Raw genomic sequence first — 144179 nt, forward strand, 5'->3', positions numbered from 1 at the left:
TGGTAAAAAAATATTCCACTATATGATCCACTGTCATATTTCTAAGCTCAAAAATTTAAATTTCCTTTGGTTTGTCTTTTTCTTAAAATGTCTCTCATTGTGCTAAAATTATACCTCCAGGCTTGTAAACAGAGGGAAGAAGCCCCTCTTTCATGATGCGCACTGATGCTAAAATGAGCTTTTCCCTTCCTTTATCTCTACAGGAAATTTCTGTCCTCCCCATGTTACTGTTCCACAGATGTTGTAAAAGATCCAGAAGGCTTCTGCCTTTCCTAAGATCACCTCAAAGAATACTCACACTTTCAACACAAAGTTTTTCCCTCAAGCCTCTGCTATGTTCTCTCTCTCTCTCTCTCTCTCTCTCTCTCTCTCTCTATATATATATATATATATATATATATATATATATATATATATATATACACACATATACATATATACTGCCTTTTCCTACAATGTGTACATGTCTAACAATGTCTGTATTTCACTGCAGACTTCAAACAATGATGGTGTTAACGTGTCTAAAATTTATCTCCCTTTATGAACTTAAAAAGGATTCTTGTAAGCTACAGAAATCCACCTCTCAGGTCAAATGGAATCCAATAAGTATTTCAGTCACCAGCCTAAGTTTCTCACTTATCGCCTATCTCTGAGGGTGGGATTCCTCCTCCTTTCCCTGGTTTTAGGACTCCCCTAACTACCTGATTGCCACCTTTATGCACCCAACACCAGCTGAATCTCCCTTGCTACTTGGCATAAATGCTTCTCTTTGTCTGAGAAACTGTCAGCACCTCTCTGCTTCACTGGGACTGGAGGTACCCAGTCCGGATCTGCACGACTATGGCCGTTCCTTCTCACTGACCCACAACTAGGGCTTTTCTCACTGGGTAAGACTGCCTTTTCCACTGCCACCACAAAGTCCTAGTACTGGGTGTCCCTGAGCCAGCTCATTTGCTAAGCTGTGCTCTTTCAGTCACTGACCAGCTCTGACAAATATCTGGGACAATCTGTACCTGTCTTTTGAGTCACAGTCTGTTTCTGGGGATGCCCTAATGGATTACTGACTTTACCTCTTCATGAGATATAGTCCATTTGCCACCTCTCCAGGCTCCTCGGAGATGCCTTCTAGAGAATTTCAAATCCCTATGCCTGCATTAAGCGCTGGCTGCTAAGCTTACACCCCTCTGCAACCAAACTTGGACAGATCCAAAACTAAACCTTTCTAACTGTTGCCAAGAATCTGGTAAAATGGAGGAAAACTCCCTATATCCAAACCTTTTCTTTGCTCTCACATTTTGCTTTTTCTAAGGTAAAATGGAAGGAGGCTCCTTATTTTCGAGCCTTGTCTCTTCTTTGCTCTTCCAAGAGTTTCAAATGTACACCTAAAGGGAATGTTCTCTCTAACCTACTGACTTTGTCCACTACCCACATATATGTCCCAGGATCCTGCCTGACTTCCTACACCCAGGACAGTGCCAGAGCAGCTACCCACAAAGTGCTCCAGTTCAGCCTCACAGATCATGTCAGCTGGGCCCGCATTGCCCCTCCTAGCCACAGATGTTCTCAGACCCTGGACAGCAAATAAAACAGCCTACCCTTTCGGGACCTGGCCGCCATTTCAGCCTTTTAACCCTCTGTTGCCACCCTGCTGTCAGCAGGAAGCAGTCAAAGATGATTGATTTCTTCAGCCCTTATCCATTTGCAAAAGGCTGAAATGGTGTGCTCCAAGACCCAGGACAAACAGCTCCAGGTTCCCCCAGCACTCCTCGGTACCTGTCTGCTGCAGGACATGGCTGACATCCCCGGCCTCTACTCTGAACTTCCAGGGCAGAGCTTTTCCTTCCCCTTCACTATATAATCCGGACATCTTGTTGCTCTTGCTTTTTTCTCACTCTTTTCCCCCTTACCTACATTTATGCACTTTAACTTACCTTATATGAAAAACAATGCAACATTCTCATTTTTTAATTATAGGACAAGGGAGGAATGTTAGGATTCTGCCCCAGTCTGCCTGTGATGTCACTGCCTACCTGTCACTGGGCGTGGCCCTACCCAGGGCTATATAAAAGGACAAGCCTACTCTTCTCTCTTACTTCTCTCTTTCCTGTTTCTCTTTCTCTGTTTCTGTCTCTTTATCTCTTTCTGGGGTGCCCCCTCTTTCTTCTCTCTCCACGCTCACATAAAAAACTCCAAATAATATCTCTTGCCTCCTGGCACCTTATTTATTAACCATTAAAAGAAGGGTTGCTGTGAATTCTAGGCCATAAAAGTGAGTAACAAGCTCACGTCAGGACCTATGTGCTCTGTCAGACTTGGCAGTCAGAGCACAAGCAGAGAAGTGGACTCCAGAAGAGGGCGTGGGAGGGTATGTAGATGCCTCTCTGTCCCAGCAAAGGAGGAGGCAGAGTGTGAGCTTCAGGGGCAGGAAGGGAAAGTGAGGTAATTCTCATCTGATTGCTTCTGTGCTCTCAATAAAGTATGAAAGAAGTAAGCAAACTGATGGGCTGGGGCAGTGAGCACCGCTTTGACTATTTACCTTATCAGATAGCTGTGGCCAGTAAAGGGCTAGCGGGGAGATTTACTCAAGACTGACAGACTTCAGAGTGGACCCTAGGGTCTTCTGTTCCTGAGTTTGGAGTCCTTACTAACTCTGTCTATTAATAAAACAGGAGTCTATGTGGCCTCCCACTGCTATTGGGTTCAAGCAGGCTAGCAGGGAGAGTGTGTTCCCAAAGATTAGATTTCCAGTACAAATAAAGTAAGGCTGGATAGTGTGATAGAGCTTGGTCAAAGGTGAAACTTGGACTCCAGTCTTCTGCTAAGTGGCCATCCAGCTATTTGGTTTTAATCCTGTGCAATGCCTGGGCTTCCTCTCTATCTCTCAGACAGCATGCCATACGGCGTGGTATCCCTAATGGCAAGGCAACATCAGGCTAAGGTTGTATTGTAATCTTCTTCCCTGTAATTTCTACCCACGGAGCCTAATTCTGCCTCTGATGATATACAGTGAGACCCATTCTTCTCCTTTCTGACAGCCATTTGTGACGTGGAGCTGCCTTGCCTCTCAAGTCACCCTGCTGAGAAGTGAGCTGCTTTTGAATTGGAGGAATATGGGGAAAGAAAGAGGGGAGGGTATAGAGAGACAGAGAGTCACACACACACACACACACACACACACAGAGAGAGAGAGAGAGAGAGAGAGAGAGAGAGAGAGAGAGAGAGAGAGAGAAAGAGAGAGAGAGAGAGGTGGGGAGGGAGGGAGGGAGAAAAAGAGAAAGAGACAGAGAACACAGACTTCCCAAAGGACATAGCCCCTTAGTTTTTGCTGCTTGCTCTGTGGGTTCTGGCAAGCACACTCTGTTGTCCTATGTCTGTTCTGTGTGTCAAAGAGCTTTCTCGTTTCACTTCAGAGCTTGCGTTTGAGACCTCCATTAGGCACCTTACATTTCCTTTCTCTTCCAAGAGTCTCTTCTGGGTCTTTTCAGGTGCTCCGGGCACAATGCAAGTCTGCTTGGATGAAACATGATTCTCTGTGTGGGAGCCCCACAGGAAGCTAGAGCATCCATCAAGGCCTCCTCCTAATCCCACTTATTTTGGGGAAGCCAATAAAGACTCTTTGCCTCGGAGAATACAGAGTGCTATCTTGGCTGGAGTCTATAGGGTCCCTCGATTTTAAAATCCTCTTCACAGCTCAAGACTTAACCTTGGATTCCCCTTATCCAGACAGACAGTCTTCTTCAACAACTAAAAGCAAGTCTACATTAACTCCTCCACCTATTTTTTGTTTCTAATTAATTAACAGCAGTGGCATATGGGGGGTGGGGAGGGTGTGGCAAGGCCATCTGTTGCTGTGTAGAATAATTTATCATGGGTGCTCTTTAGAGTTGTGACAATGGTGACAAGAAAGAGTAGACATACCTCTAGTCAGCTTATGGTTCTTACATCTCCCAGGCATAGACCGACCCCCAGTACTCATGCTGGGCTCGGTGCGCACTCTTCCGCTGCACTCTCCTGGCCTGCCATGTGCATGAGCAACTCTTTCATATACCTTAGTTGTTTCCTTCAAACTTGAAAGCCCAACCATCAATGGCTGCGGGGAGACTTACCGTTTTTACCTACTGCTTTTGAGCCTGGCACAAATCTGGGCACACAGCTGCTACTGAATGCAGAATCATCTGCCAGATCTCCCGACTTGGTAAAGGAGCAGTCTCTCAGAAATTCCACAGCTGCACACTGTGACGTTCATGTTGTATTTTGAAATCCTCCTTCCTAAGTAGCTTCAATGAGGAGAGAGATGTGTGTGTGTGTGTGTGTGTGTGTGTGTGTGTGTGTGTGTGTGTGTGTAGAAAATCAGCCGGGCAAGTATGGAAAATGAACTCTTGACCTCTCCATGTGAGAAGATGGAGATAGGATGTTATTGGCGAGCTAGGCCTACATCTTCCCAGGATCCCCTCAGTTTAATTAGACAGTGTATTATTACTTTTCTAAAACATGCTAAAACACCATACAGAAGCAACTCTGGGAAGGAAGGGTTTCTTTTGGCTCACAGTTCAAAAGGCACAGTCCCTCATGGTGGGGAAAGCATGGTGGCCGGAGGTAGCTGGTCACACGCAGTCTCAGCCAGGGAGCAATGAGTGCTGATGGTCAGCTCACTTCCTCCTTCTTGCCTGATCTAGAAACTTTCTTAGAGCCTTGCCCAGAGGCTTGTCTACTAGGCGATTGTAGAGCTTGTCAAGTTCGTAGTATTTACCATCTAGGGCAGGAATCTAGCCGTTCCTCTTCCTTTCTCATTCTTCGCCTTTCTCACCCTCCACTGTCTTTCTCTAATTACTTTGATAGGATTTCAGAGGCCTGTGCAGCTCTTTTCTGACCTCAGCAGTCAGTATGATTTCATTTGAGTTTTGCCTGGGCTGAGCTCTTGACCCATTATAATTATTTTCCCAAAGTGTCTGTGGTCCCTAGTGCGTACAAGCTCATTATTTGCTGAGCACACACAGAGTGATCTGTCAGCTCCTGATGGGATCTGGGACTCTGATGGCCCTGTCAGTTGGTCGGGTCCCAGGGGCTCTGGCCAGGTAGCTTTGACTTTCTCATCAGGGTTTGTGTGTGTGTGTGAGAGGTCTAGTAACTAAGACTGAATGTCCACTAGCGACATCTAGTAATCAAGAGTGATCTTTTTGTGGGTCAGTAGAGATGGCTATCTGGATAAAACACCTGCCGTGCAAGTGTGAGGGCGAGAGTTGAGATTGCCGGCATCCATGTAAAAAGTGGGGGAGGAGCCAGGTGTGGTGGCATATGCCAGTCTGGTTTACATAGTGAATTCTAGGCCAGCTAGGGCTACATAGGGAGACCCTGCTTTAAAAACAAACAAACAAACAAATAAACAACCACAACCAACTAAACAACAACTCTCATAAAAATGCTAGGTAGGGGCTGAGGAGTTGGCTTAGTGGATAAAAGTGTTTGCTGAACAAACACAAGGAAATGAGTGTGAAGGCTCAGAGCCACTGTAAAGCTGAGCATGATAAATCACTCCTGTAGTACCAGTGCCCCTAAACTATGATGGGAAACAGAGACAGGAGAAATCCCAGAAGCTCGTGGAACAGCTAAGCTGGCAAATGCAGTGGGAAACAATAGAGACCATATCTTCAACAAAATAGACCGTGAGAACCAAGACTGAGATTGTCTTCTGACCTCCACATGTGCACTGTGGCATGCACACATACGCATACACATGTACGTGCACATGCATTAAAATACACCAACCCTACATACATACACATGCACAAGTACTCTCAACATGCATAACCCCCTATACACACATGCACATCATACATATGCACATAAAAAAAGAAGTTCCTTGGATGATTCATTGTAAGCACATGGTGGCAAGTCTGTCTTCTGGGACATGATGGGAAATAACTTCATTCATCTTATTCCCTCCTCTCTATTCAATATCTTTAAGCTCATATTATGTACTAGATACTATGCTGGATGCCTTGTGCCTAGGTCAGCATGAGGTACACCTTCGGCCCTTAGGATCTTTGGAATAACAGAGAGAGGTGTGCGATACTAGGGAATCATGGTGCAAATGTTGTGGGGGGGCTAAAAAACAGGGGGTGGGGGAGGCCTACTTTGAAGTGAAGGCATAGGGAAATCCTGAGGAAGGAATGTTTAAGGATACATTTCTCTTGAGGAATGGATTTGATTGTGCAAGGGGAGATGGGGAAAGCCACAGCTAGATACCTGTGCAGAGCTCACTTGAGGCCAGTGGACCCGACTTTCCCAAGGCAAGCTTCAGGGCCTCTCCAGGGAACCTCACCAACTTTCCTCCTCAGTTCTCTTCCCCCTCAGGGCTGGAGTACTGCTTCTCAGAAGAGGGTACTCAAGGGCAGATTCAGGGTCATAGGCTCACAGCTCTCTCTTTCTGTGCCCCCCACCACCACCACCACTGTGCTTTCTGGCCAAGCTCACAAAGACTGAGAAAGTGCCCTACCTCCCATCCCATAGTTCTCTCTGGACAAGCTTGGGTGGGGGCATGGGAAAACATCAGTGATGCTTCTACCACAGACCAAGGACCCACAGAAACTGCTGGGTCTGCCATTCATCTATTCAACATCATTGTTCTAGAAGTCGGTCTCCTTTCCCTCACACTCTTGTCCACCTTCAGCTTTGGTGTTAACTCTCCTCAGACTCCTACCGCTTGTCCAAGAGTTCCCTAATATATCAGTGCCTGGAACCCGAATGTGTTATCATTACCTGCTTGTGTTTGCCCATCTGAGGTGTCAATTCCTCAAGGGCAGAGACTCTGCCCGTTTACATGTTTGGTGACATAGTGAGGACTTAGCTGGTGTCTGTTGGATGAAGAGATGCAGCAAGGGCATCCTGAAAAGGCTTTGCAGGAGGATGTGCGGGAAATTATGGGGTGAGGGGTTTAAGAGAAGTACTTTGTAAACTGTTTTCAAGCTGTTGTGCTATTTGAATGATGTCATTACCTTGGCCACATTCTGGCAGGCCGGAAGGCCCTGGAAAGGAACAGGGTCAAAGTGGAAGAGGCTTCCGGGATGTGATAGAGATGCTGGTCAACTGAGGCCCACTAGATCTGTGAGCTCTGAGCTTACAGGACCACTAATTTCCTCAGATATGTCAACTTCATCAAAGGTAGGCCTCAGCAGTCCTCAGATAAGTGGTGGCCTTAGATTAGCAGATCACAAAGTTTAGTCCTCAGATCAGAGACACTCACACCACCTGAAAAGTTGATAGAAATACAGATTCTCTGGTTCCACCTCAAACCTACAGAATCAGAATCCCTAGTGATAGGCCCAGTGATCTGCTTCTTACAGGTTGTCTAGGTAAAATATCACTGGGCTACCTCAGAGCACCCCATGCAAGAATTTATGGGGATATTTATTTATTTTTATTTTTATTTATTTGTTTAGTTTTTTTTTTATTTTCAAGACAAGGTTTCTCTGTGTAGCCTTAGCTGTCCTGGACTCCCTTTGTAGACCAGGCTGGCCTCGAAATCACAGAGATCCACCTGCTTCTGCTTTCCAGAGTACTGGGATTACAGGCCACCATGCCTGGCAAGGGGTATTTATATACTATGGAAATATCTGGACCTAACCCCAGAAGCTTTGGTTCAGACTGCCAGAGAGGGGCTCAGGGATCTGTGCCTTGAACTGTGTGTGTGTGAAGGGGGGGGGCGGGGGGCGGGCAAAGAAACAGGGCCACAAGTGGTCACTTCCTCAGCCCAGCATGCTGCTGGAGCTGATGTCCCTGTGGCAAGGGACAGTGTTTGGTTCTGTGTGGCCAGGAGTTCTTGTCACAGTGAGTAGCAGGAACAACAGACTGTACTGTGGGACAGGACTTCACCTGAGAGGGGACAGTCTTCTCTCAAAATAGCAGAGTAGTACCAGTGGGTGGGTGTTGGACTTCCACCCCTTTAAACACCCTTGTAATTTACATTTAAAAATAGAAAGCTCATGAATAATTTGTGAGTCATGAGCAAGCCCCTTCAAAATACAGTCATGAATAAAATATCCCGCTTTGCCTCCTCTAATGGTGCCGGTCTTTGATGTTTTATTGATGGGTTGCCGGCCCTGAGTGCTGGCGGCTCCTAGATTAATTCATGCGCTCAGCCCTCGACCCCTCCGGGTCAGTGGGCCTGCCCTTACTAACACATAAACACAGCAAACCCTGTTTTAGACAGTTCAAGAGGCGGGCTCCAGTTCCCCTCGGAACAGAAGTATAATTACATCATGTGGGAAACCCTGCCTGGACCCATGGTGAGGGTGGGACCTAAGTCACCAGGAGCCTTTGTCTGCAGCCAGGTGAGCTTTTAGAGCAGTTGGAATGTGCCTCCTATTTTATTGCTTCCTAAAAAGCCAGGGGTGGAAAGCAGACATTAAGGAGGTGTAAATAATAATCTCTCAGAGCCTGGGGAAGAGCAGTGCTCTGGGGCCTGTGCCTTACCTGGCGGAGCTCTGCCTGCCCTAAGGGGCTCTGTGTGTGCTCCAAAGGCGGAGACCCCAGGAAGGCAATTACAGAGAGCCCTGAAAGCAGAAGCCCTCTGTATTTGACTAGGGAGTGTGTAGGCTCAGATGGTTACTGCAGACTTTATTTACAGGCAGAGCCCAGAAGGGTATCTGTACAGATACATGAAAGTGTATGTGTGTGTGTGTGTGTGTGTGTGTGTGTGTGTGTGAGACTGAATGCATGCTTTGCTTCATTGAAAAATATATGTAACTTTTGTTCATGCACTTGGGAGGTAGAAGAGGATGAACATCTGAGAGCTTGAGTCCAGCCTGATCTACATAGTAAGACCATTCCTTTCTCTCTGTTTTTTTTAAAAAAATGCATCTTGTCCTCTTTTTTTTTTTTTTAAATTTCGCTATTTATTTATTTATTATGTATACAGTATTCTGCCTGCATGTACACCTGCAGGCCAGAAGAAGGCATCAGATCTCATTACAGATGGTTGTGAGCCACCATGTGGTTGCTGGGAATTAAACTCAGGACCTCTAGAAGGACAATCAGTGCTCTTAACATCTGAGCCATCTCTCCAGCCCCTCTCTCTGTTTCATATCTACACTGGTTAAGGGCACTTGCTGTTCTTGCAAAGGACCTGCTGGATTTGGTTTCTAGTACCAACATGATGGCCTTCGAATGCCTGTAATTCCAGTTCCAGGGGATCTGATGCCCATTTCTGGCCTCCATGGGCATCAGTCAGTCACATACATGTATGTGGAGACTCATACATACACATAAAATAAAAAATAAGTGTATCTTTAAAATTAAGCCTATATGAAGAAAAGTCCCCATGGATTGAAGGAGACACTGTGAGCCAGACTCCATTGTGCTGGGTGGAGATATCTCGACTGTGACAAGCCTCTGCTTCCCCAAGTAAGCCTTGGTGGCATGGTTGAAACAGCAGGAAGTTGAAGGCTTTCAGACTGTCTTGGCATTCCTAGTCATTCAGATCTTAGGTCATGTCTCATTATTGGTGGGGTTGGGGGAGAGGGAGAGAGAGAATATTCAGGAAGGCAGGATTTTTCTATAGCAGCCCTCCAGAACCTCAGTGCCATCTGTGCTTGTAACTCTAGCTTTCACTATAGTTTGGAAGACTATATCATGCCTGGTATGAGTGAAAAAAGCCCAGAACTATCCCATCCAGCCTGCGACAGGGGCAGCTAATGCCACTGAGATTGAGGATTTTCTCCCTAATTTGAAGAATATGGCCATCTAAAAACCCACCAAGAAAGCTTCCTTGGGCCTGCTGGCATGGGAGAAGGATGCGTTCAGATCTCAGTCACAGAAGGACTCAGAAGCCAGTGTTTTTCTGCTCTCATATGTGTGACAGGGCAGGGGGGCCACAGCCCCTCACTGTTTGGGAAGGTCTGTCTAGCCTGAACTGAGGGCCAGGAAGCATGTACAGCCTTTGCTGTCCCTGGACACACACAAGTATCACCAGCCCATCATGGGAAAGCCAGTTTTCTCAGGTCCTGCAGGAATAAAGGGGCATTGTTTGTCACCACTGCCCTGGGACTACCATCAAGTCTACCACTCCTTTACCTGCAGTTTTGTTGGCACCGTCCCTCGGGCAGGCTTCACTGAAGGGCTGGAGTTTGAGGTAAGAGAAGTAGTTTTAAAAGCAAAAGAAGACTGACTATTAGAGTTCTACCAGAGGTTCACCTAGGCCAGGCCTTTCCGAGGCTCTGAAGGAGAAGGGGGCAGTGGGCCTGAGAGACAGACTGCACTGCACATTTCCCCTCTTAGCATCTGAATTCTATCAACCCACCTGGAGTTTCTTTCCTGAGTTTCTTTAGAATTTACTGCAACCGAAGAGGCTGAAGAAAGGCCAAAGGTAAGTGCTAGGACAAACCCAACTCAAGGCAAGACTGTAAAGGAGCTGAAGGTTTCTCACTCCTTTCCTCTGTGGAAACTACGTTGACAGTTTCCTATCCTTGCCACGGAGTTTCTGGGTGCCCAGTGTCTCTAGACTGCCCTCAGTTCCACCAAGCTCTTGCGTGGTACCCAGGCCTCACAACAACCCCCTTTCGGTCCCTTGACTTCCTGGTCTTCATCTCTACCAGGCATGGTCTGGAAGACAGTTCTGTAAAAGCAGCTGGAGACTGAGTCATCCCTTCAGCCACTGCTGCTTACTGTCAGGACCCCCAGGTCCCTGAGTCTCCTGGAGGAAATACCACTGACTCAAGGAGAGCCACTGTCAGCTGACTCACCCTGACAAACAGCAGCCAAGAAAGCTTCTTCCAGAAAACCCGAGCAAAGTGGGAGCAGATATAGAAAGGTCACAAGCAGACCAAGTGGGAGGAGCTAGATGGGACATGTGGCCCACGGATGGAGTGAATCTATGAACCCTTGAAGGGAAGAGTAGAAATGATGGATGAGATGACAAAGTGGCTTATTATGAGGTGATGTAAGCAGTTATCACTTGGTCCCTTTGAAGTTGTAGCTTGAAACTTGACTTCCATTGATAAATACTTCTTATTTGAATTACTCCTTATTTGAGCAAATCTCTGTCATAACTGGGGGAGGAAGGCTATCTTGACAGAATAATAATATGACTTTTTTGCCGCATCTGTTGTTACCCTGTGTCGCCATCACCATTCTCACAGAATGAAGAAGACTGTGTCACTAAGTGAGCATCACAGGGCTAGGAGAGCGACTGTGAGAAGTCTCCTGTGAGCAGTGCTTTGCGATTTGAAGGAAAGTTAAGTGCGTTGGAGGAAAGCTAAGCAAGGCATTAGGGGCGAGAGTAGAGTAGAGAGAGTTATAGTGCAAGTGATCAGGATGGGTCTCACTGAGAAGGTAGCATTAACCAAAGGCTCAGAGATGGGGATGTGATCCATGCTGAGGTTTGTCTATGAAACCAGGGCAATATGGAAAATGCCTGCATTGTCACCATCACGTTACCCTCAGGGAGTACATTGTTAGACCTGTAAAAGATGCCCTGAGCTTTGGTTTGTACTTAAACCTATACACCATCTCCATTTTCCATGCATGTATGCATGCGCGCGCGCGCACACACACACACACACACACACACACACACACACACACACACACACGGATGAAGTCTAATTTATAAATTGGACAACAACTATAAATAAACCACAACTAGTAATAAAGTAGAACAATTAAAACAGCAAATGATAATGCAGGCTTAAATATAAGCCTTATTAATTATTTCTGGAATTTTTTACTTGACATTAAAAATATCTTACTGCCAGTGATAAGAACCTTAGAGAGCAACACAGCGGATAAGCGGGACCACTGTATGTCTTCACTTCTGTAAGACAGCCACAAGGAAAGCAAGTGCTGTGAGGATGGAACAAGATGACTTGTCTGTATTCCGATAAACAAACAAACAAACAAACAAACAAATGCTGTATAGTAGCGGTCTCTGCTTCCTGACTTTGCGCTTGATGCTCTGACCCACAGGTGTGGGCAGTGTGAGAGTTCTTGGCCCATGGGAAGGTACAGATGTCATCATGCTTTCTTCTGCTTGGGGAGATGTTCCTTAACATTGCTAGGGTGGTGAGCCAGGGGAGCTCTGCAAAGTTCACAAGCTTGCTTGCTCTCTTCTTGAGGGTGAAGACTAGCAGGACGTTCAGATGCAGGGTTTTAGCTGTATTTTGAAATGCTTCCCTCACCGCCATGATGCTGGTCCACTCCAGCCCTCTCTCAAGTCCTCTCCCCTCTTGATCAGGAAGACCTGGTTAGAGTCCCTGCACGTGATCTTGTGGAGAGCATTCCATAACTGGTTCCAGTCAGGATGCAAAAGGAAGTTGTGGGGAGGAAGCAAAGTGAAGTCACCAGGAAGAGAAACTTGGAAGGAAAAGGGCAGGTGAGGCTTCCGATGCCCACGGCCCTTCAATTCAGCATGGCAGCCAGGCGAAGTGAGCCATTGGAGTAGAAAATGGATTTTAGGGGAGTGCATGTGAGATATAGTCAAGGTGCTTTCTGAGCCCCTGAGAAGACACACCTAGGTCTGTGCACGCAAGTATACAGTCTTGCTATGGTGCTCTGTGGAACAACTGTGTATTGTTGATCCAATGCATTCATTCTGCTTCTTCCACCTGATTCCAGGGCTAATTCCAGCCTGTAGGTCTTAGTGTAGAGCCATATTCTCTGGGTTAGAAGCATTGGTTTGGCAGATTCGAAATATCGGCTATAGGCTTGAGTTCTGACACACCTGCACACGAAGTGCTCACAGGAGGTAAAAAGGCTCACTGTGGGCTTGTCCACACCACTTTGAGAAGACAAAGAATTAGAAATCCCTGTTCCTCCAAAGAGAGCAAACACCCGAAAAGGAATCTGGGAGTTATCAACATGAACATTTCTGGGCCAGCGGGAGGGAAGAGATGGCTTGCTTTATGCTGAATCTTTTTTCCTCCTCTGGGAACTTATTTCTAATCTCACTTAGATGGTTTTTGTTCAAGATTTATTCCAGAGTCAAGAGTGTGTCCTGAAAAAAAAAAAAAAAGAGTGTGCCCTGATATGGTATTGTCACCAGATGGCCTAGATTTTAAGTATGATACTGCTACTTACAGACTGTGTGCTTGGGAGACAGTCAGTGCTGGAGAGCCTTGGCTTCCTACCCAGGAAAGCTGATTGGTTTCTCTGTTGTCATCCTGGGGACTGGAGTTGGAACTTAGTAAGTCCTATGAATAGTCCCCTGCTTGTTGAAGAGAAACCACACAGGAATGATATGGCTATTGGCTTAGATCTGGTCTCTCAAAGGCCAATTAGCTTAGGCCATGGACTGAGGTGCTATTGAGAGGTGATGGGCCTTTTATAGGTGGGGCCCAGTGTGAGAATGTTATACCATTGAGGGATATGTTATTGAAGGGATTGGAACCAAGACCCTTCCTCCCTTTCTAGGCACCATGAAGTGAACAGCCCACTGTGCCACACAGCACAACAAATGACTCATCCCACCACAGGCCCAAAGCAACCGGTCCCGATGGTGACGGACTAAAACCTTTGAAATCAGAGACCAAGAAACAAATCTTTCCTCCATGTACAATGATTGTCTCGGGTATTTTATCATAGCAATGGAAAGCTGATGAAATATAAAGCTGTGACTGAGCAGTGGGTCCTTGCTGTGACGGTACCTGGGATGGCTTTGTGGGAGGGATTTACGAAGGCGTGGAGAAGCAAGCTGGAGAAACTCTAGAATGCTGCAAGTATAGAAGTATAGTTCTAGCAAGGAATCAGAGGACCCTGAGAGAAATTTAGACTGTAAAGGCTGTGCTGTGAGGTTTCCAATACAAATAAGGAGACTAAATACTGGAGCCTAAGGCCACCCACTGTCTTCAAAGTCCATGCTGCAACGCAGAGACTCTGAGCTTTACTGTGGTGCTTCAGTCATTTCAACTTACAAGGCTTTTTACTCAATTCCTCTCACCCGAGAGCCAGAGCCGTAGGAAACACGGTTTGATATGTGCAGCAGAGTAAAAGTGTGCTCCATATTTATCCTGCAAAGCGTTTGCCTCCCCACACTCCGATGCCCTAGAAATCTCTCTGCCTCCCTGGCACCTGGAGTAGCTGCTGGTGTGCGTCTGTGTGATGGCTGTAAGCCAGAAGCTTCTCTGTGAGTTTGGGAGGTCTGAGAGATGGATGCCATGGCAGAGCTGGCCTCCCTGGGCATGTGTTGGGAGGCTGTGGATACCGTTGCCCTACTGCTTCTTCCCAGCAAAGTGTGACTCTCTCTTTCTGTTGCCAAACAGCTTTTGGTGCTCAAGATCAAGGCCTTAGTGTCTTGTAGCAGCACATGTCGTGTTGTAGTTGGGTCCTCACTTTGGCAAAATACAAGCAAGGCTGAGAACTGTTTGCCTAGAGTGTGTTTGGCACCAGCACCTCAATGGGGGCGTGCGGGGTGGGGGTGGGGGGAAGAATAGCAAAGCCTCATAACAATGCCGTTGGCTAGATCTTTACTTATCTTTTTCTTTATGGCCACTGAATACCTCTTTTTTTTCCAAAGAGGCTAGTGGCTCCTATTGTGTCCTCATGAAGATGAAGAGCTGTGCTGGGTCCAGTTGGCCATGGTTCTGGGGAAGTCCTGCCCCATTGCAACCATCTCATGTTCCAGGCTTGTGAGAACAACCCCAGGATCCTTGCATAACTCACTTTCTCTCTTCCTAGTAAATGCTTTCTTCAGCTATCTACACATCTCATTCCCTTCTTTTTATTTTATTTTATTAATTTATTCACATTACATCTCAATGGTTATCCCATCCCTTGTATCTTCCCATTCCTCCCTCCCTCCCATTTCCCCCTTATTCCCCTCCCCTTCTTTTAAGCTCCCCGCACCACATTGTTTCAAGCCCTTATCAATATATGCTCTCTTCTCTGGCTCCACTTTCCTTTCCTTTCAAGCCCTCATCACCAGCATAGCATATGTTGTTCCAATTTTCTTTTAACACTTCACCTTTAAGAATCCCATCTAGAGTGCAAGTTTGCATTCTTCATCCTGTGCCCTGGTACCCTGAACACTTTCTGTTGCACAGTAGATGTGTCCCACATATTTGTCCAGTAGTTTGGGCAAGGGATCCTTTGTCTGATTCTGTATGTCTGCGACAAATGATGGGTAGTGTTCATACCTTAAGGTAGGCTAACTGGGAAATCCCCTGCCTGGCTTCCAGGCAGCATCCTCTGGACTCTAAGGCCCAAGGGATCACATTCTTCTACCAGACGCCAGCCACAGGCTTGCTTTGGTGCTGTTGGACCAAGTGGGGTACCCTTCTTTCAATCTCTTGCATGATGGGTACTTGGAGATGTTTTTGAATTGATCATCCCCTTCCGTGCTGTTCTCTGAGAGCCGTCTTAATATATGTGGCAGTGTTTTCCTAGTGTGGTGGAGCAACAAGGTGCTACTCAGAGGCCCAAGATTTCCTGGTTCCCAGCTTCTGGTTCCCACTTGCCTGAACTCAGCAGCAAGTAGGCACTTTGTTGGCAGGATGGCAAGAGGCAGTATCAGCCTGTGCACCCCGTGAGCATTGGTTTTTTCCCTTTCCCCTCCACCCTGTGAATTCAGACGAGTTACTGAATGATTCTATCAGACTTCCAGCAGTCTCTCCTGTCTTTTAGGGTAATGCAGATTGTGTTACAGGAGCATTTCCAGGTACAAAGCATGAAGGGTGGATTGAGCAGGAAAAATACCATTCAGACCAGGGGGGATTAGGACTAGGCATTTTCCTCAAGATGCACTTCTTTGTAGATGGCACAAGCGAGCCTGGGGTTTCCTTGAAATCAGTCATTCCTATAACCGACTCAAGTGAGTGAGGGGATTTTTCTTAGGGATGGGCGTCTGGTGGTATCTCAGCCTCTGCAGGGCCTAGCAGGACACCCAGATACCTTGGGGGGCCCTGATCCTGTTTCAGGATATTTGATCCCATTGTCAACCCTGAGATTGTGAACTGTAAAAGCCTCTTTGTCATGGTTAAGCCCTAACACACACCTTTAATCAAAGAACTTTCTGGACACAGGATTTAATAAAGTTAGCCCTAGGTCAGGAGGCAGAGCAAGAAAGCAGCTGACAGAGATTAAAGAGTAGGAGGGACTTTGAGTTGAGGGGTATTTAAGACAGCGAGTAGGAGAAGCTCTGTAGCTTTTAGCTCTTTAGTTACGTGGCCTTTGGCTTTTTGGGCTTTTTGAGCTTTGAGCTAACAGACCTTTGGCCTTGGGTTTCTTTTTTTTATTATTATTTATTATTTATTATTTTTTATTTTATGTCTTTTCCTCCTGGGCTGTCAGCTGAGCTACTGAGCCTTTTGAGCCTTTTCCATTGGGACATGAGCTGAGCAGAATGGTTAGCTGGGTGCTTTCTCTGCCTCTCCTAGCTAGCAGGTTTTCGTCCCAGCATCTGGCTCCTGAGTCTATAGGTAAAATAGGATGTTTGGGATTTTTCTTTTAAAACAACACGATCCAGCTTCAGCACCCACTGTCCATGCCAGAAAGAGCCTTAATTTTCTGAGTTTGAAAAATAGAAAGGCACTTAGGTGGGGCTGGGGCCCACCAGCCTTTGACCAAGCAGGCAAGTGAACGGATGGATGAGTTCGGGAATCTATTGATTCTGACTTGGTTTATTACTCAGTCTCTCTTCGGTGGTGTTTACAGGAGCGGGGAGGGCAAAGACCTTGAGAATTTCACATCTGAAACGAGGCACCTTGAAGTACCAGTTTGACGCCTTGGAATTTATAAGAAAGAGCCAGGGTTAACCGAGGGAGTCGCTGATGTGTTTGTCTGTGTCTTACGGGCTTTCCGTTCTGGGTGGGAGGAAGATGCTAGGAAGGAGAGAACTCGGATTCTCCACCAGGAACCATTTTCTTTCTCCTCTCAAAACGTGAACAAAAGCCACTAACAGTTTCACTCGGAGCCCACTTCTCGGCGTCTTTCCGTAGTAATAGAAAACAGCATACACAGTCTCCCCAGAGAGAGTAATTCCTACAGCACAGACTTGTTGGGCAGAGATAAAGACACAGTTCAGAACTGGGAGGAAAGAGTAAGTTTAAACTACAGTTTCTCTTAGCTTGGGACAAGAATTTCTGACATGAAGACTATGGTCACCATGACTTTTAGCGCCCGCCCCTCTCTCTGTCTGCTTGTTCCTGTTCTGGGAGTCTCTCCATCTTTTCCCTCTACTCTTTCTGTCCTAGAGACCTTCTCTCACTGCAAAGGAAACTCCTCCGCTGTGTTTATTCTCACCATTGTCTTCTGTGTGCTTGCTTTCTCATCTCTCTTGGAATCCTGATCAGAAGGAACCCACGAGGGACAGCAAAGACACTTTCATACATCCCCAAGCTGGCAGGATGAGGATGAGGATGAGGATGAGGATGAGGATGAGGATGAGGTTGACTTTCCCTGTTGTAGAGTCCCATGCCTGACTTGGTGGAGAAAAGAGCAGGCAGCATTTGACAGCATCTTCATGTGAAGACGAGTTTTACTTTCTTTGTGGTTTTTCCCTCCCTCTTTTTATTTTTGAGGTTATAATATATATATATTTTGAAGGCTACGATATCTCATTCGGAGAAGCTAGCTCAAATTTCAGGACCCTGTCAGGAAGTGGAATTGGTTTTTCTTCTTAGAATTTGTTTCTTCTAAGCCTGCCCAGATGCAGGGTTGTCTTAGTTAGCAGCTTAGACGGATGGACTTGGTACCAACTTCCTTTCAGCATAGTATGACTCTGCTGACTGGAGTAGCAAAAAAGAAGCAGGCTTCTGCAAAAATTCACTGCATTCAATTGAATGCTCTCAGCTATACTTACTTTTCAGGGAACTGCCACATATAAAATGTTCTTTTCTTCACTCTTGGGTGCTGTGGGAAGAGCTCAGAGACTCATAACAAGGGCCATGTGCTGGTGCTTTCTCAATATATTTAGGGCAATTATGTACACACTTTTTAGAAGACACCTTGGGAGTGGAGCTTGCTTTGAATCCATGTGAATCAGATAATTAGTTTATAGACAGAAAATATATACTGTTTTAATTTTTCCAGCTTGACTAAGGATTACTTTGGGAATTGTGTATAGCATGTTATAAAAACAGCTTCTCTTTAATTATATTTATTTGCTTAATGAATCACATAGACCGTAGGTTAAGTGGCATTTTGAGACATCCTGCAGAGCTGTCCCCAAAGCCTCTGTGTCTTCTCATTTATATTGGAATTTCATATCTTGTCTTATGTTTGTAGGGAGCCCATCAATGTTTTATACACCTAGTTAGAAGCCATCTGGGGCGGGGGTCTCAATTTTAGAACGCTAGGCTAACAGTCCACCTGCAGAGTTATGATCCTAGCCTGGGTCTCAATTCTAGATCTTTTGCAATTGTGTCTTGGACTTCTATATTGTACTGAGAAAAATCACACAGTCCAGTCACAGCAGCCATATGGGGATCCTCGCTCACACTCAGTGGATGGATCTCTCTCTCTCTCTCTCTCTCTCTCTCTCTCTCTCTCTCTCTCTCTCTCTCTCTCTCTCCTGAGCTGCAGCAAACAGAGTCTTCATGGGCTGCTGCAACAGTGAGTGGCAATAAACTCAGCTCTGCTTTGGCACCTGTACTGTGTAGAGCTGAGGTTTCTGTGGACTAGGAAGCCTGCACCTGCAGAGATTACAATGGGGGGGGGGGGCTGAGGAGGCTAGAGTCATTCTTGTAGTAAGTTCTTTTTTTTCACAGCTACTTTTATATAGAAACTCTCCTCCCCCATCCATTCCCTTTCCCTTATCTGCCCTTTCTTTCCCTCCCATACTTTCTAGTATGTAATTTTCTTATTGCATTGGTTTTTTTTTCTTCCCATCACAGCATAGGTTCTCAGAGGGATAGATTCTGTTTAGATGGCAGTCATATAGAAAAGAGGTCCTTTCCCTAGATCACAACAGGAGTCTTTAATTATGCAAATGTAGCATCCCTGGGAGAAGGACAGGCCATCAGATGTGGGAGAAAGGGATTAACTTGTCAAGGGAACCTGGGAGGTTCTGAAAGGTGAGAGATGCCAGCTCAATCTGTAGGCTCAATTTACTTAACAAATATATTTTATTATGAACTTATTGACTGAGCCTACGTCCCTTATAACCTGACTAACCGAAACAATAGGAAAAGAGGATTAAAGAATAACAAAACTGTAAGGATATCAGTCCAGAGGAACAATTCTCCTGGCGTAATCAGCAGGATTTCTTCTGCTGGAACCTGGAGTGACCAGAACCCAGAACCTCAGCAGGAGCCTGGAGCCCCGAAGCCTTCCCTCGAGCGGTTCTCTCTAGGAGCATCTTGAAGTGGAGGGATGAACAGCCAAGACTATCCCAAGTTTCCAAACGCCCCACCTCCAGTTTTGGGTTCATTTATATATCTCCTCCCAGAGTCTGTTCATGGGATCTTTTCAGCTGGCAACAATCAAGGTGGTTTGTCTTCTAGTGGATTAACCTCACCTGCTCTCACAAGACTTCTGATCCCACACTTGGGGTCATAATAAAACCAGGTTTATCTCTCCTTCATCAATCCATTATCCCAAAGTTTCATTTGGGTATTGGACACTAGGGTCTTTCAGGGGGCCTGGGCCTAGGCCTGGGCACAGAGCCTAGAAAATATGGTGAGGTCATTGTGTTGGGGGAGGTGATCGGGGAGGGGAAGGGCTCAAGCTTTTTGACTTGAAGAAATTCAAGTCCTGGCCCTCTTGACATCCTTGTGCTTTGAGAACAGTGACTGGCCTAGTGGCATCCTCAACTAGTGTCCTGGGCCATGCTGTCCTAACTGTCCTGCTTCAGGCAGTGTGTGGGGGAGGTCAGGTCTTATGCTTTCTGATTGTGGCTTTTCTTTCTCTGTATAGGATGAAGGACACGGGGCTTTGAGGAAAATGGTGGTGAGTGAATAGAGTAGTACCAGAAAGGGATTCATTACCGTGTTTTCTGCTACGAGAAAATGAAAAGGTTTCAGTAATTGATATGTAACATACTTTATGTGACAATATTTGTAGCTCAAGATATTTAGGCATGCTATGCCACTTCCTCATGTTGAATATTCTGTCTTTGAGTGCCCGAGTGTCTCTTTCAGTATATGGCTGTTTAGTTTCTTGAAAATCAGGAATATACTTGTTCCTTCTCACAAGTCATCACAGAACCCAACGCAAGACTTTCCAGCTCTTTTAAAATGGGAAACAAATACCACTTATATTTCCAGTTTGCCTCAACTCTTGCTACATTTCTCGAACCCTCCTTCTTACAGTAGAGCTTTGTCTACAAACATATGCATGCTGCAATGGACTTGGTAATGGCTGGATCACTAGTGATTGCTAAAATGAATGAACTAGTAAAAGCAACGAATGTTTTTTAAAATTGTGTGTGTGTGTGTGTGTGTGTGTGTGTGTGTGTGTGTGTGTGTGTATGTCTGTGTATGTATGCATTGCTAAAAATTGAACCTATGGTCTTATGCATGCCCAGCAAGTGTCCTTTCCTGGATGGCATACATCATATCCCGCTTTCTGGCAGGGATGATGCAGGACTCCTTTTCTAAATTGTTTGTGGAACTGCTTTCTACATAGCTGAGCATGTGTTGCTCTGCTGACTTGGGAGGGTATCTTAGCATAAGAATACAAACTCTTAAAAATGACCCCTTTATCCATGTGAGTTCATGATTTGTGTCTGACAGAGGTGTGATAGACGTTAGTGGAAACTATTTTCTTTTTCTCTGTATCTGTGTCTTGGTATTTTGATGCATGGGGGGTGGGGGTGGGGGAGGGAGGGAGAGAATGACTGACTGAATAAATGAATACGAATTAATGAATCTCAGTCTTCTTAAAACTGTGGGCTCCAGATAAGGGTCATGCCTCTTGTAGAAAATAACCATAATAGATTTGACTAAAAGAGAGAGCAGCTATTAGCGGAATGATAGCAGCCACTTACCAGCCAGCAATGCAAGACCAAGGGGCAGGTGGTGGGGAGAGGTAGGCGCACAGCCTGGGAGAGCCAGGGGCTTTAGTTTCTTCCCAACGACACTGACTTCTCTGAATCCAAGCACACAATCAGGCCTCACTTCATACTCTGCCCTTCCCACTCTCGTTTAGTGCATATCTGACCTTTTAAAAAGTCGATTCTCTCAGAGGGAAGGCAACGGTGCAGAAACTTAACTGTCTTCAAGAACTCAATTGCTCAAAAATAACTGGTTTTTGGGTGACAAATGTTCAGCTGAACAACGTGTGTGTGTGTGTGTGTGTGTGTGTGTGTGTGTGTGTGTCAGAGAGGGGGAGAGGAATGGAGGGAAGGAGGGGGAGGGAGAGGGGCTAAGTGTTCTCTAAGAAGGAGTAGTATTTCTCTTCATTTCTGGAACATTCTTCCAAGTTCTCACTTAAGCAGATACTAGGTGTGGGGCTGGTTGTGTGTTCTCTTTGCCCAATTCATATGCTTGAATCCTAACAGCTAATGTGATGATGTCAGAGGTGGGGCTCTGAGAATTGACTAGGTCATGAGAATGGATTGCTTGTGATCTAGATGAATGTCCTTATGAAGAGGCCTGAAGAAGCCTGTTTCCTCTTCTAGTATACGTGAATACAGGAGGAGGCTGTCCATGGACCAGCAAGTGGGTCCTTAGCAGAACCTAAGTGTGCAGGGAACTTGGACTTCTTAACCTCTAGGACTATGAGAGATACATTTTGGGTATAAGCCAACTAGTTAGGGGTATTTTGTTATGTCAGCATCAGCACATGAAGACCAATAGTGTACCATGAGGGAGAAGGGGGGGGGGAATCTCTTTCTTTTCCTTCCTCACAATGGTCAGTTTACTTCTCTCTGAAAATTGCCCACTGAATGGAATCTGGCTGCAGCATGTGTCCTGCATTGGTAGAGCTTTCTTAAATATGCAGGGCCTGACTCTTGTGCCTGTCCTCTGTACATCTTAGCGCTCCTATGTGCCTAGAGCTTTCCCTTGGTTTTGTGAATAATAATAATAATAATAATAATAATAATAATAATAATAATAATAATAATAATAATAGACTTATTTTATTTATGGGTATGTGTATCTCTATCCCTTTCCTCTTCCGCTCTCTTCCCTTCCTCCCTCTCTGTGCATGTGTATGCAAGCATGTGTGTTTTGGGACTTGTAGGAGTCTGAAAAGGGTGTCAGATCCTCTAAAGCTAGAGTAACAGGTAGCTAGGGAACATCTGACATGGGTGCTGGGAACTGAACTCTGGCCACATTGAAGAGTAGTTAGTGCTCTTAGCCCCTGGGCCATCTCTTCAGTGCCAAATACCCCACCTCCTTGGTACTAAGTCTTAAAAGATCAAATTAAAGAGAAAATATGCTTAGTTGTCATTGCTGAATACATACTGTATTTAACTTTTTTTTTTTTAATCCCAGAGAAGTGAAATGCAACATCCATTTGAGTTTATGTAACATCCAAAGACTGACAACTCAGAATTTCCTAATTAAAGTCATTTTTTAAGGCACTCTGCAGAGCCAGCGTTCATCTCTTCCGTTGTGGAGTTATTCTTCAAACTATAGCAGAATACCCAGCTTCTCTGTCTTCAGTGACACACATACATGCTCATGCTCTTAGCCTCCACTTCTGTCCTTGACAACAGCGAAAACAACACCATTTCAAGGGAGGAAAATACATTTAGGGGGAATCAGGGAGAGAGCAGAGAGGACATATACACATAAGTTAACTAATGGGCCAGTAGCTGAAAAGAGAGGGGACAGGAAGGAAATGGAGCAGGGTGGGGTAGACCAGATGGTTGGTGGACGGTGACAAAATAGGCTGCATTTCCCAATGAGGTTTAAATTAAATTAGCTGGTTCATTTTTAAAACTTTTTTTTTTTATTTTATTTTTAAAGACAGGGCCAATGCAAGGGCGGTATTCCAAAATTATGGGATGTGGATGTAGGTAAGTGTGCTTGCTTGTGCTCATGTACTTATGAGCTGACTTTAAAAGTGAGTATGGGGGAGGAGAGGCTCTAAAAATGCCCTCCTGAGGGGAAAAACGTAATCTCTCTTACTGGCCCACTTCTGCACATGAAATTCCCAGCATTCAAACGATTCCTTCAGATTAAGGCATTGTCTATAGCCCCAGTGAAAAGGTAAATGTCACTTACGAAGTGTAACACTCAACTCTAGCACCTGCTGCCTGAACTGTTGCCTATCAGAGAGATGGGACTTGGTGCAGGATAATAGTCTGACCAACGGGGCGAGAAGGCATGGTCCTATGAACGCAGGGGAAATCGACTAGCTCTGGGAACCTGCTTAGACGCTGGAGATTGGATAGGAAAATGAACTCTTTGTAACGCTGGCGCACTCTCTTAACCAAACCAACATATACACTCTCTAACACGTCCAACAGTTCTTAGACATTACACCATTCTGTATGAGGCGCTACTACGGACTTCACTTGGGCCTTTGAGGAAAGGAGCACAGTGAGTCTACTGGGTGAAAGACGACACAAGTTCTTGATTGTTTTTGGGTAAAGGGCAATACTGTAAAGTTGAAGTCCAGCATCTCCGCAGATTCATCTAGTCCATATGAAGACATTACACACACCCACATCCACTCCATCGTTTGTGAACTTGTCAACATGAGGGGTGAGAAGCTTCTTCTCAGTCTTCTACAATCTGGATGCCAGGCTGTTGGGTGAGGGACTGTTTGGTGGTGGTGGTGGGGGGAGACAAGATGACCCTTTCCTGTCACCAATGGGCCCTCAGGTAATTCATGTTGCTCTGTAGAATCATCCAACCCTTGAGTTATAAAGACTGGATTAAGCTTTGTCTTAAGACTGGGAGGCAGAGATGGGAATGGCCATGTAACCTTTAAATTCCTGGAGGGAGGCATGTGTGATAGAGGAAGTGCAGATACAAGGGGAGCTTGGGCAGGGGGCAAACTTTTGCTTCTAGAGAGGCATGTACGAGCATCCGCATCCGCTTTCAGGTGTGACCTTCAGGGCCAGGCAACCTCTTTGGGGTCTGCTCATGTTGATGGTGTCAGTGGGGGAAGGGTTAATGAGGAAAAGGGCCTGGAGGGGACGGGGGAATTCCAGAGGAAGCTTGGGATCTGAAGCAGGAAGAGGATCTTGGCAACGGGCAGGGATGAAGAAGATAGGAGAAGGTTTTTTGTATTTTTTTTTTTTTTAACCAACTGCATTTACAAGTTAGAATGACCTGGGCAACTAAAGAGACATTAGCTGCTCAGCCCCTCAGAGACTTTGCTATGGATACACTGAGGTGGAAAGCAGGCAGGTGGCCTTAAGTGGCCAACGGAGATGCTAATGTGCATCTGGGATGGAGAATTCTGCACCAGAGCCTAATGAGAAGCCCTGGCTTGACAGCCAGGCTGGAGTCAGCTGGTCAGTCTGGCAGGAGTTTGTGAGGGAGCGGAAGGGGAAAGAGTGTGAAAGCAGGGCTTCTTGCAAGACTCTAAGCTGTCTGGACAGTGGAACCCCGGGCTGGTTTGTGTGACTGCACAGCTTACTACTAGCTGGTAGATTCTGACCCCACTTCTGGTTGAAAATCTGGCTAGGGTAGAAGTATTTGGGACTAGGGAGAAGAATCTTCCTCTTTTTTCTTTTTCTTTGTTTTTTTTTTTTTTTTTTTTGTGGCTTCAAAGAGGAATAATTTACTGTGCTCTGTGGGGGCCAACAAGACAGATTTGGGGCTGATATCTGAAAGATGGAAGTAGATTATCTGATATATAATAAATACAGATTCCATAATAAATAAATAAATAAACAAACAAACAAAAGAAATTGGTGAATATACCAATAAATAAAACAACCAATAAATAAAACAACATACACCACTTTTGCCCTGTTGGAGAAGTTATGCTCTCACTCCACTGATCCTGGAGATATAAATGCTGCTGTTGGTCATCTTGAAGGCACCGAGCCTGTCCATGGTAGGGCAAACAGTTGCCTTCCAAAGACCTTAGAGAAAGCGCAGAGGATGATTGACATGGGCTATCCACATAGAGAAGAGAGAGGAGAAGGAGAGATACACATTCTCTCTGTTCCCGCCAGAAAGTGTGGGTGGGGGAGGCAAGCTTGGGAGCCAGGGCTGGCCCCTGTGGGGGTCTCTTCAGTCCAGGATGACCAGCCTTGTCCTTGGGAGGTTTCTTATGGAGGGAGAGGATGATCAGGAGGTCTGGGTGAACTCAATCTTTCCACACACACGAGGTGCAGCAGGCACAACTTCTACTTCCCCAGAGCTCCCCCATGAGCCAACCAGCTGGCCTGGCTGGACACACGTGGTGGGGATAGGAGGTCACAGGATGGGAGGGTGGTGAGGAGACAGGCAAGATGGCACTCTTTTCAAACAGGAAATCAGCTGTCCAGGGCGTCAGCTTCTGGAGCCGCCAGCCATTGCTCATATCCTCCTCCTCAGTGTCTTGCCATGTGGTTCTGCTTGCTGGGCTTGCCTTGTCCTATGAGGAGACCTGCATGTGGGCATGGAAACATGCAAACAGTGTGCGTTAACACAGTGGCCAAGGAAACACCATTCCTTAAGAGCAGATGCCCATAATTCAAGGTCCGTAAGTCGATTTTCAAAGGGATAATAGCTTAGATTTTATGCAGAGTTTTGAGCATCTTCATGTACATTTTTTTTTCATAAAGGAGGCCTGTAACTTTCATATATTCTTAGAGGATTAAAAACTAAAACAGTATAAAGGGATTCCAAGTCATTTGTGTGTTTAGTCCATTAGGAAAGCACAAAAAGGCCTACAGAAATGGCTGAATGTCATACACTGCTCCTTAGTGTCCCAGGCACAGAGGTTTGTAGGAACTAAACTGACTGGAGCCCTTGGGTGTATCCAGGACTTCTGTCACTGGCTCATGCCAGCACTGCCAATGCCTTCTCTTGACTGTGTGTCTGTATTGCTCAAGTTGAAGTTGTCAATCAAGTTTTATTTAGGAAGAAAATATATAGCAGCAGGTGGTGTGTGTGTGTGTGTGTGTGTGTGTGTGTGTGTGTGTGTGTGTGTGTGTGCACTTGAATATACTGCTTTATGTAACAGCTGAAGTCCTAAAGAAGTGGGTGAACCCAATTTTAAAAATAAAACAAAAAGCATTTTTGAATGCATGAAGTAAGTTGTTCTGAGGTAAAGCCACACATTGGGATTAATTTTTCTTTCCTGAATGTTTTGTTTGGTGTGTGTGTGTGTGTGTGTGTGTGTGTACATGTTGACATATGTATGAGAGTGCATGTGTGTATACATGCATGGATGTGTATATAGATGTGTACCTGTGTGTGAGTGCATAAGTGTGCATATGCATGTATACATGCATGTATATATGTGTGGGGGCTGGAGGTCTATATTGGGTTTCTTTCTCAGTAGTTCTACACCGTAGTTTCTGAGACCAGATGCCTCTCTGAGTCTGGAGCTCACAGATCTACCTGAGCTGGCTAACCAGCAAGCTATCCAGTGATCCTTTTCTCTGCCAGTATCCTCCATCATTATAGATGCATGCTGTCACACCTGGTTTTTAGGTGGGTGTTTGAGATCTGATCTCAAGTCCTCATGCGTGCACAGCAAGCACTTTACCCAGTGAGGCCTTTGTCTAGATTTTGTGTATGCTGGACTTGCTCACAGTATTGCTATGGCACAAATGTTTTTGCAATTCCACATTAAGTAACATCATGGCCCTTTACGATTTTATATATATGGTCCATATATATATATATATATATATATATATGGACCATGATGTTACTTTATCTATCTATCTATCTATCTATCTATCTATCTATCTATCTATCTATCAGTTTTAGGAAGAAAAATCCAAAACATTTATGTACTTGGTTAAACAAATCTGTCTTGGTGCTCTGAAATTAGAAAATAAACCCATTTCATACACAAACAAGGACTTGGTCTAAAATATGTTTTAGAAAACAGTCCTCTGTGCACCAGAATAGCAGCTATGCCTTTTGGCACCTGTAGATGCCAGTTCCCATTTCGGCAGCAATGTGATTGGTCAGAAATACTGATTGTGCCGGACGCTGCCAGCCCTTGATACCTGGCATGGCACAGAAGGACAAACATGGTGAGGTAAGGGAAGAGGATGGGTACAAGGTCAGCACGTGTGAAGAGAGGCCTGAGCCAAACTCAAAGTCTACTTGATGCTCACAGAGCACACCACACAGATGCTCATGTCCAAAAGTCATGTTACCGAGAAGACTGCCTTACCAACCATGTCCTTTATTATCATTGATATTAATCCTAATACCATTAGTATATCAATTCTATTATGTGTATAATGCTTTTGGCATATAATTTTTATATAGAAAATATTTTAACTTGCCAGTTTTCCCAAGGCAAGGCACAAGCAGCCCAGAGCTCTCTGATAAGTGGCCTCAGGAGCTCAAGTCTCCTGGTCCCCAGGTTAGCCTGTACCAGTGAACACTGTTTGCTATATAGAGCTGTGTGGAAATATCTACTTTACTAAAGGCAAAAAATACAAGACCATTTTTTTTTCTGTAGAAAGTTTATAATTAAACTGACTCTAAATCTGTTTGGTTTTGTTTGTTTGTTTGTTTGTTTGTTTTTTATACAAAGTATCCTGTTTCCCTTCTCATGAATGTGCTCACAGAAGAAATTCTTTGATTTTGTTAGTGGCTCTTGGGACTAGGAATTTTTTTTTAGCTGTTTAAGAAGACTCATGGAATTCCTTAGGAGAAAAAGCCCTTAGTTTTCTGGTATGTATGCACCTGTGTGCATGTACATGTGTGCGTGCAAGCATAAAGAGATAGGTGGGGAAGTGTGTCTGTCTCTGTTCATCTGATATGCATACACACAGTCTTTTTTTTATATCTAATTAATTAGAAGTAATAGCTTCCCGTAGCTTCTGGTACATGAGGGAGTGAAGTGAGAAATACTTTAATTGGCTGTCTTGCTTTCAAAGCTCAGTTTAATGAAATCGTTCTCAGCCTGAAGTGTATGTATTATCTTTCCTGTTATTTTAACAATGAACATGTCTTTGGACCATATCTGTGTGGAATATTCTAATTGGTTTCTAGGGTAGGGGCAAAGGGGGCAAAGCAGATGGAGTGATAACTAGTTGTCTCTTCCACCTAAGTGCTGTGGTATGTACTGATGGGGCCCACTTTTCTTTAAAAGGAGGTGCTTGAGAAGTTTTGCCCTGTCACTTAACTTCCCTTAGGAACTGGAGAGGAGCCATATAGTCCCCTTTAAAAGGCAGAGCGGTTGATACATTGGATAGAGAGATGACTCTGAGACATATTTACAAGGACTTGGGCTTCCTCACATTGGTAATGAGTGCCTCTTACAGCTTCCTGTGAGCACTGTCCCTGCCCCACGCCCACCCCCACCCACCATGGCAAGGATTCTGTGTTACCATGTATGTAGGAGACATGCCATAGAAAGACTTGTTGGAAGTAGAAGCATTTGGACATATCCCATGATACCTTCCCTGCTTTGCTCTTCTTGTGTGGAAAGCAGAGATGTAGAGGTAGACGTGAGTGGAGCGGAGAGAAGGGAACGAGCCAGGCACTGAGGCAAACACCGAGAAGGCGTGCTCTTAACAGGAACGAGCAAGTGTGCAGACCCAAGAGTGAGCACCTTCTTCAAACCTAGAAGTTCTAGTGCCTTGCTTAGCTCACCTTTGCCCCTAGGCCTGGCCTGGCAAGTAGCAAAGCATCCTGTCCTTTTAACTTTGTCCTTGCTCCAGTGACGCTGGCCCTCATCCTGCCCCAGATTCACCAATGCTATCATTTAAATATGTCACAGCCCTGTCCACGTCTCACAGTCCTGTGTGGCACTGGGCCCTGCTCTGAGTCTTGGCTCTTTCTTCCTCATTGCACAGTTCTGACATGTATTCTGCCTTTCTCTTATTATCTCTAAGCCAACGCTAGCTGTTCTAAGGACCAATCCACATTTTCGCAGTAAGCTGAAGACAAATGTGGGCCTAGAGGCAAAAGAGGATCTGTGCTTGGCCATGTGGCCCACTGCCTAGAGGCCTGGCTCCATATGTCTTGGAAAGAAGAGCTGGGTAGGTTCTCTCAGGGAGTACCCTTTGGCTCGGGCTGGAGAAAGGAACAATTTGAAGCACAGGAAAGGGACTGGGGCAGGCTCCAAGAAAACTATGTGGCTGGTCCAAGACATAGGGAATGGAGTCACGATGGGCAAATGCAGACAGGCCACAACCAGTCATCACTGTGAAATAGCCTGTGTGTGTGTGTGTGTGTGTGTGTGTGTGTGTGTGTGTGTGTGTGTGTGTGTGTGTGTGTGTGTACTGTGAGGAGTACTTCCTCATTTTATCTGCTTCAAGATGACAGATCTATAAAGCCACTTGCAAATTGTAAGGTCCTAGCCACAACTATAGGGACAGACAGGCCAGTAGAGACTGATGCAGATTTGAATATAATATTTTCTCCTCTGTGTTTGCTATGTGAGCACAAAGTGAGGAAAACGCAGCTGTTACGGGATGGCTTATGTGGCCATTTCAACTTAGCAAGTTATGCTGGGATTTTCCATCTGGCCCTGTCATGACACTCGGCCGCCTGTCCCCTCCTAGAGGCCTCTTGGAATTTTAGTTGCCTACAGGATGATGTGGTGTTCTCCTTTCTTCTTTCACTGACCCTGCCCGGGTATAGGCCTCTCTCAGCCAGCTGGCTGGTGCTGGTGAGCGCTGAGGGATCTCCAACCTTCCCAGATACCAGACCTCACTTCAGAGAGACTGAATCAGGCTTTGGGTTTCCAGGTTGATAGAGCCTGAGGGTCTACTAACCAGCTTGATCCCAGAGTGTCTACTGACCCAATAATGTCTTATATCAGGGGATGCTTAGTTGAGACACTCTGGAGTGCTTCAGAGATTAACCCAATGTCTATTGAGACCATCATGAGATTGTATGGCTGACCTGGGGATCAGTGATAACACATCTTCCCACAGGAGTTCCTATAAAAGTACTTGGGAATGGTCATGTAACCTTGGCTGTCACTGAACTGGCAACACTCTAGGAAGCCTTCTATAGTCAGATGTCCTACCAGGGGAACGAGGACCAGATGTACTCAAGATCTCAAAAGAAATTAATGGCAGTAAGACTCTGGGGTAAAAATATCTGTGTGCTTGCTCACTGAGCTTGTTCACTCAGCTCCTGCTCTATCTAAGGATCATTTAGGCTTAATTATAGAGTTCAGGCATTCATTGGGTTTTTGATTAATTTTCTTTTCAGCCTGGAAAGTGTGTGTGGTAGGTCTTTGTCCATGCATACGTGAGTGTGTGTGTGTGTGTGTGTGTGTGTGTGTGTGTGTGTGTGTGTGTGTATGCGTGCGTGCGTGCATTTATCTCTTTCTTTGCAACTCAGTTGGGAGCTAACTCTAGCGATGTTTAATTGTGCCCTCTGCTCTTAACAAGAACGTTCAATGTGCCAAGAAGGCCTTGGAAAGCCATTGTTTCCACTGCCTTCACCCCATGGGCTGCTCCTGAGTGTGCATTGAGGGACTGCGGGTGGCAGGGCAGTGCTCAGCTGGGACCTCAGCTGTACGATGCATGCTTCCTGCCTGTCTTTGTACTTGTGGTGTTTAAGGGATTCAGAGACCAGGGAAACAGCTTTCCTACTCCATTAATTACAAGTGACAGCCACCTCCCCCACACCACAGTCCCTGACAGGCATTTTTCTGGGCCAACCTCCCTGGGGATTACAAGGTTCTTTGAGGAGGAAAACAGCTTTCATTCTCTCATTTTTAATGACTCCACTTGGTAGGAAGGGGAGGACTACGTGACTGTGCAGGTGACACTGACTTGCTTTCCTCCATTTCTTTCTTCTTCTTTGTGCTGAGGGGTAAACTAAGGGATGACATGATATAGAAAAAGGACATGAGGTTTTGAACCAAAAGGCCCAGTTTGAATCCTGGCTCTTGGCATTCTTCTGTTTGTGTGCCTGTAGATAATGCCATTTAACCTCTTTGGTCTCAATCCGCTATTTGTAAAATGGGGACAGTAACACCACAACCACCATCGTATGAACTGTGGACGAGAAAATGCATGTGGAAGCCTTTGGTAAAATCTTTTATAAATCATTGCTGTTTTATTTTACTATGCAGAATTGTTTCTTAGATAGACCATGACTTTGGCCTTTGAGGTATTTGTTGCTGGGGGTGGGGGTGGGGAGGAGGGGTTGGGAGGAGGTGGTTGGGGGGAGGGGTGGCGATCCAAAATGATTCATTGAATGGGAAGCAGAAATGGTACTAGCCTCCAGCCTCCCACGTGCTGTGGGCCATAGCAATGACCCGAGGATGTGGTATGCATGCAGCAGAGAACAGAGATAAAGGGCTCAATATCAAAATAGCAGTCACAAATAGAAAGCAATCTGGAATATTCGGTTTTTTTCTTTTCTTTTCTTTTTTTTCTTTTTCTTTTTTACATTACCATGAAAGGGGTTCTGGACCCAACTGTTTTTAATTTCTAGGCTAACTGATTTGTGGGTGAATGATTCTGGAACTATGACAATGTTTCTGGATGGAGAGAAGGGAAGACCCCCAGGTCCCAGCTAATGTGCCTGTATTGTAAGCTGAGATCTGGGAAACTCAGGCCTTTTCTTGGCCTGTGGTGATTACGTATGTGATCCTGAATAGATGACCTAATTTAAATGGGCTTCAATTTCCTTGGAGATCATAGACTTGGAAGATCTCAAAGGTGACCCCATTTTAAGGAGTTAAGATCTGATGAAATGCTCTTTCAGATACAGGAATTTAAAACTCCTATGCCAATAAGAAACCATGTACATATATGGAATACAAATATTCCATATATTTGGGTGGTTTGGAGACCACCCAGCCAATGCCAAACACTCAGAATGAGCCCCTTTTAAACTGATGTGATCTAGTGTCAGACCATGTTTTCTCTAGGGAATTCAGGCTGGTGGGAAGATGCAGGGGACCCCAGGAGAGATCTCAAGGTTAGTTCTCTCCCATAAGAAAGTCTTTTGCTTGGCAATATCCTGACTAAGCTAAAAGGCAATGATCCACAGATAGCAAGAAAGGGGACCATCTCCTTGTAAAATGATGATAACTTTAACTTAATTGGCTATTGGGCAATTGAGTGTTCTGCCAGATTGATTTCAGAATTAAAAGACCCAACTGTAGATTTTACAGAAGTAACACATGACAATGCCAGTGCATATTTGCATAGTGCTTTTAACTTTTATAAGCCCTTCCTCATATATTTTTTCCTCAATTTTTATTATATCATTCCTCAGGAAACTAACTTTGAGTAATTTATATTTTAAAAAATTTGAAGTGATTCTCTTTACGATGAATAAGCCTAGGTAACATGCTGCACCTTGCTTTATCAGTATAGACAGGCCTTTGAAAAAGCTATATTTTATGTAAATATAATTGTGTGAGTCATATCTTAATGTGCTAGGGAAATTTAAAGGCTGAAACCTTCCATAGGATTTTAAAAATAGAAACTCTTTCTTATTCATCTGTTGTTACAATTTTAGATGTTAAAAAAAAAGTTTTCTTAAAGTGGGACTACATAGCTTGGATTCCAAGATCAGGAATCCATTGTCCCAAGTCTCATAAAAGTGCCATCTAATTCTGTATGAGGGAGAGATTGTTGCTTCTGATGCCATCTTGGAAAATAAGCAGCTTTACTCTTCAGCCTGAGGCTCTCAGCTATGCCATAAAAAAGTAGGGAAGCACAGGAAAGGGACTGAGAAATCCAAAAGCAACAGGTGAATTATTTCTAAATAGAATTAGTTCTAAATAAGAGTCTTTGCAACTCATCGATGTGCCATTAACGTGTGGCTATAAATAACTTGCCATCAATAACTAATTTATGAGAGAGAAGCTGATGGTCGGGGCATGAAGTTAACCCTATATAATTTTGAGTTGCATCCTCTGGGACCACAGCATGAAGAAGATAGACTGTAGTGCATGTTAAACAGAAGTAACAAATAAACCCTCTTGAATTGCATCCCCTGTACCCAAACTCTGGCAGATTTGGAGTCAATGATAGGGTTTGTATAATGGCTCTCACCTCTGAACTTAGGCTTGAAGAATTACTTCTATGATATACAATATGGTGAGGGTTCTGTAGTTAGTTCAGAGTTTCTGAACACGGAGGGGTGCACCACACAACCTGCACTATAGAGACTAATAGGGGAAGATTTTTTGGGGGGTGGGGTGGCAGTGGTGGTGGTTACTTAGGCTGAAAATATTACCATTGTAAATACTGGAAACTCTAAAAAGTTTTACACTGTCAGACTAAAAGGATTTTGCTTCCCACTTTTATTAGTTGGATCTCAGCAACATAAGCTCAGACTTTCACTAAAAGAAGTTTGAAACAGTCCCTTCCTACAGCTGGACAAGCAGTTAAAGGTGAATTTTTTGTAAGTGTAGCTGAAGTTAACCTACATAGACGTACAGTGCATGTACTTACTATTTGTGTTTAAAGGCCATAGATGATTATTCAGGCACTACTGGCGAGACTAGTTGTTATTCTCTCTGAATACTGGTGTGTGAGCACACATGTGCATGCACATATGTGTGCCTTTCCTGCACCCAAACAACGCAGAGACTAAAAACTGAAAGTAATATTTTCATTTGTTGAGATGTCCCCGAAACCCTACATGAACACGAGGCTTATCCATCTTTGTAAAGTGAGTGCTGGTGATAAGAATCAGTAGCTGTAAACAAAGTCACAGACTGAGTGACTAAAACTCAGGAGGGACTCAAAACCATAGCTACTACAGGAAACAGGAACTACATATCCGACACTGTGACTAGCAGCACTTAGAATGAACAATCAATCTCTTTGGAAAGAGATGAGTGGATGGAAGCAGCCAGTCTCCACTGGGGCTGCCAACATCAGCACCTTGGACAGTTCCCAGAAGTGCGCGTGCGCGCCCGCTCTCTCAACCGGTGCCAAGGGCACGCGCACAACGATTCCAGTTTCCTAAGTGTTTCTTTCATTCCAGTGTGTTGACAATCTGACCACCGACTACTATTTGATGTTAATCTGTGGTAACACCTTCTTCTCCTCTCTCCCATCACCCAGTATCTTTCACCCAACTCCCCAGCACCCTCCAGTCACACAAGGAGACTGTCTTACGAACACCTGGTGTGGATGCTTTCACTCTCGCTTCTAATTGGCTGGGAAGCAGCAGCATCTGCCACAGGCACTATTTAGTCTCATTTCCATCCCCTGTATCTCACAGGAAAGAAATGGCCAATAGTTCAAATGAAAAGAATCGTCCTGGTCAGCTCCAATATATGGCTACTTGCATGGTAATCACAGCGAGTCTGTCAGATCAGTGATTTCTTTATTCCTAAGAGGAAGGGGCTTTTCCTAAGGGCTATGGTTCTACCACCCAAGGAGCAGCTGCGCTCTTCACAAGTCGCTGCAAAGGCTGGCAAACCCAAGAGGTCTACTTTGGCTCAGAAACTCAGTTTGGCTCCTGCCACCCCTGGCAATCCCACTGCACGTCTCAGTGGCATGTATTCCCACACACACAGTTGGGGCAGTCTACTTTTACTTAGGAGGTATCACAACCAGAGGTGGCCCCCGCTTGGGCCTCCACATGAGGACCTGGGCATCGTTGGCATTAGGCTTTACTAGTGCGTTAGGGGGGATGGGTTCCATCCGGCTCAGGATCCGGGGCTGCTCCTGCTGAGTCCTGCCCACTAGCCGGGCCCGCTGCCCCAACAGCTGAAGAGGGTCCACTTCAATGTCCACTCTCATCCTCCACTTGATAGTTTGCAGAATGATTTTCTCCTTGGTGGTGGTATTCATGGCCACCAGCCACGTGGTAAAACTTTGGTCCCTCTTGATTCTCGTGAGCAGCGGCACGTTGCTGTCGCTCACTGGCACTGCCCACGTCACGCTGGGGTAGAAATTGTCGTTCATGCTGACGGAGAACCTGGAGATCTTGTTGGTGGGGCCCACCAGGGTCACAGTTTCTGTGGTGTTGCCGTACCATGGGTAGCTTACCCCATCTGAGTCACTGATGGCTTTTACTCTCCCTTCCCTCAAGTCAGGCAGTTCCCAGCTTGACCTGGAAAAACAGAGGGGTACACAAGAGAAGAGGAAGTTGAATTACATGCCCACCGTTTGCTAACACAGTCAAATTGGGCAGAATGGGAAGTTTGGAGGGGGAATTTAGGTCAAAAAGTTCTATGCTGGGCGGTATCAGTATCAGGATTAAATGAGAAAAAAAACCCAATCAAACGAAATTAAAAAAAAAAAAAAAAAGGAATGCGAAACAAGTTAAATAAAATCCTAGCTGACCCAACAGAAAACAAGCGCAAAGAAATAGTGGTGAGGCTGGAAATAGCTGTTAGCTCATTGGGATGATGGCAACGACAGGATGTCATTCATGGGGCAGAACATGTGTGTATAGGGTTTGATCTTGGGAAGAGGAGATCTGGAATTCAATGTACTTGAAAGGAAGTGACAGGAGGAAAGGAGAGGGAAGGAGAGATGAAGCTCAACATTATATTAATTTCCTACAAAGGCCACAGCAGTAGAATTTCTCTTCAACACGGGATCTTTAAACTCTACCACTAAACCAGCCCCAGCACTCAGAAAACACGGACAAAGAAAGGCTGAGATGAAGCACCCGTCACGTATGAAAGCTAAAACGCTTTGTGGCCAATTGTAGGCTAGCATCCATGCTCCCTCACATGCTGCTCTTTGCTTGTCTTGGTGTCCAGACTGGAAGCTTCACCGCCTTGCCTGTGAGCTTGCCAGCCTGAGCACCTGTCTACCCTTCCTGTCCATCTCTCATCCTTGCAAAGAATGACACAGGAGAACATTCCATGGATCTCCCCCCTCCCCCAGGGGATGCTGCATGTAATGATGACAATCATATGGCCACGCCTGCTAGTTATGGGACACTTACCCCACCCCGACCACTGTGTTAAGGACCCTGTTATCACTGTTTATGGTCAAAAGATACCATGCTACAACTGGATTTTATCTCTCTTTTTTTTCCACATGAGGAGACACAAGGTTTAAAAATGTTGAGATATATATATATATATATATATATATATATATATATATATATATATATATATATAATAAAAGTTTCCTACAGATTCTAAGAGGTTGGACTGCTTTACTCTAAAGTCTGCGACTTTGATCACTGTATTGTACTGCTTCCAAGTACCCTTACATGGTAATGGAAGAAGTCAGAGGAAAGGGAACCCATGCTGTCCAGTGATCTAACTAACAGGATCCATGGGGATATCCATGGGGAATCTGACTGGGCCCTAATAGGGGCATTCTACATATTCCCATCCCTGGATCGAAGACCGATAACAATGCTTGGTAATAAAATGTTTAACGATTAAATAATTAAAAAATGGTTAACTTTCTGTTTATTATCAAAGAGGTGGTGGCCTTGTTTGATACGAAGTTCTCCCGCCTCAGAGACGGCAAAAGATCCTGTAGGGCTTTATCCAACTGATAGAGAAGGGAGTTCCATGCTTAAGCACCCCCTGGCATCACCAGGGAACATGGAAACACTGACTGCTGCTTCTGGCTACTCCCATGGTGCTTTCTATGTCAGTCATCCCATCATAACTGAAGGGAGGGCTGGACCGCCTGGGGAGGAGCTGAGCCCACAGCTGCAAGAGGCTTTTCTGTTGTCTTCATGTCCTTGATAACTGCTGAGAATAATTGTAGTGTATTACAGCTGGCAGAAGCTAAGTCACAGACACTGACCTGATGCAAAGTCATCTTACTACACACGCGGGTGTGCTGTGCTAGCAGAGTGCCTAGATCATTCTGTGGCCACCATTTTTCTTTTTTTTTTTGAGACATGGTCTCTCTATGTAGGCCAGCACTTGCTATGTAGACCAGGTTGGCTTTGAACTCAGAGTTCTGTGTTCTTCTAACTGTCAAGTGCTGGGATTAAAAGTGTTCACCACCACCATAACTGATGCCACATCTCTCTCTCTCTCTCTCTCTCTCTCTCTCTCTCTCTCTCTCTCTCTCTCTCTCTCTCACACATACACACACACTTTGAAATTATAATATAATTATACTTTCCCCTTTTTTCTTCCTAACCTTTCCATATACCTGTCCCTGCTCTCTTTCAAATCCATGGCCTCTTTTTTAAATCAACTGTTGTTACACACACACACACACACACACACACACACACACACACACACACACACACATACACACGCACCCCTAAATACATAATACATAAACACACCTATGTCACTTACTGTACAGAAAGGAGTATATGCTGTTTGAATGCAATGTAATTATTCTTGAGTCAGTGTGGTGGAGAACCAATTGGCTAATCTGCTTGCTGGGTTCATGAAATGACCACATTGGAGTCATTAGGCCTCAGCTAATTTATCCATCACCAGACATTCATTACTTACAAACCCCAGTTTTTATTTTGGTTAGTGGCCAAGCACTCTGACATTCTGAGTGAGTGGAGGACAGGCATTTCCAGCGATGCCACGCCAGGCTTGCTCCTATGCCCTTCTCATGGCCAATGGTGGTGTCTCTAATCTGGAGAATTCTGTTTCACGTGGATGCACTCCTTATTCCACTACAATGCTGACCTTTTCAGGACGGGCTATCTCGATGGTCGATTCAATTACTTTGTCTATAGCTATGTTACCATTTATATTTTATGTCCATCTTCCTTCCCAGAGCCAAAGGCAGGGACTTGGGCCCATCATCCAGAGGCCAGTCTGGCTGGAAAATAATAAAAACCTAGTTCAGTTCAGGGTATTCTCACACACGGAGATAGAATGAGCAACACAAATGTGCCTGCCTCAGAAAGGAGGAAGAGACCTGTCTCACAGCATTCTTTGGGATGCAGAAATATCCAAAGCTTCCTAGCCACCACATCACAGCAGGGACACAATCTGGGTGAGCACAGTCTTGGATTGGAGACCTTGGCAGGCTCCGTTTCTGTCCTGCTATGGCTTCTGCTTCAGAATTGCTTGAGTTCAAAGTGGCACCTCTCCCACAGGCCACCCCGCCCATGAGCTAATATCCACCTCCATCCACGTCATGGAGGGGTGGCTTAATTTAGGAAACGCTCCAATTTGGTGTGACTCCAATCTAGTGAAGGGCTAGTTGCTTCCTATCAGACCAGCATCACTTCTTCATTTCCTCTGTGAAAATTAGGTATTTATTCCAAGGCAGTGGCTTGAAAGAGCTTCATCTATAAAATGTGTAACTAGTTTATGTAGAAGACAAGACAGCTGGGTAATGGCTTTCGGAGAGGTCCTGGCAAAGTTCTAGGAATGGTGGCTTCAAGAGTCCCTCAGTGGCCATGAAGAGGACATCTTGAACAGGACGCCGGAGGCACTTGAGATTCCACAGTTGAACTCCTCATCTCCACCTCAGAGCAGGGCCTTTCCTTTTCTGCTGCATCTAACCTTTCCCGTCAGAAGTGAGGGCCGTATGTGGCTCTTCCCATGCCTCCCCTAGACCACCACAGCTCACACAGTCACCAGGTAGCACCTTGTGACGTTTTGTCCCATAAGGCATGTGTGAACTGACTTTCTTTTCTCTCTGCATCTCTCGCTGCTTTAATGTGAGCCGTCAGCATCTCCTAAATGCTTCTACCGTCAGGATCTGCTAACCGCCCTCTGCATCCAATGCTGGGTTCTCTCCAGTTCATCCCGTAGGCTGCACAAGTCCTCAAATTTGTTTGCTCTATAAACAAAGCACTTCTAAGACTCCTTTACATGGAAATCACTGGGTCACTCATACGATAAGTTTTAAGTTCCTTGCCAGCACAGACCAGGCTCACTGTGACCTGCTCTCCCCCTATGCCATGTACTATTCTGTTTCTCACTGTTGCCCCCTAGCTCTTGCCTCATCCCTTGCCCACACCACTCTTCCTCTTAACAAAAGCCCACCATGCCTAGCCATCAATCCTTTGAGATCTACATTTCCACAAACCTACGGACAGGTGCCAGATTATATTTTAACTTACAGTTTTTAGGTCTCTTTCTCCATTAGATGTCAACGCCCTTGGAACTGTTACTTGTTTTTAAATCAGAATCATACAACTACAACTTATCTTTGCTTAAATGAATCCACATTCATGATTATATAAGCACCATAAACTGGATTCAGCAGGTTAAACACACACACACACACACACACACACACACACACACACACACACATACACATATGCACATGCATACGCATGCACACACAGCACACACACATACACACACACATACATATATGCACATGCATACGCATGCACATACACACACACACACACACGCACACGCGCACACACACACACATGCGCGCATCAATATAAAGTTAGGAGGAAGGGTGGGAAGTGAGGGGTGGATATGGGAGGAATCAGGTCGGGGGGGGGGGGAGTAGAAAAGGGTGAGTGTAATCAAAGCACATGGTATGCTTCTAAAAGAATTAATAAAATATATTTTAAAATCTTGAAGGACATTGAATTTGAATCATTTTCATGCCCTCATCTGTGGGGCTTGGTAGAACTTCTACACACACACACACACACACACACACACATCTTTTTTTAAGTGTTTCTTTTTCAGTTTTTCAAAAACCAAAACTGTGTAGCCTTGGCTGTCCTGGACTCAATTTGTAGAACAGGCTGGCCTTGAACTCACAGCCTCTGTCTCCCGAGTGCTGGGATTAAAGGCGTGCACCACCACACCCGGCAAGTTTTTCCAGAGAGGGTATCTCTATGTGTAGCCCTGGCTGTCCTGGAATCATTCTGTAGACCAGGCTGGCCTTGAACTCAGAGATCTGCCTGCCTCTGTCTCCTGAGTGCTGGGATTAAAGGCGTGTGCCACCACCACGCAACAAACAAAATATTTTATCACAGCTTTACACTTCATATATTTGCTCGCTTAAAGCCCCTCCCCCCCCACCAACATCTATTGTTCATCCAGAACCTATTACTAGGATCGCTGCACACCTTGCGCTGAACGTTATTTGTCTTAAGACAGAGGTAAGCCGCATTTAAAATGAGCGAATTAGTAGCAGGAATGTATTTCCATGACTCTTTTTGCTACCACATAGCAAACATATGAAGAGGAGTAGCACGAAGTCCAAGTGCTTCATATGGGCTCTGGATGTGTAGAGATTCACAAAGGCAACAGCAGGGAGGAAGCCCTGTGGAGGGAAATGGGTTATGAGAGATGAAGACAGGCCTTCTCAGCTGGGAGGTTCCATTGTAAGCTGAGGTAACATCAGAGAAGAAACAGAGTGCAGGGGAAGCAGAAGAGATGCCTTGGGAAAGTGAATGCAGGAAGGAGTGAGAATGACGCAGTGGCTAGGGTGGTCTCAGCGTGAGGGCTGCCTTGAATAATGAGCTTTCACACTTGGGTTTCATCCTAGAGGTGGTGGGACCTGCACCTGGAGGCTGTCGGGCCAGGCACAGTAAGGTTAAAAGAATCTGAGTGTTACGGCAGGTGTGTGTGTGTGTGTGTGTGTGTGTGTGTGTGTGTGTGTGCGCGCGCGCGCGCGACAAGCAAGGATGAGCAGGAATATTTGCAACACTGTAGGTAGTTATCTATGGACTGTTTTTTAGCTTTTTGTTTTTGGAGACAGGATCCTATGTAGTCCAGGCTAGCCAGGAATTTGCTGAGGATGACCCTAAACTGTTGACCTTCCTCCCCGCCACCCCTGTCCCAAGTGCTTGGATTGCATGTGTTCACCATCCCGTCTGACTTACTTTATCTTTAACGAGGCGTTTTATGTAGGCTGGTGGCTGAAGGGGAAGGAAGGGTCACATCAAAAAGCTGCTACCGAGGTACACACTGAGCTGTGGGCGCCAATGGCATGTTACAGAGACAAGAAGAGATACAGGCAAAGTGTCGCTCAGAAGAGCCGAGCACGCATATGCTTACTGTGTTCACAGAGGGAACATGCCTGTGCTGTTTCTGGCGTTCTACCCTCATCCTTGAGCTCACTCATAATGGGGTTCAGGCTTTAAAGCTCCCGATATCTCCATGGTAGACCAAGACATGCTTGGTGTGTCCTTTACCCAGAACGCAGTGCCAGGGACAAGGTGCATGTGTGACACTCTTCGCTTCTTCATTAGCTTACCTCTTGCCCAGGGTCCTCTGCTGGGTTTGCCTCATCTCTTAACAGTTTAACTCTGGGAGGCACAGTCTTTTGTTCATTTTCCCTTCCCACCTCTTTACAGTTTCTTAGGATCTAGCTGACCTCTGGCAAATCATTCTGACAGCCTCAGGCTTCTCATGTGTAAAGTGGGAAGAAAACCTGCTCTGCACATCCCTTCGTCTGAGAGAGATAGAGTTATTGCAAACAGAACAAAGTGTTGGTATATGAGCAAATGCTTTGTAAGATAAACCATTCTCTGCCACTATGAGTTAATATCTCACTCTGCTTCCTCCCACAGCCTTTCTCTTCACTGTGATAAACAGTGTTTTTGTTTTAAACAATCAGCCATTGACCCAAAGCTCACAGCTAATGCATCCGCCAATGGGCCTAATAATGAAAACTTTGATTATCGTAACCTTCATGCTTTCTGCCTCTCTTTCAGAAGAGGTAAATCTCACCCACACAGCTCGTGCTAAACATTTCATTCAAATGAGCTCTCTCTTGAGCTTAAGGTGCAGGCACACTCGGAGCTGGCCAGCGTCCCTAGTGTGAATGAGGGGATGGACAGAACAGTGTCTCCAAAAAGGGCCCACTCTACTCTTTTCAATCCTGTGGGGCCATTGAGGAGGTGGGGGCTGGGTGACATTGTTTTGGATAGAAAAACTTGCTCCAAGTCATCCAGCTAGGGAGGGTCGGGACTGAGAGGCAAGACAGAGGTCTGGTCTAAAGCACCTGCTTTCTGACAGCGCCTCCTCGGTGCTCAGTGGCCCTGGACTCCTGCGCAATAAGAGTATTAGTCATGGATGACATTGCCTGATACACACTGCCATGGCCTTATTAGCATTACAATATTGAGATAGTCTCTCGCCCCTCAGGGCCTTCACCACCCCGGCTACCCAGGTTTACCTAAATCTCCTTTCTCCAAAGTCCATCAACTTCGACGGTTAATGCAGGCAGAGCAGGGGACCAGCATCACCCTGTCCTCTGTGGTCCCGAGGATGTCACCGTATCATAGCTGACTTTACATCCTCACTACTGGCACTGTGCTAAGTGTCTGTGGTCTAACCGCTGCATCCATGCCTGCTCTTTAAAGGGGCACCAGCTGCCAAGTGCTGAACTTCGCGGGTGGGTAAGAGCCTCTGGTCTTTGTTTTTTTTTTTTTTTTTTTTATCTTCATTGGTGCATTCTGGGAAAGAGGATGGCACCTATATCCAGTGTTGACTAGAGTGACGCACTTCTTGTCCAGGAGCCTCAGGGGTCTCTATCATTTTAGGCTCTGCAGCACCTTGTCCCTCTAACTCTACCCAGACAGGATCTGGCCGTAGTCCTTGTCAGGTGGCTGAAGAGAGGAGAGGTGTGGAACAAGTGTGTGTGTGTGTGTGTGTGTGTGTGTGTGTGTGTGTGTGTGTGTGTCTGGGGGTGGGGGGCTCTCAGGGCTGAGTAGAAGGTGCGGCAGAGATGGGTGAGGGACCCAGGCCAAGGCCCTGTGTGTCACTCGGTGAGTCACACATCTCACAGCCTCAGAGCAGCCACCCGGCTTCTCAGCCAGCATTTCTCAGCCCTGGCCTTGGCCCTGGCCCTCATCCCAGTTCTCGGATGCTTTGCACCATGATTGCAGAGTGAGTTTTAAAATTAGGATTTTCCTCGTTCTGCATTGTTTATGTCAGACGCTGAGAAGCCCACAAACACCACCCACCCACCTTCCCGTTCTGCCTCCTTCCTTTCTGACCACATCCGTCTTCTCTTTGGCACACAGGGCAGGCATTTTCCCTGCCTTCTACTGCAGAAAATTTCCCGTGTTTCCCACGATTCCCGAGTCCTGGCAGAGGCTTCGTGTTTCAGTGGAGGCTTCTCCCGTTTCCTGCTCTCACATTCTGGTTACATCGAGTTTCACTAGCACCATGACACCTCAAGTTCTTCACTGCGCTCATCTTCATCGTATGGAGGTCAGTTATCCATCCTGGGACCCAGCAGCCCCCACTGACTTCTCTACTTGACAGCCCTGAGATCTCAAGTGGGAGGCCAGCTTTCTGGGTCATGTCTGAGGATGGTTGGCATCGGACTCCACCTCTAAGCCACCCCCCGCCCCCCAGAGCGGAGCACCTTTCCTTCCAATCAGCTGCACAAGCCGGCAGGGTTGCACACAGAAAGATGCTTAGTCATGCCTTCAGGGCAGTTTTGCAGACCCAGACCACAGCTCTTACAAGGATCATGGTCACAGGCCATGCAGGAAGCTCTGCAAGTCTCTTAGTACCATCCACAAATCCTAGTGGTAGGCAAGCAGGGTGGGGTGGGGTGGGGTGGGGTGAGGGTCCTTCCCCAATCCTCAGGGAACTCACAGTCCATGGAGTGATGGGCCAGATGCACTTCCAAAGAAGTGTTGTTCATGGATGGGTACTATGTGGACCAAGGGGAAGCAATGCCTGGAGCATTACTGGTATTTTTCATGTGGGTACTGCTATTATGTGTTGCTCTTTTCAAACCAGTGTTAACTAACTGTGGCCTGAGGGTCCTCGGAGGGAACTGTCTTTCCCCTTATGCAGATGGAATTGGGGTATTTAACTTTCATCCTGAGGGAGGTCACAGGAGGGCAAACAGCCACACTTTACTTAGTATTTACTGGGGACACTGAAATAAGAGAAATGACCCAGTCATGGTACAACACCAAGAAAACTCACATTTCCCCCAAATTCTTTTCCCAAGGTTTTGTTGAGCACCTACTTTGTTCCAACATTATGTACAACTTTGTGACACAGAAGACTTAGAACACACATGCACACACACACACACACACACACACACACTCACACACACACACACACACTACTCCTACCAGCCGCCCATGCGCGTACACTTACGCATATACAAATGCCACAAACGCCCCACAGGGTTAAAGTTACTAGACTACTGGCTGCTGCTCAGAGGCTGTTCATATCCTTTTGAGGGACATTTGAGTTCAAACTCTTTTGCAAGCTCTTTGACTCTAGCTTTTCTCACATATCCAACCAAGAGGGCAGAATACACACCCAAATAGGCAAGTCTTGGTCTGGCAGCTCTTTGTGCTGGTTGAGTTGGCTTCTGAAGACCACGCAGGGATGAAGTTGTGGCTTCAAGTCAAGAGATAAAGTGTCTTTTCTCAGGAGATAAGCTGTAAATCTTGTAAAATGGGATTCGGTAAAACTGGTTCTCCTGGGCTCTAGGGGCACTCAGGGGCTCAGGGGCTCAGGGGTTCAGGGGTTCAGGGGTTCAGGGGTTCAGGGGTTCAGGGGTACCTCCCTGGGCCCACTTGTCTACTCATCGTTCTCTCCAGGCTTCTGATCCCTTTAGAGGTTCCTGGATTGTCTGTAGCTGGGAAGACACCATGGCTCTGAACTCTGATGGCTTTCTCTAAGTGCCACATGGTGGGTGGAGGCTCCACTCCTGCCAGCACACTACCTGGATCCCCAAAGCCAGGCTTCTCCTAGTGTCCTTGTTTTATTCTATGATTCTATAGCTCCTAACTGTGACACCCAAGCTCTTTGAATTTCTTCTTTCTTTCGTTCCTTTTCTTTCTTTCTTTCTTTCTTTTTTTTTTGTGCCTTGTCACCAACTGAAAGGAGATTAGCTCATTTTATTTAATTTTTTTTCATTTTACAACATCCAAGTGGAATTCCTAGTATGACATCTTCCCATGGGTCCTTGGGAGTAGACATTGTGGGCATCTCCCCATTTAACCCCTGGTGGTTTGATGACACGGTCTGGGCCTGCAATCCCATTGGCAGCTTCAGCACAGAGCACCTGCAGTCACAACTATTTATAAAGATATGGCTGTGTCTGTGGTGCCAGGCATCTGTTGGTGACAGTGAACAGCGAGGATGGTCAGCTGCGGGGTGGGGATGGGGCGGGCTGGGCAGCCCTTGGGTGAAGGAGAACCACTCTGCTAAGCCTCAAAATCTGGACCTAAACCTGCATTAGCTTTAAAAGCTGATGTCAGAACAGGTATTTTTCAGATTAATTGGCCCAGACGTCATTGTGACTTTTCCCCTGTCTGATTAAGGAGAACGCATCTTCAAGGCCAAGAACATATCGATGAAGACACAGCTGTCAAGTCTTCAGGATGTAAAGGGAGTCATTAGGCACTTAACGGCTGGATGAATGAAGAAGAGACATTTCCTGGGCCCACCGGGGAGCAGGAGTACCAGGACCCACTAGGACCAGGCAGCGTTTTCACCCTTCTTCTGCTTCAGTGGCTATTGGAGCATCAGTGACCCAGAGAGAAGTAACCATGAGCAGGACACAGTCACTGTCACCATGTGGAAACCCAGCTCCACTGATCATAGCCACAAGAGGTTCACAGATCCCCCAGATGCTCCATAACATGGGGCATAGAGGTGATGCCTCTTGTACTTTTGCTAACCCCCTTTAGCCAGTCCTATGGAAGGGCCAAGAGCAGTCGGGCTCTACAAGAGACATTTGTTTCTGGGGTAATAAACAGAATAGGGGAAAGGACAGGCAAAAAGTCTGCAGGACCAGAATAGACCCTGGCAAACTCTGGGTTTGGGTCATCAAGCTGAGGGGAGGCCTGGGGAGGGACAAGATCTGAAGACCTGGGGGGGGTCAGTCAGTGTAGGCTGAGGATCCTTGGCCTCAGTGGTCTACCAGATGTCCACAGTCTGGAAGCCAAGAAATAAAGTCAAACTCAGAGAAATCTGTCTATTGGCGTAAGCAAGGGAACCACAGAACAAAAGAACCGTGGTGACTGAGTTGAGATGACCAGGGCAGACATAGGGCAGGGCCCTCAGGAGTCTGGTGGGATATTGCCACTACCGGGTATTTCCTGGAGGCTACTGCGTGCCAAGCATTCTACTAAATGATCTGCACGGCAACCTTACAGCAGCAGGCACGTTGTCTTGGTTATTTCACAACGGTGCTGAAGCTCAGGCAAATCACTGGATAATGTCACAAAGTGAGGACACTGTGGAGCTTGGCGGGACCTGGCAGTGACTCAGCAGCCCCTGTGTACACTCTTCAGTGCACACAGCCAGTATGGGTTAGGTCTTGTAACCATATTACCTCCCCACCATCCCCAAAGCACAAGTGACATCAGAGCTGAGGCACGTCCCCAAGGGAGGCCAGGGTGCCAGGGAACAGGGTTCTGCCAGTGCTACTGGCCGGCTGCTGGGAACGAGTCCTTGTTTCACTGGTATCAAAGGTAGGATGATGGAAAGTGTTCCAGTTCTGGCCAGACAGCACCCAGGAGGGAGGGAAGGGTGTGGGGACAGGCCAGGCTTGTGGATGCTGAACAGAGGAGGGAGATGGGCATGGGGAAACAGAAGGACGGAGGCAGGGGTGGTCTAGAGGCAGGGATTTCAAAACCAGGCTTTATAGTTTTCATTAACTTTACGCTTGGTGTTCTCAGCATGCGGCATTTCAGTGCCTGCTGGGTAGGGCCACAGATGTGACAGGGGTGGAGGGCGGGTGTGGGGGTGGGTGGGGAGCTACCAGCTGCAGCTCAGCCTGGGCAGGAGCTAGTAGGGTGCTCACAGCTGTGTGTACCCTGAGGCCAGAACTGTGGAAATGTCCTACCTACAAACAAAGTGGGTACCTGTCTACAACAGGCAGACATGAGACCATGCTCTCTCTCTCTCTCTCTCTCTCTCTCTCTCTCTCTCTCTCTCTCTCTCTCTCTCTCTCTCACACACACACACACACACACACACAGGGGGGGATTCATAAGATAAACTCTAACAAAGGGAAGCTTCAAGATTTCTCATGGTGTTTAACTAGCACCACACATGGCGTGTTTAAATGGGAGGCCCTGGCAGCTATTATGGGTGCAAATGGTTCATACACTTGCTCTCACTCATCTACAGTGACACACCTACACGGTAGCCCCACCACCATTTGGCAAACAAGGAAAGCAGGCTGTAGAGCTCTTGTGTGGTGTCCAGGTTGACAGCTGGAGTTAGTTGCCGTGGCAGCACACTCATTCATGCAATTGCAAAGCCCCACTGTCCCTCACCCACTGCACCATGCTGGGTGCTTGCTCGGTGCTCCACAGTGCTGGTGGAGGAGGCACAGTTGGCCTTCCTTTGCAAATGCTGTAGCTTGGGTTTGGGGTGGTGGTGGCAGGCATTAAGTGACCTTTGTCTGCTAGCTTAGCTGTGTCAGAGCCGAGACTCAGATCAGAGAGAGGGGAAGGGGGAGAGGGAGGGGGAGAGGGAGAGAGGGAGAGGGAGAGAGGGAGAGGGAGAGAGGGAGAGGGAGGGAGAGAGAGAGGGAGAGAGAGACTCCCAAATGACTGCTCAGCTTTCCGTTTCTACAAGTTGCATTATTTATCTGCATCCTCCCACCTGCTATGCTCAGGGATCGATTGGCTGACCCTTTTAACAAGCAATTATTTAAGCCCTATGTGTCTAAGGCAGTGGGTGGAGAGGGGCACAAAGATGCCTGTGACCTGGTTCCTTGCAGACACAAGTCCTAAGTGACTGCGGTGAACGGAGGAAGGAGAGGGGTGCTAGAGATGCCACAGCTGGTTCTAGGGAGCCAGGCACAGCAGGCTACATCAGTGTCCGCTGCCTCCTGTCCCTGCTCCCTGGGCAGGAGTTCAGAGGTAGGCATCTCTTAGTAAGAGGCGGCTTGCAGGTGCTCATTCTCCTTCAAAGGCTCAGGGCCCTTGGCTTTCGTCCTCTGCTGGATCACCATCTCTGCTCTGCTGACTCTGGTGTCAGGGTGAGAGCCAGCAGGGGAGCCAGCAAGCAACACAGATCTCGGGGGGAACCTCATGCTCTTTAGATGTTACATTGAAATCAGGAGCTCCTTTAGTGGGAGGCCTTTCAAGCCGGGCTGAGGGAGTTTGAGGAACACCAGCTTTTCTCTACTTTTCTCTTCCCTGGGGACTGGCTTCTCTGTCTGCAGACCCTGCTGGGTAGGGCAGAAACCACACTGCCTTGGAACGAGTTCTGGGTCGGTGTTCTGGCCTGCCAGTCAGCTGCATAGCTTTGTCATCGAGGCTCTACCACGCCTCAGTGTCCTAAGCTGAAAGACAGGGTAGCAATGTCCCCTTCCGGAGCACCACGTGACACATCTGAGGGTTAGATTATAACTCCCAGGCTTTATCAAGTGGTGTCCGGCTGTGGCGAACCCTTTCCCACCTCTTGGTCCTTTTTCATGGGCTCCCCGACTTTCCCCATCTTTCTGGGGTGCCAGAGGGCTGTGTGCTTTATTCCACAGCACCTGGCTACCCCAGGGTGGGAGACAAGAGAGTGACAAAAGGCTACTCTGATGTTTGTGTTGTGCTGGGCAGGTTGGCCTTCATGGTGTACTGCTCCTGAAAGATTTCTTGCTGTCCCTAGAGCACAACACACACCCTTTATTTGTTCCTCAGAGACCTGCATAAGTTGCTGTCAACGCCTCCCCGGGGCTTTGTTTCCTATCAAACTGCCTCACGTTCTCAGCACTCTATTGCCGTTAGCCTCCCTTCCGGTCCTTAACACAAGCCGGTCTCTGCCCCAGGGCCTTTGCATGTGCTCCGGGACAAGTATACCTTCTCCCCAACACTTAACTGACTAATGGGGGTAGGTGTGACTTGAAGTGGTCACTTCCTCTTGGGCTCCCACATAGAACTACATCAGGTCTCTTTCAGAACACATTGTGTTTTCCTGATTCATGCACCTTAATTGCCATTTTTAGTTACACAGTGTACACCCACTCGTAGCTTAATGTCCCTTTGCTCTATGGGGAAAGACGGCAGAGACTGGTGAGAAAGCAGTGGTGACAGTGAAGTGAAGGGCAGCAAGGAAGAGCGGGCAGGGCATGGGTAGCAGGGGCTTGGCGGGATGGCAGATCAGACACAGTAAGTAGGAAGGCCGAGGGTGGGCCGTGTGAACGTCAGAGGCACAGCTAGGAAGGCTTCTGTGCTGTAGGATTCCAGGAAGGCAGCAGTTGCGGGACTCTGGGATGCTGAATTGTGGGGGGGGGGGCATCCTGAGTCTCCCGGGAACTCAGAAACAGGCCAGGAAGTTGGAGAGGGCTCCAGAGAGGGGTCTGACATCACCTATGTGGATGGATGGTCCCGCCCTTGCAGTTGTTTGAGAAGCCTGGAACCTCCCAAGCATCTCTTGGACTCAGATGAAGGAGCTCTCTGTGGGGAGAGAGAGGACTCAGCTAACAGCGCTAAGGTACAAGGGTGCAGGGCAAATAGGCTTTTTTTCTTCAGGAGTCTGAAGCCCCGGGCTAGCCTCCTGGGATTCCACTCCGGCTAAGCCACACCAAGGCTCCTGCTTCTCCTGGCAGCAATTACAAAACTGAACAGCAGAGGCAGGGGAGGACAGAAAGCCAAACAGGAAGCTGATAATTGCGGACTGCAGAAGCAGCTGTTGAAAATGAAAGAGTTCATACCCAGGTTAGTTATATAAAGCTCCTCCCACCCCTCCCAGAGGCTTGCAGAGCCCCTCAATGTCCACTTTAGGATCATGCATCCTGGTGTGGGTGGAAAGACACCAGTATAAAAAGTTGGAAAATAGAGAGCCCTCCTACACATGTGCCACTTTTTAGGCCTCCTGTACCCACACCCAGAAGTGATCACTCTATATTTTCTCCAGGCCAGGGCTATCAAGACCATCTGTTCTCTCACTGATACATGAGCCTGCCACTCTGGACAGGCAGAGCAGTGCTGCACCTCTGAAAGATATCCCTTATTCAGCATGAGCACGGGCTGAAAGGTACAAGTCAGCAGGGCAGTAAGTGCCACAAAGCCAGTAGTACTCCAGTGCCAATGTGTAAAGAGTCATTTAAGATCAAAAGGTTGCTGAGCCCTTCTTTGGCTACAGCCAACTCTATTTGGAGAGAACATAACCTTAGTCAACATGGGTAATAAAGAAAAGCGCCTCAGAGAGGGGGGTGCATTTGACATCAGCGCATTGGTTTTTGAGTACTTACAGTGGGCGTGGCATCTTAAGACAGTGTTCCTGTTCTGAGGGAGAACCTCCCTTATCTGGAGAGGAAACACTTGTGGAAGTCACATTAAAAACAGGATATCTGGGGACAGAAGTATCAGGGTAGATCAGTGGCAAATGGCCTGAGCAGATGGAAGGGCAGGATGCCAGTGACAATTACAATAGACTAAGAGCTCACACTGCTCAGGTGCTGTCCGTACATCTTCCTACGGACTTCATGAGGAACTTTAACAATGGCCCTACGACCATTATGCCTGTTTAAGGGGAGTGAGGGTTGGGAAGATAGAAGAATCAGCCTTGGACAAAAGAGAATTTGAGCACAGGCTGACTGGCTCCCGAGAAGACCTTGAACGTAAAATGAGAAGAAGAGACAGGCGCATGCTCAGTCTCAGGCTTGGTGTAGGCAGAGACAGTAAAAGAACTTTCTGCATTAGCTGATCACAGAGCCGGTCCAAGAATGAAAGAAGAACAGGCAGAGTAGGCAACGGTGGTCATGACAATGCCCCAGGGCTCGCTCTGTCTGGGTAGTCCAGAAGGTGTCCCACCATCTTTCCTGTCAGATAGATATTTCCTTCATACATTCCTGACTGAACGAATGAGAAAGGAATCAAAACCAGATATTCATGGTAGATGTCATAAAACATTCCCCATGCTCACGATAAGCCCAAGAAGTAGCTATTATGTTCTTAATAGAAAAAGAAACCAAAGCTCAGAAAGGCTGAGGAGTTTTCTCGAAGTTCAACAGTTCATAAGTGATGGAGACAAGGCTTGAACACGTGCCTGGGTTCTGTTACGCTTTCTCTTGGCCTCTCTCGATTTTCACTGAGTAAAACCACAAGAGAACCTGGAAACTGTGATCCGAATGGTGGACCCATTACTATTTTCTGCAGAACAAAAAGAGTACATTCCTTATATGTCTGAAGTCTATCTTCAAAAGAATTTTCCAGAAATTGGCTCACAGGAAGATCGGTCCAAACTGCCTGTAATACACTTGATAAATAGGAGCCGGAAATAATTAGCTACAGAACTGTCATCAGTACTAATTGTGCCAATCCAGGCAAGAACTGAAGTGGAGGATGAAAAGCTCTGGAAAAGTGTCCTTTGGAGAGCAAGGCCACCCTGGCCTGGCCACTGTGTGTGGTCTGAACCCACAACCCTGACTCAGGCTCCCAGTTGGTTCTTTTCATCTGAGGCTTTCTTCAAAGGCACCTTTAGGGGTCAAGGCTCTTAGTATCCTATTCCTACAGTGAGATACTTCCCTGCCTCTTCTGTCCTAGAGCTCAGATCTATTTGGGTTCTCTGTCTACTCCCTAGTTATGGCTGCATTAAATCTGTTCTCGTCACCTAGAATACAGCCTCCAATCCTTGGTGACTCTGGATGCCTCAGCTGTAAGCCACCCTTGCCCACCTACAACTCCAACCCTGATCCTTGGCGCTCAAAGGTCCTTCCACCCTTTCAGAGTGAATTCTGCATGTGCCACGTTTAGTTCCAACCATCTCAGACACGCTCCCTTAAACCCACTGACATCTGACCAGCTACTGTTACGCTGTTTTGACATAACAATAAGAGGCCTTCAGAAATGTCATTCTAATACTCATCTTTAAAGTTTTGCTATTTATTTATGTGTAAGTATGTGTGGTGGTGAATGCATCCAGGGAGGTCAGGGAGGAGTTAGCTCCCTGAAACAGGAGTTCCGGGCAGTTGTGAGCTGCCTGGTGTGGGTGCTGGGAATAGAAGTCAGGTCTTCTATAAGAACATTGTGTGCTCTTAGCCACGGGGCAATTTTGCCAGCCTATAATATGCATTTTTGATGAATGAAGGACTAAGTAGCTCGTCTCATCCTTTCTACAATGTTGAGCATCCTATTTTACAGACAAGCACCTTGGATTTTGTGGCCATCGTAACTTGCTACTAAGTGGCTAGGATGCATTTAATTTGGCTCTGAGTCCCACATCTTTGTTTTTTTAAATGTGCTTGTAGACTCAGTAACAGTGAAGGGTGTACAAAGAAAGAACTCGATACACACAAACACCATCTCCTTAACTGTATATGCAAATAAGCACCCATTTGTTTCTCTCTCTCTTTCTTTCTCTATTATATTTGATACATATATATATGTATATGTATATGTATATTTGGGATAGAATGTGGCTCAGTGGTAGTAGAGTGTTTGCCTAGAATGTCTGTTAGGTCCTGGGTTTGATTCTCAGCATATACAGATAAACACAACACACACACACACACACACACACACACACACACACACACACACACACGAGAAAGAATTAAATCTCCCTCCCTTCCCTTTCCATCCACTCTCCCTCAGCTTGTGAGAATTGCCTATTAAGCAAAGGGGCACGGATAAGTTGTGCCTTAACTACGGGCATAAATGGCAGTTGTGAACTGCAGGGCCAGGGGAAATGTCTTAAAGTCTCATTTCCAAACATCTGTCTTAATGCCCGCTCTTCCCATTGCATTTACTAAGACACAGGGGCAGGCAGCAATTTGTTTCCCTTATGTCCTCTTACTCTGAGCTAAAGGAGGTGGGAAAAGCCCTAACATGTTTGGTCCTCTATGCCCCAAGGCTCATGTGCCCCCAGTTGAAGGCTTTCTATAACACACAGCATCTTTCTGTCCCTTCCCACATGTGATGGCTCTAAAAGGCTGAACCTGTGCTAAATTAGTAGAGGACAAATCCACTAGAGGAAAGTGTGTCAAAGCAATTCTTGGCAGAATAAAAGAGTCCTGACCACAGCAGAAGCTTCTCGGGGGCCTGTGAATGGCAGGCAAACCATCACATGGGATGTACTCTTTCTTATATTTTTTAAAGAAGGTTACAAAATTAGCAGGCGTAGACTGGGCACCGGAGGAAAGGCAAGTATTGATTATTTTTAAAATAAAATCAATAATAATATTGATTGCCCAGTCAATATTCCCTGACTGGTGGGGATGATCCAGGACAGGGTTACCATGGAAGGGGACATGGTTCACAGAGGAGTATGGGGGACCAGGAGGGAACACCTTTGGGGTGTTGGGTTCAGAAGGATGCAGGGGATGGAGTAGAGGTGCTTATCTCAAACAGGAAGAGCCCAGTGCAATCCCAGAGAGAAGCCATCTGCGTGGGCCTAGGCTTAAGATGGCCAAGCTCACAGCCCAGAAGAAAATGGTGTCAAGCGAGAGGCAGGGGCAGGGAGGTGGGGATGGTAGGGATCATGTGGGCCCCAACAGAGGGGGGAGCTGTGCTCCAGAGAAAAAGATACAAGCAGATGGTCAGCATTCTGCATGGGCACAGGCACACAGGTTGTGCCCTGTATGCCCTATGGAATTTGGCTCTATGCTATGGTGTGATTCTTGGTGCCAGGCTATGTGCATGCGATTCTGACCCCTGCGCCTTGGCAGAGTGCCACAGTAGCCATTTTCCACTCAAGGTGGCCCCAGAACTGCCCTTGGCCACGCTGCACTGTGTTGAAGTCGGTCTATGAGTTCATGCTGTCATGTTTTGTCAGGGCAGATTTCTCTCCGCTTCAAAGAGCCTGTACTATTCTTGGGAGGCTGATAGTACAGGAGCCTGCTGTGGATGTGGAAGCTGGGGTGTGCCTTCGTTTTTCTGCAGCGAATATTTCGACCTTGCACTAATGGCCCTGTGAATCAGAATGGCCACACACTGTGGGGGAGGGGAGGGAACTCAGAGGAGCAGGAGAGTTGGGATGAGGGGAGGCAGAGCCATGCCCTCCCCTGCATTACAGGGGCAGAAGTGTTACTGAGGTCCACAGCTTCACTCAGTGCCAGAGGAGGGAGTGTCTTCCATATAGACAACCCGCTCATTCAACCCTGAGAACAAGACCTCTGCATACATAGTGCATCTGACCGGATCCTACTTCATGGGCAGACAGCCTCTAACTTACAAAGCTTCAACCCAAGATGTCTTGACTTTATGATGGTACAAAAGAAATCAGCATTCAACAGAGACTAAGCTGGGAATTCTGCGCCTCCGGGGCTAGCGCTCTCACAGCAGGCTGGGCAGCAGAGTGACAACCACAAGGCTAAAAACCTCTGAAATCTGTGGTGTAGCATGCCGCTGAGCTGTGATGCTCGGGAGGTTAGATGTATTAAGTGCTTTTAAAGAAACACAATGCACTCGGAATGGTTTGGACCCAAGTTCAGATCCCTAGCGCCTGAGTGAGAGCTGGCATGGGGTACGCACCTTTAACCTTAGTGACGCTCCAGCTAGATAGCAAGCTTTGGGTTAGGTGAGAGCCTCTGTCTCAAAAATAAGGTGAACGTCTGTCTGGCAAGATGCCGCAGCGGGTAAAAGAGCTTACTGTGCAAACTTGGGGACCTGAGTTTGACCCCTGGGACCCACGGTAAAATGGTCCTCTGACTCATGTGCACATCACTGCCTGTGTATCTTCACATGTATATGAGCACAAACACATCAGACAGACTGACACATATACAATAATACACATACACCTATTTACCTACCTACCTACCTACCTAGATACATACATACATATGGTAGACAGTGATTGAAGAAGACACTTAACATCAATGGCCTCCATGAGCTCCCGTACACACATACACACACACACACACACACACACACACACACACGCATCCACATATGTATGCACACTCATACATTCTATTAGAACATTAAGCAGATGGTAAGTTGAGGCACATCAGTAAAAGGAAACAAGTGCAGGGGGTTGAAGAGACTTGTTGAGGCAACTAAATCAACAGGTGGTCGAACAGGCAGGTCTGTGATGTTCAGGACACTATTACTTCACCTCTAGGCCACTGTCAACTCTGTGTGCCCATGCTACCCCAGAGAGGCCTTCAGCAGCAAACCTACTGGCGCAAAGCACACAGAGGCTTGGGAGGCTCATCCTGGGACTCTGAACTCTTTCCAGCCTCCAAACTGGGCAGCCTGGGACTTCTGTCCCAGAAGCTTCCCTTCCTTTTAGTGGGGGGAAAACTTTATACATTAGCCTCTCTGGCCATCTCAGCTCCACCAGTGGTGACAGGCCAGAGCAGGCCAGGCAAGGGCAGGGAAGGGAAGCAATGGCAGCTCAAGGAGGACTTGCACTATTGGGGAGTACCCAAGTGGCTCTTGGGGCTCAGGGAGCAGTTTGGACAGGGCAGGCAGGGACCAGGACAGGTTGGAGGACACACAGACTGGTGGAGCAGACCTGGTGCTGGCCAGAGGTGTGTGTGGAGCAAAGGTGTTCTTCACAGCTGTCCAGTGACTCCAAAAGGAGAGAACTAAGGGCATTGGCACTATTTTCAATAGGTTCATGGAGCCAGCTCCTCCACGGACTCCCAGCCACTGCTTGGTCAGAGAATGCTTACTCTTTTGCCTCTGTCCGACTTCTGTGAACCCATGGGGGTCACTGGTCTCAGCAATGTCTAGAAGGGGGCAGGAGAAAAGGAAGCAGGGACCGGTCAAAATGACAGATCCCTAGGCCTGGAGCAGATGAGCATACCATTCACGGGTGATGCTCCCCTCGGAGAGAGGAGCAATAAGCCGGCTCCTAAGGGCCTACGGCAGAATAAATGCAGACACAATCAGATACTAAGCGCAGGAAGCGGCAGGCAGAAGTTATTCCCCAGCCGGAAATGGCAACACCTAAAAATACTGAGCTGTGGTTCTCCCAGGAATGCTCAGCCGCCCACATTCAATCTAGAATGGCTTGGGGGATTATGGGTTAGAGTAAATAAAGAAGATCATCTAAGCAACATAACCATAGGTTTTTAAGCTTAAAATGACATCTGGTACCAACATATTGTCTGTCTCTGAGAAACTCAAATTGCCAGTCGTCCCAGGAGTCTCTGCTGCTCTCAGCAAATTATCCAACCCGAGCTGCTCTAGCTGGTGGGAAGAACACACTTTTGAGTTTCAACCTTCTTTTAGGTCTTGGAGTCTCTGGTGTTACCCAGGAGACGCTGCCGGGGACAGGCTGGTCACTGGACAGCAGCGGACAGTTTGATCGTCCTACAGAGGTGGGGCAATGAACTTGGTCGTTCACATTGTGGTGGTCAGCTTGCACCTGGTCAGCCAGGCCTCAGTCAACTGTTCAAAAACAACAGGCTTAACTGCACCACCTCTCCACAGTTGGCCAGTGCGATTTCCTCAAGGAGGAAAATTCTTCCCCCTGGCAGCTCTAATCTGTTTCCCTAATAACACACTGGTGTGACCCGGGGTGAGTTGCTTAACATTTCAGGCCTCTGTTTCCTCCTTAGTAAAGCAGGGAATGTCCTCAACTGCCCCAAAAGCTGTAAAACCTTGTCTTCTATTCCTAAACCTGTTGCCTGTCCTCACCAGCTGGCCCTCACCCTGCATACCTACCTGTGGCAGGCAGGCATCCCACCCACCCCTTCCCTCAGACCTTTGATTCAGGAGTTCAGCTAGTTTCCAGGCGAGCCTGCCTGCAGTCCTAGGATCCAGAGAAGATAAGACACTATCTTCAAAGGAAGAAGAACTTGGGTCTATTACTGTCCCTGACCTCGTTCTTCCTTGAGTATCATGAAATCCCAGCTTCAGATCCCCGCTCTGCACAGCTGGTCATCTTTGAAGAGTCAGGTGGTGAGAGACTGCGACTGATTCCTTCTTCTGACAGTTTAGAATTTATTCATTACCTCATGCCAATGAGAGAGGTGAGTAGTCACCGACTTTTCCTCTCACGCAACGTGGCCCAAAGCCCACCTAGTAGCTAACTCCACTGTTTCTTTACAAGGAGAGGGACCATTGTATAGCAGGGTCTCCGGAGCATCCTAGAAACATCTAGACCTGGGTCCTGTTGTCTGTCTCCCCAGCTGAAGCCCCTGTGAGATCCAGGTGGCCAGGCTCTGGCAGGAATGATAGCTTCTGTTTTCTATATTGAGGAGTTCTCACATTTATGGGATTTACGAGAACTCTCTCCAAGTCAGTAGGAGAGGCAGAAAGGGTGGAGAAGAACTCCTCTTTGCTATCTGCACCTCAACTGTGGATCTCTGCTTTCTGAGCCTAGGCATCTGGCTGAGATGCTTTTAATACACGCGGTCTCACCAAGTGCGGAATGAAACCTAGAAATCTCACAGGTGCTCAGCCCTCCCTGTGGCAGAGGCTGCAACTGCCATTTGTGTCATCGACAGGTGGACCACTGTGGTTCTTGGACAGTGTCTCAGCCTGGCTAAGGATCTGCGGTAGAAACGTAATAAGCTTTCTGATCTCTTTGCAAGCAACTGGGAATATGATTGCTCTTTTGCCACTTTGAGTGGAAGAAAGGTCAAACTCCCAAGGTCAAAGAACACGTCTTATAACAGAAAAGCGAAACATTCCAGAAGGTTGGAATGTCTTCTTGCAGTGGGTCTTTGTGGGTGTCCTATGAATGGGGGTCATCAAAGTTTACAGCACAATTCCCAGCACATAAAAGTCACTTAATAAATGTCCAATATTGCCTAGTTTCCTATAGCATTTAATACACAGCGAGCCACAGAGCAGGGCTCCTGGCTGCTCAGTGGGCACTCATACCCTGTGGCTTTCCATGGTTTATTACTTTCTGGCTAAATTTCTATCTGGGTCATGGTGATTTTGCCTAAGAGAATATAAATTAAGTTCAATAAGTTGCGCGATCCCGGCTCTCAAAGACTCCATTAACACCAGGAGACATTACTCTGTGCCGTGGCCTCCCGGGCTATAATTTGCAATTTCGTCTGGAGGCAGGTGGGCCTCTCTGGCACTGCTGTCTCTGTCTAAATTCTTAGGGCATGGCTCTCTGGTACTTCTGAATTTCTCTTTCAGCCCATTCACTCCCACCTTTTAAATAGATTTCCTAGACGCGAGTGTTATTCGTCATTTGTTATGTTTCTATTATAACTGTGTCCACAAGCCTGGTCTCTGGATGGACTGACACAAAACAGCCTGTGGTGGAGGGAGAGACAAGTATGAGCCCACAGCAAGGTCCCTGAGGCCAGTCTGCTCCTTTTCTTCTGATCTCATCACCCCATTTATGAAGGTGTCCGATGAGGGTTTTTGGGTGAACAGTGTACAGTAACTGAGAGAAACCTGGAGCTCGAGAGGGCGCGTCCCCTCAGACTGTTCTTTCCAGAGTGATGAGATCTAGCTCCGCCCTCAGGGTTCTGCCTCAGCTGAGATGGATTTCTGGAAGGCCATCCATGAAGCTGTGGCTGCTTGGAGTCTGCTGATCACCAGCTTCCCACGCCCTCCACTCCCTTCTCCACTATTCAAGGAGCGGCTGCAATAAGTGGGCGCCGGTCACGGAAAGAAGTGGGGGCGTTGCCTAAACTCCTGTCCTCAGACAGAGTGCATGGAGTTGTGACTGCCAGACCCTGGACCACCCAGGATTCTGTGAGCATTTCTACACGCCCCCCACGTGCTAAGCACACTATGTAACAATCGCCTCACTTCACTTTATCAACACTTGTTGGAGGTATGGGTCCAGGTTACAGGTCTTTTACAGATGTGGAAACTGAGGCCCGCGAGTTATCATTAATAACTGCCACATCTGGGATCCATAGCATTGGACTCTCACATCTCTCATCTTGGGAAACCCACTTTAAGCGCATTGTTAAATTGGCTGTTAGAGACATGAGAGATTTTAAACAACTGTTTTCTAAGTAAATAAAAGAAAGCACAGAAAATTCTTAGTAAGCTAGGGTCGGCTATGCCTCCTCTGATGGTTATTCAGACTAATGATGGTCAGTGTCCCCTATACCCTAGACGTCCTCTTTTGGGAGGGCAGGGAGGGAAGGGAGGGAAGTGGTCAGGAGAGAGGCAAGCTGACTCTTATCAGGGCCTCTGAACCAAACTGGCTGCCTTAAGCAGGTCCTCCATTTGAAGCCCTTCTCCTAAACAGGTGACTGTTTCCTCCAGACTTCCAGTGTGGTGCAGGGTAGAGGCACATGCCTCAGGCAGATAAGGCTGTGGTGTCCTGCAGGTTACTGCTCCAGTCTCTTCAGGTGTTTAAGACAGGGCTCCCAGCTACTTCACAGAGTTAATAAAGATTAAATGCGTGACGAGAGGACACTGAAGGTTTATAAACCCCAGTAATTAAGCTCATAACTAAATGTATTTTCATGAGGGCATGGATAACAATCAGGATTCCAAACATACTTGAGTTTAATAAATGATGTTCCAATTAGGTGGATGTGTATGCAGTGTCAGGGGACCAAGAGTTCTGTTATTCATCGAGCGGGCTACAAGAATGGGGCAAGGGGGAGGACTTGGCTGCCCTGTCTCACCCTAGCTGCCCTTCTCTGAACTCAGCAGCCTGACGGCCAATGACTTGAGTGTCGCTGTTCAGTGGGACCTGAGTGTGGATGGACAATGGCTATGGAATCGTGAGGCCTTTACTCAGACCTGTCCCACACGGGATTGGAAAACGGAGTTGGGACGGAGATGGGGGATGGATGGGAAAGACACCACCTCACAGCAGTATCAGGCTATCCAAACCAGTAAAGACCAGGGAAAACCAAACAGGGTAAAAGGAGACAGCCTGTCCAAACCCTACACGGTGCTGATCACATACAGATCTACCTCCCAGCTTAAAGGCACCAATTAATTAATTCACTTTTGTGTCCATACATGTATGCACCTGTGTGAGGGATGCCCATGCATGTGTGTATGCATGTAGAGGTCACATGTTTTAAGACATGGGTTCTCATTGTCCTCAGCTCAGCCAACTAGAGAGCCACAGGGGTCCACCTGTCACCTCATCACCTGAGCTACCTTCTCAGCCTATAAGGACTTGCAGAGTATCCAAAACAAAACAAAACAGGAAATAAACAGATCTTCTTGCTGCTCACTGGGGGCCACCCCTGGCTAGGCTGCCCTAGTAGCATTTGCTGTGATTCCCAGATCAAGCACACAAATTCTTGAGGCAAGAATTCAGGACCCAGAACAAGAGATAAACCAAATGGATGCCATCTTTTCTTTAACTGTTCAGCCATTAACCTCCTTGCACACTCTAGGCCGGGCACCTTTGGGAGATATTGTGTATGATAATCAAAGTAGTCTGCATGATAGAATTAGAGTTTCACACAGAGTCTTAACTGAACTCTTGAAACAAACTGATGGATTTAATACGCACTTAGAGGCTGGGAAAACAGGCTCAGAGAGAGAGAGAGAGAGAGGGAGAGAGAGAATGTTCTAAGACATAGTTATCAAATGGCAGAGTTTGGGCTGAAGGCTATCGCTAGCTTCACTCACTCACTAGTTTATTCTTTATTAAACGGCTCAGATTTTTCAGAATTGACTTTTGTGGCTGTTTGGCAGAGCTCTGTCAACTTTTGACAAGGACTGACATTTGGAAAGTTGTGTGTGAATTTTGAGCAACCTACATCTCCCATTAAGTAGAGATGAATATTGTACTAATTTTCAAGGAGAAAAAGAAGAAATGACCTTTAAGCAGCGTCTGGGAAGGTTTCTAGCTAGGACAGATTAGGGGTGAGGAGGCGGCGGCCATGGCATACCCCTCCCATGCTACTTACCTTAGAGGGTACAGAAAGGAGGACAGGGAGCCTGCTGAGGAGGGGCAACACTACAGAGTCTCTACTTTAAAACACAGCACTACAGTTGAGATTCCCTGTTTTAGGTTAGTTGCTCTTCGCTTTCTATCAAAACGCAGAAACCAGAGCTGCGCCAGAAACAGTACCTTCTCCTGTGTCTGACTCAGCATCTCAGGGGCTCCTGGTGCCTGCAGACAGTCTGGTCTGAAGATTTTTTTCTAATTTTTATTTTATTTTATTTTATTTTTTGGCAATTAAAAGGTAATTGCATCATTTTGCCTCTTCTGTTCCCTACCTCCAATGTGCCCCCTTGATCGTTCTCAAATGCACGACCTCTTTTTCTCTGTTGTACTTGTATATACATATATTTGTATATATACATATATGTACTCACACACACATATATATTCCTAGGTATATCAATACAACCCACTCATTCTGTGTAATTTTTTTTGTACGTATATAATTTCAGGGCCGACCATTTGAATAATCAACTTGGGGGACTCTTCTCTAGAGAAGACCATTTCTCTGCTCACAGCATTCCTTAGTTGCCTGTAGCTCCTTGCTTAAGGTCATGGGGTCATAGCCCGATCTTCCAGAATATGTTCCCTTTAGTGCTCTCCACTTGATGACACAGGGGTGGTTCCCAAATCTCAAGGAGGTGGAGGGAAAGGTAAACAGTGACAGAGAGCATGATGGGATAGTGTGACCTGATATTCCTTCTGCAGATGCTTGCTGGGCCCAGGCATTGTTCTAACCTCTAGGGTCGCAACAGTGAACAAAGTAAAGTCCCTTCCCCGGGAAGAACTTAGCTATAGACAGCAAACAAATAAAGGCAAGGAGAAATGGGGCTGCTTTCTAGACCGGGGAGCAAAGATGGCTTCTTTTCCATTTTAAATAATGCCAATGAGGAGAAGGAATGTCTGCCGACAGACGTCCCAACTGCATGGACAACAGTAAAGGCTTGGAGGCGTGGATGCATTTCCTGCACCCAAGCCCAGCTTAGGGCAGGTGGGTAGAGGTGAAGCCAGTGATGCAGGGAGTAGGGAGATGGTGCGGATACTCTGAGGCCCTGGAAGCCATGTTGGTGGGCTTTGTTGGTTCTGTGTCTTCTATGTGCCTGTCGACCATTCCTACAGGCTGGGGGGACACAAAGATGAACAAACTACAGCCCTGACTTCATGCGTCTGATGATCCAGCAAGGGGTGACAGACAGGCAAAGAAGGAGCTGAGGACCCCTTGGCAACTGTGGGGGTGCTTGGAGGGGCTCAGGGCTTACAAAGGGGTTCCAGAGTCAGCACTTTAAACTCTGTGTTTTAACTTAGCGCCGTGCTGCAGAGGGGCCATGCTTCACACCCAGGCTTGCCCTCCTTCCCTCTTGGTCTCATCTTTTAATCTTGCCAAGGATCAAGTCTCTCGTGCAGAACATGAGCACAACAAGACTGTTCTCTAGAGAAAACAGGCTCAAGGTGTGAGGATGCTTAGGACTGTGACCCCTAGCTAAATGTACTATGCTTGTTATTATCTCACTGTGCCCTAGGACCCTTTGCGAGCATGCACACAGGCAGATGCACAAGCTCCTCATAGCTCTTCACTGATCGGTCCATAGTCACTTGGTCTATAAGGGTCTATTGTCAGGCCCATCATCTCAGGGCCTGATGGCTTCTGTGCAGAATCTAGCTCTCAGCGAGGCCATCTGAGACACTACTGTTGTGGTGCTTTTCATAGTAATTAAATGGAATTGTTCAAACGTGTGTACCTCATCCTGTTTGCCCTGGGTGCCTTATGATCTCTAACCAGAACCCCAAGCTGGCCTCAGGCTCCAGGTGTTTGGCTCTTTGTCTGCATTCAGGAGTGGGGCGCTGTTTGCATGATAAGCCAGGCTACATGATAAGCCAGGCTCAGCCTAGAACTGTGTTTCTCTATGGCTAGAGACACTCAGCCAAGGAAAGAAGAGTCTCCACTCTCCATACACAGAAAGCGCATCTGAGGCGTATCATCCAGGTCAGAGTTCAAAATGGAACAGCTCCCAACAGTGAGGCTGGAATGATGTATGAGCCACTTTTTCTTCTGGAGTCCCTTCCGGAAAAGGTCCTCCTTCGTCAACTCAAGGCCGGCCACCTTGCACTGCACAGTCCCTCCCATCAGAGCTCTCCAGCAGCAAGTCTATCTCCTTGGCTGAAAATGCCCACTTAACATATAAGAAAACAGAGGCTAACCTCAAGAACCTGAGTGCTCTTCAGCTTTGCCGACGATCTGTGACGAGGAACGCTAGAGCGGGAGAGTCCAAGGTCTCCCCTAGCTCGAAGCTCTTGGACTTCACAGCCTTTTGTTACTAATGGCAGTGCCCTGTCATCCAGCCTCGCGGATGGTATTGACTGACCACGTCGCACGCTGTTTGACCTTGACTCTTGCTTTTGTATGCTCTTTCCCTTTTTCCTTTCCCTGTCTGTTTTAGGAAACATTTAACTCCCCGAGTAAGACTTTTGTCTCACTCTGCACTTCGCATCTCGTGGACCATGTAGTTTGCTGTTGGGTGTTCAGTAAGTACGACAGCAGATTAATAGGCTTCCAAATAGCACAGTTTCCTTCCTTCATTTAGAGCATCAGCCATTACAGTCTTGGCTCTCCCCCCGTATCACGTTCTCTCAACCGCACAAGCTGCTGTTTCTCTGATCAGCTAATAACAGTAAGTATCCATTTACTCACATCTGAGAAACGCTACTCCAAGGGCCTCCATTTCATTCCAGTCTTAATGGTATTTATTTTTCTATGCATGCATGCTTGCATTAGCATAGATTTTTGTTGGGAAGGCAGCTAGCTGTCTTATTCACACGGGAGTTGCTGAACTGCGGGCATTCAGTGCCATACACAGGGATTCTAAACGGCCTGGCAAAGGGTGGCCTTCAAATACCTACGGTGTATTAAGTATTTGAATGCTCCACTCTGGACAAAGCCGGGCCCAGAAAGTAGCTTCTGGGTGTGTCTGGAAAAGTAACTTAAGTTGGGTCATTTGGGGTCTGATGGGCAGGTGTGCAACAAGGACAAGTAGACAGTGCTCAATACCGTTCCCGCTACAAGACACAGCAAAGAAGAGTAAGCCTAGCACAAGGCAGTGGGGAGTAGGGTAGGTGCTAACTAGGTTAGTGTGAAGGAGGTGGAGCTGAGGTTTCATGGGCTCAGCAGGTAAACAGCAGGCCCATTCATGGTAAGAAGAGAAGGCAGAACCATGGTGGCACACCTAGGGCCTGAGGAAAGTTAGCTGGAAACAGGTTCTGCCTTCATTAGGCCTGCAGACAGGCGGAGGGGTTTGCGTGATGGGGCCATGTCTCAAGACGAGAAACTCAGTGAAATAAATAACATAACCAGAGACATGTTGAGGAGCTCCTAACAGGGAAAGGGGGGCCAGGGCCTTCCTGACCCCTAAGGGCATCGGCACCCTAACAGTTTACAAAGTTCAACACCAAGAAAGCAGTGAGTCACATGGTATATAAAAGAGCCAATAAGGCCACATTTAAATACTTTAAAAAATAACTTCACAAGACAAAATTCATTAATTTTAAGAAAGGATCTGACCTTTATGTCATCCAGGGGTTGGCAAAGTATGGCCTGCCGTCAATTTTTATGAATAAAGTTATACTGTGCACAGTCACGGCCACCTACTTCGATATCCTTGACTGTTTTCATTTTACAGTGACAGAACTGGGTAGTGGAGGCAGAAATCATATGGGTCCCGGAAGCTCAAGACACATTATCTGGCTCTTGAGAGAAAATGCTTCCCACCTTTTGATCTAACCCAACTCCCTCAGTTGTAGGCTGAAACCCTAATGAATTAGTTCAGAGGAGCTAGTTGGTTCTCAGGATGAGAACCAGGGCACTGGTACCTGTAGTGGGTGAGTGTGGGGGGGGGGATGCGGGGCTGGGAGGGTGCTGACTCTTTGTCAGCTCCCAGTGTCCTGTTCCTGGACACTTTGTTGATTAGTGCTTCTCCACATCACACACACACACACATTGTGACTTTACAGACACTGAGACCAAGAGGGACAGGGTCAGCCCTCTTGTCCACTTGTCCTCTCTCTACAGGACAGGCCTCAACCTGGAGAACCAGCTCCATACCATTATGTGTATGCCAAGGAACTGAGGCAGGCAGGAAGGCAGGCAGGGAGGCAGGTGGGGAGGCAGAGAGGCAGGGAGGCAGGCAGGCAGGCATGGAGGCAGGGAGACAGGGAGGCAGGCGGGGAGGCAGGGAGACAGGGAGGCAGGCAGGGAGGCAGAGAGGCAGGGAGGCAGGCAGGCAGGCATGGAGGCAGGGAGACAGGGAGGCAGGCAGGCAGGCAAGCAGGGAGGCAGGCAGGCAGGGAGGTAGGCAGGCAGGTAGGCAGGCAGGGAGGCAGGCAGGGAGGCAGGGAGGCAGGGAGGCAGGGAGGCAGGGAGGCAGAGAGGCAGGGAAGCAGGCAGGCAGGCAGGGAAGCAGGGAGGCAGGGAGGCAGGCAGGCAGGCAGGGAGGCAGGCAGGCAGGGAAGCAGGCAGGCAGGCAGGCAGGGAAGCAGGGAGGCAGGGAGGCAGGCAGGCAGGCAGGGAGGCAGGCAGGGAGGCAAGCAGGGAGGCAAGCAGGGAGGTAGCTAGGCAGGCAGGCAGGGAGGGAGGCAGGCAGGGAGGCAGGCAGGGGCAGGGAGGCAGAGAGGCAGGGAGGCAGGCAGGGAGGCAGGCAGGCAGGCAGGCAGGCAGGGAAGGAGGGAGGCAGGGAGGCAGGCAGGCAGGCAGGGAGGCAGGCAGGCAGGGAAGCAGGCAGGCAGGCAGGCAGGGAAGCAGGGAGGCAGGGAGGCAGGCAGGCAGGCAGGCAGGCAGGGAGGCAGGCAGGGAGGCAAGCAGGGAGGTAGCTAGGCAGGCAGGGAGGGAGGCAGGCAGGGAGGCAGGCAGGGGCAGGGAGGCAGAGAGGCAGGGAGGCAGGCAGGGAGGCAGGCAGGGAGGCAGGCAGGCAGGGAGGCAGGCAGGGAGGCAGGGAGGCAGGCAGGGAGGCAGGCAGGCAGGCAGGCAGGCAGGCAGGGAGGCAGGCAGGCAGGCAGGGAGGCAGGCAGGCAGGCAGGGAGGCAGGGAGGCAGGGAGGCAGGGAGGCAGGCAGGCAGGCAGGCAGGCAGGCAGGCAGGGAGGCAGGCAGGCAGGGAGGCAGGCAGGCAGGCAGGCAGGGAGGCAGGGAGGCAGGCAGGCAGGCAGGCAGGCAGGGAGGCAGGCAGGGAGGCAGGGAGGCAGGCAGGCAGGCAGGCAGGGAGGCAGGCAGGGAGGCAGGCAGGCAGGCAGGCAGGCAGGCAGGCAGGCAGGGAGGCAGGCAGGCAGGGAGGCAGGCAGGCAGGCAGGCAGGGAGGCAGGGAGGCAGGGAGGCAGGCAGGCAGGCAAGGAGGTAGGCAGGCAGGCAGGGAGGCAAGCAGGCAGGCAGGCAGGCAGGCAAGGAGGCACTTCTGAGAGCTCTGCAGATAAGAACTCCTTTGGGCCCCTCTCAGCATTAGCATTCACCTTCTGTTAGCCAACAAAAGGACACATTTACAACTGTCTGAAGCTCAACTTGAGAATCCTTTTCACGGGTTTCAAGGGAAATTACTCCAAGCAGTCCTGATGGGTTAAAATGATTTTAACACGCCTAGTTGTCTTCAGTTCCTTCAGCAGCATCCGAGGGGTGCTACAGGCAGCAAAACATACAAGAAACCTGGTATTTACTTTTCTCCAAAACAAGAGACTCCAAAGGAGACGACGTGAGCTGGGAAAACAAACCCTTCCTGCCCACAGTTATATCTGAAGGAACAAATGGCCAAATGGGGGCCAGTCACGCTTCGACCTTCTGAGTGGGAGATTTCCCAGAGTGACAAGAATCAACCAGACCTCCAGAATCATCTACATTTGACTAGAACATCGTACATCGAAAGCCGCTCCTTCTCCCTCCCCTCCCCCCCCCCCCCCCCCCGCTTTAACCCTTCTCCCAGCTGCCCCAGGAGGCTGTTTCATCCTCCCCCACAGTTATTCACCTTCTCATTGTCGACCCTCTCCTCTCCTCACTTTACCAAGCATCTTAGACAGACAAGAATGAATATTCACAGAAGAGATTAAAGTGCACTGACAGTCTGAGCATCCGTGGCTGAGAGGATAAAGGATGCGTGTCAGAAGTGGTCACAGGAGACTCCCCCAAGAAGCCTTGACAAAGCGCACACCGCATGGGATGTGCCTGTGCTATTCCGGGGGGCCACAGAGCTCCTGCCCAGCTCCTGCCCAGCTCAGACACAAGCTTGAGTTTCAAGGGTGACATTTTGTAGCCACAAAGGAAAGCTGAGGCTGACAGAGGAGTCCATGAAGGTAAACCCTGCTGGGGGCTCAGCTAATGAATCTCTTATTAACCTGTTCCTCAGAGCTCAGCTCCTCTCAACAGAAAGACAATGAGGACCAACAGGGGGTGTTAGGCACTGGGTGAGGTGCTGGGGATGGAAGTCTGTGCCTGGTGCTGTGCTTGGAGCTTTGTATATGCTGTTTCTTTAAATCCTCACAGGGCCACAAGGTCAGCACCATTATCATCATTTTATATATGCAGCACCCACGAATCAAAAATCAAAGAGCTGCCGTGGAGACAAGGATGGAGCCAGTGGTGGGATGGGGCATTCCGTCACATGGCACCGCCTCACAAATTCTAGAGATGTTCTTTCTCCAGGGTTGCAGGATGGCTGTGCCCCACCCAGTCAGCAGGGTACCCAGCAGCTCCAGGATCGAGCATGTAGCACCATAGGTGCAGTCAGTATGCGGAGCAGCACACTGAAATGGAACACACTGAAAATAGGCGAAAGGAAAACACACCTGATTTTCCTGGAGATACATTTGTTTCTGATGGTGTGAACTGATCACAGCTACGGTACTACTAGCTGTACAGAAAACTGCGTTCATCTGGGGCATGAAGAGGTGTCCCTGAGAGACATTGCAAAGGAAGTTTAAAATAGCAAAAATCTGACAAAATCCCTGCAGGATCTGGAGTGAGGTAGGAGGGTGAAAGTGGGAGGAGCTAAGAGCGGTTTCTATGAACAGGCGTGGATGGTGATGCCTGATCTCCACCCCGAATGGATGGACACCTGGTCTTATCTGCTGACACTGTTTCCAGCTCTTCCTTCTTAGTCTACCTGGGGAAGTGAGCAGGAGGAAGTGAACGCCTATCAGTGTGGTACTAGCTTCACTTTCTGTGCTAGGCTTTCTGATCTCCCTTCACCAGCGAAAGGGCCAGTTACACCCCTAAAGCCACAGGGTCTTCAACAAGAAAAAAAAAAACCTTCCACCTTATCATATGACTCTATATTTTAAAATTATCAATTTAGCCTACAAGTTGCTACATTTGAGATCTTTTCCTACCACCGCAACCGTCTTTTTTCTGACCAGCACTGAAATGCAGTGTTCCGAGTCTGCCAGGAGCTACACAGACATGAACACGTGGCTACCACCATCCTCAAGGAGCCACAACACACAAGCCTTACAGAATCGTTCACCGTCCGCACGCTGACATCCTGGAACCCCTGGGCCTTTGACAGTTCACAAGGCAGGAGGGGCCACGCTTAGAAAACAACGCAGGAAATGCACATGCGTTCTGGAAACTGAGCTGCTTAAGTGTGAGATCCCAGAGTCCTAGCTGCCACTGAAGAACGGTTTCTGGGGCCTTCAGAACTTCAAATCCCTTGTAGGAGTCATATAAGAGGCTCCCGTGGGGCTCACAGAAGGCCAAGGACCAGGGTGAGAGTGAGAGCACAATAACCTTCGCTAATACTTATCATACACTGTGGGGTTTTGTTTGTTTGTTTGATTTGTTTTTGTTTTTGTTTTTTTTTGTGACAGGGTTTCTTTGCGTAGCCTTGGCTATCCTAGAATCACTCTGTAGACCCAGCTAGCCTCGAACTCACAGCGATCCGCCTGCCTCTGCCTCCCAAGTGCTGGGATTAAAGGCGTGCGCCACCATGCCCGGTCATACACTGTATATTAAAGATGCTTATGACTGACAGTTGCCATAAGCAGGCTTCGTGTGTTAAGTTACTTACTTCTCATAAACCCCTGTGAAGTACTACTCTCCATGCTGTTTTCTAGATGAGGAGCTTAGGACTCTGAGGGTGAACAACTTGCCTAGAATTCTTTCTTTTTTCTATTTTTTTCCTTCTTTTTTTAAAAAACATATATATTTATTTTATTACACATGAATAAAAAAAAGTACATACAGCAGGAAGAACCACGAGACAATCATGAGTTATATACATGTTACATTCATAGTGATTTGGCTATTTGTATTTGCCGAACTTGAAGTAAACATCTTTCCTATCTTGTTGGGTCTAGATTTATGAATGAAATTCAATATCTATCATATCTCATCTCTATTAACTTAAATCATTTATCATGATCTAAAAAGATCTTATCCCCTAACCAACTCAACTGGATTGTAACACTAATCTATCTGATGGAGCTAGGTTGGCCCTCTGGCTGCAGGTCCCCTTTCCTATCCACCCAACTACCCTCCCTCTACATAGGGCATACCTCACCTTGAGGACACGTGGTTTCTATTGCAGCCTCCCAAAGCTCAGCCCTGAAGCCGACTCCCAGCCACACTTCCCGCTGTACAGTTGTGGACCATATCTATGAATGTCTGGAATGCTTCTTTGCCACAGCCCCACACTGACTTCTCTGCTGATTTGCGGGTGAATTTTGTGACCCTGAGCAGTGATTTGCTGATGTGTCATTTTGGGAAGGTGGAGGCAAATGTTCAGCCAGGGCAAAGCATGGGGTCACCAAAGGAGGACACTGGTGGCCGGGGCACCCCATAGTTGATAATCAGGAGGCTGCTCAGTGCAGGGCACTGGCCAGTCTAAAGCAAGACACAAACTTCAGATGAGCAGGGATTACAGCAGCAGGTGATAGAAGCTGCCCTTGTATTGGGGAGAAGTGTGAGGCAAAGAAAAAAGTGATGTTTCACTGAGGTACATTCTCCTGGAAGCCTAACCAGAGTGGATGCCAGGGAAGATGCCTCCCACCTGATATTTACACACATTTGTAAGGCTTCCCATCCCATAATACATGAGCCGACTCACATCTTGAACATTAACAGACTTCAGAATGGGGACTGACTACGACCCACTCATTCACAAATGGTTGCCCTATAGGTGAAAGAGGGAGTACATTCCAGGTTTGGGTTCAAATCCTCATCCACACCCTTGGCAGGTATGTGGTGCTACAAACCACATCTGTTCTATTGAGCCTTGGCTTCCTTACATGCAAATGGGATGGTAAGTGTGCTACAGGATTACCACAGGAATGAAATGCAATGCCTCTCTGGTGTATGAAGAGGGCATTTTAAATGCCACTTCCCCTTCCTTAGGCCATTTCTAACTTCTGCATCTCTGTCCTTGAGCCCCTGCCAGAGGTTATCGGCTGGAATCTGTGGAAGGGTTGCTCACAGCTGCAGGTTGACCCTGTTTTGTATGAGAGAGCCATGAGCAGGCTGCAGAAGGAAAGACTGAAAACACAGGAGAGGGCCTGCTCTGGGCGGGGAACTCTCTCGGGAATGTAGAACTAGACAAATAAATCTAAGAGAAATCCTTCAGTGCAAGAGATATCAAAGCACCGAGGGCTGGACCCCGGCCCAGCAAGGGGACAGTGAGATGTGACAGGGAAGCTTGCACTACAAGGAGAGAATAGACTTTGCCTGCTTCTGGGACTTGACCTTTCCCATGCCTACACAAGCTGCAGTGGGCCCTCGGCTTCACAGTTAAAAGCACCTTGGCTTGGTCACCGTACCACACCCCAGATATCGACTGACATTCCCCAGAGCACCCCCATTCCCTATCTTTTTCTAACTCTTCGCTATCCTGGACAACAGATGACTCCCGTCTGGCATCCCCGCCCCAACTTTTCTCTCTCTTAGTCTTGCTGTCAGAGTGACAGCTCTAAACTGTACAACTGACCCCAATTTACACACACACACACACACACACACACACACACACACACACACACACACCAATAGCTCCTCGTGTATCCTCAAGGATGAGATCCACATTGCTTAGTCTACTAGTCAGGCCTTTTTCATTCACAGATGTAAGAAACCAGATTGAAGAAACTTTGTTTTTTGTTTTTTTAAAGGTCATTGGCAGGATTCTGGGGACATTTATAACACAGAAGGAAAAGACACAGGGACTTTCCTGGAAGGGACAATCTTGAGGGCTCATGGGAGCTCAAGGGTCAGGCCTGACACAGGGGCAGAGGCCTTCCATGGCCCAGAACCACTCTTCCCAGTAAACCAGCCACAAGGGAGCATGGACTGCATTCTGTGCGGTTCTCGCAGAAATCCCAGGGAACAAATGATTGGTCAGCTCAAGCCACATGTTTCCCTCTCCGTATTATGGCCAATACGGTGAAAGAGCATGGTAGTCAAGTACCTGGGCTCCAAGGCTAGGCCTGGTCCAGAGTGGGGGAGGGGTGGGGGATCTGGGCTAAAGAGCCCAAGAGGTGCTGAGCTGATAAAAGTTACAATCTGACCTCGCGACATCCCTGCTACTACCTGCTCACTGGGCCCCTACCCTGAATGTAACACACAGTGGTGTCAGGGCCTGTGTGGCAGCTCAGGTCCTTCTGCCTAGTCCTACGTATGGTTTCTAGCATTTGTTTTTTTGGCAACACTTCCTGCATCTTCTTTGCTTGGATGTACACTAGTCATCTGTAGAGATTCAGTTCACTGTCCTCTTCCAAGAGCCCTTCCTGGGCTCCCCGACTAGATCAAGTGTCTTTTGGGGCCTCCCAGGATACCTATGTAGTTGTAGCCTTTATTGTAGTTGCTACAGGATATCAATGGACAGTGGGAATAAAAATGGTAGTAAAACGCCAGGAGCAGTGGTGGATGCCTGTAATCCCAGCACTCAGGGAGGCAGAGGCAGGGGGATCTCTGTGAGTTCAAGGCCAAGCTGGTCTATAAAGCAAGTCCTGGACAGCCAAGGCTACATAGATAAACCCTGCCTTGGAAAAAAAAATGGTAATAAAAACAAAATCATGGCATAATTACTATCTGGGCACTTAATGTATTTTAATTAAAATTCATCTATTTCCCACAACAGTAGGCTTTTTTATTAGTCTGGCTTTTTGAAGGAAGGGAAGTGAGGTCAGGGGCCCACGTAACTTTTCTGAGACCAGAGCTAACAGGTAGGAAGTAAAGCCACTGTTGACTGGTAGCAAGAACACTTACTTGGCTTTGAGTCTGTGCTCTGTTTAGCTAACTCTGGGGGCTCTGCAGGCCCCAGTCTACCCAGTTGGTCCATGAGGGAGGGCCAGTGACAGCCAGCTTCATTCTTCTTGGTGCTACCTGGGGCTCTCACACCACACTGACGGAATTAGACAGAATCTTCACTGGACAGTAGCAGGAGGAAGGGAGGTGGACTAAGAGGCCGCTTGGGCTCATGGGATTAGATTTTTAGGGGCTGCTGGAGGGATGGATGGGTCAAAGGAACTCAGCTGCCCTAACTGGCTGCCCTGGCAGACCTGGTGTAAGGAGGGGACACAAGACACCAACTGAGCCATCCAGAGCCCTGCAACCTTCAAGGTCACCTCTGTGAAACATCCTTTTTTAACACAGCCACACCTCTCCCCATTCCAACTTGTGTCCAGATCCTTAAGCAAAGGTTATGGAGTCTCCAGTGGAGCATGAAAACAAGGTTTCTTCAGGGAGATGTCAGCACTACGGCTCCTGTGTGTGTAGGCTGGGGTGCCGTTCACTGGAGCCCTGGTTTCCCCTCCACTGAGTTTCACCTTCCTTCAGTTGCTAGGACCATCAGGCAGGTGAGCAGGCCTCAGACGGGTTGTGCTTCTGCAATAAGCCTCTAAATGCTGACTCAGTTTCTCCAACTGCACATTGAGACTCACTGTGATAATCTGCCTCAGTGTCCACGAACTCCGCGTCAGCTCCTGCCTTCAGGTTCCTGGCCTGACTTCCTTCACTGCTGTCCTGCACTGTGATGTGAAAGTACAAAGAACACAAACTCTTTCCTCCCCCGAGTTGCTTTTGGTCATGGTGTTTCATCACAGCAATAGAAACTCTTACTAAAACAGTGCGCATGTACATGTCTGGGGAACATTCTAGGCAAAATGGCAAGGGCGGGAGAACCTCCTCAGGTGCTTAGGGGAAGGACAAGGAGGGGTTGGGTGAGGCCAGGAAGGGATGTGGATGAGGTGCGCTGTGGGACCCTATCATGTAAGGCATGGAATGTATCACTGTCCCGTTACATGGGACACAATGTAAGTGCCATGATTAGGTCACATGTCTCATGCACGGTGTCATGACCAGCACAGATCAGAGCAGGAAATGAACCTATGAGGTCTAAGTCCAGGCTCATGTTTTCATCCTATTACATGCCGCCTAAACACTGCAAGCCAAGGAGCGATGTCTGCTGCTGTCAAGCAAGTGAAGCAGAGTAGGACACGGAACTCAAAAAGCCAGATCTCATAGATCTAGTTCTGCTGTAATGGAAGGAAAAAAGTCTTCACGGCTCAAGCCCAGCCTTCCTTCATCTTGTTGGGTGACGTATGGCGTAGTCTCTGGGTGCCGGTACTCTTACCGTGCAATAGAGTCACCCCAGCATTACAGGACTGGGGCGATTAAATTAAATGATCAGTGTGCAAGAGCTCTGAAAGTGCTGACAGCCCCTCTTTCCCTCCCTATCTCCTTCCCCCGCTTCCTGCAGCTGCCGTCACTGACCGTCACCAAGTTCAACCCTGTTCCAAACAGAGACAGGATCTAGACCGATCTTCTCCCTTTCACACTTTCCCCTCTCCTAGCCTGTCTTTGCTCTGTCCCATCAGGCCCTAACTGGCTTCCCCACATCCCTACTCCTCGCTCCTCCTACTTAGCAGACCGAGCTCTAGCCATGCCACCCTACTGCTCAGAAACCATCTCCCATCAGGGCATCATCCAGACCTGGCATTTGGAACATTCATGAACCGATCACAAGGTCTACCCTCCGATCTGCCACCTCCGATCTAATCTCCAGACCATGTGACTCTTCTGCCTCAGCCGCCTTCAGGCTCTACTGTCCACCTCTGCCATTAAAATCCCGCTTTGCCCGCAGTGCCCATCCCAAACATCATCTTCCTCTACCTTCTCTGCTGCCCGAGCACTTACTCTTGGTCTTTTCGTTTTGCATTCCAGTCATTTCTGTGCTTAAATATTCCTCCCACAAGAACGTATCATCCAGGAAAATAGGCACCATTACTTTGTGACTCTTCACACGAGGTGGCTCTTAAATACATTAAAGGGGAGAAGCGTCCTTGAATTGCATAACGCAGAGGCTTATCAAGTTACCTTCTGGACCACGGAAGGATGTGGTATGCAAATCGCTGCCTCCTCTTCTTGCTTTTACATCCCTGCAGACATATCAGAGAAAACTAAAAATGCTAGAAAAGGTGGAGGAAGGAGAAAACCACTAGGCCATTTCCTGACACGGAGAACGGATATATTTCAATAAGCCTGTGGGTTAGGACAGTCTGCCTGGGACAGTTTTACTGCTGGGGGCGGGGAGGGGACACTTGGTAAAGTCTGTAGATAGTTTCACTGTTACATCTGGGAGATACTATGTGAGCTTATGTGGGAGAGGACAGGGCTGCTGCTGGTCATCTGGCAATGCACAGGACAGCCGACACAACAAAAAATGAACGCATCAGGCCAAAGTGTCAGTAACACTACTGGCAAGTAAACCCGCATGTAAAACAGGCCTTAACATGAACATCACTCCAGGCGAAGAAACCGAGGAACAATCACACACCTTTCCCAGGATAGCTGCTAACAGGAACGAGAGCTGGGTCTAATCCTCCGAGCTTTGATGTGCTGAGTGGTGTTTTCCCTTCTCAATCATGTGTCCACCTACATAATCAGATGTCACGGCAGGGACCGAGACATGTCACACCTGATAAAGCATGCCGTCACTGTTCAGCTTGGTGGCTGTCAAAGCCAGCACAGGGCACAGGGTGCAGGCAGAGTTAACCTGGCCTACCAGCTCCTCCCTGGGTGTTTGTTATAGTGCCTTCAAATGAAACAGGACAGTGGAGGCAGAGCACAGCGAAGGCTCACCCTAGCCGGCCTTGTTCCAGGGTTGAAGCAGCTATCCTGGTCCGTGTGGAGGAGAGGCCGGAGAAAGGAAAATACCTCCAAAGAATGAGTAGCCGAGCCTTCAGCTCAAGTGGCTTTGTTGTGAAGGACTGGCTGAGAAGCCTGGGGGGTTGTGAACACTTTTTTAGTACCTGCAGGGGCTGCAGGAAGCATCCTGAGGGGCTCTCCGGAAGCATCCTGAGGGGCTCTCCTGGGCAGGCCTTGGATTCCTGCTGCATTTGAGTTTGAGGAGATGAGAAGAACTGTCTAAAAATGGCGCAGTGCTCCATATTCCTGGGGTTCAGGGTCGTCTGGATGACCTCTAAGGGACACTAAAGAAGGCTCTAATTGGAAAGTCCCAAGATCCTGTAATGTTTTATGAAAGCAAAAAAGGAGGTTATGCTGTGTGCTAATTGCAGGGCTTGCTGAAACCACAACAGGCAGCTTCAGCAGGGTGCCTGATGTAACTTGGAATGTCCTGTTTCCCCCAAACGGTAGGGGAGTCTCTGCCAAATGCAGAGGACCGGGGTGCAGTGGAAGAGGCCCCCAGGTGGAAAGACTTCTGCTTTCATCTAAGGCAGAAAGCCAGGAAGCGGCTTCCCCCCTAAATAAAAAGCCTGTCAGAAGGTGGACATAGTGGCCCATGCTTTTTATCCCAGAACTCTGAAGGCAGAAGCAGCCAGATCTCTGTGAATTTAGGACCAGCCTGGTCTATATAGCAAGGTCCAAGCCAGTTAGGGATATAAGTGAGACTCTGAGTCAACAAAACAAAAATAACAACAAACAAACAAACAAACAAAAAACCCCAAATGTGTCAGAAGATGTCTCTACAGCAAGAACAGGCTACGAAGATGGAGCACGTCAGCTGTCATCATGAAGTGAAATTATCATAGAGTGACTAGGAAAGCTCTGGTGATACCCTGTCATGGCTACTGTATAAGAAGCTGTTCACACAAATAACTTAAGAGTACTCTGTTCTGAATTTGTCACTCAGAGGTCATTCTAAACATACCCCTCCCCCCCACACACACTCATAGTATGAAGATCAGGCTACACTGACCTTGACTGACACTGCCTAAGTTCAAAATCCAGTGGTGTAATTTAGCACGACGACACTGGGTAAGCCATCTAACTTTTTCTGGAGCTTTCTACTTTACTTCTAGCATGTGCTAGGGATCAAGTGTGATGTTTGTGGAGAACATAAAATAGACCGTATGTCCGGCACACGCATGCAGTAAATGGCTAGTGAAGGCCAGTCGTCAGAACACAGGGCATCTCCACATGGCATCCTTCTCCTTCCTGGAGATTTCCTCCATGTCCCCAACTGATTGCTCTCTACCTAACTGTTGCTCTCCCACACCAAATTATCCCACCTAGTTAGGTAAAGATTCTCATGTTTAGATGAAGTCCCAAAGGGCAAGTGTCACTTTTTTCCAGTTGTCTTCTGTGAAGGAAGCACCATGAAAAAACAAAACACCCAGTATATGATCCGATCAGGTTAGCTGGATTATTTTTTAAGTAATTTGCAGTTATGTTACCAGCTCAACATAAAGAAAGAATTGCTTCACGGTGTGTGGTGACTCTTTAGGGTGCTGAGACATAAAGTTGTTTGTAAAGTTTCCACTCTCTTAGTTAGGCTTTCTGGGGTCTGGGAGCAAGCTCCTCGGCCAGTCTCAGGTCATGGAAATCTGTTTAGAATGAAAGCTTCCGTTTAAATGGAAGGAGTGGGTAGATTATTAAACTAGCAGTGTTTTGGAGGGGCCATGCTGACTTAGTGAGGATGGCAAGCTTTCCACCAGAGGCCGGACCTGCCTCTTCTCCAGGTTTCTCAGGTGGGTAGAAGGGCTGGTTTTGCCCATCTGTGGCCCCAACCTGCAGCTGCGCAGTGCTGCTCCCGGCTTCTCCCAGAGCTGGTTGGGAGGGCTTACAGCATGGAGGATGCATGTTGCTATCCAGGATTTAGCTTTAGTGTTTACTCTTTCTGAGATGAACCTGAAGAGGTAATTCTTTAAAAGAGCTTGCAATTTGCGCATTCCACCAGCAGGTGGCTGCAATCCAAACCAAACCGCAAGAGAGGTTCATGGAAAGATCCCCCCCCCCCCCCCGGATTCCACACATGTGTAATGATTCACAGTGATTAATTTTTGAAGAGCATTCCTGAAAAAAAAAAAAAAAAGAACCGAGACACACTATGGAACACTGCATCTGACTTAGAGGGCTTAGGGTGTATTCCACCTGACCCAGGCTGACTTAGAATGTGTCTCTGCATGGCTATGGGATGCAGGCTGTGACCCTCCCATGCTACTTCCTTCAGCTATGCTGTCCTTTTTGGTGACAGTCCTTTTATCTCCGGGGCTCCCTGAAGGAGTGCATGCAACACTTAGTAAGAGTCAGACTTTAGTCACCAATGAGATCCTGGGCAGCACTGGATCCACTTCCCCATTTTTTTTTAAACAGTAAAGTAAAGTGGCAGGAAGGGTGTAAGGTTTATAGTGGAGCCCGGGTAGGGAATGAGTGAGTATTAGCCAGACAACTAGCTAGTAGCAGAGATAGAATTTGGGCTTGCTTTTCCTGTCATATGGCTAGGCTGACCATTCTAAAAGTTCTGAGGGAATTTCAGAATTAAAAGTTCAGCACACTGAGGGGCAGAGAGGGAGGGAGGGACAGCAAGAGCGGGCAGAGTAAAGCTGCTATATCCTGGCTTAAAAAGAATGGAGCAAGGATACCCCGAAACAGCTCAGTAGGTCAGACGGCAGTCAGTGCCTTCCATTCTGTCCCTGAGGGTAGCATCCCAATGGTCCTGGGAGAACGCGTGTGACTTATCTACAATGCTAACTTTAAAAATGTAGGAAATGTCCTGGGTCTCCTTTAATAACCCAGTTTATATCTGTCATCTGTGACTTTCTCTGAAAGTTCCTACCTGGGATCTATTTATAACTCCAGCCCGTACTGTTTCTTAGAGCAGCGATTTTCACACCCTGACTACCTGCAGTGTAAAGTACTACTTCCTTCCACTCGGCCTTAAAACTGTGGAGCTCTCTGGCTTTGCTCAGCAGGGCAGGATGCGAAGCCATTAACATCCCTCACCTGAGGAATAATTTTTAAAGAAGCTAATTAAGCCGACAATGAAAACAGGCATAATACTATGCAAACACATTAATTAGGCCAATTTTGAGGTTCCAACAAGTGCCCTGGGAAGGTTCAGTCCATTTACCCTGTCACACTTTCCCCAGTTGGTTTCCAGTTAGAACCTACTTCAGTAAGATTCTGCTTTGGGCCTGTTTTTAATCTCTGGTACAGAAGGGGAAAAAAAAATGAAAAAAGTGACGCTCGGGTGACAATGGGTCGGGCAGGAATCTAAGATATATCAGCAGTGACTCCTGAAATTAAATTCTCTTGTTTTCAAAGGTCAGTGCTCGCAGAACAACCCTACTTTTGTCCATACTGGGTAGAGCTAACCGACTCTAGTATCTAAAAGCAACCTTTCTGAAGAAAGACTCACTGTATCACCAGACTCCCCTCCTCATCAAGCTTTGTTTCACCCACTGAGGAGCAAGTCTTGGTTGGTCTGCTCAGCCCAACAGCAGGGGGCCTGCTGGGTGAGGGTGCTCTCCTTAGCAACGCAGAGACACTGCAGTCAGATGGCTTCCTTAAGTCTTCTTTTGCAGCCAGGGAGAGAAGAGGGATGGAAGAGGAACCAAGCCAGAAAGAATTCCTAATGGAGCAGTTTCCACCATGGTCTGGTTCTGATTCCCTGCCTCACCCAGCCCAGCTGCAGGAACAGGGTGTGACACTGGACCCTGGGATGAAGGAAAGCCAAGACCAAGATGAGCTTTCTTCCCACAAAACAAACAGACACATTCTGGAGAGAGAGGGGGGGAGGGGGAGAGGGAGAAGCGGAGGGAGGGAGGTGGGAGGGGAGGGGGAGAGGGAGGGGAGGGGGAAGGGAGGGGGAAGGGAGGGAGGGAGAGAGAGGGAGAGAGAGAGGGAGAGAGGGAGAGAAGGAGAGAGAGAGAGAGAGAGAGAGAGAGAGAGAGAGAGAGAGAGAGAGAACGAACACAAAGGTTAATATCCAAAGGTCAACATCCAAGTATTTTAGAATTGGTACAGAGAAAGCCTATTACCGAAGGTTGGCTTTTGATTTTTGATATATTAAGAAATCTAGTCTCTGCTGGGTCTCGCTGCTGGACTCTAGGTGGAGCGTGGAGAGTGAAATGGGAGAACAGGGGGGATGGAAGGACCCAGAAGGTTCAGGAGCCACACAAGGAGCCCATCAAGGCTAGCAGATCTAGACCCAGGTGGCTCTAACACAAACTTTTACACCAACCAAGGACAATGCATGCTGTAAACTTAGTCCCCTAGCCAATGGACAGCTCATTCTCCACGGCGGTGGGGGCAGTGGGGACTGCCTCTGACATGAACTCTGGTGCCCCTGATCTGATCACGTCCCCTTGGTGAGGAGGCCCTGCAGGCACACAGAGGAAGGGGAAGAAGGCTACCAGGATGAGACATGATAGACTGTGGTTGTATGGTGGGGGAGGAGGTCCTTTCCTGTCAGAGGTCTGGTGGGGGGGGGGGGATGTGGGAATAGGGCAGAAGAGGGAGGGAGGGTGGGAATGGGAAGATACAAGTGAGGGGATAACAATTGGAATGTGATCTGAATAAATTACAATAAATTAAAAAGAAGAAGAAGAAATCTAGTCTCTCAAGACCTAGGAAATCCCAAGAGGTCCCTGCATTCTCAAGACAGAACAGAAGGGATGTAGGAGTGCGGCAAGCCTCATCTCAGACAGCCTTTTAAAAAGGAGCCTTGTCACTCACCAGTACTCCAGGTGAGCTAAGTACAGTGTCTTAACCAGAGCTTGCCAGTAATTTGCTTGTCTATAGGAGCAGCTGGGAACTAACCCAGGACACTGGAGATATAAGAGGAAAGGCTGTAAGAATTCAGATGCACACAGGGCGTCAGAGACTTAATAGGAGTCCAATCTTTTAGCAATGCCTGACTTCACAGCGTGGCTTTTCCCAAGGAGCGCCAAGTGCTTTAAAGATGACACATTAATCTTCACAGAGCCTGGTAACAGGAAGCCTGAGCCTGCAGGGACAGGGCGAGGGCTGGGCGAGCTGACTCCTTGCTGTGTGCTGGCTTCTATGAGCAAAGAAGTGATGTGCAGAGCAGGACAGCTGCCTCCTGACACCCATCTCTCTTGCCCTCCCCAGCTGCTGCTGTCCCCCGCAACTCTCAGTCTCAGAGTTATTAAGAATCAGACCCCTCCCTTCTCCCCTTTTAAGCAGCATCACATTGTCAGTAGGCAGAATGAAGAATAAAGAAGCCGAAGAGCAGATAAGAAAGTGAAGGGGAGCAAGAGGCTCCGCCCAAAGAAAGACGAAGAAACCGGTGCAGCACGGTCTGCCCACGGCTCTATACCTCAGGCGTCTGCTCATCCCTGGACAGCTGGAGATCTGGATTTAGAGGCTTGCACTGGACACCCAGCAAAGTCTGTTCAGGGAATAACGGAGGACAGCACTTTACAGTTTAGGAAAGTATCCATCCTCTGTTATTATGTACTTTCCCCCAACTACATCCACTTAAACGTTAGGAAACTAAGTCTACGATGGCCAGAAAATGGCCTGGCTTGGGGTCCTCTCGTTGTCAGGCTGCTTGTTTTTCCCTACTGATCTACAGGAAAGGAGAGTTCCAGAACGACCCGGAGACAGTATGAGGCTACAAAGGAAGAAAACTGGTTGCCTGGGACCAGACGCTAGCTAGCCCGGGAAAGAAGGTAAGCAGCTAATTGAGGGGCGGCAAGCATTTGCACTTCATGTGAAACCCGATGTTCAGCAAGGACTGCTGGCCCCTGGAAGGATGTGTCGGACTCATGGAGTAGCGTGTGGTGACTGGCTATCCATGTCTGGCCTAGACAAGAAAGGGTTAATAATTTCATAGATGCCACCCATTTGACATTTTCCCTTTCTTCTTTTTAAATATATATTTTTAGATTTTTAAAATTGATTTATTTTTTATCTGCATGTACACCTGCAAGCCAGCAGAGGGCATCAGATCACATCCGAGATGGTTATGAGCCACCATGCCGTTGCTGGGAACACAACCTCTGGAAGAGCAGCTGGTGCTCTCAACCCCTGAGCCATCTCTCCAGCCCAACACACTTCCCTTTTCTAGTGCAACCTATTTTATAGATAATAGGCTCAAGCAGCAGGAAACATAGATTCAAAACGACAGAGCTGCATACTAGGGGAGCTGAGCTGTGAATTCACAGCTCTGGAAAAGCCAGCCATTACCTACTATGCTGTGGAACCCTGGCCCTGACATCAGTTACTAGCTATAGTCGTGGGTAAAGGAGTTGTTCGCAACTGGGTTCTGTTACTTTCAGATCAGAGAGAATAATCCCACTTTACCTACCACACAGAACAGCTGAAAATCGGACGAAATGCCAGAGTTCCCTAAGTGGCCTACTAGCCCATATCCATGCTGCTGTACTGCGAGTGACATTATCAGCAGACAGAAAAAACACCAAACACAGGCAGCTGTACCAGATGCAGGGCACCACAGGATGTGAGGCATCTAGGCCAGACAGACACTCTGCCTCGGTTGTACCTGTTGCATTCCTGAAGGCTTCTACTCTACACCCCTGTGTATAGGAGCCCAAGAAGAAATCAAGGTTAACAGGAGAAATGAGCCCTACTCTCCCCAAGGAATTTGGTTCTATGTAATTTCACAGCAGTGTGCTGTAGGAGGTGAACACTTCCAACATGGTGTGACTTCTGAATTCCTGTGTCCCTCCTTCCTGCTCCTCCCTGTTCTCAGACAGAATGTCCCTGACCTGTTCGGTGAGGATGAATTCAGAACCGTGGAACCAGGGACACTGTACCTGGACCCCTATCTCTAGGAGAAGAGGCTGACAGCAGCAAGGCATCCTGCTACTGAGCAGGGCTCCTCCAGGACCCCTCGGTCTAGTTGGTAGTTCTCCCTTGGTCTGCCTCCACGTTCTGTCCCCTCCTCGTTCTCTTTGCCAGAAGCTCCACTTGCCTGCTCGTTATCACGCCCTTCTCTTCCTCTTGTCTCACTTCTGTTGCTTCTTCAACCAAACTGTCCAACTCCTATGGTCTCTTTCTTCAGCTTTGGAAGCACAATGACTTAAAATAAAAGCAACCTCAAGCCAGGTATGGTAGCATAAATCTTTAATCCCCAAAGAGACAGATTGTGTATTTCTTGTGAGTTCTAGGACAGCTTTGTTTACATAGAGAGTTCTATCTCAGCTAGGCCTATAAAGAGAAGACAGTGTCTCAACACTCTCTCTCTCTCTCTCTCTCTCTCTCTCTCTCTCTCTCTCTCTCTCTCTCTCACACACACACACACACACACACACACACACCACACCACCACCACCAAAACAAAACAGGGAAAAAAAATCCTCTTTACCACAATGGATGGTTTTGAAAGCATTGTTTCTTGATGCTTTTCACAGCTACATTTGCCTTGATTAGATGCTTTCCAGAGTGGAGATCATGATCTGAGTTGGCAATGGTAGAACGTGAGGTATCGTTCATCTTATCTAGTCTCACACTCCTGGGATTACCCTTTTAGCCTGTGTGATCCAGCCAGCCACTGGAAATGGATTCTAAGTAATAGACAGATGTGTCTTTGAACACTGTTTTGGTTTGAATGGAAAGTATCCTCCTTCCCACAAGATTTGTGTAGTGAAGGCTTGACCCATGATTTAACCATTTCACAGGTAGGGTCTGGAGAGGTGGATGGAGTAAGTGCTAAACTCACCAATGAGTTGAGTTCATAGCTAAAAGAAAGGCAGTAGGTCACTGGAGGTATGCCTTTGAAGGTATACTTTGCTTGCTCTGTCTGTCTCTGTCTCTGTCTCTGTGTCTGTCTGTCGCTGTCTCTCACTCTCATGTGTGTGTGTGTGTGTGTGTGTGTGTGTGTGTGTGTGTGTGTGTGTACACCTCTGTCTATGTGTCTCATTTCTGGATACCACCAAGTAACTGGCTTTCTCCATTACAAATTCCTACCACCATGATGTTCTATCGTGCCTCAAAAACCAAAAGAACAGAGAGATACCCAACTGTGGATGGAAATTTCTGAAACCATGAACCTAAATCAGATAATTAATCTCTTAAATGATACGCCCATCCATTTTTTTTTTCACACTGAGAGAAAGCTAGTACAGAGAGTTGGTATCAGGAGTGGGGTATCTTCTGCGGTATCACCAATGATGTGGTTAGGAGGAGTTTGGAACTGGTTTGTAGGAAACATTTTGAAAAGTTTAGAGAAGGTGGATAAAATTGTTAAAATGCCACGAACTGAACTTAACAGTCTGTTCTGATGGAACTCAGATTTAAAAATCTGATAAGAATATAAACAACAAAGTCTATGCTCATACGGTTTCAGAAATAAGCATGGGATTTATTAGAAATAAAGAGGCTGTTTGTTTTATAGTATGAAAGATATTTATCTATTTATTTTTGTTTGTGTCTTCAGACTTTGCAGGATACCAAATTTAAAGATGATGGTCTGGTAGAGGAAATTTCAAGACACTAAAGCACTTAGGTGGTGGCATTGGTGTTGCCAGCAGCTTTTAGCCAGATTCACAATGAGAACTGAAAGCAAAATGAAAGCACAAAAAAATCTAAAAAAGTTAAGAGTTTTGCCAGAGAAGAAGCACCAGTAATGTTGGTGCTGGAAAAAAAAAATTAGGAATCCCCAGTACTCTGTGGCAGGACACCTGGGGGCACCTTGGCAACTGCTAACTCCAGTACTCCATGGTGTAAAAGCATAAACTCTTTAAAAATATTTTGCGACAAAGCTGACACAGTATTTCCCTAGACAGGGCAGTCTAAAAAGACGATGCTCTAGGATTCATTCTACCATGCTACGCATTCCGACACCTGGAGGCTCCTGGAGCTGTGGTCCAGGGAGGGCTGGAGTCTACATAAACCGGAAGCAGACCCGGATGTTGTCCTCCTGATGCCTGTCTGGCAGGAAGGCAGAATGTAAGACTTACAGGACAACGGGGGCTCTCGTGTAGAATTAAAAGTAAGGCAACAAGAAGCCCGATGTCAGCTCTGGCGTAGGCAATGCATAATATAATAGGAGTGACGCTGAAGCTGCAGTGGCGACCCCAGAAGGTAGGAGATGCCAGGAGCACATACTGTCTGTTGAGAAAAGCCACAGCAAGCAAGTAGAGCCAGCCCAAAGGGGAATGGCCATGCAGCTGCAGCCAGCAAGGTCGCACTGGTGTGGCTGTTCAAGGGCTGTTCAGCTCATATCACCACTGTATGTTGGAAGTGGAACTACAGGGTTTACTGTTCGGTCTGTGGGGCCTAATCTTTCTTTGGCCTCACTTCTCTTTGCCGTTCTCTCATTTTCCCCTTTTGGAATAGAAACGTTTACCCTGTATCTACTGTGCCTATCTGGAAGAGTTTGAATAAGAACGGCCCCCCGTCGGCTCATGTATTTGATGCGTGGTCCAGTTGGTGGAACTGTGTGGGAAGGACGAGGAAGTGAGGCCTTGTTGGAAGAGGTGTGTCATCAGGGGCAAGCTTGGAAGTTTCAAAAGCTCATGCTATTTCTTTCTCTGCCTTGTGGTTGTTTTCTTAACATGTAAGCTGTCAACTACTGTGTCAGAATGATGCTTTCCTTCTGCCATGGTCCCCATGATGGTCATGGACTCACCCTTTGAAACTGTAAGCCCAATAAACCATTTCTTCTATAATTGTGTTGGTCCTGGTGTCTTAGCCCAGCAATAGAAGAGTTATAGGCTCAATGGTAATAGTTGCTTTGAGTCTCTAAAAAGCCTTTGGCTTTTGAACAATGCTGGAACTGCTACACTGTTAGGGACTCTTGGAGGCACAGCAAATGCGCTTTGCATTATGAGATGTCATGTGCCTTTGGCAGCCAAGAGCAGATGCTATGGGTTGGATGTAAAATGTTCCTCCAAACATCAGGTAATTTAGAGCTTGGTTTTTGATACAGCAATATTCAGACAGATTGGTCTTTAAATGGCTCTTGGACAGTGAAAGCACTGATTTCATCACTGTATTAACCTATTGATAAGTTCCAAGATAGATTGGCTATTATTATTTTATATGGTCTAGCTGGAGGAAGCAGGCTATCAGCAGCATGCCTTTGAGGGGTGTATTGTTCCCCAGTTTCATTTTATCTTTCCTTTTGTTGCTTTCTGGTTGCCATGAGGTGAGCAGCCTCTTCTAGCTAAAGCCCCCACCACTATGATATTCCACCTTGTCTCAGGTCCAAAGCAATGAAATCAACTGATCTTGACCCAAGTCTGTGAAACCATGAGCCAAAATAACATTTGATTCATAAAAGTAGATTTTTTTCTGAGTTTCCAGTGACAGACCATTGACTGATGCCAAAACAAGTCAGGAGCTTGCAGGACCCTCATGCTGAGGATCTGTGAAGTGCCTTCCCATTGGCTTATTTTTGGATCATCTCTTTTCATTAAAACATAAATCTCTAAAAGTTAAGGATTTTTTGGTGGTTTTCCTCATAACTGCCTTGCTATTTGCCCAGAATAGTGCCTAACATATGGCATCCACTCAAAAAATATTTGTTGAATGAATTAATAATTGGTCTTGCTTAGAGTCCTTGGGGACTTTCGAAAAAATCTAATCCTTTTCATCTTCTACATGACAGCCCCTGAAATAATTCAGGACAGCTGTCATGCTCCCCAACTCATCTCCTTCCCTGACAAAACATTTGTAGTTCCTTGAACATGATAGGAGGCAAGTACAGACCCTTAGTCTGGAGCTGCAGATTTACAGAGCAGCAGGGGACACTGGGAAGTTTTCTTTCTCACCCATACTCTCATCCTGAAGAGAAGAAAATGGAGGCCTTCCCTATGTAATAGCTATATTAGAAGGAGAAGCCTAGGCTGACAGCTTAGGAAGAGGTGGGGCAATAGAGGAAACAGCCAAGATAAGCTCCATGATGCAGAAAATCTGTAGGAAAAACAAATCTGAGATCAATATATTTACAGTGTTTTTGATGTTGCTCATGAGAGTAGCAGAATTCTTTAATATAGCTCAGACCAAACCACTAGAGATTTAAGTGCAGTCAGGGGCGTATGCATGTGCTTGTGTGTGTGTGTGTGTGTGTGTGTGTGTGTGTGTGTGTATAAAGGCATGTGCTAAGCATGCACAGGGTCTTGAGTTCAACCTCCAATGCATGCTCAGCACATGGCCCTCCACGTAACTACACTCCTAGTTCAATACTGGATTCTTTATTCATACAACCCACTCAAAGAACACGTAGTATGAACCACACCAGACTTTCAGAATGCCAAGTTTAAAAACACAAGCCTCTACACCATTTGGCACTTACATTCCACAATCCCACAAAAATGACCATAATGATATAATGATGTCAGAAGGTAGCAGAGAAAAAGTTCCTAAGTCAAATAATGTTTCCCGGCAGAGGCAGCAGCATTTGAACACCAATTAGATGACTTTTGCCTAGGTTAGTGTCTGCCTAGTTTTATGTCGACTTGACATATGCTACAGTCATCTGAAAGGAAGGAACCTCAATTGAGAAAATGCCTGCATAAGATCTAGTTGTAAGACATTTTCTTAATTAGTGATTGATGGGGTAAGGACCAGCCCATTGTGGGTGGTGCCATCTCTGGGCTGGTAGTCCTGGGTGCTATAAGAAAGCAGGCTGAGCAAAGCCTTTTAGAGCAAGTCAGTAAGCAGCACCCCTCCATGGTCTCTGCATCAGCTCCTGCCTCCAGCTTCCTGCCCTGTTTGAGTTCCTGTCCTGACTTCCTTCAGTGATGGATTATAATGTGGAAGTGTAAGCCAATAAGCCCTTTTCTCCCCAACTTGTTTATGGCCATGGTGTTTCATCGTAACAATAGAAACCCCAACCAAGACAGTTAGGCTTGAGAATAGCTGTTATTTGCATGTTTCTGGTGTGCACCTGGCAGAGGAGGCTGCAGGCTGGCCTTAACCAGACTGGTGAATCCCAGAGGCACAAGACTCTGTGTGGACATCAGGGCTGTGCTGCCTCAGAAGGAGCAGAGTAGGGAGACAGCTGAAGGGCTTTCCGAAGGCCTTCTCTTTCTGTTACAACCCCCATGAGATGTCCAGTTGGGCTGCTCTGTTCTGAGAGTGGAGGATGGAGGGTGGCATCTCTTGAATGAGAGTCTTTTCCACCATCAGGGGCTCTATGAGGGTGGGGTATGCTGAAGATCAGGCAGGACGAGGAGGGAGGGAGGAATAGGTCTCCATGGATGCCTTTGAAAGACTTCTTTAAACAAACAGAGAAGAGCATTTAGAGCACACATATTTCTGACACTTTCTGGTGTGGCTGGATTCTTCTAAGCTATAAGAGAACCTTTCTAGTCACAGTGTGGACACTCCAGGAGCAGACGCACCACTCTCTGCCCCCCCCCCCCCCCGCCCTCCGCAAGCCCTGCAATGTGCAGGTTGCATGTCGATTCTTTTGGACAGCCTGACCCGCCATCAACCCATGGCTCTTAAGTACCACTCTGCTGGAGAAAGCAAGCTTACTTGCTAGGAAAGGGCCACCTCTAGCCTGACAGCCACTTGGGTGGATGCAGACTGGACAGGGAAGGTGAGCATGCAGATCAAGCCGCAGACATCATTAGGGGCTAGAAATGGTGATTATAAATCTCAGAAGCCAGACGGCAGCTGTATAAGAGCTCAGGGCTCTCAGGGAAAACAACAGTTAGGGTCATTAATAAATCTGAAACTTGTCTTCTTAACTAAGCTAGAAGACAGACAAAGGAGCCAGCATCTACCCAAGGCAGGAATGATGGGACTTCTGCAGGGGGCCTGTGTCTCTCTACCCTTAGCTGATGCTAAGTTGTCAAGGCACGTGTCAGTATCTGTAAGGGTAAATGGTGGGATAATGAGTAGTTAATATATGTGGAGGGCCTCTCAGTGTTTAATGATAAAACACAACAAAAGAGTTGTATGGGGGCATGGGTGGGTATCTGTCCTAATCTTGTCCTAATCTCTGGGCTTCTGTTTGTCTGTACCATGAAGAGGAAAGACCTTGAAGTCTATACAATGGCTTCTTATAATAATGTTCACTTTTAAGACAACCCTGTGAGGGAGGGATTATCACTATGCTTCCATTTCTGTTTTCAAATTAAGAGGCCATGGCTTAGAGGAGTCAAGCAACTTGCTCACAGCTCACAGGCAACTAAGGGTCTACCTGAGGCTACTACCTGCTCCTCAGAAAACAGCCCCTCACCCCCCCGTAAGCAAGAGTGGCTGAATTAGAGGGGCATTGAATGTCCACAAATGTGTTAACTCCCCTGATACCAAAGGCCACTAAGGAGGTGGACACTCATGAAGGAGGCCCCTGCATGATCCCACCAGGATGGCCTAGTAGGGGTAAGAGGCTGAGCTAGGATCTGAGGACATAAGGAACACAGATCTGATGATCTCTTGTAGCAGACACAGTCAAAGTGCAATTGTGTCACAAGGTGACAAACAAACCATGGGACAAACGGTGATGCTGAGCACTCTGGTGATCTAAGGACATGAGCAGCACAGCATGAGTTTTACACCATGTATGGAGCAAGGCACAACACACCTCCCTGCATGTTCTAGTCACACAGGTCGTCCAACCATAGGAGGCAGACAGGATATCCCTCCCTGTGTTCTTTCACACTAACAGGCATCCTTTGTCCCAGGGGGATGCTGTCAATAGTGCTCTTAATTATATACCATGTGCTGGGAGCTGGGCTCATAACAAGTATTTAAGAAGGTATTTTTTTCTAATTAGTAAATTCAGGATCTTCAGTCCCACTTTACATGGCAGAAAAGTTCCAGTGTGGAGGAGTTATGGTGGTATATATCAAGGCAAAGTGTGGATGACAGATACAGGCCAGCTACCTCTGACCTGGCTGCTAGCAACCTGGATGCTCAGTCCATGACAACTTGCATTGTTCTCTGTGCACACCTGATGGGCACAGCTGTTCACGCCAGGTCCATACATTCTGGAGGAGGGCTCCTGATCTGGGGAATGGGAGGAAGAAGGAGAGAAGGCAGGTGGGCAAGGGCTGGTTGTAAAAAGTTGCTCTCTGCATGTCCCAGCAGGGCAGGCCAACAGTGACAGGTTGCAGTGAGAATTTTGTAACTTTGGTTTCTTTTAAGAAAAATTAACCCCATAGAAATGTTATGGGACTATGTTTTTGTTTTTAATCCCAGGAGTGAGAATAAGAGGCTACATCACAGCTGATGACTATGATTTGCCTCGTGCTCTAGCAGAGGTGTAGTTTTGCCAGTTGCAGATAGTTTCTGCGAGTGTGTGACGTTTGGAATTCTGGGAACTTTTCAGAGGATATATAAATGTTAGGGCCCTGAGAGGCGGAGTTGCTGTTGTTGGCCGGTTGGCAGTTGGCTGCTGTTGGTTGCTGTTTGTCAAATAGTCATGCACACAGAAACGAGAAGAAGAAATTGGATAGGTGGTGAAGACCAACCTTGCTCCCAACGAACTCTACACTCCTAATCAGCAGGAAGTATTATAACAATAATGACGCCCCCTTTCCCCTCTATTTTTTTTCTCTCCTGTCTAGTATCAGGGGGTTAATAAGGGCAAAGAAGGGTAAAAGAGAGAAAAAGAAACCCACAGAGTGGCAAACACCAGCTACAACTGACCCCAAGTTTCCTTGACCTGAGCGGAGCTTCTCAAAAGGTTTGAGGATGACCAGCTCTGCTCTGACCTCAGCCGCGTCAACATGGAAGGAGTAAGTTGCCTTGTGTGGCTGTGGCCTCAAGTACATCACTGGGGGACACTGTACAATGAAGGGAAACATAAAGAGGAAGGAACTGGACTTCACTTCCCATGTTCTGAACTCAGGACGTCTACTGGAGTGGTGTAGCACCTTGCTGGAAGAAATGGGTTAGCTCTAAGATCTGCTGAGTAAGACAGTCCTGGGAGGATGGGTGGACAGAGGGATTGGTTGAGAAAAGGATCATGTTTGTAGCCTGTGCCAGAATTCCAACCTGGATCGCAGTACAGGGTTCCTCAGTTCAGGAGACTCCTTCTAGAATAGCTGCAGCGTGGCTGATGGCACGATACTATACGAGAGTCCGGAACCCAGGAGCTGCAACTGTAGACTTAGGAGCCAGATCACTAAATTCAAGCCACAGCTCTTAAAAGCTGAGAAGTCTTAGGTGAATCATGTGTATGTGTGTGTGTGTGTGTGTGTGTGTGTGTGTGTGTGTGTGTGGCTGTGTCTGTGTGTGTTGATCCTCTGCCACACACACAGCCCACGGAGCAACTCTTCAGTCTCTACCTTCGATGTGTGGTGGGGAGAGCTTGGAAGGATGAAGGAGGAGGAGGGTTCTGAAGAGCCGAGGCACCGATGGGCCACAGCCTGCCGGTGCACTTTGGAAAAAAGTGAAAAGGTGCAGTTTCTTTAAGTAATGATGAGGCAGCCCAAACAGCTGACACATGACACAGAAATCCTTGGCTCAAATACAAGGTTTCAGAAACCACGTTTCTTAAGGGATAAAGAAGAGATGGCAAACACCACAAAACTCAAGATGGCCTGACAGCCTATCAAGTTGAGAGAAGGAAGAGGGAATCAAGAGAGGGAAGGAGGGAAGGAGAGAGAGAGAGAGAGAGAGAGAGAGAGAGAGAGAGAGAGAGAGAGAGAGAGAGAGAGAGAGAGAGAGAATATATGAATTTTTCATAGATCCAGGCTTAGCTACTTGAATGGGAGAGCAAGCTGCAAGGGAGGGGTCGAGGAGTGGTCTAATTCTCCTTATGAATGATCTTGCTGTGGGTGTCACAGAAATGAAATCAACAGATGGCAATAAACTTGTAGAAACTGAACGTGATTTAAATCCAGAGTCGCAGGAACCTTTAAACTGCTTCTAGTCAAGGAGGCATCCGAGCGTGAAATATTTCTGAAAGGATTTGCCCAAGTCGGCTCTGCCTCCCTCCACAGGTGACAGGCAGGGATGACGGGGAGGAGGAGGCTGACTGTCCTTCTGGTGGGACAGAAGGAATCAGGGAGACTGACTGACAGGGTGGGTGGTGAGCGGAAAAGAGAGAGAGGTCTCCACTCATCTTAAATTGCTCCATTCCTGATAGACAGGGAGTGAGTGGGTGGCTGTTTATCTTTGAGATCTCGGCTATTTTCTTCAGTAAAGAGGTGTAAACTAACTTCCTTCAGGGCACTCTTCAGCTGCGGGAGGGAACAGCAAAGGTCTACAGCACACATTCCTTCCCACGAGACACCTTCCTGTGTAACTCAGGGTTCCTCACTGTAGCTGACCCCGGAGGGCTTCTCTGAAGACTTACTCATCTTTCCCTTAAAAAGGCAACCTCTCTTCTTGCCCTTCAGGAAGAAGTTTGGGGTTTATTTAAGACCCCCACGAGTGCAGCAGGAGGGGGAGTGTGGGGGAACTAGACTTAATTTAAATCTGAAGGCATACGCCTGACCTCATACCCACTTCTTTGCATCTCAAACCATATGATTAATTTAAACTGTCAACGTGTTGGGATTTAGAATTACTACGGAAATAAACTCCTGGGTATTCTGTGATGGCATAGGTAGAAGGTTGGGGAAAACCCTCTTGAATCAGAGGAGCCCACTGGAGTCACTGTTAAGGATGGTCCTAGGATGCTGAACGCCTTTCTGATGCAGACTCAGGAAGCCACGGTGCAGGAAGCACCATCTCTGTTTCCGACTCCTCTGACTTCCATCAAAGCTGCTCCAAGTTCATCTATTAACCCCCCTCGCCCCCTGCCTCCACCCCCATCCCGCCAACATTGACCTGTGGCTGGGGATTTTATGTTGAGAACGCCTCATCATCTCAACTCACTGTCCGAGCCAGCCTCTCAGAGCATGCCTGGCATCTTCCATCCAAGCCTTCTGCAAGCAAGCTGATGCCCGAGGCCATGCGTGAACTTTGTCTAGGCTTTCAATAGGGAGGAAGGCTTCTCGGTAGACACCAGGCACACAGGCCTGTGCGGAAGTGACATTCACCTGCCTCTGGGGTTGCAGGGAGGGGGAGGGGAAGACATGAGTCAGATACTTCTCAAAGTTCCTTCTAGTTGCTTGGTGACTCCAAGATAGGCCACAGCGCATTTTCTTAGCAAAAGTCAGCAAAATGTCCAGTCTTGGAACCTCTACAGATTCAAAGACAAGCCCAAGCCAGACGTATTCTTGGCATTCAGCTGGACCCATTCATGCAAGCCTTCCAAAGGAAAGGTGACTAATGCTTTTTTTTTCTTCCTGTTGGCTGCTTATGAAGATGGTATTCAAGCTCAGAACCTGAAGGCTAGTGGGATGATAATGCAGACAAGGAGCGGGTAGTGAGTCAGAGACACTTTTTTTAGTCTTTTGTCTGCTCCGCCTGATCTTGGACCAATCCTCAAGAGCCCCCGTTCCTTCCTGTGCAGCAGAGATGATCTGCTCTCTGCCCTCCTCAAACAGCTACTGGGAGGAGCGAAGGGAAGGCGGTAAGTGAAAGCATGCAATGCACACAGGACCTAGATGAAGGGAAAATATCGGCACACCTTGGCTGGCTCAGCATCTTCCCTGTGAACAGCGCAGGGGGCTTGGGGCCTCAGAGTTCACAATGATGTCCATCATTTATTCAAAAGGCTTTTGAGCCCAAGGATTTAATTTCTGTCCTTCATTCAAGCTTTTATGGGACCCAGGGACATCAAGCACTACATTTGTCTTCCTCTGAGTTAAACTTAAGGATTCCCATTGTTCCCCTCCCCCCACCAGGCTTAGAATAGTGGTTAATCTAAACCGTAAAGAGATTTGGTAAAACAAGGAATAAAGACCAACTGATGGGCTACTTAGGACGATACAGTTCTCTGGGAATGAAGAGGGATGGAGAGTAAGTTATTCTCATTGACTGGGTTAGGAGATCTGGTCACCAGCGACCGTGCTGTGACGTCAAAGCTTTACTACACAAAGGCAGAGATATGAAGTTAAGGGGGCAGCAGGGCTTGGACCTATTAAGTTTCCAAGATGGGTTAGAAAGGAAGTTAGAAAATCCACAGTGGGTCAGGGTATATATTAAACTAATGCTCAAATCAATTACCCAGAAGGCATCACAATAATAAATCCTAGGAGACATCTCAGTCGAGCTCTTGGGCTCTCAATCTTCCTCATGCTGTGACCCTTTAATACAACTCTACATGTTGTGGTAGCCCTGCCCCCCGCAAGCATAAACTTTCTTTTGCTGCTACATCATAACCATAATTTTGCTATGCTTATGTATTGCAATGTAAATACATGATACTCAGGATATCTGATGTGCGACCCTTGTGAAAGGGTTGTTTGATCCCTCACAGGGGCCATGGCCCACAGTTTGAGAACCACTGCTCTTGGCAAAGGTAGCAGCCACTTGCTGAACATCTGCATCGGTTTCACTCTGAGACGTAAGGAGTTAACACTAAAGGGTCTCCGCTGTCTGCTTCAGATCCCTCATCTCCCTCTGTAGTCAGGACTCAGGCTCAGTTTACCACTTTTGGTCTTCTTTATGGATTGTAGTTTCCTGGTGGTCTGATTCCAGGGTCCCAGTCCCACCCAGGACACACATGAGAGCTACAGGGGTTGCCAGAATCCTGAACTTGTTACCTTAGAGCTTTTAGTTAATTCTTGCCTGGCTGGAGTTCAAGAGAGGCCAGGCCTAAGAAGAGAGGATCAAAAGGAGCCTCAGCCCTGGAAAGCAGCTCAGCAGGGAAGAAAGCTTAGTGCAGTATGAGCTGCTCTGGACACGGGAAGCCTGCTGGACATCAGGACAGGAAAGGCTGTGATTACAGCAGGGAGTCAGGGCTGCCAGTGGTCCGCGGTGACCTCTCCTATAGGCATGCTGTGGTTCTCCATGCCAGGATAATAACTTCTAGGTGTGATAACTGAGCAGGAGGGGGGGGGACGGGGGAGGGGGGGGAGACGGTAAAGCCCTTCCAGGGCTGCAGGTGGCTTAGCCTGGAGCCTCTGAACTAAGTGAAAGCTGTAAGGACACTGCCAGAAACTGGCAAGAGTCTGCCCACAGCAGGCTGGCTTCAAAGGTGACATATGGTCTGTCAAGGTCTCCATGGGTCTACTGGATTGTCTCGCACTTGGGGTGGGCTTCACTGGGAAGCGCATGGTTGATGTGTTCAGGATTAAGTACTGGGTGCACACCTAGGAAATGCCAAGCCAAGCGGAGAACTCACAGCATGAATGTTTACCCAACACAGTTTCCGGAATATAACAGATATTCAATAAATATTTGTTTAGCTATTTTTTTGGGGGGGGTATGTGGGATATCATTTACTAGAGCATGAACTTATTAATAGAACTTTTTAATGGCTATACCGCTAAGGACAATGATACCCACTGGTGTCCAACTTTTCTTTAAAAGTTTAACAGAGCATTGAACCTACAGTGTACCTGGTATTGCTTGAAGCACTTTATCAATGTTAGCCCATTAAATCTTGCCAACAAGTTCATGAAATCGGACCATGACCATCCTTTCTCCTAGGTAGGGAAGCAGAGGTCGAGATGTTAGTAAGATCTTAGTAAGTTGTCAAGGGAAGGATTCGAACCTGCATACTGAGATTCCTTGACCCATGCTTTCTGTACATTATCTCCCATGGAAGGAAAACCAAGGGGAATACATTCCTGGCTGTCAGTGTCTGGATCTCATGATGCTCTCTACTGAGTCACACCCTTCTGTGGAGTCAGACCTTCAACTTTAACGGCAGTGGATATTCAGCACTGTGTGCTACCCTCCGGGAAACCTCCTGGGACCACAGGGGCTCAGAGAGCTGAAAACTCAAGGACCTCAATGCCTTCATGTATTTTGGAGCATTTGGCTTGTGGCTGAATTCTGAATGCCTTTTGTATAGTTTTAATTTGGGAAGAGTGTCTGCACTGATTTTGCTTGAAATGGTTCAACTATTTGCTGTTTACAGTTTTTTTTTTTTCCAAATCTTATCTACAATTTGATATTTACTTTAAAAAAAAAGATAAACACATGCTTGGTGATCAGGTGTTCATTTAGACTTCTTTGCATTACAAGCTTGGATAAGTTATGCAATCTTTCAGAAACCCCCATTTCTTTACACATGGAATGGAGGTAGTAATATGAATTTGAATGTGTTTTAAATGGGTTCAAATTTGTGTAAACACTTAGCATCTATGCTCATCTTCTTCTTTTTTTTTCATTTTTTGCTTGTTTCTAGGCATCACTGATGGATATTTGACAAGTAGGCAAGCAGAAGTCAGCTCAGACTTTTTTTTTTTTAAATAGAAACTGTGAACCAAGAGGTACAGGCAAAAAGGAAAACAGGGCCTGAGAAGTAAAACTTTCTCTCTACATAATCAATCATCTATTAGGCTGGGCCATTCCTATATTTGGTCACACCATGGTAAAGTGAGTTTCTAAGAGAAATGCTAAGCATTCATAAAAATGAGATTAACTGAATTAAATTTTTAAAAAACAGACTTAAAAAAAAAAGGCTCAGGCTAGAAAGAAAGCTCAGAAGTTAAGCAAACTGACTGCTCTTCCTGAGGTACTGGGTTTAATTCCCAGCAACCACATGGTGGCTCACAACCATCTATAATGTGGTCTGATGCCTTCTTCTGGCCTGCAGGTGTACATGAAGACAGCACTGTATGTATACATAATAATAAATACATAAATCTTTTTTTTTAAAAGCCGCATTTGAGGCTCTCTCTGTTTTTAAAGTGACATTGGGCAGTTCCCCTTTCTTCTTTTTAACCTGTGCAATGGAGGTACTGCACTGAGATTGCCAGTCCCCTCAGCTTCTGAGAAATGACTACCCTTGCCCCCAACAGGCACCAGCTATTTAAGGGGACCAACAGTGTGGGATCCCATGGGGGAATGTCAGCACTTTACCCGTGTAAACCTATCTGGTAAGTTCTGCGTGCTAAACCCTGGTCTGCCCACTTGTGCTGTAAAGAAAGATGATTCCCTGTCCAACTTTTCACCGTGGGTGGGGGCTCCACAGAAGTAACACACAGCAGCATCTGTACCTGTCGAAGGCACAGCCTGGCCTTTTAGCCTGTTTCTTTGCCTGTTTGTCCATTTGCTCATCAGAGTGTAGGCTTATATAGCTCCCACAAACCTGAGATCGCTGCATCCCTGAATAAGTCAACACAGGGATGATGTGCTCTGCTTCCCCATCTACAGTCAGACCATCAAGTTCCAGGCTGACTTCAGGCATGTGTGCCTCCTTGAGGGTCCGTGGTTGCATCTTCCAAATGGCAGGCATTTTGCCTCCTGGTCTCATTTTCTGTCCCTGCCCCACCCCCTACTCTGCTGGTCTTTCTCAGAGCCATCTGGAGGAGAAGGAAGCAGACAAGCTCCTGCCTGCCAGAAGCCAAAAGCCAGTGCAAAATGAGCCCTTGGGGCAAGGCCAGAGAACAGGTGCAGGAAAACTTGGAGCCAGCTGCTATGCCTTTGATGCTACAGGGTGACACTGAGGATTGCTGGGCCTCAGGAGAACCCAGAGGCATCTTAGGAATTTGGGTTTCTTTCTAGAAGAATCTTCTAGCTTGTCATAGCAGTCGGGGCCTTAGAGAGGATGCAGTCAGGCGACAAAGATCACTGGCATTCCCCTGAGTCCCTTATAATACGTCAGAAAAACTAGATCTGCTGAGGCTCTCGATCAGTATGGCGCCATTGCTTGTGCCACATGCACAGTGGGGTGATTTGCTGGGTTCCCTTGACCTTGGCTTTAATCAGAAGACTCCTGGTACTTTGGCTCTCATCTCAATTCCTAACGCAGAATGCTGAGAAACAGTAATTCTTCTAAGAGTGCTGCCTAGACACAAATTTATTTGGAAAAAAAAAATACTCACCCAATCCAGAAAGGGTAATTGCTAAAAGCTAACTTCTGTCCATAACCGAGTAATGAAGGATCTAGTAAGCAAATCAGAATAAACTAAACATCCTGGAAAAATCTCCCCATTACAAATTTCCTCTTAATGCATGGCTGAGTTTGCAGAATAAATTCCTTCAAGTCAAAAATGAAGGAAAAACTGAAAACTCAAGACACAAGCCGACTCAGCCTTAAAAAAAAAAAAAAAAAAAAACCCCAAAAAACCCCCCAAAAACCCTGTAAATCTAAAAAGTGAACAACCAGAAAGAGAAGACAGGGACACTTTAGAATAGACAGGCACTTCACCAGACCCTCTGTAACTGGCAGCTGAGGCAGATCAAATCATCTAGAACACAGAACATCTGTGCAATATCTTCAACAAGTTTGATCTTAAACAGCTTCTCTGACAATATCTACAGAAACACATCAGAACTATGTGGAAACTGCAGGGTGTAACCCAGACCCAAGACCATGATCTAGTGTGGAACCTGCAGGCCAGGGAACTCCAGTTTAACCAGCAAAATTTACTAGAGTATCTTCCAGTATGTGTGCTGATGTAAGAAGGCAAAAATACGTCCTGGGAGAAACTCTTCCCTTTGTGGGCATTGGAATTCTTGGGTGCATGTAATTCTGGGAGCTAACACGAGTAGGCCAGCACTTCAAGAAGTAGCAGGTGCTGACGGGTAAACCCTGCTAAGTTCAGCGTCCAAGGTCCGCTTGGATTTGAGGGTGCACCTGTTCTTGCCTAACTGTTGCCAGTGTGCCCACGGATGGGGGTACCTGACCCATGAGCACTTGAGCTTTCACTTGAAGTCTGAGGTCACTTAGAAAGACACAGAAATAAGTGGAAAGGAAACTAGTCCCCGGCTGTTCAAAACCAACAACCCCCCCCCCCCCCCGCCCCAGTACGGCATTTCCCCAGAGACGTTTCCTCAAGGGCTAGATACATTCAACTATCTGACCACTTGGCCAAAGAGAATTTTCTGCTTCATGAGAAAGTAACTATTCGTAGACCCTAAGGTTAAAGGTCAACAGGAAGAGTTTCCATAAAAACTTTACTGTGTATGAAGATACGATTTCAACCTCAAGGGCCTGACAGTTACCATAGAAAAGGGCAGCCTGCCAGTACAAAGGCCACACCACCATCCCTTTGAGTTAGCCTTCCCTCAGGTCCAACTCTCAGGCTAATTCCACAACAGTTCATCTCTGAACATCTTTGGAACTTGATGAAGCAAGCCCACAGACAACCTAAAGGTCTAGATTCTCTGGAGATTTGCTTCTTAAAAGAGACTGTCACAGAGACACCAGAGAAGTCTCACCAGGTCCCCTGGCTGCAGATTCAGTGTTCTGGCTTGGGTCCTCTTTGCTTGCTTAGGATAGGTTAAGATCTGTTTGATCTGGTTTGGAGTTTGTTGCAACTTCTAGCTGTCTAGTTCCGACTCACTGTTTTCTTTAGGCCTGTCACCTCTTCACACTGTTAGGCCAGCAGGAGACCTTGGTGGGTCTCCTGGATCCTCTGACTTTTAAATAATAATTTCCTCCCTGGGGCTCACCTACCTGAGGCTAAGAGACAATTGCAGAGGTGTGTGTGTGGGGGTCACAACTGGAACAGCAACACTTTGCACCCGAGAAGGAGGATCTCCCACCCTTCCAGGGATCTACGAACTACTTAGCCTTGGTGGGCAGCTACTTTCCAGAAGAAAAACCCACTCCTAAATGATCTTTAAAGAAATGTATCCTTGAAACTGTAGTTCTGGAGCGCACATATTAGACCGTAGTGTTGAGGACTCGGAATAGGAAGGATTCGGAATCCAAGGAGAGCACAGTGTGGGGAGTGGGGTGGGTAAGTCAACAAGCTTCAGAGACCATTTCCTTTACCCAAATTTCGGCAGAGAGTGGTAGAAAAGAAGCCGAAGTACATGGTTTGCTTCCCCTTCTTCCTGGTAACCATTAGAAAGCCCTAGATAGCAAAGGCAGGCTCTTAGGATGTAAAAAGAAGAAACAAATATAGGGCAACTAGGGCCCAGGGAGGCCACAGTGGGGCTAGACCCTTCCAGTCAGTTCCTCAAAAAACCCCTCTACAGCAAAGAACCCTGAAGAAACAGCCTCCAGTGGGTGCCTGAGATATACACTCTTTTAAAGATCCCTGAGGGTGGGGAGCCCTGGTGGCGCTCAAAGAAAGAATAAGCAGGCTACCAAGATGAGACTTGATAGCCTATGACCATAAAGTGGGGGAGGAGGTCCCACTCGGTCATAGACCTAGGGGAGGGGAATAGGGTGAAAGTGGGAGGGAGGGAGGAACGGGAGGATACAAGTGATGGGATAAGAATTGAATTGGAGATGGGCCAGCAGTTAAGAACACTTTACTGCTCTTACAGGGAACCCAGATTTGGTCCCCACCCCAACCCAGCAGCTCACAACCATGTCTAACTCCAGTTTCAAGGAATCCAAACTCTTTTCTGGCCCCCATGGACACACAAGGTAAGCACATGGTATACATACATACATACATACATACATACATGCATACATGCATACATGCATACATGCATACAAACAAGCAGGGGCCTGGCAGCAAATACTAACAAATCACACGCTACCCAGGCATCAGGCCTCTTGGAGTTAGGGGACCTGTGAGGACCTTGCCACATGGGTGGTGTTAATGGGGGCCTAAGTCACCTGAAGATCTGATGCTGCATTGTGCTTCCGGGATGGCAGGAATTAGGCCTTAGTGCCGGCTTTGGGAGCAGAAGTAAGGCTGGAATAGGGTCAAAGTAAGGGGAAGGCTGATCACCTGACGTTGCCCTGGATTTCTAGAGTCCTCATGAGACATGGCCTGGAAAGGTATGGGTGGTGGCTCTGCAGTTGTGACATGCCGATGGGAGGTCTACACTTTTCCTCTCTGAAGGAGTTCTTCTATGCTCATCTTAGGCCCTAAGAAGACCAAAGCACCACACCGTGGCTTGGGCCTGTTCTCCCCAGCCCCAACTCCCTTAGAGTAAGCAGGTACAGCACTATTAGATCTCCATGCTAAAACTCCATAACACAAAAAGGAAAATGTTTAAAAAAAAAATGAATGAAACCCAACTAAAAGCCACAACAGAGACAGAGTCCCCAAGGCTGCTAGGATATCCCTCAGACTTGTCCCATCTGTTCTGCTCTCCAGGGCCTCCCAGCTGAGCCCTGCTGTCAGGGGAGGGCCCTTGGCCCCCTCACAATCTGTCATCTTTGACACTACTTGGATCTTGTTTCTTTTGGAGCTGCCAGGGGGACATGAGGACACCATGCCTGTCTGCGGGCAGGGAGCCAGGAGGACCACGCTTGCCATCAGCACCTGGGCTGGGTGGGGTAGGTGTGGGAGAGCTGTGGTACAGGGGTTCTGAATTGCCGGGCACCCCAGCTGAATCCCAGCTTCTCCATGTGTGCAGCCCTCTCTTGGCTGCCAGGGCCTCAGATTTCCTGCCATCTGTGATGGGCGTCTCTGGGGAGACCCTCTCCTTTCTAGCCTGCTAATCACTGTGTACAGACACTGGCAATAGCCTGGTCTCCACTCCTGGCAATTGTGCAGGCGTCCCTTGGGCTGATCCAAGTCCCCCTCTGTGCTGCCAAGGGATTCTGCTCTTCCTGTGTTCTGTCTGCTTCCTCTCTGATACAGGTGATCACTTCTGTCAGACTTGGACTGTCAGCAAACAAAGGTGTCTGTGTGTGTGTGAGAGAGAGAGAGAGGGAGGGAGGGAAGGGGGGAGAGGTTGATTAGAAGGTAAAAACCCTGCTTATTAAGCTTCAAGCTAAAAGACTAGGTGTGGCTCCATCCTTGACCCACAGAGTAAGGCCCTAGGAAAGACTGGAAAGCATCCATAGTGGCTTCAGATAGCCCTGGATCTGAACCCTGGTTCTACCACTCACTTACACATTTTCCCCACGCCCTTCTTTGGGCTTCAGTGTGCTTCTGGGCCATATGACTTACAATGCTGTCTCACACCTGATGAGGCAAAGATGGTTCTGTTGAACCGCTGTTTTCATTTTCTCCCCCTAGCTGTTTGTCAGTCTAAACCTTGCTGTGAACAAGAGCTGGCTGAGGACGGTTACTGGTGAGGGAGCTGGAAGGGCAAAGAGTTCTGACTCAGGTGCTCTGGAGCTTTCCGGGGTCTCTTCCTAAGACCTTGGTCTAATTAAGCATCAGATCCTGACTGGCTGAATGAAGCAGGCAGCTGGGAGGCGAGAACTCTCGACGTACGCAATCTGGTTTAAACCTTTTGTCTCCCAAGTTTCCTCGGCAAGGACAAAAGCAAGCAATCAGACAATATCCAAAACATTCAACATTCGTTCATCCATCCATCCATCCATCCATCCATCCATCCATCCATCTGTCCATCTATCTGCCCCCCCAACTCCATCCATCTACCCATCCATCCATTTGTTTATTCAACTCTTCTGAGGCAACTCATCACAGTCATTAGAACTGTTTCTTTTCCCACTACTTAGTTCCTAATGCTAGACAATGCCACCAGAACACACCCCCACCCCCTTTTCCTATCTCATTATTTTATTCTGAGGAAAACAATGGTGGCACCTACTTCAGAGGCAGTGCATATATAGAGCTTGGCACTAGTTAAGCGTTCAACAAATAGCTTTGTAATCCTTAAGTTGGGTAAGTTGTTTATGGTTGCATAGGGTGACATGTTAAGTGCATACCTGTCAATCAAAGTGTACAGGCGTCCACATAAAACACTGGCTCCCTGGTTCCAAAGACAAAGAAAACATCCTCAGGAGGAACTTTAGGTTTAGTCTGGTGCCACAAATCTCGCATCATCTCTAAACAACGTGAACACGGCTCATGGAAATTTGGGAGAGTTGGGACATTCAAAGCAATCACTTCTTGAATTGATTTTCCCAGCTCTGCTAGGGAGACCGCCATTTTGGAATGGTGGCTCATGGGATGACTTTCGTGGCAGAAAAAGAATGAGCAAGTCTGATCCGGTTTCCTGACAGAACCAGCGTTTCTGATCCTCTTGAAGTCTCTCCCTTCTCATGTATTCCAGTTCCTGACACACACACACCCCATCCCCCCATCCCCGCCATGGCGGAGGGCGAGGCTGATTTACCTGTTTCTGGTAGCCCTCAGCCTTGCTGAAGCCGGTTCCCTGCACCACTCATTCCCTGGCAGCCCTGGCCTGTCTGCCCCTTCGGAAAGCTGCTGTGACTGCTGACTGAAGATGTCGATTCGCTGGTTCCCATTAGCAGACCTCTGACGGCCTCTGAGTGCCTTGGCCTGACACAGGCTTACAAGCCAGCTGGGAAAGGTCAGGCCCCAGGAGTTCTAACCCACGGAAGCTTGAGAGACAGGACTGACACAGTCAACCCCACTCATGGACCATTAGACCAGCAGACAGCCTTATTTACTTTGTTTTTATCTGACAGCCTGGAATTTCTCTTTGCATTTGCTGAACACGTTTAGATGGCCCTGTCTTTTCCTCTCTGGCTTTCAGAGGCTGTAAATGATGTCCCTAAACATGCTCCGAACAAGCATCGCACATACACATAGGCCTGAGGTTAGTGTTTCCCAAGCCCAAGTCCTGCGTACTTGTGGGAGGGAGGAGGACACTGGGGAAGGGAGTGGGGGACCACGCCATCTGGCCCGATTCCACCAGCACTTGCCAAGATGACATTGAAGACATTATTGAATCTCACTGAGCCTCTACTTGTTTCTCCAAAAAACGGTATAACTGTTTGTCTTAAAATCAGCTTCACAATTATTGTTAGATTAACTATGAGACATCCCCTTACAGAGAGATGAAATTGTGGAAAGGGCTTGGAAAAAATGAAGAATATTAAAAATAGTTTGTAGTTTGGGATATAAAGGATTTCATATGTTGGCTTTTGTCTTCTCTAAAATGGAAAACCGGTGACTTTCTTGAGTGTGAGCAGCATGGCTGTGCCCCCGTCTCTTTTCATGGGGGTATACGTCAGCTTCTTAAGGAAGATGACACCATCACTAAGGGAGGGCTCCAGGTCTGGGAATGGCGGGGGGCCCTGAGGATGTGGCTAAGCGTCAAGGGATCAGGTTCAGGAAGTCAAAGCAGGGTCCCAAATGCTGCCTAGCACTGCTGGGAAGGTGAGGTTTTGGCCGACTAGGGGGTGTCTCCCTCACTCTCCTCTCAGCATGGATGGAAAACATGGCCTTGGAGGTACAGGTTGAGTTTCTCCCCTCTCTTCTAGACCTGGGGAGTACTGTTAGGCAGCTGCCGTGTGTGATCTCAAAGGTCTAACCGATTCGCTGCCAAGGGAGGTCAGAGAACCAGAACCTCAACTTTCCAAGGCTTATCTGGAGTGGCTGACTAGAAATACAGACTGATAAGCTCTGTATCAACCGAACTAACACTGTACACACCACACCACAGTTTGGAATGCCTCTTCACAGCCTTCAGCTGTTGATTCCTAACTCTCGACATGGTTGCTCATTTATGTACAAGCAGATTAGACACTGAATTTTGAGGAGCCTGCCAAAGGTCTCAGTGCTGGCATTGGAAAGTGGGTCTTCTGACTCGAGCTCTGTGCTGGAGAGCCAGCAGCTGGATCTTAAACTGGCGCAGTGGTGAATAGTTCCAACTGGTGTGCCTCCCGGAACTTAATTAGAAGCAGGGTCCACCCACTAGCACTGGTCTGATGGGCCTTCATGAAAGGACTAGCACAAGCATTGTAGAGCCAGAAACACATCTGGATGTCTAAAGGTAGAACCACTAGAAAGCATCCTCTCCCCCAACTCTGCTTCCCAGTCATCCACAGGGCCACAGGGGAGCTGCAAGGGTGTAGGCACAGGGCTAAAACCTGCAGGCCAGCCACTGTGAGCTGGTGACAGAGATGGTGCCTCTGTTCCCAGGAAACATGGGCATGGACGGAGCCCCTTCCCTGCCATCTTACCCTCTTACCCTCCTACAACGATGTGGTTCTCACTGTTAAGCACAACTGTCTCTCTGGGAGGCGGGTGAGGGTGAGATGGAGACTCGAAGAGGTTGGCTTCCACACTCTCTGAACTCAATTCCAAAGAACTGAGGAAATGTACAAACCAGTGAAAAACAACAAGACTAAATTCATTATCGTTATTTAGCATAGCAAGTCTGGAAAGCCTCCTTCCTGGAAGGCAAAGTGGTCCATTAGAAATGGAGGGGCCAGGGAACACAGGCTTGCTTCCTGGTTGGGCCTTTTGCTGGCTATGAGGCCTCAGGGAGGTTGCTAAGCCTTCCTGGATCTTGTACTGGGAAACCCTCCCTTTCTGGGGTAAGATTTCCATGAGGCTACACATGGAAGGGGTTCAGCATTGTGGCACATACACAGGCCTCTAACACGCAGAACCTTTGCTATTTTATGTTTATGTTTTGTGTCATGTTTTGTGAGAAGCAGGCATTCTCCCCGCACGTTATTACCTGTTTTGTACTGAAATCCGCGACAACTACAGACCCAGTCCCTAAACATCCTGTTGACTTGAACCTGTCAGAAGGAGAGGCAATGCACCCGACAACACCTCTGTGGGTGCTTACCTCACATCCTGGGTAGCTCTGCTGTTGGGAGCTCAGGCGCCAGCCCCTCCCTTCCAGAGACTCTCAGCTCTGCCCCTAAGTATTCACCAGAATGATCTTCTGCTTATTACCTATTGTTCTCTCTTCTTAAAGGGATCCCTAACAATCAACCCCTCAACTGTAGCCACTTCCTGCTTAGTGTTAACATAACAGAAACAATGACTTCCACCATCCCTGGCAACTTTTCTTAATGCAACAAGGTAGACAGGAGAAGAAGGCTAGAAGGACTAACTCTGAAACCTCCCAGGACCTGCCCCCAAAAGACATCATGTACTCCTACAGCCTAGTGGAAGGTCACTTGTAGCCTGCAGTCCAGTGCCCTCAAATTACCCTGTCCCAGCTTCCCCTGCTCCCTACCATGCCCACACAGCCACAGACCAGCACTCAGGCACAAGGCACATCTTGCTTCCTTCTTTCTCCCTTTCCCCCTAGCCATGTGTATGCTCTCTATCCCTCTGAGAGTTGCGCTTTATCTCCTGGGAGCTTAATGCTTGGCTGATAAAACCAGTTAATCCTCTGCTGCTCCTCTTTTGCAGAGATGGAGGAGATTAGAGGAAAAGGGTTAGCCCATCTCCCCTTCAAGGGCACTCAGGACACGCAGCAATGGAACTGGATCTTGTTTCCCACCTGATGCTCTTGTCTAGGGTCTCCTGTGTTTCGTGACCCTCCCAACAAGGCAGCAATGGGAAGAGATCATGGGTCATGGCCCAGCAGTGTGGAGACTCACTAGATTCCTTGAAGAAATGGCTGATCTGATTCTGAGGAGCAAAATGCTGAAGGAAGGCATGCCTATCAGTGAGGGCCACCCTCTAAACCACCCTATACACACAGCAGCAAACACCCTGACACAACAAGGTGAGCGCGAGACAAGGGGACACAACTCACCAGGGAAAGACCTTGATGTATTCATTTCCATAAACCCTGGGATTTACAGAGTGACTGGTACAGGTGGAGCAGTGGCTACGGGGGTTTCCACACCATGGTTCCTTGGGTGGGCACCAAGTGCCACTTTATAGCAGGTAGGTGACAGGAAAGTGAGGCTTCAGCATTTGATGGACAGAACACCGAGGGGAGATGGAGGAGGTAAGAGATACAAGCCACACACCAAGAAACAAGCCATCCAGTGAAGTCTAGCAGAACAAAATGGACACAAAAGCACAGGAGAGTTAGGCTGTGTGTTAGTGCTAAGTATCTGCTGGGGCGACAGGAGTTTTGTGGACAAGGCTGAGGGGTCATGTGAAAAGCTGATTTTGAAGAGTCATGATCTGTTGAAGGGGACACTAGTGATTTAAAGTGATACAAATGGCTCATGTATTTAACAATGTCACCTGTTTACTGAATGTCTTCTATGGGCTAAGCAGTGTTTATGGAGGACACAACAGATATAATATCTATTTTCACGACACATGTAGGATGGTAAGTGAACTGCGTGCGTGTGTGTGTGTGCGCGCGCACGCACACACACACACACACACACACACACACACACACACGACTGTAAGTATAGAAACAGGGCATTATGGGAGAGCAAAAGTGGAGAAGCCCATTGAAACCGTGAAGTCAATGGTGACCTCTGAGGGGCAGTTGAGACTTGAATTAGGTAGAGCAGAGCAGGCAGGAGGAACTTGTCAGACAGAGGCCAGCCTGGGGTGAGGCTGAGCTAGATAAAGTCAGCTCCACCAAAGACCTGGGGACAGCTGACATGACTTAAGAACAGAAATCCAGAGTGGGGAATGTTTTATACATTATATACCCACTGTGATGAGACAGTGCCAAAAAGTTTAAGCAGGAAAATGATGACATCCGTATTTATAACGTACCGCTTGGCCTGCTGTGTGGGAGGAGACTGAAGGGAGGTGCAAGGATGGAGCTGGTCAGTTCAGGTAAGAAAGCACAAGATGGCAGCCGTGAGTGAATACACAGAGGGAAAGGGTGGCATCACGGATGTGCAGAGGGGCTCAGTAGGTCTGATGATAGGCCGTAAGTGTGGAGGAAAGTCTAAAATAATGATACTGAGATGTCTTAGCCTGTGTGACTCAGGGAGTAGAGGTATTCTGTATTGAGACTGGGGGAGAACTCTGGATTGGGGGGATGTTTCGGTGGAGACCAAACATTTCTGAGAGAAGCTGGGCGTGGCACAGTCCTGGAACCCCAGTGTGCAGGAAGTCCAAGCAGGACTGCCATGAATTCCAGGCCACCTTCAGCCTCATCGTGAGCGCCAGACCATAAAGGGCTACATGGTGCAGTCTTATTCAAGTGACTACACAACAGCAACACCAAGAGAAATAAACAGAAAATGATTTACGGTGTAGAAATCTTAAGCTGGAGATACCTTTCCATCAGTCAAGCAGAACTGCATACCAGAGGGAGGGACAGAGGGAGGGAGGGAGGGGAGAGAGAGAGAGAGAGAGAGAGAGAGAGAGAGAATGTTCCGCTATTGAGATGGATAGAATTACCTAGAGAAGTGCAGAATGAGAAGAAAAATATGTATTTTGAACAATATAAACTCTATTTATAAGGTAAAAGAGAGACAGGAACATCTGGGAGGAGCACGGAAGCTAAACGGTAAGAGTAGTTAGCCATGACAGAGAGCTGCCAGTCATAAAATGTGGCCTATTGAAAAGGTGAGCGCCCTTCAAAAGCAGGTCTCCCGGGGTTAGCAACGTGGAAGTTACACATTCAAAATGAGTAGGTTTCTCAATGGGCAGGGAGCAGCTTGGATGGGAAGGGACAGGTCTCCAGATTGGCAGGTCTGAGCTGGTCATGGAAGAATCCCTTTACAGCCCTAGAGGACAACAAGCAGTTAGAGAGGCTCACCACCCGTAGCCTTTCCCCTGGTCTCAGCGTCGTCTCCTCACTCATTCCTGGCAAGAGAGCTCCATTCTTGTTCAAACCCCACCCAAGAAATCTCTGGGGTTTTGGATTGAGCATTCAGGGCTGTTCTCCTGCCTCTCTTCCGTATACCCAAGAGAGGCACAGAGAGACTCCTAATACCCTCTGATCCTGAAGGGCCGGCCTTCCCCTTTCCTTTTCTAGACTGTTCTATGATGCTTCCCAATAGGCCCTGACCCACCTGCTCGGCCACTGTTCTCTGTATCCACTCCACCACAGCCTAGTCCTTGTCCTTTGAAATGATTTCACTTCCTCTCCCACAAACCTCCTGGTCTTTCTGTTTTGGAACTGATCCCCTCTCCGCTGTGGTGGATGTTCCCCATGTGGTAGAGAGCAACTCCAGAAGTACCTCCAGAAAACCCTTCCGGGCTCCTTGTCTCCAGGCATGCCACAAACCCCACTGTTTCCTTTGTGTGTCAGGACACTTGGTAAATCTGTGTCCATCGTAGGCTGACTGAGAAGCCAGGGGAGGAAGCTGACTTTGAACAGCTGAAGACTGCTTTAACCAGATTCACCAGACCCAAGTTAGAAACAAATAGGTGATGCCAAGTATTCACCAGCCTGACTCTTCACAGTCATGTGGGGAAATGCTAAGTCACTGGAGTTCAAGTTCAAACCACACCATCAGGGCCATCAACTATTTTAAAGACTCCTTTAGAAGCCTACCCCTTTAAAATGGAAGTGAAATCCACTTTGGGATTCCATTCCACTCCAATCAGAATGGCTATCATCAAGAAAAAAAAAAAAAAAAAAAAAAAAAGAAAGAAAGAAAAAAAAACCAATAAATGCTGGTAAAGATGTGGGGAAAGAGGAACACTGATTCAGTAAACCTGATATGTCCATTATGGAAATCAGTATGGAGGTGTCTAAGAGGACTTAAAATAGAACTACCATACCATACCATACCACATCATACCACACTATACCATACCACACCTCACCACATCATACCACACTATACCATACCACACCATACCATACCGCACCATACCATACCACACCATACCACACTTTACCATACCACACTGCACCATAGCACACCGCACCATACCATACTACACCATACCATACCGCACCATACCATACCACACTTTACCATACCACACTTTACCATAGCACACCGCACCATAGCACACCACAGAACTACCATATCACTCCTAGGCATACACCCAAAGGATTCTATATCCAAACACAGAAATATCTGCACATCTATATTGCTAGATTATTCACAACAAGAAGGAAACTGAACTATCCAGGAGCCTATCAATAGAAGAGTGGAGAACGCAGATGTGGCACACCCCTGCTTCCCCTGGAATTTTACTTAACCATAAAGAGAAATCAACTTTATAAAATCTGCAAGAAAATAGACGGATACACAAAGTATCATATTAAATTAAGATGGCCTAGACTCAGAAAGACAAAAATGTAACACACACACACACACACACACACACACACACACACAGAGGGATGCACATGCACACAACCCCCTCCCCCTACCAATCTCATGTTCTCTCCTATGTAGATTCTAACTTTTGGTGTTTGTATGTATGTAAATGTGTGTGCGTGTGTGTGTGTGTGTGTGTGTGTGTGTGTGTGTGTGAGAGAGAGAGAGAGAGAGAGAGAGAGAGAGAGAGAGAGAGAGAGAGAGAGAGCGCCAGTATAGACTATGAAACTAGGTAGGAGACCACAAGAGAGGAACAAGAGCTATTGAGAAAGAGGCGAGAGGTCAAAAGGTCACATGTGACATGAAAGTAAAAAGGAGGCTACTGGGGCGCTGGACACAGAAGGAAAGGGGACTAGGGGTGAGGGGTGGGGTGAAGAGAAACAACAGCAAAAAACAAAACCAAAACCAAAAAAGTCTTCAAAAATGCTATAATGAAACCTAGTCACCTAATTCTTGTATGCTACCCAATCCCACCCCACCCCACCCCCTTTGAGGAGACCGAACATTTTAAGCCACTGTTGTCTTTCAATCCTGGAACTAGCAGCTTCTTGCTGTTTTGGTTGTAGACTTGGTCTTTGTACAATTCTTTCCAAAATACTGAAGAGGCGCCCTCCTATCCCCCCCTTCTGTGCCAGAACACCGCACAGGAATGAGCAAGCAGTCTGCAGTGTCTCTGCCACTCGGGCTACACACTCATGTCCAGGCTACAGCAGACTGGACAACCAACAGCCTGTGGCTACTTCCCTGCGATGTGAGTTCCCATTACAAAGTTTACATTGGCAAAGTTTTCAGGGCATAAATATTCTGTAGAAACTAGTTCAGGAAAACCTAGGCTCCAAAGTAGCCCTAAACACATAGCAATTATTACAACCACAAAGAGATCGGTAGACTCTGGATACAGATCTATAATAATGCAATTTATGATTTCTTGGGGACTGTTCTTGCCTCCCTGCACCAACAACACAGAAGCCAGCAATCTTAAAATACTGGAAGTAGCCGCTAAATGAAACAAGATCTTTCCAAACCTCAAATGCAATAATCCAGCGGGGGTAGGTAGGTCAGGGGAGTATATTGATAGGAATTCACGCCTGTGAAAATTGGTTCCAAGGTGGACACACCCTCCCCTGGAGACAAGGAAATTCCACTATCATGTCTGTGTATAGCCCAACCTGATTTCCTTGGCAGAATACGTTTTATGGAAGGAATTGGTTTATATATATGCTTTGTATTTGCTGATTTACGAGGGACATGAGGCCACAGAGGGCTCCCCTGTGTAGTTTTGGGAAATATGGGGGTGGGGGGCTGCTCCAGCCCAGTCCCTCAAGTCTCCCTTTATTAGGGGATTCAGGCTTTGTGACTACCCCATCAAGGTTAACCACCCCCTGCCCCAACACAGGTCATGAGACAGATGTCCTCCCCCTGCCAGGCTTTCTTTTACTTGGCTGGAAAGAATGAGTTTTCAAAAAGCCCCAAACAAAACAAACAGCTCTAAAACTCACGTGTTAAAATATAATCACTCTTTTTCAGGTTGTGTCTCTTTAGATGGCATGATTCACTCAAAATAATATTTCCCCCATTTCTCTCATTTCCAGAAAGACAAGAACACATTGTGCACGGGGGCATATTGCAAAGCAGGGTTCACATTTCTTCACCATCAACCAGATCTCTCTACTAAGCTTTTTTTATGCTTAAAGAGCAAAGCGCAAACTCTAGGAGGGAAAGGAAACAAAACGATCTGTCAAAATTCCTTTATCACCTATGACTAGTGTTAACTTACATGCTCCCAGAGTGCAAGAAAAAGCCCCAAAACTGCTGCTAAAAAGATGGTTTGACCTTTTAAAATGAGAACTCCCCCATCCCATATCCATATTAAATAGGTAAATTTTGGGAGCGCCACAGTTTTAGATTAAGAAATGAGGTTGAATTTCCAGAAAAGGGGTTTCCCTATAGGCTACAAGCTAATTAGGGTGTTCTAATAGTAGGTAGAATGTAGGCCCCAAATCTCCCAGCCAAATGTAGTCGCCAAATGCACGGAGTTTAGTTAGGAAAAAGAACGGAGAGCAGATGAAAATTCAGTAAATAAAAAAGTCCAGAACGCGACCTCTCAAAGGCTGCGGTTCCAGGGCAGGATGTCCGCCCCTGGCGGCGGAGCCCTGGCGATCTAGGTGCGCCGCAGCTGCCAAAGCCTCAGCGCGCACCAACCGGGGCTGCTGAAGGAAGTTGGAGAGCTCCCAGCTAGCCGACTGAATTCGGTGGTGGGCGCCTGGGAATCCCTTCCAGCGCTGCAATTAGGAAAGTTTTGAAAAGTAAAGACCCCGTACAGACAAGGGACTCATCTTTTCCTTGAGCTTAAGAAACACCTCGTGCCGCACCAGCCGGCTGCTAACACAAGGCCACCAGTTCCGCCTGGCCCGGGAGCATCCTGTCTGTGCCTTCCAGCTACCTCCCCACCGCCCCACAACGGGCGCATAGGCAGAGGCGCTCTGCTGGGCTGGAGGTTCCAGACAGAGATGCCGCTAGGCTCCCTGGCCTTTGGGGGGGTGCGGGGTGGGCAAAGGCAGAACCTCTAACTCCCACTCCGACGCCCTGGACCTTCTCTTCCGAGCCGGCTTGGTTTTCTCCAAAGGACGCACGACACAGCCCATGCGCCCCGGGCACTCCACTCCTCTCCTCAAACTCTTCCAGGGGAGAACCACAAACAGACTGCGCCCCAAAACTCCCATGACACTCGCCCACCACCCCCATCTTTGCCTCTCGAACCCTCCCAGTAGCGTTCTTCCTGCCCCTCACAATCCTCCTCGCCTTTCTGAGGAAGTCAGAAGCAAAGCACAAGAAAATGCCTTCGCTAGGAGCCTCCCGTCACCCGCCCTGTCACTGAAACAAAAGCGCAGGGAGGAGGGAGGTGGGTGGGGAGGCAGGAGGAAGGTTTAGAAAGAGATGGGGACAACGGTAAGAAGGGGCTGGGGAGGGGGTCGGGACGAAGAGCGGGGAGAGGGGCCAGGACCCCTCTCCCGCGTCGCGTGGCGTGGCCGGTCGCTTACATGCCCAGGTCGCTGTAGGTGTTGAAGAACTCCATCTGGTTGCACGCCTGGATCCAGCCCACCACCCAGGTCTCGTGGCGGGGGATGGGGGGCATGACCACACGGGCCGAGGCTTTGAAGTAAGGGGTCTTGTAGCGCAGGACGATGGGCGAGGTCTCCTCGATGCGCGTGGGGCACTGGTCGATGGTGGCGCACACATCGTACACCACGATGTTCTCGCGCCGGATCCGCGCCTTGCAGGTGATGCTTTGGATACAGCCCATCCTGCCGCCCGGCGCCGGCGCGGCGCGGCGTGGGGCAGCGCGGGGGCCCGGCGCGGGCAGCCGCGAGCGCCCGTCACGCCGGCATGGCGACGCGCCGCTCGCTCCCGGTCCAGTTCAGCTAGCTCCTAAGAGCAAGGAGCCGCCGCCGCGGGGCATCCTCCGGGGAAGCCCCCTCCCCTTTCCGCGCACTGGGTCGCGGCTGCCCCGACGCCCGCCCACGCCCGCCTCCTCGCTCCAGCAAGGGCGCGCGGAGCGTGCGCTCCTAGGAGGCGGCGGGCGCTCTCGCCGGCTCCCGCGCCCCGGCGGAGGGCAGGGAGGGGAGCGGCGCTGCGAGGAGTGGTGCCCACCCCGGGCCGGAGACCCCCGCCCTTCGCCGGAGAGGAGGAGGCTGTGGCGGCGGCATGGAGCTGCGGGAGGGTATCGGCGGCAGCGCCCGGTCTGTCTGTTTCCGCGGCGGCGGCGGCGGTGGCGGCGGCGGCAGCAGCAGCCGCTGCCGCCGCTGCATGAACCTCTGCACCGCGGCTGCCCCCCGCGTGCAGCGCACCCAGCGGCGGGCGAGCGGGCGGCCCGAGCGGCAGGCGGCGGCGGAGACCGAGCTCCCGCCCGCCCCGCCCCGCCCCGGAGCCGGACAGCGCCCACACTCCTGTGCCTGGCCGCGGGGGCGTGGGGGCGGGGGGCGTCAGGGGCCGTGGCCCCGGAGTGGAGAGCCCAGCGGGTTAGGGCTGCGGGGGACGTGCTCCGCGGAAGAGACTGGCTGTACGCCATGAGTTTGTCCCTCTTCGGTTGCCGTCCGGGTGTGTGTGTGTGTCGGGGGGTGGGAGGGTGGTGTTCAAGGGTGGGGGTGTTTAAAGGGCCGCTAGCTCTCGGGCGGGGCCCGGCACGTGGGGTTGGGCGGGGCCGGCACCCTGGTTAGGTAGCGCCCCGCGGATGATAGTGGGGTGCAGACGCGGGACCCTGCTTGTTGGGTGGGTGGGGCCGAGAGGGCGGGGCTCTGTTCACAGTCCTGTGAAAACCACAGCAGGGTTGGGGCTTTATCTGAGATTTATCTTTATTTGTGATACAGTTTGTTGGAGTTGGGTGTGACCTCCTCTGGCAACCTACACTGAGAAAGGCTGAAGTGTGGGTTCCCAGCAGTGGCACTAAATTTACTACCGCGTTCCCCTGGCCCGCCTTTTCCTCTAGTTACTAGAGTCTAATAGAAGCTTTTCTTTGAGTCAACCGTGTTCAGAGTGGGTACCTGAGAAATCCGGCTGGAGGCTGACACAAAATTCACCAAAATACCAGTGTTAGTCGAGGCTCAGCTTTCCCATGGCCTGCTTTCATCCGACCCCTCCAGGGTCCCCAAATACTCTCTTTTATCAGAACAACACACACTGGGTGATTGCGAAACCCTGCCTTTTGAATCCGAGACAGGTGGTACTTAGTGCGATCGTTTAGCTAGATTTGAATGCTTAGCTGCCTTCCATCGTTACCTAAGGCCTGTTAACATACAAGCAGAAGTTTGGAACGTTCTGGAACCCAGGATTAAAGAGTAACCGCTTGACCATACTAAATCAAGACTCCAGTTTGTAGAAAACCATCCACAGTGCAGAAAGCTGGGAATCTCGGGGATCTTTGTTAGTCGTTGCTTCTCTGGAAGTTGCATAGTGACCAGCACATCATCACTTCCTAACTGTTGTGTCAACGTGAAAAAATTATGGAAGAGCAACCTGTCTACAGTTCACCCGATGGAGACTGACACCACAGATGTGCTGAACACTTCATTCCGTGTATCTGCCATGTGCGTGTTGTTGTGATCTTAGGTGTCAGATAGGAAGAATATTTAGCAGATAATTTTTTGACTGTGCATCTTCTCACGTAGTTCAGAGCCAGCGGCTTCTTTTAGCTATCCCCCCCCCCCCCCACACACAATCATTGAGCATTTGCTGGATCTGGTACTCAAGTGTCGACTCCTCGAACAGGCCACAGGAGGCTCCTGGGGTTAGTCTTTAGTTAGGACAGATAAATGACTTGAGATCTAAAAGCATCCTTCATCCTTGTCCTAGCTTTTCTGACATTTGGTTCACTTTATAGTTATCAAAAAAAAAAAAAAAAAACAAAAACAAAAAACAAAAAACAAACCCCGATTTTCTTCTTTGATGACATGGCTCATTTTATGATGGAGCTGCAGATCTCCGTCATGGCTCCTTTTAGTCAGCAAACTCTCTCTGGGGGCATGGCAGGAGCCAAGTATAGTGCTGGGCACTAGAGATTCAGGGTTGAACAAAAGCTCATGGTTTACCTGAGAAGGTAAATCCTCTAACAGGTTGTTACAGTCATTCTGTGACGCTGTTTGAATAGAAACTTATGCCCAGTGCCGTGGAAGGCCGGGCAGGAGAGCCACCGAGATTTATAGATGGCTCTACTGAGACAGTGACATTTGAATTAGATGCTGAAGGACTGATTGAGCCCTGGCCGAGAAGAGACTAAAGAGGAGGAGTTTGTCAGAAGCAAAAGACGTACAGATGGGAAAGAACTTGGGCACACTCAGGAAAAGAACAGCTGGTGGTCAGTGTTTCTCAATGTTGTGTGGACAGTTAGCTTCAAATCTCCAACTCAGTTGTTGATGCAGAAGTTGATCCTCAGAGGAAGCCAATGAAAGCAAGTTTCACAATTTGAAAGGTGTGTGTGTGTGTGTTGGGGGGTGGGGTGGGGACCAAATGGTTTTGTATCAATGTGGAGACTAGAAATCGGCAAGATTTCAGGGTCTGTGATGACAGATGATTTAGCCTTGAATTAGGGTAAAGAGCTGTGGGGCTCCGGAGGCCTGGCTGCATCTCAGAGTCATTAGGAGATAAATTTGATTCACTCAGTGATTGATTAGTGTCAGAGGAAGGTCGGGGCCAACTATTGAGTTTTCCAGCTTTGGTGATTAAATACGTGTGGTCAGAGGAAGACAAACGTAGGCACATGTTGAGGTTGTGCGTCAAATCGTGTGTAGGTGGAGGTGCTCCAGGGGCTGTTTGGGGGGCGGAGCCAGACTTTGAGGTTTAGTGGCTGTTATCGTCTAGGAGATAGACTGAAATAAAAACATGCAGCTGGAGAGTCAGCTTATCTTTCTCATTTGAATAATTTGTCAGTCTACAGTTATGTGGCTAAACATCTCCATTGTCTTCTGGTAGTACAAGCCAAACGTCATACTTGGGAAGGGCTTGTTTAGCTGTTTCCAACTTACAGAAAAAATGTGCAAGGGAGAATAGTTTTTTATTTTCAAAACTTAAAATAAGGCTTTGTTGTGTCTACTACCGTGTAGGTAAAATGTATTATCTACAGACTTTGATCCATGACTCTCTTGAAGCATTCACCTGTGACCTTGGTGAATCTCCGGAATCATGAATGTCACCATGACATAAAATCGCAACCATAAAATACAGTAAGTTATAGCCATAAAATGTAAGGACTCTTTTCAAACTCTTTTTTTTTTTTTTTTGGTTTTTTTTTTTTAAACACAGCGTTTCTCTGTGTAGCCTTGGCTGTCCTGGACTCACTATGTAGACCAGGCTGGCCTCGAACTCACAGCATCCGCCTGCCTCTGCCTCCCAAGTGCTGGCAATAAAGGCATGCGCCACCACACCAGGCTCCTTTCAAACTCTTAATGGTTCTTTAAGTATGGGACTATGATAATTTCTAAAGGTATTTAGATAAAGTTTGCAATTAAAATAAACATACTTTGTTACATTGTATTGTTGCCTTGTCAATTGCTTTATTACTGAAGTCTTCAAGGGGGGAAAAATGAGTCATTGTGAGACTTTCTGTGTGAACTTCAATGAAAAGAGTAGAGCTAAGCTATGTGGGGACACAAATGCCAGGTGTTCAGTGTGGTCCACACGCTTGGGTATGTGGCTGGCAAGGTCTCTCTAGCGTCGTGGAAGCCCACTCCAATTCGAATCTCAGGTCACTAACTGGGGATTGCTACCCTCCCCAACTGTTGCTTGTCCAATGCCAGTGCACCTGCGCATGTGCTGCCGATGAAGTGCTTCCAAGTTCACCAGCTTCTCTGTGAGGCTCTGTGTTTCCTTTTCCCCTCTGTCTGGTGTTGGAGATCAACACGAGGACTGCTCCTAGCTATACCGATACCATCTGTTTCCCTTTCTGTCTTTTCACATGGGTCTTCCTCACCTCCAGCAGCGCCACACACCTGTCTTTGCCTCCTGCCTTCATGCTTTTGTCTGTTCATAGTTGCTTGCTCACACTAATCTCTTGAAGTAGACAGTTTTCTCCTCAGGAGAACGTGCCACCGTGCTCTGTCACCCGGTTCATTGTCTGGTACCCAGTAAGCGCTTAACAAACTAGATCTATTCTTGGAAATGTGATGAAACCTATTTCCAGCCCTTTCCTACAAGCCCTGCAAGCTGTCCTCTACCTACAGTAAGGATGCATTTGGATCCTGGTTCTTTCCCATCCCACTGGGTTTTCAGTATGCTTGCCTGATGTGAATTGGTGCCCTTTGTCTGTAAACACTGTATATAGTCTGAAGGATTATCAGTTCTGGGTACCAGAAATAGGAAAAACTCCAATGACAAGACCTTGACAACATCATTCCTCATGATGAGTAACTTCACTGGAGCTTACTCTCGAGGTGCGGCACAAATGTGTCTTTGTACTTCAAGCTTTTGATGTACTTGGGTAGGACAGAGGGTCTTCAGTTCCCTAGCAGAGGGACTCGGGGCTGCGTGCCTCAGCTGCAATGACCCCGTGCCCTGACTTTTCACAAGGGGGAGACATCTGACTTTACTTTTCCTATTGACTAAGCCATGACTCGGCTCGCCAAGCATGCCTTTTTAGAAATTACGGGTCACGGAGGCCTATCTTCTTGTAGGCCTTGGCAAGAATTTCCAGCAACTGTAGGACTGACTACCAGAAGTTGAAGGATTGCCTCTGAAACTGTTAAAAATGGGGATGGCCTCCAGCCTGGCTGAGATGGCCTGAAGACAGGCATGAGGGCAGAGGCAGTGTCAAGTTGCAAGGTTATAGAGTAAGAGGCGCCGTTCCACATAGGGTTGTTACTTTGTGGACTGTGACTTTAGGGCCAGAGTGACCAGATTTTCTTCCAGATTGGTTAAGAAGCTCAGCATGGGCTGGACCACGATCATAGACTCAGGATCACCAAGTCTCCCAGGCTGAGCTACGGGGCTGCTCCCAATAGTCTGGCAGCTGTGTGTTATGTTAGGCTCTGCAAAGCTCATGAGGAGAAGCTCCAGCTTCTCCCTCTCAAAGGTCCCGTTTCTGACACACTCAAAAGTCTTTTTTTCCCTTAGTTCTTATCAGCACAGTGGTGCTATTTCTTTCCTTTAAACCCAGGACCCAAACCCATGTTGATCTCCCTCGGCTTCTGACTCCCTGACTTTCCTCCTGTCCCAGGGATGGCATTTCCTCAGGGTTCTCCTGGAATCCCTTGGGACTTTTACCCTTGATATTGGGCTTGACTGTTACTGTCACCGGTGTCTTCCATGTCTGTCCCTCCAGCCAGAGGTTTCTTCTCAATTCAAGGCATGTGGTCCAGTCTCCCTGCTGGATGCTTCTTCGAGTGTCCTGACATGCCTGCAGCTGGTGTCTCCTCTGACAACCGATTCTGGCTGAAGCTCCCAATGTCTCCTCAGTATTGAAACGCTAAATGAACCTAGATTCTTTCCTCTCCTTTCCACACTCTTTTCCATTGCATCATCCTTCTGTAAGGGACAAATGAGACACAGCTTGATTGGTAGCCCATCACAGGGCACTGAGAAACAACGTGCCTTCTAGCCAAAAGGTCTTTGCTTCCTACCCACCCTAGTACTCAACTCAAACAAATGACTCATTTACTTTTCCTGCAAGAGTCTTCCCCCCCCACCCCCATTTTGGATAGGCCATGTCCTTTGATGGCATGTTTGGATCCTACTCTGTGTCGATTGCCCAACTATGACCATTGTTACCATTGAATATGTTGGTCCACGTGAGGTATGGGCAAGTGTAGAACCCCTAGACCCTGCCTGCAGCAATATCATGAGTGATCAGATTTCCACAGTGGAGAGGTCTCCCAACAACAGCTCCTCCATTTTCTTTCTTTCTTTCTTTCTTTCTTTCTTTCTTTCTTTCTTTCTTTCTTTCTCTTTCTTTTTCTGTTTCATTTCCCAACTTGAAGGGATAGGCAGTAAACTGCCTGTACAGATGTGGCCCCAGGTGGGATTACCACTTACAAAGCCAAGTTTGCAGACAATCTCAGTAGAAGGTAGGCGTCTCCTTTACTATTCACATCGTGTTTGACTATTTCACTTTGACTATTCACATTCCTCACGCTCATCACTCCAGTCTTCTTCCTGCACCATTAGACTTTCTGACCAAACACCGACTAACTGTGGACTAAGTGTGCGTGCCGCAGCTCCTCCTCATTGATTAGGTAGGTTCAGAGTTGGGATTTTCCAGCTCAGTGCTCAGCAATGACATCATTGTGTCTGCTCTTCATTAGCGAAAGGATCAGAAGGCCACCCTCTCCTCTGAGTGTTAGCCATACCAGGGCAACTTCATTTTGAGGGTGACCTGGCCTAAAGCCTCCCAGACCCCAGTGCTCATTGGAGGACTCTCTGGTCCTGGTCACGATCCCCTATCCCCGGCTACCTCTCACCCTTACGTGTAGGAGCAGGCTTCTTTCTGATCCTTCTGAGCCACTTAGTTGGGTTTTCCACATTTCTTTTTCTCTTGTGCCCTGTAACTATTACATGTGTATGCATGTGCATGTGAACATGTTCATATGTGTGTTTGTACATGCATATAAATATACAGTACAGGTATGTGTGTACATGTGAATACCAGAGGTCAATGTGGGTGTCTTCTTTAATGGCTCTCCACCTTGCTGAGGAGACAGGGCCTTTCCCTGAACCCAGAACTCAGTGATTTTGGCTAGACTGGCTGGCCAGTGAGCTCCAGGGATTTGTCTGTCTGTGTCTCTATAGTGCTGAGATTAAAGATGTGCGCTGACATGCCCAGCTTTTTCCATGGGTGCTGGGGGGGTCTAAAATAAGGTCTTTGGGATTGTACGGCAGGCATTGAGCCATTTCCAGCCCCTCAAACTATTTTTATACAGTAACTGGAAAGTTTTTTTTTTAATCCAGTAGATTACATCATAGGTTTTGGAGAAAAAAAAATGTTAACAACCACAAATACAATGATTTGCCGCTGCTCTGGGGACTCTGGACAGCCATGACTAGGATGGGACCCTTCCTGATGTGGCTCCTGGATGCCTTTCTGCCTCGCCAGGCACCGGCTTCTGTCCCATTTTTTCCACTTGGACAGTTTCCTTCTCTATGTCATTGACTAAGTCAAGCTGCTCTCCTCCCTTAGGCCTCTGTGGAGGCTCCATTTCCTGATGGATTTTTTTTTCTTCCTTCTAGACCTTTCCCATCCCTGACCTCCAGCCTCTGCCCTGCACTTAACTAACTCAAGCTTTAAAGCTCAAGCCACAAAAGCCGCTCTCATTTTAATTCCCCCAGTCCAGGCGGGGCTCACTACAGTGAGCTCCTCAAGTCCCCACTCCTCTTCCCCATCCCAGCTGTCCTGTGAGTACATAATCTTTATTTGATTATTTAATTATGACTTGTCTTTCTCAATAGGTTATACATTCTCTAATGGCAGGAAACTATGTTTATCTTTCTTCTGTTGTTTCTGTAGCCTTCAAAATAATGGTGGGCACACAGTAGGCATTCACAAATACTTACTAAATATTAAATAGCCACATGAGTTGGGACCTTTCTTTAGAAATCCACTTAGCATCCCACACCTTCTAGAGATATGGTCCATCTCACTTTTGACATTCTCCGCACTGGATGGATGGATAATAGATCTCTGAACTTTCCCTTGGGCATAGGACTCTTCTACCTACCCTCAGACTTAGTAAATACTGCCCACTTGTTTTCATTTGTGGGGCCCAGGTCCCACGTTCCTGGGCTGTCCTACCCAAATTGTGCCAAGGACAAATGTCTGGAGAGAACACATGTAGAAAGGAGGCACTAGCAAGGTGACCCTTAGGAACTCTTTGTCTTGTTTACTTAGAAAACGCAACACTGGTGTGGTGGCCCACACCTGTAATCCCAGCCCTTGGGACTATAGAACAAGAGGAATGCTGCCAGTCTGAGGACAGCCTGGGTCATACCATAGTCTCTGTGAGACTGTCAGAAGAAAAAAAAAAGTTCAATATGGATTTTATTCTAGGCTAAGTAAATACAACATAAAAGCGGCAATCTTTGTGAACCTTTGCCATTGATATATGTAATCATATTTTATTACTGCTGCAAACTATTGATTTATGAGCAGAAAGAAAACCCAAAACACATTATAATAAAGGAAATGAGCAGCATAGGAAAAAAATAATACAGAAGGGAAGGAGAAAAACCTGAGATTCTCTTTAAATTAAGTATTGTATTTACTGGAATAGAAACTAATTTTATCCGAATCAGCTCAATAAGTATCACCTACAGAGGAGGCAGAATAAGGATTAGTGTTCACACTTCCCGAGCAAAGTGAGGACGGCACCCAGAATCCTGTACCAACAGGAGACAAACCAGGAGCAGGTCACACAGGCAATTCTATTTCATAGGCCTCCCGTGGAGCTGGATGGAGAAATCCATGCTGTTTCCCTAAAATGTTCGAAGCACAATTGATTGTGTCTTAAAATAGGACCGTAGCCCAGCACTGGGAGCAGGAATGGAAAACTGTGTCTCAGAGTCCTTGTGTCTTTCAGCTAACAAAGAATCAGCAGGGATATGGGCTCCTTAGGAAGCCTCAGTTTCCCCATTTGTATTCATAAATAAAAATATCCATCTTTGTGGCTGTCTCTAGATTTCCCCCTGCTTTGTCATGGGAAATGCCTTGGCAGCTGCTTGGCAGTCTGATGAGGGTTCCAACTCTTCCAGTGGTGCTGTCCTGTCTCACCCCGACACATCCTTATTCAGTGATGGCTATTGCAAAGAACTTAAGACTCAGTTGTTTTTTTTTTTTTTAAGATGCTACTAAATATTCCCAGAGACATGAACATGAATTTAGAGAGTGGAAAGAGAACAAAACAAGGAGAAGACGCAGGAGATACCAGAGCATGGACGGCTTACTCTTCCTGTTAGTCAGCTTTCAGGTACTATAGCAAATACCCAAAGTTATCAATTAAAAACGAAAAAGAGGTATACTTTGACTGACAGTTTGGCTCCAAATTGATTAGCATGCTGCTTTTGGCTTGTGGCAAAGCAGCCTGTCACAGCAGGAGTGCATCCCAGAGCAAAATCAGGTACTCAAGATTTTAGCCTTTGAAGGGACAGTTAAGATCCAAATATCGGCCAGGTGTGGTGGTGCACGCCTTTAATCCCAGCACTTGGGAGGTAGAGGCAGGCAGATAGCTGGGAGTTCGAGGTCAGCCTAGTCTACAAAGCGAGCCAAGGCTACACAGGGAAACCCTGTCTTGAACAGCAGCAGCAACAACAACAACAACAACAACAACCAAAAAGATCCAAATATGGTTTTAACCGAAATGAATAAATAGGAAGATCCATATCTTGCAAGAAAGTCCTGAGGCTCAGTTTTAAGATGTCTGTTCTCTCTCTCTCTCTCTCTCACTCACACACACACACACACACACACACACACACACACACACGAGCCACTTTCTCTGTTTCTCCAAATTTAAACACAATCTTCCTTACGCTAACCAGTGTTTTGCCTTCTCTTCATCGTCCTCTGCCACCTAACTTACAGAATAAGATTGAGTTCATGTCTGATTCTATTTCAACTCTAAAATAAAGATGTAGGAACAATTATGACTGACAGTAGAGCTCAAGTGTTGAGAAGTGACACGAAGAAACATTCAGAGGGGACTGGACAACTGAAGTCCCCAAACAGTGACAGAAACCTTGAGAAGGGGAGTGGATTTTTTTTTTTTTTGAGGGCTTGTGTTGGGTACTTGAACCAACACAATTCTTTCTCAAGAAGAAGGGAGATGCAGAAAATGGGGCATGTAAACACAGCACAAATGTAGAATTCTTTGCCAGCACTTAGTCTTGGGGTAAATGCCTTCATTACTGCTGGCGACTGCCTTATGATCATTTCTTTGCGTGGTTTCTTGGTACACATGACACATGTAGAAGAGTTTATACATGCTGCATATCACTGTTTTAAGGGGCTTGCCTCCAGAGGGAGGCAAGGCTAAGACAGCCCCTGCTCTAGTTGTTAGGGGGCCCACTTGAGGACAACATGCCCATCAGCTTCATATGGGTAGTCCATGCGTGCTCTTTGGTTAGTGGTTCATGAGCCCCCAATGGGCCCAGGCTAATTGACTATGTAGGCCTTCTTGTGGTGTCCTTGACCTCTTCAGTTCCCTCAATCCATCCCCCAACCCTTCCACAAGACTCCCCGAGTTTTTCCTAACGTTTGGCTGTGGGGCTCGGCATCTGTTTCCATTGGCTATTGGATGAAGCCTCTCAGATGCCAGTTATGCTAGGTTCCTGTCTGTAAGGATAGCAGAGTATCATTAATAGTGTCAGGGGTTGGATTTCTCCCATGGGGTGGGTCTCAAGTTGGGCCAGTCTTTGTTCGCCATTCCCTCAATCCCTGTTCCATCTTTTATCCCTGTACATCTTGTAGGCAGGACAAATTTTGGGGCGAGGGTTTTGTGGGTGGGTTGGTGTGCCCTTTTCTCCACTGGAAGTCCAGCTGGGTATAGGATGTGACCATTTCAGTCTCAGTATCCCCAGCTGCTAGGATTCTCAGCTAGGGTCACCTCCATATCTTCCCAGGAGCCTCCCCTACCCCTAGCAGGGCTGCCTTGTCTTACTTCAGTGAAGGAGGAGGCGCTTAGTCCTGATACAACCTGATGTTCCAGGGCGGGTCCATACCTTGGTTGGGGGCATGAGGGAAGTGGGTAGGAGAGTGGGACTTGGAGGAGAGGAAGAGTGTGATCAGGATGTAAAATGATCGAGTAAATAAATTAGTGAAGAACAAAAATGAGCCGTAACGCACACTCTGCTGCGCCCTCGGACTTCAGAGCTCGTTATGGTTAATCTTGGTTGTCAGTTTGACACATCTCAAACCACCTAAAGCACAAACTGCTGAGAACTCTGGACAGGGATTTTCTTGGTCAGGTTATTTGAAATGGGGAGTCCCACCCTAAGCATTGAGGTGCCTTCTAATGCCTCTCCAGGTAGGAAGATGTGCATGAAGGAAACCTTGCTCTTTACTCCTTGCTTTCTGTCTACTTACACTCACACTTACTGGTAAATTCATCTGTCCTGTTGCTGTGGAACTCATTAACCAATACTAGAAGCATGTTTTTTGGGGAGTGGAGGTGGGGGACCGGCTTCAAAAATAAACCGAAGCTCAGCAGTTCTTCAGGAACCTTCCAGGCCTTCAGTGCCAGTTAGGCCCTTTGATGCAGGCAGCTTTGTGGACTGAGCATTTGACTCTTGGCTTCTGCAGTGTGAGACAACCATTGTTGGGCTAACCAGCCCATATCCCGAGAGCTGATCTAATAAATTCTCCATATGTATTATTGCATATTATATTATTATATATTACGTATTTTATACAATCACTTCTGTTCCCTTAGGAAACCCTAATACAGGACTAAAGTTCTGATTGTCACTGTAATATTTCCAAGGTGTTCCTTTGCTTTTCATGGTTGTTGGGGATCATGGACCAACCACCAGGAAAGCGTCTTTGTGAACATGCTGTAGTACTAGACTGAATGCAAGCAAATCTGAGGGATTTGACAGAGGTGTAAAGAGACTGAACAATTTGGTGGCTGCGAAGAAAGAAATTAAAACATGACATCAAAACAATGGAAAAAAAAAGAATAATCAGTGGAAGAAAATTCAGATCATTTTCTAGAAGACTAAGAGTCATGGGGCCTGAATAACCGAACCAGAAGACAGTTCTCAAGGCGAGAAACAGGGACAGAAAGGAAAGAGGGCTTCTCTTCACAGGACATGGAGGCAATGCGGCAGCTGGGTGAAGATGAAAAGAAGAAAACAGAAGCGTTAAAGAATAAAGGGAGGATAAGGGAACCGGTACAATAAGATACACATCAATCAAGAACAGAGGGACCACATTAGACAGATCAGTGGTCCCCATCCTCACTGAGGTGGTAGACCTAGTGGGCTGTGTCTTGAGATAAGATGATGTCTAGGATGAGGAGCAGGAAAGACAGTGGCCTGTTGGCCTGTATAGCTCTATCTAATCAACTTTCATTCACTATTTTTGATTTTTTTTATTAGCATTTTTGGAGGACAGTAAAGGAGGTAGCCTGCTTGCCTGGAAGTAAAAGCAATTCCCAGACAGTCTAGGGACCAAAGGGCTAACTGGGGGTTGCTACAGGGCTGAATAGGCTTGCCGCAATTCATTTGTTACAGAAATTATATAGAGGGCAGTGAACAGAAATAGAGATGCTACGAACAGAGCCCAAGGCAAATGCAAAAGGCCGTTTAATTTCTGCTCTCTATAGGTAGGGGTGGGGCTGTGGCGCATGCGGGAAGGAGTAGACAGAGTGGGGCAGCAGTGAATGAGCCAGCTGGAGGTGGACCCTGCAGCTCCGCCTCATCTCGCACCAGAATCTTAGGACGTATTTATTCCTTCTCAGGCCTCGGCTTTCTCATCAGAGAAATAGGCTTAAGCACATCCTCTCTAGTATCTCATATTGGTTGGCATATTATAAATACTTTTATATGGTTAGTCTATGAACACGCGCAAATGACGTGATGTATTTTTAAGAGGAGAGGTGGTGTGTTTGTTTTTGGAACCCTTCCAGTCTTCACCGGGGCTCATTTATTTCTTTTGAATTAGTCCACTCTGTGCCTCAGAACACTGGATTTTATCTCCAGAAAGCACCGAGTATTCAGTATTCAATAAATACAAATCAATAGATACCTATGAAGAGTCTAGCGCATGCCGGGCACTGTGCTCACCATTAGACTCAGAGGTGCATTGACTAGCACTTTCATCTTGTTGGAGTTCATAGTCTAGAAAAAAAAAAAGACAGTACTTACTAGAAAGTGATGCCTTGGTACAAAAGTGTGTGGTAGAATGTGGTAGAAAGATAGGGGAGGCTTGGAGAAGCCGGAGGCAGAACCCCAGGGCACATCTGCTGTGAGATCAGGAAGAGATGATCTCTAAGAGAGGGTGAGGGAAGACACTGTTTGCTGTGGCAGAGCCTGAGCTTGTCAGAGGCACATTAGAGTGGTCTGCAAGGTAGGAAACAGAAAGACGGCTCCTGTGGGTGAAGCCTGAGTTAAGGACAAAATGGGGAGAGATAAAGAGGGACACGTGATGTGTGGTCAGATGTCAAAACCATTAGAGGAATTTGGGACACAGGGGAAAGTACTGGAGTTTGAACACATTACAGCTTTTCTGGGATAAATTGCACTTAGTCATGATGACTTGTCCTCTTTCTATATTGTTAGAGTGGGCTTGCTAATTTGGTGATGGTTTTATGTGTGTGTGTGTGTGTGTGTGTGTGTGTGTGTGTTTACTGTAATGTTATGGTCTATTTGTAGTAGTAAGATAGTGCTGGCCCCGTGGAACAAGCTGGAAATGTCCTTCCCGGGTATTAGTTTTATGCTATTGTTTCTAAAGAACACAACTTCAGCAGCTTCAAACAACAAAAACAAGCTAGATGTGGTGGCGTGTGTCTATAATCTCAGTACAGGATAGGCTAAAGAGGAGGACAGTTCTAGGCCAGCCTGGCCTATACTCTGAGTTCAGCCAGACTATAGTGACCTTCAGTGCTGACTGGAATTCGTGAAACAGTGCCTCAAAAATGCAAACCCCGAACTATCAGCAGCAGTACCACCACCAGCGCCATCACCTTCACCACCACCATCACTACCTCCAGCACCACCATCACCACCACCATCACTACCTCCAGCACCACCATCATCACCACTTCCTTCACCACCACCATCACTATCACCAGTACCCCCACCGCCAGCATCACCACTGACTGAAACAGTAAAAACATGTTGTCTCAAAGTTCTTGGGGTCCAGAGTTTAGTGATTTTTAACTGAGTAAAATAGTGGTATTGGTCAAGTGGAGTTCCTTCTGAGGCTCCTCATTTTATCCAGCTGCCAGAAGCCACGCAGTTCTTCCACTCCTGGCCCAGTCCTTCCACTCCTGGCCCAGTCCTCCACCTTACTATGTATAAAAGCCAGCTGCATAGTGCTCTCAGCATCTCACTCAGTCTACTCCCCACGTTCCTCTTCCTGGTAGACCTTCATCATCAGGTCCACCTGGGTAACACAGAACACTCTCCTACCTTCTGTTTGCAAACTCCCCTATTGTGGTTAATTTAAAGGCATGGCCTAATAAATGTTTATTATTATGCTATAATCACTATGTCAGTATTTTCTAGCATGCTATCAATCAATAAAAACACAGACACATGTTATATTTTAAAATAGCCTTGGTTCACCTGGGGCAAGTAAGCTTTTACTCCCCTAAACTACCTCCCATTTCTCCCCATCCCATCCCATGCCATCTGCTTCTAATAATTTCTTTCAAGCTACTCTAATACTTGTTAATGTTCATCATCTGGGCCGAATCCTCCATCCACACCAGCCATGTGCTTCCTACTCCATCTAAACCATGGTGGCCTTCTTCTTCTCCTCCACTCCTGTCTTCTTCCCAGTATCCTCTTCGGTCTCTCTGTCTGCTTCCCTTCCCAAGAACCTCTTTGTCCCAAATGCCTGTGAACTTTTGCCACACCTACCTTCCTCTGGCCCTGCCCAGGTAACTGCTTACTTGTTAGTCTAACAGGGAGGCAAGGTTAAATGTCAATACTTGGGGTACATGACAGTCTGCAGTAGGAATGCCATTTCCAGGTCTGTCCCTATTGATGGACTTTTCCCTTGTGGATCATCTTTTTCAGTTTGTTTGTCTGAGAACATTTCACGGGGGGGGGGGGGGGGCAAACACTTAACCCTTCAGGCTCTTGGGTGCTGAAGTTTTGTACATACTTCTTTAAATGTTCCTGTGCCATGTTCTAAGCAACAGTTAGGGATCAAATAGTGCGATCCTTTGAGGCTTGCCTTTGAATTTAGTTAAGTGAGACCAGCCAACATTTCACGTAGGGCTAATTTGGCAATGTTCTCTTAAGTAGCACTTCTTAAGTCCTGATGTTTTGCAGGGTTCTCTGATCTAATTGTTGGGAATATAAACAAGTCCCAGCCCTGGGCAAGCTGCAGGAATTCTTTATTCAGCTTGAGCTCTTCTGCCTCTTGATTAGCTGCACTCAGTGCAGGTGGCCTCTGCATCTTCGGGTTTCATGTCTGCAGATCTATTCATCCTTGGATTCTTAACAAGTTTTGTTTGTATAATGATCTTTAGTTTCCCTCTTATTACTCCCTAAACACTTCAACATAACAATGATTCGCACAGCATTTGCTAATATGTGAATATTAGCATTGTTATATGTATAAGTAATCTAGCAATGAGTTAAGTGTACTAGAGCATGTGTGTGGGTTGTTCTCAAGTGAACTATGCTATTTTACACATTGAATTTAAGCATCCTTAGATATTGGTATTTGTGGGATTTCCTGGAACCAATTCACTGTAGAGACCAAGGAGCAACTCTGTTCAGTCACATATCCAAGGGAAGTCCTTTGTAGAGCTCCACAGATCTCTCACTGAGCAAGTACATTGTATTAGTCAGTCTCCTGCTACTATAACAAAAAAACCTGAGACAAACAACTTATGATGGGGGAGGGTGTTCAATTTTCTGAGGGTTTTAAAGGTTCAGTCCATATCTTTTGGTTCCATTGCTGTGGGCCTGGAGCAAGACAGAATATCATGGTGAGAGAGTGTCATGGTGAGACAGTGTCATGATGAGAGAGTGTCATGGCGGGAGAGTGTCATGGCGGGAGAGTGTCATGGCGGGAGAGTGTCATGGCGGGAGAGTGTCATGGCGGGAGAGTGTCATGGCGGGAGAGTGTCATGGCGGGAGAGTGTCATGGCGGGAGAGTGTCATGATGAGAGAGTGTCATAGTGAGAGAGTGCCATGGTGAGAGAGTGTCATTATTGAACAAAGCCACTCAGAGCATGGAGGCCAAGAAGAGGAGAGAAACGGAGCAAAAGGCTCCAGTGTCCCCTTCGTAAGCACAGACCTTTGAGGAACATTCTAGACACAAGCTCTAACACCTGTTCTCTCTGATAATTTGCTCAATAAGATCTAGCTGCTTTGGGTTCCCTAAAACACATAATTCCATTTCTTCACTTCAAGTAAATCTCTTTACCTGAGAAATCTCCTTTTGTGTTGTATAGGCCTGGATCTGGAACATATTTAGTGCCCATTTATTTTGTTCCTTTTTTTTTTTTTAATTGACAATGCTTGAAAAAAATTTTTCAATAGACTGGTTTCTGTTGTTTCATAAGTGTGGTAATTTGACTCATCTTTACCTTACCCATAAAATATTTTAGGGGAGGCCATGAGAGCAGGAGAGCTGTCCCTGGCCTTCACCAGCTGCAGTACTTAGGAGAACGGGTCCTATACCTCCCCTGTGCAGCACAGTACAGCTGACCCTGGTGGCAGTTGCGCAGAGCCAAACCTGAGGGCATGGACTCGGGAGAGCTGGTCCTGCTGCTTGTCAACCATGGCACTGGGCGAGCTAACCAGGGAAGTGCTGGAGAGCTCATCCTGGTGCTGTGGGTACAGTGGAGCTGGCTTGCCTGACTGACCAACTCAGTAACAGATCCAACTCAGTCCATACACAGGCTTTTGAGTTGGTCCACTCTAACATCCATCCCATCTCTGAACTGCTGGAACATGAAAAGGGATGGTCCTGCAGATCCAAAGCTACAGGATCTCCATGACACATGGCAACATCAGATATCCAAGAGGAGTCCTGGTGAAAATCCAGGATTGATAGTGTAGCAGAAGCCAGAGGCCTCGAACCAGACCAATGACTCATTTCAAGAAACATTTGCAGGTAAAGATTCATGAACAAAAGTGTATACTATGGGACACACTGTGACATACTAGAGCTTCCATGACAAAATATTTTTGAGTGTGATATTTTGTTTTTTTAAAAAATTTTATCTTAAGTTTTTAATTTTATTTTTTGGGGTGCTGCAAGAGTGGAGGGAAGATAAAGACGGGATGAGGAGTTGAGTGAGATTGGGATGCATGATGTGAAATTGACAAGAATCAATAAAAAGTTCAACAAATCATGAGATTACTAAGATACTTCATTTAAAAAGGGACCTCAAATTCAGAGGAACAGTGCTGTGGCTGTAAGAAATGAGGCTATAGAATCCTGGAGAAGGCCAGGGAGGATGAAAATACCCCCAGTGTGCCTAAGCTCTGCATAGTCAGCTCATCCTGCCGCATGTTGGAAGTGCACACTGGGTCCTGCTGAAAGCTGGCATGGAGCTGGACAGGGGAGTTGTAGCGACACTGGAAGCTGCAATATGAACCTTGCTCATAGTTATAGGGAACAAATGCTCATGGGCTTCTGGTCATAGTGTGTTTGCCTGGTTTCCTTGAAGACTATTTCTGCCCATGTTTCCAAGGAAACAGGCCCAAGTCCATGGGGCCTCTTCACATCTAAACATTAACCCATGACTGAGACACGAAGCCATCTTGCCATGGCTCACATATTCCTCTTAGGATGATGCTTAATTCTGCATCAAAAGGATTTTTCTCCCTTAGGATAATTCAGGCTTTTCTGGAGTGAAGAGATGCTAAAGATGAAAGATAAGAGACAGGACCCTTCCTGTGCTGCACAGGAACTGAAAGTCTGATGGGCTGAGTGTCCCTGGTGACTGCCCTTGGTGGGGGGCAGGGAGAAGGGTTGGAAATGGCTATCAGGAGAATGAGCCTCTCTCCCAGGCCTGGAATCCTTATTTCAAGAGTCTGTCCAACAAGCCCAGAAGATGTTAACCCATTTCTCCTTGGGCTTCATCATTTCCTTCATGGTTTCATTTGACCAAGGCAGGATGTGTAGGATCTAAGTGGAAGATATAGCCTGGGTGGTCCTGCTGCAATTGCTGAGGCAGCTCTCACCTCCCCGAGGGCCCGTGAAGGTCTTTGTTTCAGGGCAAACTGTAATTGCTCCTGTAACAATGACAGATTGCTGCAGAGATGACAGACTCCAGGTGTCATCTCTGTGAACACAACATGGAATGATACGGGCACAGATGTGTCCAATGCTTCTGCTCAATTGACTGTAATGCCAAATATAGGTCAGAGCACTCAACAGGCATGCAGTCAGTATTCACTGAATGCATAAGCTGAGAGCTTCATAAGAGCCGTGGCCCTGGAAAGGACCACACTCGCAGAGGTGGTACCGGCTGTGTGTACTAAACAACATATCATACAACATTGAAAATAACTTCAGGTGCCACAGTGAGTTCTCCAACCTGGGGAAACTTTATCCTACAGAGCACGGCGTTGTAAAGTTTTCAATTATCCCAGCTCCCAAATTATAGGAACAAGGGGTTTCTTCGTTCTACCTTCATCTTTCACAGTGGGCCCTCTGAAGCAATATTTGTTTTTTCCTGTTTATGGGATGTTTCCTGCACTTGTGAATCTCACCTCCCTAAGGGGAAAGCCAGATATTTGTGTTTTTACCTTCTGGACCTCTCCGTAGATTCACGTTCTACTGATTATGGGCACTGATGGGAGAGTCTGGTGAGAAGAGAGGTGAGGGAGGAAATAGGGACTGTAGGCCATTTTCTGAACAGTGTGACCTTTGGGCTCTGAGGCTTCCAGGGCCGAACATCAGCAGTGTGGTGTGGTCCAAGGGTCATGCCTGGCCACGATGCTTCTAAGCCTGGCCATCTGGGTGATTTTATGAGCCAAGTATATATTTTAATACTTTTTTTCTTCCTTGACTAAAGTAGCCAGAATGTTCTGTTTGGAGCTGAGGACCTGATAGACACAACTCCCAATTGCCCATTAAGATATGTCCCTGCAAATCAAACTCATTTTTATTCCGACAGAAAGAGAGATTTCTGAGGAGTTGCTGAGTCAGGATGAGCAAACAGGTCCCAAACCTGCATGGAGGAGTGAGTGGGGATCTGACTCCTAAAAACCTCCCTTACAGTTTATGAGCTCTCTGGTCTCTGGAAATTTGTCCCATTAACTTGTTCCTTGGCCTGTATCACCTCTTTTCCTCTAAGGATACCTGTATGCCAAGGCTTGAGATGTGTGACCTTTTGGGATCGTTTTTCTCTCATTTCAGTCATCAATATGTAGAATTCTACCTCATCCCTATTGTGTGAATCGCTCGCCTTTTCCTCTTCCCCACTGTTGCTGCCCTGGCATTGCATTTGTCTTCTGGTTCAACTCCCAGCCCTCTGCCCCAACAGATTTCAGGCCACTTACCAGGATACCAAGTTCTATCATGTCCTTTCCTAATTGTAGTGGCTTGAATAAGGTTGTTCATGCATTTGAATACTTGGCCCCCAGTTGGTGAAACTGTTTGGGAAGGACAAGGAGGTGTGGCCCTGTTGTAGGAATTGTGTCGCCGCCAAGCATGGGCCTCTGGATCAGGATGTGAGCTCTCAGCTGGAGCTCCAGTGCCTGCCCTCCTCCCTGCTCCCGACCATGATGGTGGTCTTGGATTTACTCTCTTGAAACGGTAAGCTTCAACAAACCCTTCCTTCTACAAGTTGCTTTCGCTATGGTGTCTTCACAGGAATAGAAAAGTAACTGAGACATTCATCCAGGATAAAATCATTCCATGCCGAATGAGTCTCCCAGCTCCACTGAGGTCTTGACACTGTGAATGTTTTCAACAATGTTTCTACTCTCGCCTCACTTCCTGTGTCCCGCCACCCAGCAGCCTCTCACTTCACTTCCTGTGTCCCGCCACCCAGCAGCCTCTCGCTTCACTTCCTGTGTCCCGCCACCCAGCAGCCTCTCACTTCACTTCCTGTGTCCTGCCACCCAGCAGCCTCTCACTTCACTTCCTGTGTCCCGCCACCCAGCAGCCTCCAAACACCAGGATCACATCGCTGCCTCATATGGCTGTCTCTTCCTAAAAGGTCCTGTATGACATTGTGCATTTGGCACATACCTACTCATTCTTCAAGATGTTGGGAGACTACCACCATGAGGGAAATGCTCTTTCACTTGTAGGGAAATGTGGCACTTCTCTTTGTTTTTCCCAGAGGGCCTTTCTCTAGTATGGCATTTCTGTGTTGATACCTACCTACTCAGTGGAGAGAGAACAACGTGAGAGCCAGAGTCCTCTTCACCTCCGTGACCATAGGACTAAAACCCAGTGACTGACACTTGAGGTCTCTACAGGTGTTTATACAATTAATTAGTCACCAACGTAAGCAATGACAGGAGAGAACCACAAAGCCATTTGTAGCTCTCATCCCCCAAAGGGAACTGCTATTAGAGATTTATTGTGTGTGCAAATGCTTTGCCCACGTGTATGTATTTGCACCATGTGTATACCTGGTGCCCAAGGAGGCCAGAAGAAGACCTCTGACTCCTTAGAAGTGGAATTTCAGACATTTATTAACTTTCATGCTTGTGCTGGGAACTGGACCTAAAACCGGATAAGTTCTCAATCATTTCTGTTGCTCCTAGAAAGTGTTTTAAAGTCACACAATTAGACGCATTATTAGCCATAGCTATTCCTTCTCATGGGCCGCTAGAAGGATTCCATCCCACACAGCAGCCTAGAGGCGGGCCCAGAGAGGGGAAGGAAACACCTGCTTACACGCACCTAGGTATCTGGGATAGCAGTGAGCTCAGAGTTCACTAACGGTTAGGCAGTAACTAATAGCTCAGTGTTGGCATCTAACAAAATGACTCTTTCCCCCTTTTCCTACGCAAGCAATGATTTTAAATTGAGGATGTTCAAAATGGCTGGAAATTAGGGAGGGGGTGGTGTTTCAGACACTATGTGCATTTTAAAGTTACTGCTACTTGTAACTTTACTGCTATCAAGTAGGATGGCGGAGGCAAGCTGTTGCCAACCCCCCTCCAGCTGAGGCAGAGGTGCAGAACTGAAGGCGGGCCTACTTTCACGGGGGCACACAAATCTCTTAGAGGAAAGGAAATTACACTCAGAAAGCAAACAAATTTAGAGAGAAGTAGGTAATCACTCACATTCCAAAAAATACCTTTCCCTGTACAAAAGAATCTCCCACAGGGCGCTTTTAAATGGGAAATGCCTTGGGAGCGCTTAAAATACCATTGAGTTCATAAGGAATCGATTAAGAACTAATTCTTTTAGAAAGCAATCTATTGCACAATGGGGCCCCTCCGAACAGCAGCTCCAGTCTTTGCCTTGTTCTCCCATTTCTGTTGTCATTAGAAGCCTCTACAGAGTAATAATGTGCAAAGAAGAGAGTGCGTTGTTAGAACTGGGAGACCCGGCTTTTGAGCTGGTTTTTGGCCACGCTGGCTGAGCCCAGGCAAACATCAACCTGTGGTCATAGATGGAACTGGAGCCAGCAATCTTAAGAGTAAGAAGCAAAAACTGGAGTAAAAGTGTGCAGTGGCCCGTAACATAGATGATCCATCACACATGTTCGTATTTTCTACATCTGCCATAACAAATGACCACAGGTTGGATGGCTTAGCCAGGTTGTCTAGGTTGGCTAGAGGGTAGACCTCCTAGGCCAACATGCCGACAACTGACCCATGCCTTTCTTCTATCTTCTGGTGGTTTGTTGACAATCCTCGGTGTTCCTTGGCTTCTGTTGAGTCACCAAGTCTCTGTGTCCATCATCTGCTATTCTCTTTGTGTGTACATCAGTATGAATCTTGCTTAACTAATTGTATTTACAATGGCTCTGTTTCCAGGGAGGGTCGCATGCTGAACTACTGGGGTTAGGATTTAGGCATCCAAGTTTGGAAGCAGACACAACTCAAGCTGACAGTTTACTATTGGTCTTAAGTCACTGAAATGATTTGTTGCTGTTGTTAAATATTTTGGGTGGGTTTTTTTTTTTTTTGGCTGAGATGTCAGTAGATGAAATGTGTTTTTTTTTTTATAGAAATAACAAGCCATAAAGAGAAGCCCTTGCGTATAGAAACTAAGGGAAAGAGGAAACTTTAATAGGATAAATACTGAGTAGCAACTTGTACAGCAGCTCCAGTGATTTTATTTTAATGCTTCGCTATCTTCCTTGCTACATTACTGAAAGCCTGCGCCAGCATGTGACAACTAATGAGAGTTAGAAACAACCCACAGGTAGCTCAACGGGTATGCTACTGCCTCTTTTAGGAACCTCAGGTCATCTGAGATTTTTCCAGGTAGCCCGGCTGATCCTCTGCTTCTTCCGGAGAGCTTGGCTGGTCTGGCCCTCTTTTAGGCAGGTCTGCTTGTTGGGAGTCTTCTAGGCAGTTTAGTTTGTTTGAGATGGTAGGGCAGCAGTCCTTACAGCTTTGAAATGCTTGGGGAGGGAGGAGGCTGATGAATCTCGTCTGTTTCAGGGGTTTCCTGCAGCCTGTGAGTTGTTTACTTCCTCAGCTTAATAATCTCCCCTGCAAGATGGAGGGCTCTGCCTCAGGAAGTTGCTACCTGTCTTTGGCAGGTAGAGGAGTACAAGGAGGCATGGTGCTGGTATAGTACAATTCATTCTTTGCAGAGAGATTTCTTCAGATGGAGTCAGTGCTCTGCCCTAGGGCCCTGGCAAACCAGTCAGGAGAGCAAAGAATCTGTCATTCCTTTCCAGGTATTTTTTAAAAAAATTCATTCCAAAGAAGGTTCACCGGCGCTGCTGTCCTGAAGACTCTGTTACTATTGGATAGCTGGAGGCTTTAAGGTCAGAGGCTAGAAGAAAAGATGGGGATGTAACTGTTTGCACTTTGGTCCCTACACAGTGATCCTGGGATAGCACAGAAGATTGGCTGTAGTACTGATCCTGTTTGTTCTTACCTCTCCATACCCGCTGCAGTTGATAATGGCCTTCCAAACTATTTCATGGCATAGTTATTTTAAACCTGCTTTGACCTGAAAGCACATGGCTTTGTCTTTGTGCTGTTCTTGCAGTCTCTGCCATGGCCAACGAGGCGTCAAGCCCAGCTAAGCTGCTGGAGGAAGAGATACTCCAAGCAGAGGCAACGGATGGAATCATGCTTGCTTCATGATCCAACTTATGGGTGACCCATGGATACTTACAGATATGTGGGTGAGCCCGGCTGATGTTAGCAGAGCCCAGCTTAGGTGGGCAGGATGGGCCAGCTAAGCTCAACAAACACTGCACAATCTTAAACCTGTGAACTGAAGTAGTTCTTTTGGAAGGGTGATTGTGGTGGCGGTGGTGGTATTTTTGTGGGGTGGTTTTGTTGTAAGCCACACTTGGTGAAGTAGCTTGTTATGTTTCAAAAGCTTTCCAATATGGGTATTTCCCAAGGATTTTTCTTCTAGAGCCTGGTACTATTGGCTGGGCTAGGTCAGTTTTCTAAACAGGTTATCTTGGAGATCTTGACTAGGATGTGGTATTCATCACCAGCCTTGGATTTCTGTCCTTTGAAAGCACAGGCTTTGGGATTTAATTGAAAGTACCCACAGTACTACGTAATATAAAACTCACAACGTCTTCTCACAGTTAAGATGCATTTCTCTCCCATGTTGTAGTCTGGGGAGTTTTTATGCCTCACGTGACATCTGTGATCATCAGCGAAGAGGATTGAGGGCTGGCTAAACTTAGCTGGCTCAGCTGAGATGGCTTGTTTCAACTCCACGCGGTGACTCATCTTTCAGGAAATTGGTTTGAACTTGACCATGCTTATGTATACCAGGAAGAGATTCAGGGGCTGGGCTGGTTACCTTTATGTTGTCCAGGTATCTGGTAAAATAGTATTTCTGTGAGAGTGTGTCCTGAAGAGATCAGGAAAAAAAAGGGGGTGGGTGGGGTTGGTGTGTTGAGGATACGTTTACCCTCCCCAGCATGGATTTAAGTCGAGGAAAGGGATAGAGAAATAGAAGATTCTCTGGCTTTACATTGAAGGTTTGAGCGGGAGCACCAGTCTTCCTCCCACAATCCCCTGGCTCCGAGGCCTTTAAACTATATATACGACCAGCTTTGCCAGATCCCCAGATTACAGAGCGCACCGGGACTCCTCAGACCTCGTAACTCCGTGAGCCAAGATTGATAACACACCTGCCTATATGTGTATATTCATGTTTACAGCTTATGGATCTGTGCGTATACTCATCTGTAGATTTATATACATGTATATACATCCCCATTTCATGTCTCCGTGGAACCCTGATGCATGGTCCCAGGCTCCTTCCTCTAAGTCTCCTGCCGTATTCTCTGCAGTCATCCCTGAGACACAGAAAGAGAACAGGTAGCGACAATCTGGTGGGACTTGTCTTAGGCGCCAGTTGGGGGTGGCATTAATCACCCTCCCCTCATTCCATCGGTGACAGTTCGTCTAGATGTAAGAGAGTCAAGATCATGATCTAACAACACGTCAAAGAAAGAGAGAAAAAGAGATGGATGCTGCTGAGAAACAGCAGCCCAGGCAACTGCATTCACCCAATACTTGGCTAACTTGACTTCTCTGAACTTATTTCGCTCGCTGACAAAGCAGGAGAGATAAAAGCACTGCAGAGGATTTCTGTGAGGGCGGAAGGAGATCCTTTCTGCAGTGTGCCTCATAGGGGACCTGGCCCAGAAGAAGTGGGAAAAATGCTAGTTTTTCTTCTGAGTGCTGTATGAAAGTGAGCCTATCTGGGGAGGTCAGGCTGGGGAACGTAGCCCCACGCTGGTTGTGCAATCAATGACCAAGAGGAGTCACTACAATCTCTCTCTTTATTCTGACATACAGCCTGGAGGAAACTGAGGCATCTCAGCGCTATTTCACTCTGCTGTTGCTTTTGAGACTGAGACTGTATCTGGCTTAGCAAGGAAAGTGGGGATAGTTCAGCATAGGCATATATAAATATTGGATACATTTCCGAGGAGAATTTTGAAAAATATTTTTAAATTTTAATTTATTTGCAAGTTATTATAATAAAGATTATTTTAAAAGAAAAACATTTTAGAAACAAAATGAAACCGGCTGAAAATTAGTATATTTAAAAATTGTCATTAATGGGCTGCAATAGTTATAAAAATGATTCTTTCTACAAGAAAATGTTTCGTTATCTGAAGACAAAACAATTACTAAAGAAATATACTGGCATAACGTAATGATAGTTGGCCCCTAACAGAAAAAGTATCAACAATATATTTTGGGTTTAAAAGTACATTAAAATAGCCAAGCTGTGAAGCCAAACTAGGAGTCCAACAATAGAAAGATGGATAAGATGTGTGTTTGACATACACAATAGGCTTTTCTAAGCCATGAAGAACTAAGTTCTGCTGCTGGCAGAAAAATGGATACAACTGTAGATAATTGTGTTAAGTAATTTAAACTAGTCTTTAAAAGATATATCTAACTTAGGGAGCATTAAGGAAGAAAGAGTGGGAAGAGTGTAAGAGCTAGTGGGGCATCTGCTGTGAGGATAGTATCTTTTATAAATGACAGGGAAGCTGGTCACCTAAATAAGAATGGTCCCACTGGGCCGGTTGCCACGCCAACATCAGTGAAGGACATCTCATAAGGCCATCCACCTCGATGAAAAGCTACAGTCAATCGATGGCTGCAGAGAGAGGGAGGATCAGACTTGCCCAGGGATGAGGCCCCTGATAGGTTATTCAGTCCTGAGCGGTCAGCCCTAACCACATTTACATATGAATATATATATATATATATATATATATATGATGAATGAATGCAGAAATCATGTAACAGCACTCATGTATGAAATTCTCAAAAGTTTACAAAAGTTAAAACTGTTGGCAAAATATTGTATCTTTCATTTGTGGTTCCCAGATTTTATATAAATAAACAAATTCAACCTCCCTCTCTCTCTCTCTCTCTCTCTCTCTCTCTCTCTCTCTCTCTCTCTCTCTCACACACACACACACACACACACACACAGACAGACAGACATATGCACACATGACATGGAAGTAGAGTTAAAACTGTTCTGCATGGACAAAGGGAACTGACAGGAGGAGGGCGGGGCCCGGAGAAGGGGGACAGAGGACAGAGGATGCTAGGACACAATATACAGAACACAATATATGCAAGTATACAATTTGGAGCAAACAAAGAATTGATACAAATACATTAAAGAGGCACCAGGACTTCAGAGTGATTTGAGCACGACTTTAAAATTCTGTTTTATTGTTTTAAACTTTTAAACATACAACAATGGGTCATACAATGTGGCAGAACGGAAACTACCCAACCATGGTTCATTAATCACAGTATTGCTTATTTTCAATTTCTGGTTTGAATACAGGAATATCTGGACCCACAAGTGATGAGAGACAGAAGTCTCTTCAAATGGCTTAAAGGATGCTGAGTGGTTACCAAGTTATAGGTAAGACACCAAGCTCCTTTTCATATACACTGTCTCTTTGAAGCACAAGTAATGGGATTTTATTACTTTGCTTTGTGGATAGGTGATAGTGACTCTCCTTTGGTTTGGTTTGGTTTGGTTTGGTTAGGTTTGGTGTTTTGAGCTCTGTCCTGGTAGCACTTCCTTTCTCCTATGACTCACAGGTCGTCTAGAAGTCTGATGATATTCCAGGAAGAAGTCTTATGAGGCAGCCCTATGGAAAGCCAAGCCTCAGGCCCAGACACACATTTACCATATCTTGGAGCATGAAGTCAGTTGGAGGGTGGGGAACAGCAATGCCCAATTCAGATGGGCTGCACATGGAAGCACATGGTGGCGTCCAGGATTCCTCCCTCCTGACTTAACTGCCAGCTTCTAGGCAGGTATTTGCTGCCAACAGTTCACCCAATAACCTTGTGAAGCTATCTTCTATTCCAAATGAGTAAGCATAGTTCTGGATGGATTTTCTACCCATTCTTGCTTTTCTAGATGTCTTGCATTCTTACATTTGTATGCAAATGCCACCATTTTCCTCCCAATGTCATTATTTTTTACATTCTAGGCTTCATCTAGCTCTCTTCTTTTATGTCTACTCTGTGTTAGACTCAGGTCAGTTCCCATTCTGCTCCCCACAGCTCATCTTTATACACCTGCCAAGCAAACACCTCAAACATCACTTTACTATGTCCCTGATCTCTAGAGCAGTGGCTTCCTGCTACTGTTGTATCAAGGCCACCTTAAGAATACTGGAGTCAATAATGTGGTGATGCCTAGCTTTCAACTAAAACGTTTTTTTTTTTTTTTTATGTCTAAGGATAAGTCTGATGCCCCAGAGTGAAACATATAAGTGGACGCAAAGGAGCTCCATTTTTCCTTCATGCCAATTCAGGGGCTCAGTAAGTACTTCTTGAAGTGAGAAAAGACAGTTGGATAATATTGGCAGCTGCACTAAGAGATGTCCCTGAATGCTGCTGATTGTAGCGGCTGGAAGTGTTCTTCCCAGAGACCTCTTCTAGGGTAAAGTTGAAATTCTTGCTTTAACAGCAATGAATTAAGACACAATTTCTACAAGAGAGTTCCAGGAAAGCTAGGGCTACACAGAGAAACCCTGTCTTGAAAAACAGAGGGAGGGGTGGGGAGAGAATTTTAATGCAGATTTAAGATCAGATTTGGGGGTGGGGCTTAGGAAAATGACTATAATATGGGTCCTAGAGTGGGCATAGGTTTTACAATAGAGTTGCATTTAAATCTCTCCCTCTCTCTCTCTCTCTCTCTCTCTCTCTCTCTCTCTCTCTCTCTCTCTCTCTGTGTGTGTGTGTGTGTGTGTGTCTTTGTCTCTCTGCCTCTGTCTCTGTCTGTATTTGTCTCTCTGTCTCTTCTGTCTCTCTCTGTTTCTGTCTCTCCATCTCACACACACACATACAGGTCTGCAAGACAATGAGATAAAAAAAAAAAAAAGAGATTGAAAAAAAGGTCAGGTAATCCTTATTATCCATAGGCCATAAGGAGGTTGAAGCATATTTTGACTATAAACATGGTCCTTGATTTGTTTGTGATATTCTCTTGATTCTTTTTTTTTTTTTAAATTTTAAGACAGGATTTTTGGCTATCCTGGGCTCATTTTGTAGACCAGGCTGACCTTGAACTCACAGAGATCTGCCTGCCTCTGCCTCCCAAGTGCTGGAATTAAAGGTGTGCGCCACCACGCCTGGCTTGATTCTTAGCCAGCAGAGACAAGAGGTTTCTTTTCCACATCATGTTCTCATACGTTTCCTTATGCTTCTAAACTGGATTAGCTTCTGAAAACACAACAACCTCCTTTAAGCATCATAGTTTGCTCAGAATCAGCCACTATTTTGGGGAGCGAGGTAACCAGTAGCTGTAATTGTTAACTGTCCTAGATTCAGTGGCTAAAATCAAATGTTTTATTGTTTTCATATGCTTATGCTGGACTCGGCTCTGCCAGACAGTTTTCATGCTGATCTCTCTTGGATTCTCTGGGTAGGTAGAGGTAGTGAGTGGAGTTCTAGCTGGGATGTTGCATCTACTGGGCCTCTCTTTCTCTTCATATCAGTCTCAGGACCTTTTTCTGTCTGCCTAGACTCTCCATTTCGTCCTAAAGGGTGCTCTCTCAACAGTGTCAGCAAGGCTTCTTATACAGAAGGGCAACACCTGAAAAGGTGAAGAAAATGGTGGCTTTCAACCACACACACCTCCCATGAGCCAGCGGAGTGTCAGTTCCCCCAGATTCTGCCATGTCATTGCATCAAGTCCCAGGGGCATTGGGAGAAGGGTCTGCAGAAAGTGACAGATGTGGGGGTTGTGGCTCACTGAGGCCACCTTCATGGGTCATGGTCTTCTCATATGGCAAACCCCTCACCTCTGCAAGCCTCATGCTACATGGAATCAGCTGCAAGTCCAGGGACACAAGCCAAAATGGTTGAGAACCCCCCCAATGTGCACTTCTTTGGGGACAAAGATCAAGAAAGAAACATCCATTTGTCTTCCAGTCACCAACGTAGAGTAGTGAAAGGGTCAGAAAACTACAACCATTGCTCGTTCTGAAGAAGAAGATTACAGCGAATCTGAAATCCTGAATGGCACACCTTCCGATTTCTTCCACTTAAGGCAAGGGACGTTCCATGCCCAAACTTTGCTCTTGTTTTCTGGGATTATTCCTCTCAGCTCTTTGTTTCAACTTCTGGGCTCTGGGTCTTGGCTCTGAGTCATTCTTCCTGAGCCTAAAGAATGGTATGTGCTTTCAAGTGCGTGACTCTAAGCCTCCTTCTTGCTCCACAGGAAAAGGGAGGGCAAACCTCAATTAACCATCTCTCCTCAGAGTCATATTCTTTTGTAGCTGCCTCGGGCCTTGAGTCACAGGTTAGCCCTGTGATCTGCTTTAACCAATGGAATATTCCAGAAGTCCCAGCTGTAGGTCAAAAGTTTGAGAGGACCAGATAGCTTCTGGCTTTGTGCTTTGGTGTAACCTAAACCCCATGTGAGGTATCTGTCTCCCTCTCTGAACTGACTCCAAGGACAGACCACACTGGGGGAGGGGGGGAATTGTGAGGAGGGAAACTCACCATAGCCTCCTGGTGAAGTCTCGAGGTAACTTCCCACCAAGTAACATCTGATGGCCAGCACATAAGAGAAGGAAGAGCCCCCAAAGACCTTCCCATAGGACACAGTGAACAAGTGGAATTATGGGAGAAGAAAGCAGCTGTTATTTGAGGCTATTGATCTGAGATGTTTTTGTTCTTTGTGAATGGATGATCAAAATGTATGTATGTGTTCATTCCAAGTTATGTGTCTGATATTGTTAGGCCCAAGTGGATGGAAAATTCAATATAACACAGATCCCCATCTCCATCCTGTTGATATATGCTAGTGAGAAATCTTGGCAAATGGAATTATTTTAATTTTGTATTTTAAAGATAAAAGGTTTCTGTATGGAATGGATTTTGGGTGACTCTTTTATGTGAGAGTAATAAATCACTCAGATTGGTTGTATTTTTCATTTCCTTCAAGTTAGGGTTTTTAAAATAGTAAAGCACACCTGAGCTTTTGCAAATATAATTCAATTTAACAAATATTTTCTGAGTGCTCACTGTGTGCCTCCTTTTATGTATTTTTCAAATCTGTGTCCTCAGGTGAGATTGGCTCCAGATCAGGTGCTGTTTTCCATCTGACATCTATTAGCGTGTGTGGGCATTATTGTCTTGAGTTACTCTGGGATCCTGTTTTTGCCTGTTAGCATATATTCTTGTACTGTTATATCTCCCCTGGCTGTTTTCTTATTGCTTCAGGAGGAATTACATTCAGTTGTTCAGTTTCTAAATGACCCAATTAGCAATACTCTCCCCATTCCTTCTTTATAATCCTCCGTCTCCACTTGGACTCCTTCCTCGTCAGCTCTCTCTTCCTCTCTGAGTTTTACTCAACATTCTGCTAATGAGTTCATGTTCCATTGTTGGCCCTCCATGGACTGCTGCCCAGGCATCTGGAAGTCTCTCTGCCTTAATTATTGGGGAAGGGTGTCTCTTCCCATCATCCCTTGCTAGCTAGCTCTGAGTCTCCAGTCACTTATTTCCCATGTGTCTTGTTCTTACAGGAACAGAAGTGTAAACCGGGAAGTCACCTGGGAGAGCACACAGTTGGACAGATAGGCAAACTCTGGACTAGAAAACCAGAGACCTATTCAAAGACTCACAACCAGGCCCAGACCCACATCTCCAAATCACGATGTCTTGAGTTCACTACTTTGATGGGTGCACTACAGAACTGCTGCACACTAATGCAGTGGAACAATTGAAGACTAATGGATTGATTAATTAATTGATCTTTGATTAATTGAGTACCTGGTCTATTCTTAATCTTGGGATAAAAACTGGAGGAAAACATGAGGAAAACAGAAAAAAAATCTAGTGGATTTAAAAACTGCACAATACATATCAAGAAGTCATAATACTTTTAGGGTTTAGAATTTTGGTCAATGCTCTCAAGATTCTTATTAATTCATGCAATAAATATTTTAAAAAGACATCTGGGTATGTTTATATGCACATTCACACACAACACACATTTTCTATACAACTATGTTATGTCATTTTTATACATTCAATTACAAGTTTCATACTTGTTGAAACACACTATATATTGATTGCTTTGGGGGGAAAATGGTGGTGTCATTTTAAAATAGAAACTTGACCTCACAATTGGCCTCGTAGTCACAATTCTTAGACTTACCAGAACATAACCTGCAGTAGAAGTTCTCCGACTCAAATACTTTTGGGAACCATACAGTTAATACAGGTAAGTAGGTCAGACTGAGTGTTACACAGATGCAGTACTAGGGCCCATGACTGCCCATAGGCCACACATCTCCTTTAAAGGAGCAGTTGCTAAGTCATGTCAGGTGACTGTTGCTATGTAGGAATTCCAAGGCCAATCTTTCCAGAACTTCTGACCTTCTAAGAAATGCTAGATATCTCTATAAGGAAAAGTGTTGGCTCAGGAACCCCTAGACCAAGTTCTCAGCACAAAGGAGGTTTATTTGCCCCAGAGAGAAAGAGGGCAGGGGATAAGAGACAAAGTAAGGGAATAGAGATGAGAGAGAAGGGGAGAAAGAGGAAGGGTATTTGTCCCTGAGAACAAGAGACTGCCTCTGGATAGAGAGGAGACAGACATGGCACATAAGAAAATAGCAGTATATAAACGTACAAGGGGAAACTCTGTGTTAGGATGAGGAGTTTAATTTTAATTGGGCATGTTAATTAGGTGAGCCAAATGGGGCTTTTGATTGCTGGATTTCAATACTTTGATAGATGGACCTTGGTAGTCAGCCTCAGGAGGAGGAAGTGAGCAACTAAGGGAACAGACCTTGGTGGCTAGCTTTAGGAATGTGAGCTAATGGTTTTTTAGAAAGGTACAGGGAAGTGGGGAGAAGGGATAAGACCCCTAAAGCTATGCTCACCACACTTGAGCTGGCCAGAGTCCCTTCAATCTCTATTTCACTTTTCAAAGTGTTGGTGATCGTTTAGAAGACTTAAAAACATCAAGTATGCCACACTAAAGATGTTTACTGGATTCACATCTGGGCAAGAAGTTTGTCTACTACTTGGCATATATCCTTTCCCCATGCTTAGAGATGCAGGCTCCAAACATCAATGAGATGCTCTCTTTTCCCAATAGTGAACGACTTAGGGACCATGGTTCAGACAACACTCAATGTATTCACTTTGTTAGTCTCTACCTGATGTCTTTGAGAAAATCTAAGGTCTTCATTACAATCCATGAGGAAACAGCATCTGCCTTTAAGGAGATCCACAAGGGGACTGCCTTTGCTTAGCTTGTCTTAGTTAAAAAAGCGTATTAATTGGGGTTGGAGAGATATAGATCAAAGGTTAAGAGCACTGTCTGCTTTGAGAAGACCCAGGCTCAATTCCCAGCATCCACATGACAGCTAACAATTGTCTGTTATCTCCAGTTCTAGCGGAATTGATGCGTATTCTAGCCTGTC

General features: G+C 47.0%; 1 protein-coding gene and 1 long non-coding RNA gene across 3 annotated transcripts; one reads left to right on the forward strand and one right to left on the reverse strand.

Annotated features, from left to right (window-relative positions):
- Positions 1-32459: 32459 nt before the first annotated feature.
- On the reverse strand, positions 32460-111863 carry FAM78B (family with sequence similarity 78 member B). The gene is made up of 2 exons (XM_084774520.1): positions 111486-111863; positions 32460-35009 (listed from the first exon to the last, which is right to left on the reverse strand). The coding sequence occupies exons 1-2, from the start codon at positions 111746-111748 to the stop codon at positions 34487-34489; spliced, it is 786 nt and encodes a 261-aa protein (XP_084630646.1). The 5' UTR covers positions 111749-111863; the 3' UTR covers positions 32460-34486.
- A 26197-nt stretch (positions 111864-138060) lies between these two features.
- LOC311593518 lies at positions 138061-142687 on the forward strand. 2 transcript variants are annotated; one of them, XR_014777736.1, is made up of 4 exons: positions 138067-138142; positions 138325-138543; positions 138975-139056; positions 142272-142687. It is a non-coding gene; the product is annotated as an uncharacterized lncRNA (long non-coding RNA). The 2 variants fall into 2 exon arrangements; XR_014777735.1 differs by lacking the exons at positions 138325-138543; positions 142272-142687 and adding an exon at positions 139586-139634 and having other exon boundaries at positions 138061-138142.
- The last annotated feature ends 1492 nt before the right edge of the window (positions 142688-144179 follow it).

Source organism: Acomys minous, assembly GCF_964271855.1.
Source record: "Acomys minous genome assembly, chromosome: 1".
NCBI lineage: Eukaryota > Metazoa > Chordata > Mammalia > Rodentia > Muridae > Acomys > Acomys minous.

What these genes read in the sequence shown, in the direction of transcription:
- FAM78B (XM_084774520.1), bottom strand. Translation starts at nt 111,748, where the DNA reads ATGGGCTGTATCCAAAGCATCACCTGCAAGGCGCGGATCCGGCGCGAG. An exon ending in ACCTACAGCGACCTGGGCAT is followed by an intron (nt 35,010 to 111,485) that starts GTAAGCGACCGG and finishes CTGTTTTTCCAG; the next exon opens with GTCAAGCTGGGAACTGCCTG.